The sequence below is a fragment of the Corvus cornix genome, chromosome 26 (assembly GCF_000738735.6).
Source record: "Corvus cornix cornix isolate S_Up_H32 chromosome 26, ASM73873v5, whole genome shotgun sequence".
NCBI lineage: Eukaryota > Metazoa > Chordata > Aves > Passeriformes > Corvidae > Corvus > Corvus cornix.
This window is the reverse complement of record NC_046354.1, coordinates 2,991,203-3,126,846: the sequence shown is the minus strand read 5'-3', so window position 1 is coordinate 3,126,846 and position 135,644 is coordinate 2,991,203. Positions and strand designations below refer to the sequence as shown.

At 57.5% G+C, this 135,644-nt stretch overlaps 6 protein-coding genes across 7 annotated transcripts; 4 read left to right on the top strand and 2 right to left on the bottom strand.

Annotated features, from left to right (window-relative positions):
• Positions 1 to 31,967: 31,967 nt before the first annotated feature.
• LOC104692378 (green-sensitive opsin) lies at positions 31,968 to 36,281 on the bottom strand. Its single transcript, XM_010404388.3, has 5 exons — positions 35,719 to 36,281; positions 33,958 to 34,126; positions 33,520 to 33,685; positions 33,174 to 33,413; positions 31,968 to 33,013 (listed from the first exon to the last, which is right to left on the bottom strand). Exons 1-5 carry the CDS (start codon positions 36,077 to 36,079, stop codon positions 32,882 to 32,884), a joined length of 1,068 nt encoding a protein of 355 aa, XP_010402690.1. The 5' UTR covers positions 36,080 to 36,281; the 3' UTR covers positions 31,968 to 32,881.
• Positions 36,282 to 46,322: 10,041 nt separating this feature from the next.
• On the top strand, positions 46,323 to 51,777 carry LOC104692538. Its single transcript, XM_019288821.3, has 4 exons — positions 46,323 to 46,673; positions 48,464 to 48,589; positions 49,877 to 49,999; positions 51,151 to 51,777. The coding sequence occupies exons 2-4, from the start codon at positions 48,473 to 48,475 to the stop codon at positions 51,673 to 51,675; spliced, it is 765 nt and encodes a 254-aa protein (XP_019144366.1). The 5' UTR covers positions 46,323 to 46,673; positions 48,464 to 48,472; the 3' UTR covers positions 51,676 to 51,777.
• A 5,237-nt stretch (positions 51,778 to 57,014) lies between these two features.
• Positions 57,015 to 69,497, top strand: LEMD2 (LEM domain nuclear envelope protein 2). 2 transcript variants are annotated; one of them, XM_010404602.3, is made up of 9 exons: positions 57,015 to 58,464; positions 59,661 to 59,701; positions 60,582 to 60,657; positions 61,848 to 61,924; positions 62,569 to 62,648; positions 64,959 to 65,104; positions 66,067 to 66,168; positions 66,251 to 66,353; positions 67,474 to 69,497. In XM_010404602.3, exons 1-9 carry the CDS (start codon positions 57,054 to 57,056, stop codon positions 67,622 to 67,624), a joined length of 2,187 nt encoding a protein of 728 aa, XP_010402904.2. In that variant the 5' UTR covers positions 57,015 to 57,053; the 3' UTR covers positions 67,625 to 69,497. The 2 variants fall into 2 exon arrangements, with proteins under 2 accessions (XP_010402904.2, XP_039421281.1); XM_039565347.1 differs by having other exon boundaries at positions 57,018 to 57,525.
• Positions 69,498 to 69,577: 80 nt separating this feature from the next.
• Positions 69,578 to 84,952, top strand: IP6K3 (inositol hexakisphosphate kinase 3). The gene is made up of 7 exons (XM_039565349.1): positions 69,578 to 69,872; positions 73,106 to 73,302; positions 76,702 to 77,070; positions 80,625 to 80,844; positions 81,919 to 82,091; positions 82,727 to 82,902; positions 83,569 to 84,952. The coding sequence occupies exons 2-7, from the start codon at positions 73,185 to 73,187 to the stop codon at positions 84,019 to 84,021; spliced, it is 1,509 nt and encodes a 502-aa protein (XP_039421283.1). The 5' UTR covers positions 69,578 to 69,872; positions 73,106 to 73,184; the 3' UTR covers positions 84,022 to 84,952.
• A 1,181-nt stretch (positions 84,953 to 86,133) lies between these two features.
• On the top strand, positions 86,134 to 89,849 carry LOC104692536 (ubiquinol-cytochrome-c reductase complex assembly factor 2). The gene is made up of 4 exons (XM_039565233.1): positions 86,134 to 86,296; positions 88,524 to 88,598; positions 88,905 to 88,974; positions 89,671 to 89,849. The coding sequence occupies exons 1-4, from the start codon at positions 86,159 to 86,161 to the stop codon at positions 89,763 to 89,765; spliced, it is 378 nt and encodes a 125-aa protein (XP_039421167.1). The 5' UTR covers positions 86,134 to 86,158; the 3' UTR covers positions 89,766 to 89,849.
• Positions 89,850 to 90,826: 977 nt separating this feature from the next.
• Positions 90,827 to 129,002, bottom strand: ITPR3 (inositol 1,4,5-trisphosphate receptor type 3). Its single transcript, XM_039565232.1, has 58 exons — positions 128,516 to 129,002; positions 122,670 to 122,740; positions 119,708 to 119,829; positions 117,103 to 117,189; positions 116,817 to 116,975; positions 116,599 to 116,697; positions 116,428 to 116,511; positions 115,222 to 115,368; positions 115,041 to 115,136; positions 113,960 to 114,010; positions 113,345 to 113,487; positions 113,113 to 113,212; positions 112,670 to 112,830; positions 111,872 to 112,013; positions 111,504 to 111,665; positions 111,218 to 111,390; positions 111,009 to 111,128; positions 110,425 to 110,607; positions 110,089 to 110,340; positions 109,697 to 109,841; positions 109,408 to 109,555; positions 108,896 to 109,092; positions 108,650 to 108,779; positions 108,323 to 108,380; positions 107,983 to 108,148; positions 107,683 to 107,847; positions 107,422 to 107,490; positions 106,903 to 107,028; positions 106,642 to 106,764; positions 106,269 to 106,469; positions 105,633 to 105,884; positions 105,421 to 105,546; positions 105,032 to 105,157; positions 104,811 to 104,931; positions 103,958 to 104,142; positions 103,720 to 103,868; positions 102,936 to 103,044; positions 102,712 to 102,802; positions 102,311 to 102,480; positions 101,701 to 101,875; positions 101,428 to 101,612; positions 100,947 to 101,147; positions 100,470 to 100,580; positions 99,404 to 99,499; positions 99,108 to 99,209; positions 98,732 to 98,818; positions 98,028 to 98,138; positions 97,410 to 97,602; positions 96,562 to 96,687; positions 95,927 to 96,099; positions 95,670 to 95,834; positions 94,990 to 95,182; positions 94,509 to 94,604; positions 94,014 to 94,138; positions 93,666 to 93,831; positions 92,616 to 92,776; positions 92,010 to 92,171; positions 90,827 to 91,720 (listed from the first exon to the last, which is right to left on the bottom strand). Exons 1-58 carry the CDS (start codon positions 128,602 to 128,604, stop codon positions 91,652 to 91,654), a joined length of 7,995 nt encoding a protein of 2,664 aa, XP_039421166.1. The 5' UTR covers positions 128,605 to 129,002; the 3' UTR covers positions 90,827 to 91,651.
• Between the last annotated feature and the right edge of the window lie 6,642 nt (positions 129,003 to 135,644).

Below are 135,644 nucleotides of genomic sequence, written 5' to 3'. Positions count from 1 at the left end.
AATTAACCCCCAAACTGCGCAGTGGGGAGATGGCTTGGAGGAGGGTTCGGCACAGGGAGCTCTCACAGCATCACCTGGGCTGACGTGCCGACAGCGGAGCTGCGTGGCCACCACGCAGGAGGTGACGGCCGCGAGGGTGTGACCTGGCTGTCCCCTCGTGCTGCCGTGCCGTGGGGACACCGAGATGCCGCACGGTGCTGTGGCACCCCTGCTCCTCCCTCTGGAGGGTGGGAGAGGCGAGGGGGGGCTGAGTAACAGTGGGGATAATTCAGTTTGATTTCTTCCCAGCCTCTTCATTTGCTGAACGTGTCACCAGCCGTGTTGTATATGGGCTGCTCTGTATCAATTTTCCCTGATGCCAGGCCATAAATAAAGAAAATAAATGTTGGGCCCGTTAATCAGTCGCTGCTCATCCAAATGAGTTCCCTCTGCATTTCCCTGTTCTATAATTACTTGTCACCTCTCGCTGGTTTGCAACTTCTCGCTCTGTGATTCTGTTGGGTGCCTCTTCTCTGCTTCTGACAGCATCAATCGCTTTGGTGCGGGGCTGGGGTTTAGTTTGTTGGCTTTTTTTTTTCTTTTTGGGGTTTGTTTGGATTTTGTTTTTGTTTTTTTTTTTTTTTTTTGGCGGGGGGGGGATGGTGCATTGTTTATTTTATTGTGCAGGGTGTCAAAACCCAATTGATTGTAGCGAGTTTAGTCGCAGGTGAGGAGCTGAGGGGAAACAGCCTCCACCGGAGCTGGATTTTAATTTCCAGAGCAGGTGATGCCTGCTGCTGGCTCTGCAATTCCTGAAAATGGACTTTTTGCAAACCTGCGTTGCTTCAAACCCGGGGCTACTGCGTCCAGGTGGCTGCAGCAGAGCCACGGGAGCAAGGGCAGGTGCTGAGCGCTGTCCCCTCTGTCCTTCTGTCTGTTTTCTGCAGCTCTCCCGTGCCCTGGAGAAGCGGATCCTTCCTCCCAGCCCTCCTCTGCATCACGTCCCAGGCAGGAATCGCGGCTCCCGGCCTCAGGCTGGGGCAGGAGGTGCAGGAATCCGCCGTGAGCGATCGCTGCCGCTGAGGATCACTTCACCCCAGGCACGTGGAATGGCTGAGGAACAGCTGGAGCAGCTCGGTGTCATTTTTCAGCCAGGCTGGGATCCAGCGCTGCCTCCCCCTCCCTTCCCTGTGCATGGAAAGAATTCGAATTTACACACCAAAGAGCCGGGCGCGCTGGAGCAGCTCTGGCAACGAGGGTTTCGCTGCGGCCGCCCCTGGAGCCACCCAGCGATGGGTTTGGGGGTGGGGGGGGAGGCTGCCAAGATGGATTTTTGGGGAAAAACGCAGGGAAAACGAGCACGGGTTCAACGCATCCCTTATGCCTTGCCGGGCTGGCACCGGGAGATGCCTCACGATTTAAATCCTTTAAAACCTGCCCGGCAGCGGCAAAGACCAAATCTCTGATGCAGAAAAGGCTAAAAAACCACAACGGGGCAGCCGGGCCGGGAGGGGGAAAGGCTCCTTTAGGAGGACGCAATTCCTCTGCTCCCAGAGGGAAAAGGTTCGTCAGAACGATGGGGCTGCTCCCTCCGCGGTGGTGAATTCCCCTCTGCCAGGGATGGGCTGCACGAAGGGTTGGTTCCCCCCCCCTTGGGGGATCACAGGGCCCGGCTGGACCCCCCGGGATGCCAGCACTGGTTCCTGTAGGGAATTCCTGCCTCGTTTCCCTCCAGCTCGGGCTCCGCCTTGGGTTTTTCAGGCAATTGAGAGCCTCTCTTTGCCCTGGGTCTGTCCAGAGTCCGAGGGGTGTCAGAGCCCCCCCCATGCCCAGCCCGTGCTGCCCAGCAGCGAGCCAGGACAGAGCTTTCCTCTATCCACTGAAAATCCTACAGGATCTGGGGGTGACAGCTGCGGATCCAGGGTCTCTGGTGGCTCTGCGAAGGACAGAGCCCAAGCATCCTTCTGGCCATGCAGCCCTCAAACCGCCTCGGGCCTTGGCTCCTCCAAAACCACAGCGTTTTTCTGGAAGGATGTGGGATGGAGAATTGTTATTTGTGTTCAGAGAGGTTGGAAATCAGCTGGGGGGGCCCAGGGGCTGAGGCTGATTGAGGCAGACAGGGCTGTGCAGGAGGCAGGCTCAGGCCAGGCCGCGTTGCCAGCCCTACATTTCCCCACCAATTATTTATCAGCATCAAAAAAAAAAAAAAAAAAAGATTTGTCAGGATAAATAAAAAATTATTTATCAGGATAAATAATTGTGTCTGAGGGTCACAGTGGATGCAAATGATTTAATTAATAATGCACGCTCCGAGAGGAATTTGCAATTTAAAGGGCTGCATGAAAGCCCAGTATCAGCAATACTTATTTTTATTAATTAATTGCTGTCTCTCCGAATCTCCATGGTGAATAATTTTCCCCGTATTTTTAAATTTTAATTCATTTCTGTGGCTCTGGGAAGAGGAAAAGCCACTTTGCAGGGAGCTTGGGGGGAAGGGGTGGAACTGGGGGTCCCCAGCCCCTTGGCTGGGCCATGGTTTTGTTTGTTCAGCCTTCAGTGCTGGAGAATTGGGGCTGGAGCTCTGTGGCAATTGGGGTCTGTGCCCTTATCTGCAGTTTTTAATCTTCTCAAACAGTTTTTGTTCACTTTTACAGCTGGTGCCTGTCCCCAGGGACTGCCTTGCTGCTCTTTGGAGCGGTGTGTTTGTCCTGCGTGCAATGGATCTGATTCCAAATCGGGATGTGGAGATTGTGGCTAGGGCTGGTTCCTTCAGCACAGCAAAGAGAGATCCTGGGTGGGATTTATGCCTTGGAAAGATCAGTTTGCCTCTGTTTCTGCTTCTTCCTCCAGCTGACACCTCCAAGCACAGAGAGCAGGGCTCCAACCTGGCCCAGGACGTACAGCCCTGGTGGGGGAGCTGCTGGAAGGGCTGAGCTGCTTCTTCCACCGAGGCAGGAAGGGGCTGAGCAGGAATTCCTGGGCTCCTTTTCCCTTTTAAAGGCACTCTGAGAGCTGCTGTCTCTCCTGGCATTCCCTGGGCTGGAGCATCCCACCGAGCAGCATCCAGCGAGGTGGCGGCGGCAGCTTCGCCCTCGCTCCGATAGCGCCGAGCCCGGTGTGACACGAGAGTGCCGAGCCCGGTGAGACACGAGAGTGCCGAGCCCGGTGAGACATGAGAGTGCCGGCACTTCCCAGCCTGTTCCTGCAGGGCCGGGAGAAGCGGAGGGCGCTGGGATCCGCGGCAGATGGAGCGAGTCACCGCCGGGGCAGCCGGCACACGCGGGCTGGGAAATGGAGCGGGGAGTGGGGGCGGAGGGAGGAGCTGCGGGAGCTGCTGGAGCATCCCGCGGGAAGGATGCGGGAACTGAGCCAGGGGAGAGCGAGGGAGATTGTCAGGGGTCTGTGCAGTGCCCTGCATCGCTCTGCTGCGGGGGGTTTGTCACGTTCCTGGGGTTGGAACCTGCCCTGGTGATGGCAGCCGGGTGCTGGGAGGTGCTGCTGGTTCTGCCCCTGCTCGTGGTCCTGAGGCCCCGCTGCCTGTGGGAGAACAGGACCCTTCCTGATCCAAGCCCCCGTGTCCTCAAGACCCGCCTTCATCAGCTCCTGGGCAGTATTTTCCTTTCCTGCACTGCCAGCGGGTCCATTGATCCTCAGTGTGGATTTTCCAGGTGGATTTTGGTCCGGTGAGGTCCCGATGGAGGCTGGAGAGATGGATCCAAGACCACCAGGAGTCGGAGCTCCTAAAATCCAGAAACAGTCCCCAGCTGTTTTTTGGGCAGTGGGGAAGGCGATTCTCCTCCTGCCACTGCTCCAGCAGCTCAAGGGAGGCAGAGATAAAGGAAAGTCTCTTTTAAAGTAAGTTGGCTTTGCCCATCCCAACTTTTTGAGGCTGCAGAAGCTCAGCCAGGTTTCTGCCAGAATTTTTGAATTCTGCAGCCTCTTTGGGAGCTGGGATCTCTTGGCTGGATCCTTCTCCCAATCCATCACCCTCCAAGGCCACGTCTGCCTGTAATCAGTCCTTACCGCTCCGACACGTGGCCAAGTGCTGCCAGGGTGGCCACGTGTCCCCTTCTTCAGGGGGGACACCCAGGGGGGACACGGGGGACAGAGCAGCCCATTCCTCTTCATCACCACCAGCCCATCAGAGCAAAGCAGTTTGGCAACAACTTTAATAAATTGATTCAATTTGGCGAGGCAAAAAGGAAGCAAAAGAGAGGGAGAGATTAAAACGTGAAGGAGGAAATTACCCGGAGTGCTCCCAGCAATTGTGCTGGATGGTAAATCTCTTCTTTATTACTCCTTTATTATTTCCAGAATCTGAAGTTTAAATAATTAAGCAGAATAAATGGTGGATGAATTTTTTTGTTCAAGTTTTATTTATTGGTTCTCGCAGGACAGATGTGCAGAGAGGGAGCCGATTCCTCCCGTGGTGTAAATCAGGGCAGGATCATTAACACAGGTGTCACTTAGAGGAGATTTACCCCAGCTGAGCATCCAACCTCCTCATTTTGGGAGGAAAACGTGGAAGGCTACGTAGATTTTAATAATTCTCTCCCGTCTCCTGTGCGATTAATTTATTTTCCAATTTTAAAGCACATCAGGTTTGGGTTTGGGTGTGGTTTTTTTTTTTTTTTTTTGTAATTTAAATACGTTTGTTGACAGTGCTGCTCACTCTGAAGGTCTTCTCGGGAGCTTGGGGCTGGAAAGGCTCCATGTGCCTGCGGGTCTGTGCTCAGAGCATCTGCCAGGCCGGGCTGGTGCCCTAGCAGGGGAGGAGGAGCTGGATCCCAGTGCTGGATCCCAGGAGCCACAACATCCTGGGGGCTCTCACCTGGGCCAGCTCAGGGCTTGGGGGCATTTACAAAGCCCGGGCAAGGATTTTTCCAGGCTTAATTCCTGATTTAGGGTGATGTGCCCCTTGCTCTTGCGAACACCCACTTTTCCAGGGTATTCATCCTCTTAAAAATTCAGAAGCCCCAGCGGCCTGGAGCACGTCCCAAAGCTCCGGGATGGTTTGGGGTGAACATCTTCTGGTGCCTTTGCTGTTCTTAACGGCAGCTTCAATCCTGGGGGTTTCAACTTCCACAGATCTCCGGCTCTGGGATGTTTGGGACAGGAGCAGGTGAAGGGGAAGGAGGTGGCGGCTGCTGCCAGAGGGGAACGGGAGCCTCAGAGAAGCTGTGAGCTGTTATTAACAGTGAGGCCAATTAAGGAGAGCAGGAATTAAGAAAATCTGACACCTGTCAGTAAATTTGTGCTACTCAGAGAGCGACAGGGACAGAACAGCCCCGTAGTCTGGAGCTTCCCTTTGTTATCCAGACTTGCCCCTGTGTTAAAACAATGAACTGGTGATGGTGCCCAGCGGGAGGCACTGCCAGGAGTCCCTAGCTCCGGGTGAGCTCCATCATCGAAGTCTCAGCAGCACCTGAAGGAGTTTCTTGTGCCAGGAATGCTGGGCTGGGAGTGCAGCTCCAGCTCTGATGGCTTCATTCCCCACCGAGGAGCTCGGATGGCGTTGTGGAAGTTTCCTTTGCCCACAGCAGGGGGTTGGAACGAAATGATTTTTAGGGTCCCTTCCAACCCAAACCGTTCTGTGCTTCTGGGATTCTATGAAGTTGTTTCATCCCAGCAGGATGGGGGAGAGTCTTGGGCATCAGGAGCTTGAGTCGGGTCCTTTCCCCACCTATTTCCAGCCTGGAAATGAAAAATCTGCCCGTGATTGGCAGCAGTTGCAGTAGGGCAGGAAATCATCTCCAACCCCTCACCCTCCGTGTCTGTTCCACACTCCTGGGCCATTGGATTTTGGGAAGTTGGGAGGACTTGGCCGTGGCCTTCCCAGCTCCACCTGCACTGCACAGTGCCATGAGGTTGGTGTGAGCAACTGAAGGAACATCAGGGAGCTGAAAATGTTTCAGAGCAGCACCTGGCATTTGGGAAGCATTGCCGGGTTCGTTAGGTACCAAATGAAGGAGGGTCCCTGTTGTCCTTGGAGCTGCGTGGGGCTCGTTATCCCTGCCTGGGAAGGCTGGGCTGGGATCCTGGCTCTGCCAAAGGATGCCAAATTAACCTCTCTCTGGGAAAATTCCTGCCCAGCTCTAAAACTGGGACAGTTGTCACCTGCCTTTTTTCGGGGGAGGTTGGTGTTTTTCAGCGTGGGCTGGAGCTTCCACACTCGCAGCAGGGTGAGGTTTGGGCCTTCAAAATGCCACTCAATAAACTACAAGTGATGACAGGCCGTTATTGCCCTTCCCCCCGTTGTGTCTGGGGGAGTAGCTGATATTTCTAAGTGACCGAGGATTCGTTTGACCCTTTTAAACAGCAGGAGCCTTGTTTAATTTATGGCTTTTATTTATAGCGTTGGGCTCCTCCAGTTCCTCTCCTGTGTGGCTGCTGCTCAGGGAGTGTCCGGCCAGAGCCTCTCTCCAGGGACAGCTTTGGGGTCACTGTGGTGGCAGGAATTCTCTGCCCTGAGTGCAGAGCACAGCACAGGGACGTGATCCAGTCCCTGCTTAAACCTCTGGAATTCAGAGTGCTCTGGGCAAAGCATCACAGGGAGGAAATGGAGAAGCAGCAAAGGGAGGGAGCTGCAGCCTGGGGGAAGATAAAGGGTTTAGAGAGGATGGCTGTGAAGAGAGCGATTACAGGAAATTAAACACGGCCAGGCTGGAGGTGGAGGCTGGGGAGGGGATTGTGGCCGTGCCGGCGCTGTCACCGCTGAGCCGTGCGGGGCTGGGAGGGACAGCAGCAGCGCTGCAGCAGGAGGTGACACGCGTCCGAGGGCAGCAGGGACCGGCTCTGGGCTGGAACAGCAGCACAAGTGCAAGGGGGCTGGAGGACGATGTGGATTCCTGCGGTGCACACACTCCAGGAATCCAAAGGAGCTGTTCTGCCTCTGGTTTTCCAGCCAGCGGTGAGACATCCAGCGTGGACCTGCTGCTCCCCCCGGACAAACCTCTGCAAGGCACAGAGCACCCGAGGCACCAACAGCTGCCCTGAACTGGGCAGCGTCTCCAGCTGGAAACAGCCACGGGAGACGGATGTGCCATTCCCAGCACTTCGGAGCACTCGTCTTGCCCTGGGATCTCTGGAGATGCTGGAGGACTGATCCTTGCGGTGCCAACAGGGCTTGGAATTGAAGGATGGATGAGGGCTCTCCCCCAAATCCCAGCGGTGCTGGTGAGGGCAGTCCCGTTGTTTTGGTGAGGGAGAGGAGGAGCCGGGCTCCCGGCTGCTCTCTGGCTGCTCCTGGGAAGTTGCTGATCCCAAAACTTCCTTCCTAGAAATTGCTGCCAGCCCGTGGGAGCTCTGGCAGCGGCGGGGTCACAGCAGGGCTGGTGGTTGTCACATTCTCAGGAAGGATGAGGAACAACCAGGAGAGCTGAGGAGTTCACCACAGCCTCTGGAATGCTGCTGGGTCTCTTCTCCCACTGTTCCCTTCTCCCACTGCCCCTTCTTAAAAATGAAGGAAGAATTAAATCCCGGCTTTTAAAAGCCAACTGAAAATGTCCTTTATTAAATTACCGCCCTATTGGTCTCACAGGCATCCAGGAGGGGATTGATTGAGGGCTTAAACAGACGCACAGCCAGGCCAGACGTTCAATTAATGTGCATAAACGGGCAGCGGAGAAGCAATTTCCAGAGCAAGTCAAGCAAAAGTTCAGGCCTGCTCTGCCTTCCATGCCAAAGCTGCTTCTGTATTTATTTCCATGTTATTCCTTCTATTTTTCTTTTCTTTATTCCCCTGTCCCTCTCATGATAAGCGACATGTTGAGAGGCAGCTCTCAAAGCACAGCTCATGAAACTCGCGGAGCCACGGCTCCCTCGGAGAGGGCACGATTCCAGGAGGGTTGGGGAGAGCCTCATCCCTTGAAGGACTCGACCTGAGGGGCTTTTGAGTCGTGTGAATCCCAGGTTCTCCTTTAATTCCTGCAGAGAAGGCCCCGTGCAGCAGCAGAGCCATCACCTGCTTTGAACATTCCTGTCTCTGATGGGCCTTGAAGTTCCTCTTGGAGGTCTGGGGGAGAATTTCGTGAAGAAAACCCTCGTTACGGGTTGGTTCCTCCCACCTCTTCACCGCAGGGTAATTCCAGCTGGGATGGATACACAAATACTCAGCTTCGCTCTGGCCTTGCCTGTGGATGCTCCACGGAGCCTGTGGAAGCAGAGGGAAGCACTGGGAGGCAAATCCCTGCTCTGCATGTGAGCAAAGCACAGGAAATTCCAGGGGTGGCTTTTTTCTCTGGACTTAGCCAGAATCCCGATAAACTCTGGCCTCCAAGGCCACCAGCTCTGGCAGCACCAGGGCTTGCCTCCTTGAAGCCAGAGGTGGGCGGCATCACCCCGGGCACACAGAGGGGTCCCCTGTGGTTTGAAGTGGTGCAAGGAGAGCCTGGAGTCCCGGGGTGTGGAGAAGGTCCCCAGGGTCCCCAGGCTTTGGGCACGTGGAGAAGGTCACTGTCCCCTCCCTGAGCACCTCCCCCCACCCTGCTGGCCTCGGCCACTCGCTCGTGCTGCTGCTGCTCCATGTGACAGCGTGACACGGTGCCATCTCCTGTGGGAAGGGGACGTGTCCCGGGCTGGCCTCGCCGGTGAGTCCCAGCGCAGAGCCCGGCGTGTCCCCAGTGCCGCAGGGGGAACGTGCTCCGAGCTGGAGCCGTAATTAGCAGGAACTCCTCTCAAACCCTGGGATCAAGGGCCTGTTTGCTCCTCCCCCACTCTTTTTATTGTTTTTTTTTTACTCCCCAAGATCGTTGTTTCCAACTCAGGATTTCCCCACAACTCCAGGACCCAGCAGCAGGCAGAGGGTGGGATGGTCCCTGTTAAATCAAGGACTGCCCAGCAGTGAAAACACATTTTTTCCTGTCTGTTTTTTAATTTTTAGTGGCCCTGCTTCAGGGATCTTTCAGAGCCAGGATTTTGTTTTAGCGTGTTGCTCTGTCCCTGCTTGTACAGGCTGTAATTCAGTGATTCTGCATTAGTAAGAGATGACTCCTCCTTCCTCTCTCACTGGTCCTTCTTTTGGTAATAATCAAATAAATGGAGCATGGCAGGAAGGGGCTGAGAGCTCCAGAGCGTGCCTGGGGCCATGGGACCCCCACCCTGGCACAGTGCCTGCTCCGGCCAGACCTTAATTCCCTTTTCCTGTGTCTTCACAGTCCTTGGGTATTTTTTTTTTCCCCCAAAAACGTTGTCCCTGAAGCATTCCCAATGCTCCAGGACAGACATTTGGCTTTGTGGTCTGCTTTGCACCGTGTGGATTTTGGGGTTTATCCAGCACATTCCAATTCCCGAGTGTGGGATGGGGAGCGGGGGGGGGGGCTGATTTGGGGGCTGCCCATCGCCCTGGCAGCACCAACAAAGTCACTGCTGGCAACAAACCTCTGTGCCGGGGTGTCCTTGGGCTGCTGAGACGATCCCGAGCTGGCAAACCATGGGATCATTTCCCTTTGGAAGCAGCCAAACTCACCAGCGCAGCACCACAGCCCCGCAGGTTTGGGGGGCTGGGGGAGAGGAGTGATTTACGTGGAGAGCTGGGATTTTATTTGCGTTTTAAATCACGCTCTGTGCTAAACTAATGGACCCCCTATTTATAGCTGACTCCAGCCTAAAGTGACTGCTAATTACTACAATTAATACCGCGCCGAGGCTTTGCAGCCAACTCCACTGCCACGCGAGTCGCCCACTCATTTTCAATTAAGGCACATCGACAGGGAGAATACGCGCTCATTAACGGCGCGGGCCCGGGGCGTAATTACATTTTGCCAAGGTCATTAATCTCCTGCAAGCACCTGGGTTTGCCCCCCGGGGCACTGTGGAGGGACAGGTGAATTAAGGTGTTCCCTGGGGCTGCGGGAGCACATCCCTGGATGGGCACCCTTGGATGGCATCACTGGGTGTGTGGGTGCGCCCTGAGCAGCCCAACCCCGCCGTGCTGCACCCCTGGGTGCCCGCATTAGGGTCAGGCAGAGCGATCCGGGGTCCGTGGAGCTCTTGGGGAGGTTCTCCTGCCTCAATCAAGTTCCCATAGATCATCCCCACATATTATTATTATTATTATTATTACTATTACTATTATTATTATTATTATTATTATTATTATTATTATTTCCTGAGCTCTGTGCAGGTTGAAAAGCGCTTTTTTCCTCCTCTCTGATCAAGGAGCAGGACGCGAATGGCTCTGGGCAGTTCCCTGGGCATTTTGGGGGCTGGAGGGAGAGCAGAGGGGCCGGGAGGATGAATCCCAGGCTAGGCCAGGGATTATGAGGAATGCCAAAAGGCTGGAGCCTCCCAGAAGTGCTGAGCCCCCCCCCCCGCCCTTGTTCCACACCTGCCTCGTTTGATGCTTTCTGGCAGATGGTCCATGAGGGCACCGCCAGCCACGGAGGGGGAACCACTCGGAGAAGCAGAAGGAGAATAAATACAGAAAAATCAGCATAAAAAGAGATTTTTACCGCGAACAACAGAGCGAAACCCCCGGGACAGCGTCGGAGCAGCGGCTCCCGACGCCTCCAGCAGCGGCTGGGGAAATCATGCCCGGAATCTTGCGGCATCGGGGGCCGGGCGGTGACAAGGGGCAGTGCTGGGGCTGGCAGGAGCACAGGCACGGCCCTTTACCGCTGCCAGGCTGATGCCCTGAGTGACTGCCCGGCGCTGGCAAAGCGGCTGCAGCCCGCTGGGCACCGGTGTTGGATGAGGGGAGACGGGAAAGAGCGGTGGGGAGCAGGGAATGAGGGCTGGGGAGGGGGAAGAAGGACTAGGGATGGGGAAGGAGCTGCTGGAGAGGGGAAGGAGGACTGGGGATGGAGAAGGAGCTGTTGGAGGGGGGAAATGAAGGCTGGGGAGCAGGGAATGAGGGCTGAAGAAGGGGAAGAAGGACTGGGGAAGGAGTCAGGGGCAGCATGGTTGTCCTCCCCGCTCCTGCCCGCCCGCTGTGGGAGCTGCTGGGGGACACCTGGCTGCACCCTGTGAGCCTCAGGGTGTGACCCATCTCCCACCCATCCCACGGGTGTCCCAGAGCTCCTCAGCGCCTGCCGTGGAGCGCTGGCTTTGCAGGGGTTGCTGTTTCAGGGGTGGGGTTGTTTTCCTCGGAGCTGTTGCTCTGCCTCCTCCCTTTGCTCCGTGCTTTGGGCTCGGCTCTGGCACTCCGGGGTTCTGCATCTATTCGAGCTCCCTGGAGCCACAACTCTGCTCTGCTCAGGCGTGCCCAGCTCGGTGTTCCTGCGTTCCCTGGTCCCCACAGCTCCAGGTTTAAACACTGGCACCGAGCAGGGGAAACCGCCCGGTCCGTGTTTGCCCCTGGCTTTATGGGCAGCCCGGAGGAGGAGCGGCCAGGGCCGGGGGTGAGGGCTGGGAATGCCTGAGGAGCTCGTGCAGAGGGACGGGAGCAGCACACGCCGTGCGTGACACGCTGGCGACACCGTCCTGCTGCTCCCTGGACGGGGGTGGCTGTCCCCAGAGCCGCAACCAGCGCAGTGACGGGGCAGGAATTCCATCCCGACACCAGGCAGGGTCAGGTGCTCCATCCACCCCCGTCCCTCCTGCTCCGGTCCCTTCTCGCTGCTCTGCAGGAGCTCTGGATCAGATTCACTCGGATTTATGGCACTTTTTGTAGGAAGCGATGCCTTTTGCCTGCTGAATTCCCAACATCTCTCTGCTCTCCCCAGGGCTCAGCTCCGTGGCTTGGCTGACACGAAAGCGTTCCGGCATCACAGACTGAGAGAGACAAACGAGCAATTTGCCGGGAAATTTTCCTTTGGGATTCCTCCTCTCTCCAGTCGGTTTAATTGGGTGAGCTCAGGGTGGCTTTAATTGCTGCGCTCCGAGCACAGCCTCACCCCCTCCTCGCTTTTGTGGCTCCCATCTCCCTCCTTCCGCCTCCTTCCCGGGACAATTTATCTTCCTCCTCCTCCAGCATCTCCCCTCCTTGGTTTTTTTCCCTCCCAGTATCTCTTGGAAATGGTGACAAGCTGAAATGTTCGAGTCCCTCATGGCTGACAGGTTCTTTAAGACTTTGGTGCTTCTCGGAGGGTGATGAACGGGCTGGGGGATCCTTTGGGTTCCCCAGGGCTTTGGGATGGCTGTGGCAGGGAGCACAGAGCTGGCTGCGTTCCAGAGGGGCATCCCATGGGATAAGGGCTGTGTGTTCACCTCCTTGCCCTCGTGTTTTGTGGCCAGCACCTCCCAGACATGTCCCAGGGCAGGTGTGACAGCCCAGGGTGGCACTGGGAGCTCCAGGTCGTGGCTGGAGCCTGGAGGATGCTCCTTTTCCCTGCTCCTGCTTCCCAAATTGCTCATCCGTTTTAAAGGGGTTGGAGAACCCCTGGGCTTCGTTGGCACCGGGCACCTGTGGGGCACAAACTGCACCCTCTTAATGTGTCCTGGCTTCTGCGTGGTCTCATCCCAGAGTTTCCTTCAGAGCATTTTAGGGGCCACATTCCCATAAAACTGGGAGCATTGGGAACGTCCAGGGTGCTCCCAGAGGATTAAAGGACTTGCCTGGAGGGCTGGGGAGAGCAGGGGGGGATGGAGAGAGACATTCAGAGTCCACCTCTACTCCTTCCCAAGAGCCTGGAGTCTTTCTACCTCACCCCACTCCTCCCTCCCCACCTTTCCCAGGAGATTCCTTCCTCTCCCAGCCCAGCCTGGCTGCTGCCCATGGAGGCAAAGTTCATTTTTGGGGAGCTCACAGCGTGTTCCAGCTCCGTGCCTGGGTTTTTATGCAGCATATGGAAACGAGGGAATAAACAAGCCCAGCCCCTGGCCAGGAAACAGCAGATTTATGGCTCTCTCCTGGTCCCCAAGGACCCAGCACAAGCATCTGAGCAGCGCAAGGTGATGAACGAGGGATAATTCCAACCGGCAGCTGAAGTCCAAATTCTGGCAGTAATAAACACATAAACTAGTTAAAAATAAATTGATTAGCCGAGGGTATCCTCTTAACGCTCCTTAAACTCTTAACATCTGTTTGTAATAAATAATTCACCCGTGGATATCAATGAGGGGAGGCTGGGCTGGGTGGGGAGGCTGCTCGGAGCTCTGCGGGGACATGAGGTGTCCATGGGCTTCCCTGGGGGCTTCGGGTGTGCCCATGTGCATCCCTGGGGACTTCCCGGGGGCTTTGGGTGTGCCCATGTGCATCCCTGGGGACTTCCTGGGGGCTTCAGGTGTGTCCATGTGCTTCCCTGGGGACTTCCTGGGGGCTTCAGGTGTGTCCATGTGCTTCCCTGGGATCTGTTGGAAGCCGCACACGTGTCCAGGTGTGTCCCGTCTGGCAGAGACACGAGTGCGGGGTGGAGGAGCTCAGAGCCAGGCGCACGCAGGGTGACACTCGTGTCCTTAGCGTGTCCCTGCTCCTGCCGTGTGGCACAGCCGGATCCTCGGGAGCAGCCACGCACAGCCCCCGTGGTGCTGGATCCCTGTGGATTTGGACATCCCGTTACGGAAGCCTGTTGCCTTTGGAATGCGCATCCTGCGGGCACGGTTAGTGTGGGATGAGCACACGCAGCGTTTTCGGCCACACCCCTGTGGGATCCAGGGAGGAATTAGGGATCCAGCCTCCCCCCGGGCTGGCCGGCCCCTCCCCTGCCGTGTCCCCAGCAGCAGCAGCAGGGGCTGTCACAGCCTGGTAATTACTGGGTTTCTCACTTTTTAATCAGCATCAGCAGCTGCTGTGCCCAATGCACCAGGGGCTGCTCCTGGCACACGCCCGGCAGCCCAGGGCCGGCTCCACGCTCGGCTGGAGGAGCCAGCTGGACCCAGACCAGGGCTGGGAGTCAGAAACACCCGGGGGGGAGCAGGGGGCACCGGCAGCTCCAGACAGGGCTGGGGAGGAGGGCTGGAGCCAAGGCTCCCAGCCAGGCTCCTGGTGGTCCTCGGTGCCCGTAGCATCTCTGGGAATGCTGATCCTTCCCAGTGGATGCAGCAGGAGAGGAGCCCAGCTCCCAGTTTAACCAGTTCTGCGTTGCTCCTGCTGGCAGAGGCAGAGAGGGAAGGGGCAGAGTCCAGTGCTGGCACATCGGCTTGGGGAAGGAGCCCCGTGACACATCCCTGGAGCAGCAGCTGTGCCAGCCTCCGTGTTTGATGGGATAAGAAGGAGAGAAGAGGACAGGAGAAATGATGGAAGGGTTTTAATCCTGCCCATTAACCTCTGGGAAGGACCCAGACCTGGGAGATGGTCAGAGGGACAGTGTGGGCAGGAGGGAGAGTGACTTTGTGGGTGGTTGTCACCTCCTGCCTGGTCTCAGTTCCCAGCTGCCGCCTCCACCCTCCAGTCCCTGCTGCTCCACCCTCCGCCAAAATATCTCCCTGAGCTCCCGCGGCCACGACGAGGTGCTGGGCTCATTAATCACCCCCTCTCATCGGTGTCTGCCCAGGAATTAAACTCATTTGTCACCGCTGCCCTGTTCCCAGCCGCCCCTCGTCCGGCCCACTCTCCTCACAGGGCTCACGGCCGGTGTGCCCCCTTTTCCCCGGGCACCACGGGCCTTGCTCTGCCTCCATCCACTTGGAAATGCCCTGAGGCATGCACAGAGCTGTTTTCTGTCCCCTCCCTATGTCCCGTCTCAGTTTGGGACCGCAGACCTGGCCGAGCTCAGAGGCAGCCCCGGAGCTCAGTGCACACGGACGTTGGTGCACCAGGGCTGAACAAGGCTGGGGTGACACTTTCACCCCACCAAACCCCCCCTGGCAGACACCACCAAGCCTTTTCCATCCTCCTCTTCGCAGGTTTTGGGTGTTCATTTGCCCTGAGCTGTTCCCCAGCCCATCCCCGTGTCCCTTCCCTGCCCCGGGCACCTCAGCCCCGGCGCTGGCGGAGCAGAATGTCCGTTCCCAGCCCCCTCCACCCCCTCGACACGCTCCCTGAATCCTGCTCTGCTCCAGCTTCCAGCACAGCCCCGGGAATGCTCCTGGGGATGCTCCGGCAGCCGGCGGAGCTGCTCGTTAATGAGCCTCCCATCCCTGCCGAGCATCCCGGCAGTAACACACGGCCCTGCCTTTTAACTACCTGCGAGTAATCACTCAGGCTCCAATAAAACGGGACGGAACAAGCCCCTGGCCGCGTTGTTAGCAATCATTTTCCCGGCTGTTAACCTGCTTCCCCTGCTCTCATTTTTCCCAGAGAAGCCCCAGATGCGGTGGGGAGGGACCGGCAGCCAAGCGCAGCTCCGAGTGTGGCCGCACACCCAGCGGCTCCTGCTCCTCCCTGCCCACCCCCATGATGGATTTGGGGGCACAGGAGGTTTGTTTATCCACGTGGGGCTGTGCAGGAGACACATCCCACACCCAGGCGCTGAGCACAGGCTGCAGATTGCTGCGAAAACGCTGGAAAACGGGAATGACTACGATTAGGATTTTCTGTTAGCCCTAAAAATCCCGTCTGGGCCCGGGGAACGCAGTCCCAGCCCTGAAACACTGCCCAGCACGGGGAAGTGCGGTGCTGTCTGTGCCGTCAGCCGTGCCGGCTCTTCCCAAGAGACGCCTGTTTTCCTGTGAATCCCGACATGCCCAAAGCCTCTCCCTGCCGGCAGCCGAGCGCCCGAGCCCCGCGCAAAGCCCCGAGGCTCTCCGGCTTAGCGTGGCGAGTGTAATGTTCTTAGTCAGCCTCATCGCGGCAAATCTCCACATTTCTCAGGGATAAACACTCACCTCTCCTCCCCGGCTCCTGCTTTAGGGCTGGATTCCCCCCGCGGGAGCTGCGGGAGGGGTGCGAGGCCACGGAAGGAGTCCTGGCCACTGTCCCCCCTCTCTCTCACGGGGGGTTCCCCACCCAGCGAGGTTTGTAAACAGATTTTTCCTTAAAAGGAGGAGGTTTTGCAAAGAAAGGAGCTGTGGAAACAGCCCTGAGCACCTTCCAGCCGAGCTGGTCCTGCTGGGAATGGAGGGTCCCATGCCATGGGAATGCTGAGGCAGGCAGTGGGATCTCCCTGGGCTCCTGTAGGGATAAAAACCATAGGCATGGTGCGAAGGGCAGCCTTGGGCAGGTGGGATCTCCTCGGAGGGTCAGCCCCAGGGTTTGGGATGTCTGGAGATGCCTCAGGCAGGGCTGCATCCTTCGGTGTCAATTCACCCGCACTGGGCTGCTCCCTTCGGAATTTCAGGTGTAAATGAAGCCAGGATCCCAAACAGGACCCCAAACCCTTCCCCAGACAGGGCTGCATCAGGGCAGGGCCAGGCTAAGCTCAGAGCTGTCCCCCTCTCAGGAACACCTGGAGCGGGGCTGTCCCCAGCTGTGACGGGGCAGGGGGTGCTCAGGGCTGTCTCGGCCACCCAGGGAGGTCTGAGAGAGCCGCTGGGCTGCTTCAGCACTGCCAGGACACGGCGGTGCCCTCCCTGCTGCTGCCACAGGGCCGTGGGGCAGAGCTGTGGCCATGGCTACACCTGCAGCAGCTCAGAGATGTCGCTGTCCACTCCTGGTGATTCCCACAGCTCCCCAGCCCCGGCTCCGTGGGCGGACAAGGGGAAAAAGAGATGCTGGTGGAAGGATAGAGATTGGGGAGCTGATGGGAGGAGGAGAGAGACAGGCAGGGATTGTTCCTAAAGCACTGGGGGGGATGAGGATGTAGATCACCAGAATTGGCGGGGGACAGGCCATAAAGCAAAAATAAAAAGGTATTATAATTTATGATGCACAGTAAAAATATCCTGGGAACTGGGTTATGAAGAAGAATTCATTCTCTCGCCAACTCTGCGTATCTTTAAAGATGATAAATGACGTTATGATTCTTCCTTGTATCCGAGAGCTGGAAAATTCACTCCGCCTTGGAGCTCTTGTCACATCCCCTCGGTGCTTCTCCTGCTCCCCAAAACACGAGGGGGGCAGAGCCCTGGCCTGGCGGGGGCTCCTGGGGGGACAGAGAGGGTCCCCAATCCCCCTGGGGGGCTGGGGCAGAGCCAGGACCTGTCCCCTCTCCGTGCACTGAGCTGTGTGTGTGGCAGGGCTGCAGCCAGGACCTCTGCCAGCACTTTTGGGGTGGTTTTCGTCCCCCCATCCCCAGGCACAGCCCCTCCTGCCCTCTGTGAGTGGCCGCTGCTGTCCCTTCACTCTGGGTGTCCCCAGATGTCACAGCAGAGCCGGTGGGAGGAGCCCCTGGGTCACATCTCATGCAGAGGGCGGTGTTTGGGGTGAGGGAGAGAAATTCCGTCTGTCACGTAGATCCATGGGATGTTTGGCCCCGGATCCCGAGCCAGGGCAGGGCTGAGGGTGAGGAGCAGTGCCGAGCATGGAGCTGCTGGGGCTGCCCCGGCTGTCAGGAGGGTTTGGCTCTGCCCAGCTGCAGAAACACGGCTGAACGTGGATTAGCTGTTCACAAGGTGGATTTAAAGAGTTGGGAGAGGAGGGTGAAGCCCAAACTTTCTTCCAGGCAGCTTTGGCATCTCTCCCTCTCCTCCGCACAGAGCCGGCCCCGCTGGGTTCCTGCTTTGATGAGAGCCCTTGATGCCTTCGCGCCTCCAGGCACCGAATAAAAGGCTTAATTACCCACTGCCAGGCACCGCAGCGCTGCTGACAGCCGGGAGGGACCTCCTGCCCACACCTGGGGAGGAAAAGCTTCCTCCAGCAGGAGCCATTCCCGTTTCCTGCGCAGGGCACCCACTGGCTGCTCCCGGGCAGAGCCCTGCTCGTCCCTCTGCTCCTCCAGACCACGGGCCAGGGGGGCGAGTCCAGATCACTGAATTCCCTTTCCTGAGGGTTCTGGCCCTTCCTAAAGGACGTGGCTGTGGCACAGAGCCTCCTGCCAGCTCCTGGCACGGCTCTGCAGGGATCCCAGTGTGGGTGGGTCCTTACGGGGGACGCCAAGGCTCCATCCTGTAAAGCCACGGGGACTCCACCAGCACTGATGTCCTCGGCACAGCGACAGCCACGGGAGCTCTCCAGCAGCTCTGTCAGTGTGGCACTTGCAGCCAAGCCTCTGGGTCTTGGTGGCACTCCCGGGAGAGGGTTTTTGGCAGGAGGAGTGGGATGAGACGGAGCCTGAACGCCGCGGCTGCATCACCCCAAACTCTGCCGGCCCCAGGAATGCCGGGTCAGCCCTGCCTGGCCATGTGGATGCTCAGGGCACTCCTGTCTTCCACCAAAACCCCTGTCAGGGAGGAAGAGAGAACGAGTCTCATTCTGTGGCTCCAGCTGAGCCGCAAAGGTCAGCGCTGCCCCCTCGGGCTGGCTGGAGGCCGGGCTTTGTCACATCTGGAAATTTCCAGCCTTTCCAAGCCAGCAGCAGGCTGGGAATAGCTTCCCAAGGCTCCAGCTCCAGCTGTGTCAGGTGGTCTCTGCGGGGCCGGCCCCCCAAATCCTCGTGGGGACCAAGCTCTGCTGCCTGCAGGCCCTTGGGCTCTCCTGGCTCCCCTCCTCTGCTCCTGCAAAAGCGATTAAGTGTGGAAGCAGCCCCAGCATTCCCCAGCAGAGCCCTTAACCGGGGCCTGGTAACAGGTGTTCCTTTAAAGGGTTTGGGAAGCCTTTGGGAATAACAGGAGCGGGGTTGCTTGGCTCCAGTCGTGCACAGGTTGATCTGCACAGCGGGATGGCAAAGTGCCACATCCCATAAAACCCCGCCAATCCCGCTGGAGCCGCCTGCTCCGGACCCAGCTGCAGCGGGACTGCGTGCTCAGCTGCCGCTCCGCCGGCCCTGCCTGGCATTTCTTAATCGAGCTCTGGAATATTTCATCACTCCTGGCTCTCAGCTGCTCCTTCCTCCCTCCTCCCCTCTCGCTCCGAGTCAGTTTTGTGCTGCTTTCGCCCGGGGCTGCTCCACCTTCTGCTCTGCCTCTCCCCAGCTCGGCAGGGCTGGAGGGCAGGGCAAGGGGCTGGGTGGGACCCTTCAGGCCAGGGGATGCTCTGCCCTCAGGCATTGAAACCCACGAGGGTCCCGGTGCTGTCCCTGCTCCTGCTGCAGCCCAAACCCTGCTCCAACAGGCACCTCCACCCACCTTAGGGGTCCCTGTGCCAGCCCGAGCACGGGGCGAGTTCAGCATTTCCAGGGTGAGTTCAGCACCTCTGAGAGAGCTCAGCACCTTTTGGGTGAATTCAGCATCCCCGGGGTGAGTTCAGCACCTCTGGGGTGAGTTCAGCATCCCCGGGGTGAGTTCAGCACCTTTGGGTGAGTTCAGCATCCCCGGGGTGAGTTCAGCATCCCCGGGACGGGTTCAGCACCTCTGGGGTGAGTTCAGCATCCCCGGGGTGAGTTCAGCACCTCTGGAGAGAGCTCAGCACCTTTTGGGTGAGTTCAGCACCTCTGGGGTGAGTTCAGCATTCCCCAGGACGGGTTCAGCACCTCTCGGGTGAGTTCAGCACCCCCGGGGTGAGTCCATCCCCCCAGGGGGAGCAGCCCGGGCCATCTGCCAGCAGAATCGGTGTTCCCTAAGCTCTGTCAGAGAATCTGCTCCTTTCCCCGCAGTTCTCCTCTTAGAAAAGGCTCTTTCCCCAAGCGAGGGATGGATGTGACAGCCGGAATGTCCCCCACTGCCTTCCCTGCCTTCAGCTCTTCCGGCGCCTCTGTCCATCTGCCACAACGAGGGGGCTGCGGCCGCTTTTCTGCCGGGAAAAACTGGGAATTCAGGGGAGTTCTGTGCCTTTTTACGCACTGCAATTCCCGCTGAAGACACGGCGGGAGGGAGGCCAGGGGGATGTTTGGCAGCGAGCTCACACCCCGTTCCCACCTCCCGACAGCTTCTCAGCCACAGAGATTTGAGGATTTGATTTCATTTTGCTGCCACCAATAAAACACACGTGGAGGGGGGATGGAGGGAGGGAGGGTTTGGGAGCTGAGGGTGGGGAACAGCCCCGTCCATAACTAACGGGGGAGTGAGCAATGAACAGGGGTGGGGATATTTGCCAAGATAAATGGCCCTCAGAAAATCCGCTCCTCGCAAACTTCGTGGGGATAAAAATGATTTAGGGAGACGCTGTCAAGATAAAAATCATATCTATTCAAGAACAACTCCTTACAAGTGTTATTAATAGCGCTGGGGATGGTTAGGCTGGGAAGGACTTTAAAATATTGTGTTTGCTTTGGGCTGCCGGCGCTGCCTGGAGTAATTCCTGCAGGGTGTAATTCCTGCTGGACAGCAAGTGGGAAGTGGGAATAACCGAGAGACAGCGGGGCCAGGTGAGCCCTGGTCTCCCCGAATCTGCCTCGTCAGGATCCTCACGGATGTGGGTTTGGGGTGCAGGGGATTTCCCTGCCCTGTGCTCCAGCCATGCCCCGCATCCCAAACTGCCTCGATGGGGATGTTGGGGCTGGGTAGAAGCAGCAGAGACTTGGCTGTGTTGGTCCCGATGCTGATGCTGCCGGATCCTCTCCCCGCTGCACCCCAAAACCAGCGCCAGGCTGGGGGGAGACACCTCCAAAGCCTCCAGGCTCTGGTGCCTCCCCGCATCCCTGGGGAAGCCGCGCTGTGGCAGAGGGACGAAAGGGCGCTCCGGCGGCAGAGCCCTCCTCGCCGGGTGTTTAATTACCGCCCGCGAGCCGCCTCTGTCCTCGGCTTCCCCGCACCGACATCAAGGCTCTGCTGCCCGGGGCTCCCCGCACGCCGGGTCCTCCCTGCGGGGCAGGGAATTGGGGAGCGGAGCGGGGAACTGGGGGGAGGAGAAGGGAACTGGGGATCAGAACAGGGAATTGGGGAGCGGAGAAGGGAGTCGGGGAGCAGAACAGGGAACTGGGGGAGAAGCTGCGCCAGCCCCACTTGGAGACGTTGTGCTCGGCCCCGGGGCCAGCTCAGGGACAGACAGACAGACGGACACACCACCGGAGCGGCGGGAGCTCCCTGCTGCCCCTCCAAACCGGCAGATTTTGGTGGAAACTCGGGAATAGGGAACACCAGGCAGTCCTCAGCCCCTCCGGCTTCCCTCCAAGCTGATGGGGAAGGGGTTGGTCAACTCCCCAACCCTGTTTGCCACGTCTGGACGTGGATACAAAGCTTTGCCTGGGAATGGGAGAGAGCAGGGGGCCGGAGGGGTGAAGGATTAATGAGGTTGAGCTTTGCCTGCTCCTGAAGCTCCCCCGTCTGCCCCCTCCACCGCTGAACCCTCCGCAGACCTTCCCTTCCCTTCCCTTCCCAGCCAGCCAAATCCCTCCGTCCCCGTTATCCCTCTCAGTGCCCCCAGGGGACCGATTGTTCCTCTCCTCTTCCCCTCCAAACTCCTCCGACCCCCTCCCTTCGCATCCCCCCATCATTCCCGCTGCTCTCCCCGGGCTCGTTCCCGGCACTTGCCACCTCTCAGCTGGATGAAGATTCATTTTCCCCGCTGGGATGCCTGGAAAAGGAGGAGGGGGAGGTCACTGCTGTGCTTGGAGCCGGCTGGTTTGGAAGGTGTGAGAGCAGAGCTGAGGATTTAATGGCACCTTAAATATGCGGCTGATTGTTGGGTCCAAATCTGATTTGAAAGCAAATAACGGGCTTGGGAATTAAGGAGGAAGATGAGATTCACTGGAAGGTAAATAAAAATTAACTGGTGGTGATAGAAACATACCTGGGTACAAATGCAGGCGTGCGGGGTTTGAAATACCCTCAATTAGAGAAACGAGAGTTTGGGGTTACTTTTAATAAAAGCTTCATGGCAAAATTTCAAGGACTTACAAACAATAAAACCACTCCCAGCTCCATCATCCAGCTCGGGATGTTTATGGCTGTTTAGTGCTCTGAGCATAAAATAAAAGCACCACCACAAATTAGCCGGTTGTTTGTGCCACCTCTCGTCCCTGATCTCTGCAGGTAGCTCCAGATCCTGACCGAGAGTGAGGAGGGGACCAGGGCACGCCGGGATGCCCCTGGAGATGTGCCAGTCTTGCTGCCCAAGCTGGGAAATGGGGGAGGGAATGGAGTAATTAGAGGAATTAATTAGGCAGGGTGGCAATCCCGGGGTGTGGCAGCAATTAAGCATCACCCTGATGATGCCCTCACGGGGTCTGTTTATTCCCGAGGGTGTTGGGGCTGCTGGAGCACAAATGTGGGAGATGATAAAACTGGGCTAAAGCAGCTCTTGAGCAGCTAAAAAGCTCCTCGCACTTTGTGTGGGCAGCGCTGCTGGAAACCTGCTCTGCTTTGCGAACCGAGCTGGGGTCGAGGAATCCCAGCCCCGGCTTTTCGGCCAGGGAGGGCTCGGCCTGCAGCTCCCTTGAGCCAGAAAAACCCTAAAATGAGGCAGGAGGAGAGAGAAAAGAGAAAGCAGGGAAGGAAAAGCTCCTGCTGCAGGGCACGGTGGTCTGTGGTTGTTACCAAACTTCTCGCAAACGGGGAACAACAAAGAAGTGAAACGCGGAGATAATTAAGGACATAATTGTACACACACAACTGCTTAATTAAGCTTTTCCTCTCTAAACCTGACAGAATCTGCTTACAAGGTGCGAGCACGAGGGGAGGCTGCCCATATGCTGGGCCATCTGCACCGCAGGCGGGAGGCAGCAGCCCCAGCGCTGCAGCCCGGAGAGGGAGGAGAAAGAGAACGAGGAAAAGGAGGAAAAGGAGGAAAAGGAGGAGGCGGCTGCCCTCAAAAAAAAAAAAAAAAAAAAAAAAGAGCATCCCAGTCCTGCTCTGGCCATGTGCCAGTGGCCGGCCCTTGGTCCCTTCCCGTGCCCACCACATGGATCCATCCAGCCCCCACTGCCCGGTGCTGGGAGCTGCCCCTGCGTGGGACCCCCCGGCTTCAGGAGCCTCAGGACTCCCCAGAACTCAGGGCAGGGGCAGAATGAGACCCCTCCCTCAATTCCCTGCAGGTTCTTGGGATGGGAATTAGGGAAAACCCCCCCTTTCTTTGTTCCTTTAAACGGGCAGGACTCAGTAAAGCTCGGGATTGTTGTCCCAGCTCGGCCCCAAGGGTCCCTCTCCTCTCTGACACTCGGGTACAGATCCGAATAAACCCTTGGAATTCTAACAGGCTCTAATTAAGCCCTAAATCCACGTGCCAGCCCCTCCCCACCACAGCCCTCAGCGTGGGGCTCAATCCCTGGGCACGAGGCTCCCGCTCCAGTGGGTCCGGGGTCTGTCCTGGCTGCAGCCTCAGCTCCTCTTCCCTGACTCCTTTTTGAGGCTGGACAGCAGGGATCCATCCCAGCTCCAGCTCCTGTCCCTGCTTCACCCCCAGCATCTGTCACTGGGGGGTGTGGGGGATTGGGACAACGAGAGGAAAAAGGATGGGGACACCTGACCTGAGCTCCTCCTTCCTGAGATTCCAATTAAAGCCCCAATGCTGTTGGGAACGGGATGTGGACATTCTAAACCCGTTATTTGTATTGATTCATCCCCACAGCCCTCCAGGCTTCTTGGAAATGATGAGGGGTGACATTGCCAGCACTGGAGCCGAGCGCTGATGCCATCCCATGGGAATGGTGTGTCCCGTGCTGGAGCAAATTCCAGCCTCTGGAGGCTGTCCTGGCTTGGCTCCAGCAGGATTTTGGCACCAGCAGGACACGTGGCCATGGGATGGGACACCTGGGAACACTGCCCTGCTGTCCCCAGACCCACTCGGGACAGGTGTCCTGGCTCCAGCACTGGAGTTCCGTCCCACATTCCCACTGGGATGTGCAGCTCGGCCCTCCTGCCTGACACTGCCTGGGCAGCCCCCCCACCCCGAGCAGCAGCGCTGTTCCTTTGCCGTGTAGCAGTTTTATTACGTTTATTCCTCAACACGGTTCCAGCAGCCAGGACAAGCATCCCTGGAGTCGGGAGGGGAATTATGGCTGAGCCCGGGGCCGGCATCCCCGGCTCTGGATGTTGCCCACGTGCTGCCCCTGTTAGGGGATATTTGCTGTGCTGGAAGTGTCTCCCTGGGGACAGCCCCTCTCCCGTGCTGATGGAAAGGGGCCGAGCTGCAGCTGCTGTTTCTCCTGATGCACAGGATGCCGTCCCTGGAGATGCTCCGGTGCTTCCAGATAAAACCCCATCGGTTTTCCAGCTCGGGGACGTCCATTCCTGTCACCATCACTTGTGCCAGGCCACAACTCAGCCCCTTTGGAGGAGCCACCAGCATGTGCCTCGTCCCCGTGTTTGGGGTCTCATCGCCCACCCCATCCTGGGTGAGACTCCAACTTTGGGATCACCGGGATGGCCCCCATGGAAAACAGGGATTGCAGCCCAGGCTTTGCAAGGCAGAGGTGGTGGGACCAGGGCAGGGATTCAATTAGGCACCCAACGAGGCGAGGGGAAACGAGAGGCGAGGAGGAACGAGCCGAGGAACGAGCCGGGTCACGGCTGTGCCGGGGAGGCACCGGGAGAGACGGGAAAGGGTAAGGCCTGATCCCGGGAATGTGAACCTTTAGCAGCACAGGTGACAAGCCTGGCAGCTCTGCTTGCCTCCAAAAAAACCAAGGAAAAGATGGTGATGAGCTGCCGGGAAGGGAGGAAGGAAGAGAAGCAGCCAGGGAAGGGTGCCCAGCTGGGGGAAACAGAGGTGGAAGGGGCGGAGATGGGATGAGGGAGGGATGAGCAGCAAGGAGGGGACACCCGGGGCCGGGGGAGGTGTGTGGGGACTGTGGGGCTGCCGAGCCGCTCCTTTGGGGCTGGCACGACCCGTGCAGAGCCCCCAGTGCTGGGTTTGGCCTGGGGGATGTTCCCAGAGCCGTGCCCGGAGCTGCCGTCCCCCATCCCGGCCGGATTCGCTCCGCTCAGTTTATTGCTGTGAATTACTGACGGCAGAGGGGCTGACTCAGCCCCGGAGGCTGCGGGGACTTTTTACACCTCCATCAAAGCTCCGGGTCCCGCTCCCGCCTGGGCTTGTCCCCGGCTGTGTCACCGCGTGCTGGGACCGCCCATGGGGACTGCCCCAGGGGCTTTGTGCCTCTGTGGGGCTGCCCGAAGTTGGGCAGAGCTCAACACCTGAGCTCAGCTCTGCCTGTGCCCAGGGATGTGGGGCGGGAGGGTCCGGAGGGGTGATGGCAGCCCGAGGTGGGCATGGATGAGCTGGGCAGCTGCAGAGGGTGACTCAGTGGTGGGGCGTTGCTGCTGGGTGGGGAGAAGGGGTAAAATTCGGAATTATTTGTGTAAGGAAAGGAGAAAGCCTCGGCTCTCTGCTGGGGCCCCCCTGCACGGCTCTGTTTTGGGGGTGAGGGTGCCCCAGGATGTCAGGATGGGGCTGCCCAGAGCTCTGGGGAAGTTGTTTCTCTTGAGGCAGTTGCCGAAAATCCCGCGTTGTCCTGGGAAATGTGGATTGTCCCTGCCTGTGCCAGTCCCATCCTGGAAATGCATCCCTGGGGGTGCAGTGGATGAAACTCCTGGGGGACAGGGGGTCCCAGGGAGGGGAAAGTTTTCCTATGGCATTTGCTCCTCTTTAGTTAATGGGAGTGGTGTGGGGAGGATGAATGAAGGGCTGAGCGGGGGTTGTGGCCGGGCGTGCTCGCAGGATGCTTAATTACCCCGGGAAGCTCGAGGGCAATGAATACTTCATAAAGCCAGCAGTGAATTATTAATTATCTATTTATTAGGGGCAGCTGAGATGAACCCCTGGGACAGGGACCGAATGGGGACTGAGCAGGGAAATTACCTGCTCATCATCCCGGAGGGAGCAGGGATCCCGTGGGGCCCCTCTGGCAGGAATTTTGGGGGAAAAGTGTTCCCTAAAGCATTACTTAATTTGTTAATCCCCTGCTGAGCCTCATCAGGCACCTGGAAAATACCGGGAAGGGCCGAGATCGGGTTTGGAATTGTGAGGGAGGGGGGAACGAGCAGGACAGGTTGTGGCAGAATTCCGTGTGTTCCCCGAAAGGACCAGCGGGGAAAACAAAACCAAACCCCCAAATCTGAGCTCAGAGTGACAGCTTGGCTGCTGTGGGGCTGTCCAGGGGTGCAAGAAGGGAGGAGAGGCAGGGCAGAGCCAGGCACCGGGCGCAGGAGGGTTTTAGCTACCCCTGACACATCCCAACCAGGGAGAAATCCAGCTCAGTCCTGGGCGCCGGACTGTGCTGCAGGAGAGAAACGCGGGGAAAAGGAGCTGGGGGTAAAGCCGGCTCTGTAAATCCCTGCTCGGGGGGTGGCAGGGAGCGCTGGGGGGCGGCGGAGCAGCGCCCGGGGCCGGGGCTGTCGCATCCCGGCTGCCGCAAGGAGCAGGCTCTGCTGCCATCTACCTCCGCCGGCAGCCGCGGGGCTCGGGGCTGCCCCGCTGCTCTGGGGAGCCCAAAACATCCCGAGCCGAGGCTGAAATGTGCTGCGAGGAGCAGCAGGAGCTTTTGGGTTCTCCTTTCCAACCTCAGCTTCAGCCAGCGCTGGCTTTGCTCTGTGATCTCCCTCCAGCATCAGCCCAAGGGCTCCTCGCTGGGAATTGCCCTGATCCCTGAGGAGGAGGAAGAGGAAAGGAGGTGGAAAAATCCCCTTGGCACCACAATTCACCAAGGCTCTGCTGGCAAAACCTTGTGTCCCTCCAGCACCGCCCCCGAGGGCACCAGGCAGTGCCTGTTTGGGGCATCAGCATCCCCCGGCACCAGACGAGGCTCTGCTCGAGCCCTGAAAGGCCAGGCCACCTCCCTGCTGGCCCCTCCCTTCCCTCCCTGCTCCCCAGTTCATCCTTTCCTCTGCAGGGACAGGGCAGGACTGCACATCTGCATTGCACAGCTGGCAGGGCACATCTGGGTGGGATATTCCCCCAAAACCCCCAGCTAATCCCACTCCCCGCTGTGCTGATCCCGCTGCAGCAGTGCTGGGATGTCCTGGTCCTTCCCATCCTGGGATGTCCCAGTCCTCCATGTCCCGGGATGTTCCCGTCCTTCCCGTCCTGGGATGTCCCAGTCCTCCATGTCCTGGGATGTCCCGGTCCTTCCCATCCTGGGGTGTCTCAGTCCTTCCCTTCCCTACTCCAGGCCATCCCCCCCTTGCTTTTTGTGCTCAATTTGTAGTTTTGTGTCACTCCCCGCCCTGAAATCCCCGCTCCCGCTGATGTTCTCTAGACCTTAAAGAATATTTAACCATCTGGTAAATTATTTATCCCTCGGAGGTTCGGTGCGCTCGGGGCAGCTCGGGGGCCCTCCTGGAGAATTAACGAGAGCCATAAATCAAAGAGACATTGGAGAAATTTCCCATTCCCGGGCGGGGCCCCCAAATGCCACTCGCAGGGTGGGAGCCGGGCGCTGCCACTTGCTGCTGCCACTTGTTTAGGAGCTTGTTAAATTTAGAAGTTAAATAGACTCCAGGAAGCGGATGAGACACAGCAATTGCTGGCTGAGGGGGAAATTGGGTGGCTGCCACCTCCTAATGCTCCTTTTGAAGGTGTTTTTTTCCCCCAGCTTTGCAAAGCACCGCCATCCATCCAGCCCTGGGGGAGGAGGAGCCGTGGCTGCAGCTCCGTGCCCGGGGGATGGGGACAGAGGCGCTGCCCGCTCGGCAGGGCCGGATCAGGCTGAGCTGGGGGTGGCAGAGGGGACAGAGGTGCCCCCAGGGGCTCCTGGCAGCGCTGGGGGTGTAAAAGGCCGGTGGTTTTTACCTGTGGTCCCTCAGGTGGGGTGGGGATGGAGCAAGGTCTCTGCATCCCACTGGGATGCTCGGGCTGTTCCTGCGCTTCTCAGGGCTCTGCTGGTCAAGGGACAGTGACACGTCCTGTCCTGGGTGTCCTGAGAGCCCCAGGAAGGGATTGGGATCAGAAGGAGGCCCAGGGAGGAGAAATCCAGCGTGGGGCTCTGCCCAGAGCACAGATCACCGCTGTCACAGCTTTCCCTCCACACTTCTGCTCCCCCTGCACCCTCTGGGTGAGATTTTAGCAGGGTTTGTCCTTATTCCCTTCCTCCAGGAGACCCCAGGCTCACCCTGAGGGGCACAGAGGTGTCTGGGACAAGCCCCTGGGAATGGTGGGACCCCTCCTCCAGCCGGGACCAGGACAAGGCGTCCAAAAAGGGCCCTTCAGTAATAAATGAATTAATTTATCTCCCCGTGGGATGACGCAAAGCTGCAGCCAGACCCCCGAGGTGGGAGGTTCACCCCTCCCTTGCTGCTGCCAGCCTGCCTGAGCCCTGCTGCTGATTCCCTGCAGAAATGCGAGTTTTGGTTTATCACGTCTGCCTGGCGGGCAGCAGGAGCTGCACAGTGAGCTGGGGGAAAGCACAAGGTAATAGAGGTATTTATTAAAGCAGTGAGGGAATTCATATGCTATTCCTGCTTTTTCAGCTCTCAGTCATCACCGAGGGGAGAGGAGGAGTGGGCAGCCTATGCAGGAAATCGCCAGGAGTCTGTTTTCTGCCCATTTGTCAGTCTGATGAACAAGAAAAATATGGGCAGCCTGGGTGAAGGAGAAATGGAGAGTCTGGAGGAGGCTGGAGCGTGCTTCTCCACGGCCAGGAGCAGCCCCAGGGGCATGGGGAAGCCTCCCTGGATCCCTCTGGAGCTGGGGGGATTGTCCCACCAAGGGGCTGGGGTCCCTGAGGCTCCTGTGGTGTTGGCAGCGAGCTGAGAGTGGGAGGGTGGGGAGGGGGAGATGGGAGAGGAGGAGATGGGAGAGGAGGAGATGGAAGAGGGGGTGTGGGGGGAGAAAAGGGGCTCTGGAGGGGATGGGCTGGAGGAGAAAAGGGGTTTGGGATGGGATGGGATGGAGGAGAAAAGGGGCTCTGAAGGGGAGAGGCTGGAGGAGAAAAGGGGTTTGGGATGGGATGGGATGGGATGGGATGGGATGGGATGGGATGGGATGGGATGGAGGAGAAAAGGGGCTCTGGAGGAGATGGGTTGGAGGAGGAAGGGGCTGTGGATGGAACAGGCTGGAGGAGAAAAGAGACTCTGGAAAGGACAGGCTGAAGGAGAAAAGGGGTTCTGGAAGGGAAAGTCTGGAGGAGAAAAGGGCTCTAGAGGGGCTGAACTGGAGCAGGGCCCTGGCAGTGGGATGAGGACGATCCCAGTGCCCAAAGGCATCACCCCAACCGCTGCAGCCCCCCTTGGGAGGCCCCCCCAGCTGTTGGAGCACCGGAGCGTTTGGCATCTCCCAGAGAGGAGCACCGGGGAGTGCAAACCCACGGAGCATTAAGTGCTAATAATTCCCTCCTTTCATTTGCAGTTATCCACCTACATGCGAGGGGCCGGGATTTTTGCTGACACTTTCTGGCTGGGAATTGAATGCTGCCTGAATCATCCAGCCAGGGCCATTTGTTCATAAAAGTAAGGAATTGCTGTTTGAATCCTTTTATTGCTGCTAACGTGACACAGGCGGCCGTGATGGATTTGGGCTGGGGATGTGACACAAACGTGGGGGCTTGTGCACCCTCCTGGGTGGGAGGCAAATTCTGCCTGGGTCTCTCTGGGCTGCTGGGGCTGTGCAGGGTCCCCCTGGCCCTGTCAGGGGAAATCCTGACCTCTCCCAAGATATAATTCCAGCAGTTTTTCCCTTAAGGAGCAGCTTCTCCCCCTGGTATGAGCATCTGGGCACCCCAGAGAGGGATTTGGCCCCTCCAGCGCTGTGTGTGATGGCACAGAGGGAAAGGGGGGAGTGTTTGAGGGTTTTAATCTTGTTCCCAGAGCTGCTGGAGTGGCTGGACAAGGAGATGTTTTTCCTTTGGCAGAGACAAATGGGCAGAGCCAGACCCTCTGGCACGGAGCTGCTCCTTCTACACTGATGGGATAAAAATGTCCTGGGAGAAATCCAGGCAGTGCCATTCCAGCCTGGAGGGGTCAGCCCTGGGCAGGATGAGGATTGTGGGGAACAGCACTGGGCCAGGACCCTGGTTTTCCCCTTTTTTGGGGGTTCTGTCTGTGCCCAGAGCTATGGGGCAAAGACCAAGAGCAGCTCCTCACTGAGACTCCCCTCCTCATCCCTGCGGATGCTCCAAATCAGGATGTTATTAACTCCGAGCCGCTTTTCCCCGAGTGCTGCTTGCACAAACGAGAACTGATTTAAAATGAATTGAGCCAATTACTGCACTTTTCCTAAACCAGCTGACGGCAGTGCTGGGATGAGGAGGAACGATCCCAGCTGCAGAAGGATGGATGGGAGTCAGACACTGAAGTGCCCTTTGGGCCCCAGATTCCAGCTGTCTCAGTTCCCTGGATAAGTCTGGCTGCTTTCCTCAGCTTGCATCTGAATTTTGGTGGCAGCAGGGCCAGGCCAGCGGCGCTGGAGCAGGTGGTGGTGCCTGCTCTGGGGGGGTGGTGCCTGGATGGGCCCTGCTGGTTGCAAATGCAGTGTCCGGATACATCCATGGAAAAGAAGGAGATGCTTTGTGCCATGGAAGGGTTGGGTCTGTTGGGCTGGGTGAGGTTTGGGTTTTTGGTTGTCTGGTGGCTGCTCCTCCCCTGCCCCCATGGTTTGAAGAAATCAGTTCTGAGCTTGGATATTTTGGGTTTTTTTAGGGATTTGGTCAAGGGGAATGAGTTCCATCATCATCCTCAGTTGCTGCTGCAGAGGGGTCCCTCTCTCAGGACAGGTTTATTTTTCTACTCCCATCGAAGCTTCCAGACACAGCAGCTCCTTTGCACCATGGATGAGCCCAACCTGCCTGCACTGCTGAGAGCGACAGGATCCCAGAATCCCTGAGGCTGGAAAAGCCCTCCAGGATCACCGAGTCCAACCTGTGGCTGATCCCCACCTTGTCACCAGCCCACAGCACTGAGTGCCACATCCAGGCGTTCCTTGGACACCTCCATCCCCTCTTCACTCCATCCTGGGCACACTCCAGGCAGGATCCACCTTGGGAATGTCCCTTGCAGCGGGAAAGATGCACCATGGAGGTAAAACTGTTCTGCTGGGGTTAATTCTCCATGGTGGTGTGGGCAGTGGCACATCTGGAGAGCAGCTGGATGGGCAGTGCAGGTGGGAACAGCCAGGAGGAATCGCTGCTGGAATTGCTGCTGGAATCGCTGCCGGAATCTGCCTCAGCACCACGGGGCTGGACTCTGCTCCCTGCCTCTCCTGCCCATGGGAATTCGGCTGCAAAGCCTCAGCCCACCCGCAGGCTCCCCAGAATTCCCTGTCAGGGATCACAGACTGCTCTTATCCTCACCCAGGGCCGTGTGGATTCCTGGTGGATTCCCTGTGGATTCCTGGTGGATTCCCTGGGGGTCCTCCCAGCATCGCTTCGCCTCAGCCCTCAGCCACAGGCAGCAGCCCCGGGCTAGAGCTGCAGCATTTAAAAACAATCCCAAACACGGGGGATACATGGCCAGGCCCGTTCAGGGGGCCCAGGGCTCTGTTCCTGGAACACTTTTTACTCCAGAGTCCGGGGGGAGGTAAGGGATGCCGAGGGCTCCTCCACACGTTCGGTTGCTCGCCATGAAACAGCCCCAGTGCCCCTAAAGGAACTAAAGGAAACGGGCTCGGGGCTTTGTGGGGAAGGAAAAGAGGCTCCCGGGATGGGCAGAGTGGCCATGAATTATTCAGCACAGGTGTGGGAGCTGCTCCGGGGCAGTCCTGGCTGGGAACCCCGAATTTGGGTGGGTGCAGAGACAGGAGGGTGCCCGGAAAGCCGGGCCTGGGGCTGCCCCCTTCCCCCTCCCCAGGCCCTGCTGCTTTGGGGCAAAAGGTGGTTCCTATCCCTGTGTTCCCATCCCAGGGGCTTCCCGCTGGTTTTGGTTGCTTTGGACCCAAAAAGGAGGAAAAACACCGGAGAGGGCAGGTGTGAGCTGAGAAGGGAGGGGAGGAGGGCGAGGTTCTGGCAGCGATGGCACCGGGATCGCTCTCCAGCCACTCCAGAACGAATTCCCTGACACAGGGAACAATTTTTCCCTGACTCTGCCAATTCCATCATGATGCTGCCTGGAAGGGCCCTGCAGGAAGGGGAACTCGAACTCCCTGAGAAGCTCTCAGATGAAGCTTCATTTAAGGCTACACGGGGAAACCTTAAATATTAAAGGATAGAAACCAGCGGCCGGGCAGCGAGGGCTGTGCCCTCTCTGTCTCTTTTTGCCTCTAAACACCTTTGGCGCTCCAGCTGACGGGGCTGTCACCTTGTGGGGATGGTGTCACCCACAGATCCCCCTTCCCACGGCTTTTGGGACAGCTCCAGGCTTGTGTCTCCAAGAGCAGCTTCGTGTTCCCCCAGCTGGCCACCAACATCTTGTCCCCAGAGCCCAAGAGAAAGGACAAGGACTGAGCATCTGTGTTTTTCTCTGTGCTGCTTCTGTTTATTTCTTATTTTTTTAATCCCTACTCCTTGACTGCAGACGTCCTTGTGCTGACACGAGATTATTTATTTATAAAATATGTACAGGAAAGCGCTCCGGTCCCGGCCCCACCCTCCAAGGTTGGCTGTGCCTGTCCAGCCAGAGCAGAGGTGGAAGGGGATTTCCCTGCCTCGGAATCGGGAAGAGGAGGAGAAAGGAAAGGGCTGAGAGGGATAGAGACTTCAAAGGACATGAGCAAATATTTACAGGTTCCAAGACAAAAAAATATATCTACAGTGTTGTCTTGGGGATAGAGGGAGTCGGGCTGGAAGCGGAGCCCGCTCGTGGCTCCGTTTGTTATGTTGATTTATAGAGACTGCGGGAATCGATTCCTGCTGGGAATCCCTGGGCGGGAGCGCGGCTCCGGAGAGCCCTGGGCTCGTGCCCTGGTGAGGGGCAGGTGGGGCCACCCCGGCCACAGGGTCCTGCTCCTGGGGCTTTGCCAGAATATTCAGATTTTTGCAAAAGAGGGCTGGATGCTCCTGAGCCAGCCCCTGGAGCCCAGGGAAGGGCGATGCTGGTGGGGAGTGGGACTCAGGCAGGAAAAGGTTTGGGGGTCCCCACCGACCGCTGCTGTTTGGGGACAGGTAGGGACAGTCCCCCAGAGGTGACGTGCTCCTGGGAGCTGGGGCAGGGCCCTGGGCTCCTCGGGCTCAGAGTGGCAGAGCTCAGAGTGCCACGTGTGGGTCCCTGTGGATGTGTGGGGTGGGGTCTGCGCGGGGGATGCTACGGCAGGACGGGCACAGCTAAATTCTCCTGCAGAGGATGGGGCCGGGGCACGAGGGAGTGGCTGTGGGGCGTCTGTCTGGGTCCCTGAGCTCGGCAGGTCACCCCAGTTCAAACTGTCCATGGTCTATGCAGGTGATACTTGGCTGGACGAGACAGAGGAGACCTCAGTCTTGCTCTGGGATGCGGTGGAGGAGGTGTCTTCATCCCCAAAGGGGTTCTTGCCGCAGCAGATTGTGGTGATCATGCAGTTACGGAACTGGGGAGGGAGAGAAATGAGAATGGTGGCACTGGGGGGCCAGTAGGGATGCGCTGCAGGACCAGGAGTCCCTGGATGGACTGAGATCCAACCCCTTCTGGGAAGGAGCAACGTGCCCCAGGAGCCCCCAGATGTGCTGCTCAGCCCCGGGGCATCTCACCTGTTTGTTCATGAGCACGTAGATGATGGGGTTGTAGAGGGAGGAGCTCTTGGAGAAGAAGGCAGGCACTGCCATCAGCGTGGCCGTGAAGTCGGCGCCCTTGTTGGTGAAGATCCAGAACGCCACCACGGCGTAGGGCGTCCAGGCCATCATGAAGCCCAGCACCATGAGGATCACCATCCGCGTCACCTCCTTCTCCGCCTTCTGGGTCGTGGCCGATTCCTGCTGCTGGGCAGCTGCCTGTGGACAGAGAGGGTGGTGAGGGGCAGCTTTCCACCCCTGGCCCACGTCCCCCATCCTGCCCGAGCCGCCTGCCCTGCCCCCCTCGGTCCCCTCCGGCCGTTACCTCCCGGACTTTGCAAACGAGGCGCCCGTAGGAGAAGAAGATGACGATGACGGGGATGATGAAGTGGATGATGAACATGTAGAGCACGTAGGACTCGTTGTGGAAGTCGGGGTTGTGGGTGTAGTAGTCGGGCCCACAGGAGCACTGCATCCCCTCCGGGATGTACCTGGCAAGGGAGAAAGGTCAGGATCTGCTCCGGGACCCTCCTTGGGAGCAACAGGGATGGAATTCCCTGAGGATGGGGGATGCTAGAAGGGTGGCACAGGTGGTTTGGGTCCACTCGAGCGCGCAGTGCCAGCTTGTTGTGACGCTCCCTCTCTCCCACGGGAACGGGGCATTCATTTCCCTCCTCCGAGGCCGAGCGCTTCCCTGCCAGGAGCCACCTGCTCTCTGCGTGGATGGAGGGATGCAGGAGCTGCTGGGGATCCTCAGACTCACCTGGACCAGCCGAAGAGCGGCGGGGCGGCGCAGGAAACGGCCATGATCCAGGTGAAAGCGATGCCCATCACGGCGTGGCTGGCAGAGAAGCGGAAGTTGCCCATGGGCTTGCAGATGACGATGTAGCGCTCGACGGCCAGGACAACCAGGGACCACAGGGCGACCTGGCCTGCGGGGAGGAGAAGGAGAGCCCACGGAGTGGTCAGAGCCCCTCTGGGCCCCACCTTCCCTTGGTGCTCCCAGAGGAGAGCAGAGGGAGCTGGGGATCGGCGTGGGATAAGCAGCATCCTGCTAAATAACTGGGAATCCTCCACCCGAAACGTGCAAAAGCTCTGGGAGCCGAGAGGATGCTCAGGGCAGAGGAGGGATCACCGTGGGGTTTTCAATAAATTAAGAATCAAGGGGGTGAATCCCACCTGGGCGTGCGGAAGCACAATTCCCAGCAATGCTGCCAGATGCCTCCAAACCTGTTGATTCCTTTAAATGTGCATTTCACGAGCCTTCCGCTGGCGCTGGATCAGGGGGAGGCCCAGGGAGGGGAGGCTGCGTGGGTGGGCAAACGTGCACATGTATTTATGAGGGATAATTAAACTTCAGGGGATTTGGGAGCGTTTAGCTGGTGCTGTAAGCCTGCTAATGCCCCCAGCTGTGATAAGCTGCTGATAACGACACCCTGTGCTGGGATTCGCTGGGGACCTGCTGCTCGCACAGCCGCTGCTTCCCAGCCAGCTTCCTTCCCTGGGAACAGGAGCCTCCTCCTCCTCTGAGAGGTACAAGAGGCTCGCTGAGCAGGAATGGGGCAGACTTTGGGGTCTTCTGACCCCAAAACCAAGCCTTTCTTTGCTCCTTGGCTTGGATCAGGACATGCAGCTGTGCCTTTGGCAGGATATCCATGTTTTTAAAATACGTATTTTCAGAGCAGCATCATTGTGGGAAGTGGCCCCGTTTAGGGGAAGGAAAGCAAAGTCCCCGTGGTGGCTCTGGATCTCTCCAACCAGGACTGTTGGCTGTCAGATCCATCACGAGGTGTGGCGTGGGCAGGGCTGGCTGCGTGGGTTCTGGCTGCCAAGTGAATTTTCCCTGTTTTTCCACAGGGCAAAGTGTTGGCGGTAATTGTGTCCCTGAGAAATGCCTTGAGGAAAATCCCAAGGGCACCCAAATTTGGTGCAGCTGGGAAAGAGCTGAGCCATCCCTAGGGAGCTTGGGAACCCCCCTGCATCCTCCTCCCCTTCCTTCTGCTCCTGGAGAAGCTCTGAGCTCTCTCATCTCTCCCTGCCTGGAGCTCTTCCGTGGGGTTCCCTTCCTGAGGGATTTCTCTTCCCTTTCTAAACCCTCCATTTCCCCAAAAAGGGAAGCCTTTGGGCAAAGAAATAATCATGGAATTGTGAAAGTTGGGAAAAGACCCCTAAGGTGATCAAGTCCAAGCCTGTGCTTGGTCCGAGCTGCTTGGTGCTGATTCAGGAACATGCTGCGGTCATCCCTGGCAGGTCTTGGTGCGACACCCCAGTGACCAGCAGGGCCAGGTGACCCCAGGCTGGATCCTGCAAACAAGGATCCCTTCCCAGGCTTCCTTTCCCTGCCACGATGCCATGGAGGAGGGCAAACACGCAGAAATCTGTTTTCCTCCCCAGTTTTAAGAGCAGGGTGAGCCCCACATGAGGGGGAACGATGCTTCACATCCCAGCAGTGCCACGAAGGGATGGAACCGGGCTCCCAAAGCCCTGGAGAAAGAAGCCCCAAGCCCCCATTTCCAGCCCTTACCTCCCAGCGTGGCGAAGAATCCCTCCAAGGCACAGCCCATGGGGCCGAAGACGAAGTAGCCGTTCCAGGCGGTGTAGAAGGTGATGGTGAAGCCAAAGCAGGCCATGAACAGGTCAGCCACCGCCAGGTTGACCAGGATGTAGTTGAGGGGCTGCCGGAGCTTCTTGTGCTTGAAGGTGACCAGGAGGGTGAGGAAGTTGATGGGGAAGCCGGTGGAGATGAGGAAGAACATGTAGCAGCACACGAGGTTGTATTTCCAGGGATCGGCCAGGTAGTACTGCGGGTACTCGAAGGGGCTCCGCACTATCCCTGTCTTGTTGGACATAGGCACGTAGAAATTGATCCCCTCCGTCCCGTTCATCCTGCCCTCGCTACGGGAGCTGCTCTGCCGGAGGGGTTTTTCTGCAATGAATTGCGTTTTGACCCTGATTAATAAAAAAAGGGAAGCCCCACCCCCTCCCAATGCGGAAAACGCGCAGTGAGAGGATTCCCCTCCGATCTACGAAAATGAATTACGAGGAGCAGCAAAAGGTGAGGGGATGGAGGTGGTGCCCTGCCCTGCGCCGCGCTGGGGGCTGGCGGTGCCGCGCCCCGGGGTGGTTTTATACCCTCCGGCCTCCTCGAGGGAGGGGGGAGGCTGACGAGGGGCTCGGCTAACTTTGTATGACAAGGGCAACGGGATTGAGAGGGGTTGATGGTTTAAGCACCCTCTAAGCAGCCAGTTGGCCCCAAAACCTGCATTAAAGCGTATTAATTACCATTAAGTGTTTAATGTTGTTTAAGGGGGCAGGAAGGGATGGGGAAGAGGGGCAAAGGTGGGAGGAGCAGTGGGGAGTTTGGGAGTGGCTGCCGTGGAAATGGGGCTGTGCTGGGGCCCACGGTGTGTCACAGGTTTGGGGTGTCCCTGGGTGGCTGAAGGATTCCGTGAGGCCACCTGGGGACTGGGGAGTGGCCAGCTCTGCCCCACTTGGGGAGGAGGTCACTGGGGGAGGACTGGACTGAGCTCTGTGGGTCTGAGCTGTTGGCTGGGCTCTGTTTCGGGTGTCTGGCTCAGTGTGGGGGCTGCTGGGTGTCCCCATCCAAAATCCAGGCTCTGCTGACACAGCCAAGGGCCTGGAGCTGGGCAAAGGTAGGAGGGGAAGCCACTCCCCATCCCAAAGGTAATGCAGTTGGTAATTTTTTGGGAAATGTAGCGTTTTGGGGCAGGGCTCTTGGTTGTGTGAACCTGATCACACCCCTGGTTGTGCCTTGGGGCAAAGGACACCGCTGATGTCCTGAACTCCCTCCAGGGAGTGCAGAGAGACCAGCCCAGCCTGCGAGAGCAAGAGGGATGGAAGGGAGCTTCTCCCAGGCTCTCAGCACGGAGTGTGGGATCCCCATCCCAGCACACACGAGCCCGGGAAACCCTTCCCAGCAGAGCCAGTGCCAGCTTGGAGCACCAACGCTCCACCTCATCCAAGTTCTTCTTCACCATTTCCTCCTTCTGGGTCATGGGTGCTCCTTCTCCAGGGGACCTGCCTAAGGCGCCTTAGGGAAGCTCTTCCATTAATCCCGGGGATGTGGGGCGTTAAGGGAGCTGATCGGATAACGAGGTAAGCTGGGCCTCCTCCTCCTCACTGCCCTCCCCAAGGCACAGCCCATGGAAAAAGTCACCGTTGTCCTGTGGGATGAATGAGGTCTCCTGCACGCCTGGAGCGTCTCCGAGCTGGAGGCCGGGAGCGGAAGGCTAAGGGGGCGTTGGGATGGATGGTGTCCTAATCCCTGATCCGCCTGCGGAGATGCAGCGGGAGCAGAAGTAGGACGTGGTGCAGGGAAGTGGGTCACGCCAGCCTCAGGTGCCCCGGGACCAGGGCTCCCCACAGGATGGATGTGACTCTTGGAATCATCTCACCGTGAAATTCCTGCTCCAGGTCTTCCTTGAGGGCATGAGTGGAAAGCAGAGGAGTGCCATGGCCTTACACCTCACAAAGCTTTCCCTGGAGGAATTTCCTGCCCCTCCTGGCCATGGTCAGGCTCCAGATGTACAAAAATCGGGCACGTTGTTGCAGAATGAGTTGAATACCAAAGGACAGTCCAGAAATTCTAATCCACACAACCAGCTGTGCATCCACCTCAGTTCCAGTGTGTCCCTCACAACTCCCATGGGAGAAGGCGACTCTCCAGCTCCAATATCTCACTCTGATGCCCCACCTTCAAAAACACTTTGCCCTCGCCACCAGTGCCACCAGCAGCCCAAAGCTCTGGTGCTTCTCCAAGGTTTTGCATGTGGACGTGGGTATCCCATGGGAAAGTTGTCACCTCCCATCCCTTCCTGGCACCCCTTTGGGGTGTCCCGCCCTCTCCTAAAGAGTCAAGAGTTGGGGGTGGTGCAAAGGAAGGTGAGGGGGGAAGAGGGACACGGAGTCTGGGTGCTGGGGGAACACTCAGCTGCGCTTTTTGGGAGAGGGACCTTTCGTGGCTCAGCAGATCCTCTCCACTCACCCTGGCAGCTGAGTGTGGAGGAGATTTGGCTTCGTGGGTGGTTCCCAGACATCTTTCACAGGGACAACTGGACCAGGACTGTCAACTGACCATCAACGAGACCTGGACCAGGCCCTTCCCCTTTTTGGGAGCTGCCTGTGGAGCAGGTAAGCCTGAGTCACCTGTGCTCTGTAAGAGGGCTGTCCCCTCCCAGCTGTCCTCATGGACATGTCCCCTTGGGTCACTGCCCCGAGGCCGCTGGATTTAGAGCTCTGGGCAGGTCAGCGCAGCCGGAGCAATGGCCAAGGCCTTGAATAAACCCAGAGCAGGGAAATGACACCGGTGAGGGTGGCTGGTCCCTCCAGGACGCGTCCTGAATGCAACCTGGGCTCCTGCCGCAGCCCTGTCGCAGAGATGGCTTCAATTTGGTGTCTCTTAGCGGGGAAAGTTTATGGGCTGCTCTCTCTCCTGGAGAGCTCCCGGTTGTTTTCCGCGCTGACTCTGTGACAACAGCAAATTCCAGGCCCTGCCTAATGCAGGAGGAGAGCTCTGGTGCCTCTGTGTTTGTCCTCAAGAAAAGGCTCTTCTTGCCCCTTGCAGGTCTTCCTGCTTTGCCAAGCGCTTTGAGCTGAGATTGTCTCTCGTTTGTTGCTTGTTCGTGCGCGGCGTGAGGGGGCCCTGAGCTGCTCTGGGCTTTCATGTCCTGTGTAAAGCAAGGAATGATAATGATAATCAAATAACCGGCCTGCACAGAGCCGACACGCTCGGTTCACAGGGATCAGCGACAGGCAGAGCTCACATGGGTTCCCGGAGCCCTGCTGGGCACAGGAGGCACAGGAGCTGCTTGCCCAGGGGCACCTGGGGAACACCTGGCAGAGCAAGGTGGAGGGAAATGCAAAAGCACAACAAATCAGTCATGAAGGGAACATCTGTGCTGAGCTCGTGGTGCTGGACTGATGCACAGCCCCGTGAACCCCGGCCGTGAGCATGATGCTGCCTGCGAGGCTGAGCTCACTCCTGTGCTTCTGGCTGGTTTTGTAACCAGTGCTGCCCTGAATCTCCCTCCTGTGGGGGCTCATTCCTCCTCAGTGGGCAGGAAAAGAGGGAGGAAGGTGTCGCTGGGTGCCCTGGGAAGACCCCGTTTCCCATATCACATAGCAGCCACCCAGGGCCGCGGCGCTGAGCTGCTTAGGGCGGGCTGTGAGCTCCCTCGCCAGGAAAGGGGTTAAGGCAAGATAAAGCCAGAGCGTTATAGAGACCATATGGAGGGGAAGAAAACCCTTTATCCTGTAATTGGATTCGCTCTGCGCTGGAGGTGAGGCTGAGCGGAGCTGACAGGCCGTGATGGGCGAGGCGCTGCCAGCCGCCCGTCCAAAGCAGGATGTGTGTGCACAAACTTGTAGATCAATCCATTAGAGTGGATCAAATAGATTTAAACGTGTGGCAGGGAGAAGGAGGACACTGATGTATTTACAATTGGGTTCGCTGGGCCGGCCCTCCCCCAGCAGGGATTACCTGGCCATGGCTGGTGGCTCGGTGGCTCAGTGGCCGTGCCCCGGGCACCCACCCAGGGCAGGGGCTGGGGGTGCACGGGGAGGTGCCCTTGCTTCTGCCCCAAAAAATAAGAGTGCACAGCAGGCTGTCTCCTGTCTCTCATGCACAAAATTGGAGCAGGAGGGACCCAAGCTCCTGTTTTCCATGCAGGTTCTCCATCTCCATCCCGCTCCAGGCTCTCCCCCCAAGCCATAAAGCAGCTGGGATGCGGGGAGAGCTCCCCCACGCCAACCTCTTCTCCTGGTATTTGCAAGCTCTGTCATCTCCCAGCCTTTTCCTCCCACTGCTGATCCAGGTAATGCCTCTCCAAGCGCTGTAGGATTTCCTTGGAGACACAGGCGCTCTTTGGGCCCCATCACTTCCCTGCCAAGGAGCTGAGCAATCCCGGCTCAGCTGCGAACCCGCTCCGCTCCGTGTGGTGCTGTCAACACTTCTCCCTCGGTGACAACCCGGGGCTGTGGCAGAGTGGGCAGGTGTGCAAGACAGTCCCCCCGGCCCCGCAGCGAGGAGCAGCCGGCACAGCCGGCAAATCCCGGCAGCTCCGGCACCGCTCCCGGGCTGCTCCTGGAGCAAGTCGTGCTCTGCCAGGGGCGATGGCAAAAACGCCGCTCTGATCTTCCCGCCTGCAAACTGGAGCCAGTCTGGATTTTGGGCTGGTTTATGGGCTCTCTGAGGTGTTGGGCAGGAGTTACCAGGGGAGATGGGGGTCAGGGATCTGTGTCCAGCTCTCCTCCTTTGCCTGACCAGGGGCAGGTGCTGGACTGCAAAGTCAGAGAGGCAAAGGAAAGGCTTTTCCCGAATTCCCGAGGAATGCACGTGCACGGCACCACCCCTCAGCCTACAGTGTCTGCTCGAGCCCGGCTGAGCCGCCAGGAAAGGGGGTTCAGGCACACAGAAATAACCCAGCTCTTTTAATTTGTAAATCTCATCTGAAGTGGAATCCTGCTACTCCCGAGGGCCTCGCTGCGGCTGCTCATGGGCCTCCACAGTGACGCTGTGAACGCGCTGCTTCGTTTTGTCATAACTGGGTCAATTTGGTTTTTTTTCTCTTTCTAATACAAACCCTTGGTTTTCTCAGTGGAAGTCTGGAGCCTGCTGTGACACGGGCAGCTGGGTTATAATTTTATGGGAATCAGCACGGAGGAAATTTGGGGGCTGCCTGCTTGTTTCCTCTTTCCAGCAGGGCTGTTCCCTGGTGCCTGGCTGGGCTGGCTCCTCGCTCCAACATCCACAGGAACAGCCTAACTGGTGTCCCAACTCCCACAGAAGCCACATCCTGGTGGTATTTTTCCCTCAGCCAGGTGCAGAGCCCCCTTCCTGCCTCCTGCTGCATTCCAAGACCCCAACTCCTCTCGGTGGTGGCTGCGTGTCCTGCACCGCGATTCATTTTCGTCCTCTTCTTGCCATCCCTGCTTTAAAGCCTTTTAGGGATTTTCTCCAGACCAAATGTGTCCATCCTCTCCCTGTGCCCTTCATCCTGTAATTGGATTCATTTCTCCCATCCAGCCCAGGCCGGGCTGCTCTCCAGCCCTTTATGTAACGGCGCTGGCTCCGGCTGCGCCGCTCTGGGCTTGACCCGCAGCCACTGACACTGGCGCAGGGTTTGCTGCACACTGAGTCCCATACTGGCCCAAAACCCTTTTCTTGGGCAGTCCTGGCTCCCTTTTCCCTCTCCCGTGGGATGTGGGCTCTCTCCAGCCTCTGCGTGGCTCGTGCCGCAGTTCCATCCCTGCGCGATCCCTCCGAGCACGTGGAGCTCCTGCCCCAGAGAGCCGTAAATGCCACAGCCCCGTGCAGAGGAGCACAGGCAGGATTGTCTGGAAAAATGATGGATTTTCCCAGCCCTTCCATTAATATTTATTCCCCTTAATTCCCAATCTTTACAGTTTAGCTCTCTAAAGCCTTTGTGGTTGAGAGGCTTTCGCTGAGGTTGCTATTCCGCGCCTAAGCAAAATATCCACGGATTAAACGGGCATTTGATCAGAAGTGAGCCCTGTGCTGGGATCAGGCCTGGCTGCCCAGGCCCCAGTGGCTCTGCAGATCTTTTTGCCATACCCCAGCCAGGATGGATGTGCTGCTGTTCCTTGTCCCCAGGTCTCTCCCGGGATCCCTCACCCGGGAGCTCGTTGATCTGCCACGTCTGAGTCTCTTTTTCACTCCAAAAGCCATCCAACTCTGCCTCCCTGTTCCTCCCAGGATGAATTGGTGCCTTGAGAGCCAGAACCCTTCTCCTCTGTGGCAGATAAACGGCCCCTGATTGCTGAGGGGTGCTGGGATGAACAGGGAGACTCCAGGGAGAGCACCAAATAAATCCTGGGCATCGGGCATCATCCACTCTTGGGAAAACTGCTGGCAGCTGGCACTGCTGAGCACAGCGATGGCTGGGCCCCTTCTGTCCCTGCTCTTCTTTCTTTCCCTCCTTTTATTCCCCCCTGCTTGTTTTCCCTTTTCTTTTTCTTTCCCCTTTCTTTTATCTTTCCCTCCTTCTCTTCCTCCCCAATTATTTTCCCTGCCTTTCTTTCCCCCTCTCCTTTTCCCCCCTCCTTTTCTTCCCCCCACTTCTCTTTCCCTCCTCTTCTTCCTCTCCAATTGTTTTCCCTGCCCTTCTGTCCCCCCTCTCCTTCCTTTCCCTGCTTTTATTCCCTCCTGCCTGTTTTCCCTGCCCCTCTGTCCCCCTCGATGGGCACAGGAGTGGCCGCTGTCCCTGGTGAGCACCTGCAGATCCCGGTGCTTGGATGCTGCTCCCACCTCCCCTTTGCCAGGGGAACACCTGCCTGCAGCCAGCCCGGCCTTACCTGAGCCCTTCACCTGCATGGGGCTGGACTTGGCATCCCATGGGGGAGCAGGAATATCGTCCATCCTCCTCCTGCTGATGGGATGGTGTGAGCAGCCCCCCAAAAAGCATTTGGGGCTTTTCCTGGTGCCTTGGTGTTGTCTTGTAGTGCTTAACCTGCTCCACTGGTGTTTGATATGGGAACAGGGCAGGGGAAGGAGGGAATGAGGCAATGAAAGGTCAGTGGGTGCCTGGAGTGTGGAAAAGCTGAATTCCTACTCATCAAATCGAATAAATATCCCCTGTGAGCAGGGCAGGGATCTCTTCGGCTGAAATCTGAGTGATTTCCCTGCCTCTGAGCTCAGCCCAGGGCTTGGCTGGGCTCCCCCATCGCCTGCCTGGGGTCACAGCACCCCAAAAGGACAGTGGGGTGCCCAGGGACATCACCCAGCCCCACGGGACAATCCAGTGACAGCCCCTCCCTGGGCGTGAGGCTGCATTTTGTACCATTCCTAAAAATATTCCTGAGCCCTCAAGTGAAAACCGGGTGGCTCCGATTTGAAAAGCAAAATGGGAACAGCTGAGCTGCATCCCGTCGTGTTTTCTCACCTCCTCTCCTTTCTCTCTTCACTTCTTCCAGATCCGGGAGCGGGTGGCAAAGAAGTGACCAAAAATGTAGAGAAACGAGGCAAGGAAATGTTTTTCTCCTGTTTATTTCTTTTTCCTTGTTTGAGACAAGAGAAAGTTTTTATAAGCGCATTTGTTTTATTAGAAAAAGGGGTTTTTAAAAATGTGGGGTTTTTTGGTTTTTTTTTGTTAATTCCAGTGGAAGAGGATTGTTATGGGATAGGACATTTTGGTCAGTGCCTGTCCCCTCCAGCCCTCGTAGGGAAGCCAAAACCACCCAGGCTCTGTCCAGAAAACCATTTTCCCTCTCTTTTGTACTTCCATGGAGAAGCTGAGGCAGCAGGCAGAATCTCCCCAGTTTTGGGGTGCCCAGGTCACCTCAGGGCAGGTTTTCCAGAGAGGCTTTGGTGTGAATTTTGGGCTGTGAATCCCAGTCCTGCTGGGATGGAGCTGCTCCTCGGGGGAGCTCTGGGAGCTGCAGGTGCTGAGGGGCCACAAGAACAGGTAGAAGTGAGATCATTGCCCCTGACAGGCTCCTGACCCTCTGCTGCTCCCCCAAACCTTCCCCTGCTTCCCCACACCTGCCCTGCCCTGTGCCCACAGCCCCTGGAGCCTCCAGAGTGGGAGAGGGAGAAACTCCATGAGACAAATTCCCTATTAATCTGAGATCATCCTTTGCTGTCAGAACCAGGAGCTGAACTGGTCTGGGGAGTCAGCAGGAGCTGAATCCTTCCTATTGATCCTCACCCAGCCAGGAATTGCCAGGAATTACCTGGATTTACACCAGAGCTGTGGGGAGGAATCCAAGTGGGATGGGGAGAGGAAGGGGGAAATCCGGGCCCTTGAAGCATTCACACTGCAAATGAACACGTGCTTTAAGCCTGTGGTTCTGCAAAGGTGTATCTGGCATTAATATTTGGAAAATGGCATTAAAATCTGCCAGTGGTGCTTTATTCATCAGGAGCCTGTGAAATCTGCACCACATCCACGCAGGGGCAGCAGCTGCAGGATGTGCCTGGGCTGGGAGAAGGAGGTTTCAGCCCAAAATGAGCTCCTTCCCACTCTGCCCTTGCTGTGTGACCGCAGCCCTTCAATCCTGTGCGGGGTTTTGGACCCATCTGCCTCCAAGCAAAAATAATTCCATGGGAGTGGGGTGAGAATGGATTCCTGTGGGCTCCAGGAAGGGAACTGGGGGTAGCGGATGGGATTTTTGCAAGCCTAATGGTGGGTCTGGCAGGGCTGTGGGAACAACTGGCCCTGCACAAAGTCCTGTCCCCCATTCCCAGCTCCATCCAAGCAGTGTTGGATGTGGGGGAAGAGGAGGATGTGGCCCTTGGTGGCTCTTGGAGCTCTGATGCTCAGCCCTGAACTGGAAGCTTTGCTGGGGACGCCCAGTGCCTGCCTGGGTGGGATTTTAGCCCTCCCCACTCCCCCAGGTGCTTTCCCCAGGCTCCAATTCCACATCAGGCTCTGATCTCCTGCCCTCCTGCATCCCTTTGGCAAACACCCCGAGCCTGGAGCAGCTTGGAGGGGGAAGCACAGACATGGAGACAAATGCTCCGTGCTGCTGGCACGGGCAGCTCGTTCTGCCCCTTGTTCCTTGACACTGCAGCTGGTACCAGGCCTAATGGGCTGCACTTCCAGTGCCAGTTTCCTGGGAAAACGACTCCCAGTTATTCCAAATGTTTCACTTTAGGAACAAGCAGAACTGCACACAAGTCCATCCTGCACATCATGTTTTTGTTGAGCCTCTAACCTCTGCTGCCACTTGGCACCGGAGCCCAAAGGGGAGTCTCGGGGGCTGCAGGTTGCAAACTGTGCCAGGGATGCAGCAGGATGGAATTTTGGAATTACAGCGCTGGCAGGGAGACCTCCAGCTGGGATTTTTTTATTTTCATTTATCCTTGTTTTGCAACCAGGATGTGCCAAAAGCTGCCTTTATGGGCTGGGCCAAGCCAGAGGCAGGAGGTGCCTCTTGCTCCCACCTGCCCTGGTGCTCCCAGACCTGGAGTCAGATCCTTTATTTCCAGCTCCACGATTCCTTGCTGTCGGAGCACTCTTGCATAATTAAGAGGTGAAGCTGGCAGGCTGCACGCAGCTAATACAGATATGATTAATTTTCATCCCTCTGTTTGATTTGGAAGGTTGTCCTTCCCGAGGCAGAAGGCTCCATCCCAGATGGATGGAAAGCTGCCAGCCGGACGCGTCTTGGAGGGACAGCAGGACAAGACATGGGAAAGTTTAGTGCTTTGGAAAAGTGACCTTTCTTGGTAACTAATTTGTCACTTCCCAGCACCATCTGCTGACTCGTCAGCTGCATCCATCATCACCATGCGAAAAAAAGGACTGGAAAAGTCAACTAAAATGGGAACCGCTGTCAGATGGGGTCGGTGCAAATTGTTTAGAGAAGGGAGGGGAAAACCCCACATTTTGTGGGTGACATCCTTTCCATCACCTCCCAGCCACATTCCCAGGGAGGTTTGCAGGGAGCAAAGCTGTGCTGGAGTCTCTGGGAGCTTTCCATGGCACAGGGGGTGATAAGCCGGAGCGAATGCCCAGGGATCCGGGAAGCACCTGAGTGCTGGACATGAGGTTTTCGGGAGGGCTGCGGCCCCAATCGAGCGTTATTGACGGCTGTGACAGCAGCAGGCCCCTGGTGACACCTGGTGTGCCCGTGTCCTATTGACTGGCTGCGATGGGGCCAGGTGGCAAATGGCATCCCCAGGCTGGGCAACCGCTGTTCCCGATATCCCTCCCCAGGCAGGCAGGAATGCTGCCGCTCCCCGCTCTCACAGCCCACGGATCCCGTTTGAGGCAGGAGCATTTCATGGCTTCCCAACTCGTTTTCCCCTCACCTGGCTGCTCCCAGACTCCCTCAGGAACAGCACCGGGATGTGCCTGGCCTGATCCCAAAGCCTCTGGCATCAGCTCCTGGCTGATGGTCCCAGGAGAGCACGGATGAGTTCTTGCACAATTCCCTCCCTCTCTCAGCACCTCGTTTGTCTGGAGAGGGATGACAGTGCAGGGTTTGTGTTCCTGAGGGGGATCAGTGCCAGGCTCAGTGAGGATGGGACAAGGGGCCACTTGAAGACTCAAAGTGGCAACTTCTGAAATTATTGTGATTTGCAATTACAATTAGAAATATAATTGACATTCACATCCTAAAAACTTTGTCCTGCAGGCTCAGGATGTAAAAACACAGGCCAGGAGAGAGGAATTTCTCTATCTTAGAGGTGGGGAAACTGAGGCAGCAGCAGATCTGCCTCAGCTGTGGGACCACTGGGAACAGCCGAAGAAGCTGGGGAGGGAGCAAAGGGGATCTGCCTGGAAACGAGAAACTCGGCAAACTCCAGTGCAGATAACAACATTCCCTGCCTGGGAAAGCCGTTTCCATGCAGGCCAGGCAGCTGGACAGGGTCACCGGTGAGTGGCTTCAGTGCCTGTACGGGTTTATAAAGGGAGGGGAACCAGCAGGAGCATCCAGGGGTGTCAGGAGGGAGAAGAGCTCCGACCGCCAGCGTCCCGTGGCTGCACTCCCCAGGTAGGTCTTGGCATCTCTTGGCCATAGCAGAGCCAGCTCAGAGGAGGAGGAGGGAACAAAACCGATGCTGAAAGAAGGAGGAAGGTGACTTTTCCTCATCCCCATCTCAGGAGCATCGATTCCAGCAGCTCCTGCCTCCTGTGGGCACCTGGCAGACCCTGGGCACTGCTGCAGAGCCATGGGGAGCCCCAGTGCCCTCTGTGCTCGGGGAGCTGCTCTGAGCAGGCAGAAAATGACTCTCAGACAGGTCCTAGTGACAGGAATGGTTGGATTTTTTGGGAGACAGCTCGGTAGGTGAATGTCCTGTCTTGTTGCTGTGCCAGCTGCCCACCCCTCCAGCCCCCACACTGGCACTGGGTTTTGGGGGGTGAGCAGAGCTGGCACCGCTGTCCCAGCCCTGTGTGCCCACAGTGCTGAACTCGGGATCCTCCTGCTTTCTTCTTCTCCCTTTGGAGCTGGGAAGCAAATCCACCAAGTGCTCTCCGCCTGGAGAGGTGCTGAGCCAGAGATCTCTGGGCTGGAATACAGGTCCTGCTTGCCAGGCAAGGGGGGACCATTCAGCAGGGATATTTCTGAGTGGAGAAGTCTGTGTGGGTGTTCTTCTGGGAGAAGAGGGAGCGATTCAATTCCCAAAGGGATAGTCAAGATGAGATGAAGGAGGTGATTTGGTTTATTTTCTCTGTATTCAGCAGTATTTTATTTATTTATTTACTGCAGCGATGGAACAAATGAAAAAGCACAAAAGATTGATGCTGCTGAGGTTGTGTTGCAAGGGGAGAGCCTGAGAATTCCTGTCTGGATCCCTGCAGGAAACAGGGCTGGGACACCCTGGGATGTCCCGGGGCAGGAGGTGGCCCTGGTGGCCCAGGCTGGGTGGGCAGGGGGAGATGGCACCAGTGCTGCCCTGAGCAGTGCCCAGGGAAAGGAGAGGATGTGGCTGCCGGGTGCTGTGGAAAGGGAATTTTCATTAACTTCCACTGGCCCTCAGTTCAGTACCAGCTGATATTTATGGGAAATCTAATTCAGGAGTCAGATTTGACCTAACAATGTCTTCCCAATAATGCCCAAACCAAGAGGTTGCTGAAACTAATTAAGGATCAGGCTCCAATCAGGTGGAGAAGTTAAGCTGGGGGACCAGACTTCATTAAGTCTGTCCAGAGAGAATAATTTAATATTTAAAGAGAACATCCAATGTTTACATAAGTCCTTTCCTGACGTGAAGTCACAGTTAGATCACTTCAGAGGTGGTTTTTAAAGCCCTTTATTCCAGGCTCAGACAGAGCTGGGCTAGAAAATGCCTCTCCCATCTCCCTTGGACTCAATGAGACTTCTTAAAAGATCCAGTCCATCCAGGAAGGTTTCCAGTGGTGAGGAAAATCAAAACAAAAATTAACAAAACAGCTGTCTGAAGGTCTTTCTCTTTGCAGCATCTCTGTGTCCTGTGCTGGCGCTGGGATTGATGGGTTTGCTCTCGATGGGTGCAGGTCTTAAACCAACACAGCTGCAGGGCTGAGGCTCGAGACCTCAGGGAGGCTTGAGCAGTCCTGAAGGGCTGGGCTTGAAATCTCTGGAGATGTTGCTCAAGAACAAATCTGTTTACACAAACAGGTTTGAGAAGAGAATTGTCAGTCAAGGCACTTCTATTCTCAGCTCAGGAGCAACTGGAAGAGTAAATATCCCTCTGGTGGGCTGGGGCTGAGCTGATTGCAGCTGGTGCGGAGCCAAAGGCGTTTCTTGTCAAACCTCCCTCTCCACTCTTGCCCCGGTGTCTCCTTTCCCGTGTTGTCCAGGCTCTCAGGATGGTTTCCAGGAAGGTGGTGGCCAGTTTGCTGCTGGTGTCCCTGCTGTCCGTGCTGGCTGAGCAGACCCAAGGCTTCATGCCCTTCTTCACCCAGAGCGACTTCCAGAAAATGCAGGTAACCCCTCTGGAATGAATAAACCAGGAGAGGTTTCTCCCACCCTCATCACCCAAACTGCCAGTGTACACCATCAACAGGAGACACTGTGATATCCTTCTCCCAAAATCCAGGGCTTTGGGGGGACACAGATCATTTTTAAGGTGTGAGATGGAAAGGAAGAGCCTGGACCCCTCCACCAAAGGTCTGACACAACTTTGGGGTGTCACCTGCAGGCCCTGGGGGGGCCTTTCCCTTTCCTCGGTGCTGGAATTCTTCCAGAGCAGCTGCAGCCTCCCATCAGCACAGTGATGGCTCTTTTGTTGTAACAAATAATTAACCATCCCCCGGCTGGTTGTCACCTCTGGGACTTGCCGAGAGAACGTTTTTCCTTTTGAAGTGAAACAAATACCGTTGAAAGGTGTCAGGCGGCAGCTTCTGAAACACAGCCCCAGCGAGCTTCCCCCGCACCACCGAGCCCCTGGATACCGGGAGAAATCCCATTTCCAACACCCATCCCTGGATAACAATTGCCTTTTTTGGGGAGCACAGGCATCCTTCCGTGTCCGTGAGGAGGATGGGGACCCACACGGGCTGTGTTTGTACTCCCCAGCCCTTGTAGCTCCATGTCTGCCAGGACTTGGGGGTTTTCTGGGTGAACAAAGGGGAAATCTGTCCCCCAAAGGCTGTCCTTGCTCCTCCTGTGCTCGCACACTGGACGCTGAGCATGGCCTGTGCCATGTTTGACGTGTCCTGCTGTGTCTGTCATATTCCAAAACACCTCTGGCTTTTTCCAGAGGGTGCTGAAGGCAAGTTCAGCCCCATAAATGGGAAGGGGCTGACATTACAGACCTGCAGAAAGGCTGGGAAAACGTGACCTCTGCACGGGGCTCTGCACAGGGCTCCCTCTCTCAGTTCAACTCCCCTGCAAAGCTCCAGAACACAGCCAGGACAAGTTCTTGGGGACAGCTGGGTAAGGTCCCAGTGCTGTCAGCTCCCCTGTCCTGCTGACAGGGTTCCCTCACACAGATCCCCCCCACACGCAGGTCCTGTTTACTGCAACCTTCACACCCCACCCCGTCACCCAACCTTGCCCCCAACGCTGCTGAATTTCAGTCCCCAAAGGCCACTCTGGCCACAGCTGATGGGGCCTTCCCAAGAGGATTCCAGCCTGGCTCTGGGCGGTGCAGAGAGCTCCCATCCCACTGGTTCTGTGCCCAGCACTGTGGATTCCTGGCTGTGGGGACAGTGCAGAGCAGGTTTGGGACCCTGCATCACCAACTGCCCCCTCTGCTCTCTGCTCCAAAGCTGCAGGAAAAGGAGAGGAACAAGGCAGGGCAGAAGAAATCCCTGAGCCCTCTGCAGCAGCTGGAGGAGGAAGGTTTCTCTGAGCAATCCGGTGTGGATGTCACCGCAGCCAAGACCTTCCAGGTACGTGGAGCCATTTGACTCCGAGAAGTCCACGAGCACATGCAGGGGACAGGGAGTCCAAGAGATGTCCTCTGCCAGCCTGCCCGGTTACATCAGAGAGAAGTTTGCCTCCACCCCATAAATTATCTTGGTTGTTCAGCAGCCAGGTCACCACTGAGACCCAACTGCTTCTCCCTTAGGAAGATGGGAACAGCTCGAGGTCGGTCTGTGCCAGGCAGTGAAGCCCAGCCAGGTGCAAGGCAGGAACTCCCAGTTCTGCTTCAGCTCCTGCTCAGTGTCACCTCTGACCCCACAGTTCTCTGCACTGGAGAGGCCTTATTTAAAAATTTGGGCCCAACGTCTGTATACAGAGCAGAAAATGGGCAATTTTAGGGATTTAAGTGCCAGGCTAAGCCCTCAAAGGCAGACTTACCTGGTGAGCCAAGTCTGAAAATTGTGCTTTTTCCACTTGAGCACAGGGAACTTTTTCCCTGTGTGGGCAGCCACTCCTGCGGGGAGCTCGGCCATTCTCTGCCACCAAAAGGAGGGTGCAGATTCCCCCAAACAGGGAGAGAGCCAGTGGGGCAGGCAGCAGGACCAGCCAGGCTGGAATTTGGCCAAGGCACAGCTTAATGTGCACTCGTGATGAACCAACACTCGGTAACAGGATTTAAACAGCAGAAAGGCCCAGTTCAAAGCGTGAAATACCCAGCACATCCCCAGAGCTGACCAGCACCAGAACAGAGCTCTTTGCTTCGGGCACATCTGAGCCACAGCTGGCTCCAAGTCCAGCAGGCTGGAGCAGGACCACGGCTCGTCCTCAGCTCTTGCTGGGGCAGGAGCTCTGCAGGCTCAGGCTGGAAGGGTCGATGAGCGACACAGTGGAGGATTAGAAGGTTCAGAAATCATTTTCTTTGGAGTCCCTGCTGCCAGGAGGTGCCTTTATCTGGATTTCTGAGCCAGCCCACGGGTTATGCAACAGCACTCTGAACAACTCAAGAGTGTGTTGCCTTCAAAATGTTGCTTTTTCCCGTATGAGGATCATCCTCTTCCCTCCAATTCCACCCTAAACCCTCCACACCAACTCGATCCAAGTGGGGTGAAAGCACCCCAACCTCCCTCCCTCTGTTCCACTCAGCTTTTTCTTCCGACTTCTCTGGCTTCCTCCACAGCAGGCCCTTCCTGTCAGAGCTTGGCTCACCCCAAGGCAGCTGGAAAAATACCAAGATGTCCTGGAGAAACTGCTGGCAGAGCTGATACAGGACACCCCAGACGGTACTGTCAGTGGGTTGATTTCTGCCTTGGGAATTCTGCCTTTCCTTCTTCTCATCAGCTCATCAGCACAGAGATATTTATATTCTCCAGAAGGGTTTTTGTGTCATGTTTGCTCACTTTGCGGAGCCCTCAGATCCCAACCACTCCCGTGTGCACCCTTCTGGGACGGTTATTCCCTCCTAAGGTGCTGCCTGTGCCCTAGAGCTGATATTGACTGTCAGCAGCAGCACAACCCTTCCCAGCAGCTCTGTTTGCCACTTCCCTGCTCCTCCTCGTCCTCCTCCTCCCAAAAAGTCCTCAGTCTCCAGGGAACAATTTCCAGCAGAGCTTATAACAGCAGCTGTACCTGCAAGGCAGCTCAGCACGTGCAGCCGGCTCAGAACACCTCACTGCCTGCACGGGGGCTTAACACTGACACTTAATTACGCTCCACTTTGCTGCAAATCCTCCTTTTCCTTTGGGAAATTGTGTGTGGGAATTGCAGCAGCAAATATCCAGGGGCAGGCTGTTGTGCAGCTCTTCCTGCCTGCAGGTTGAGGGATGGAGCTGCGCCTGTGCCTTGTCTGGGATGTTCAAGCCCAGGAAAGGGGGTCCCACTGTCCCTGTGGGATTGTTTTGCTCTGCCTGTGCTGATCCCAGTTTGCCTCTGAGCTTTCAGCCGGGGAGATGAGGAGGAGGAAACAACACATAAAGCTCTGGAAACACTGAATGCCAGATTTAAGGACACTTGTGCTTTTCTCTCTTTTCTCTTTAGCTGACTGATATCTGCAGGATCAGAAGAGAAAGCGCTGGAGCTGCTCAAGCTGATAGACTCCACTTTATGTAAATGAAATCTGTGAGAGAGATTAACAAAATCTGAGGTGAGATAATAAATGTGCAGCGTAATTAAATGGAGGATTTGTGTCTTCTGTCCTGCAAGCTTCTCTAACAGATGGGGGGTGCCCAGTGTGGGAAAGGAGAGAGGGAAGGCTCCAGGTTCTGGACAACATCCCTGTTTTCCTGAGCACTGGTCTGGAGAGTCAGTCCTGGGAGAAGCTGAGGGAGCTGGGGTGGGGCTCAGCCTGGAGCAAAGGAGCTCAGGGGGGACCTTGTGGCTCTGCACAAGTCCCTGACAGGAGGGGGCAGCCGGGGGGGATTTGGGATCTTCTCCCAGGGAACAGGGACAGGAGGAGAGGGAACAGCCTCAGGCTGGGCCAGGGGAGGCTCAGGGTGGACAGCAGCAGGAATTTCCTCATGGAAAGGGTGGTCAGGCCTTGGCAGGGGCTGCCCAGGGAGGTTTGGAGTGCCCATCCCTGGAGGTGTCCAAGGCAGGCCTGGAGGTGGCACTCAGAGCTCTGGGCTGGTGACAAGGTGGGGATCGGGCACAGCTTGGACTCGACGATCCCGGAGGGCTTTTCCAGCCTCAGGAATTCCGGGATTCTGTCAAAGTGTGTGTCAAAGCCCAAAGAATTAATCTTTGAGGACTAGGAAGTTTTAGCCCTCATTTTTGGCAATAAGGGACATTGAGGCAAACCTTTACCAGATCTCCCAGCCGAACTGGTGACATGAGGTGAGCAGTGTTGAGGGGGGACCTGGGTGTCCCTAACCCCGTTCCCTGCTCCAGGAGGACACTCTGGCACATTCCCACGCCGCTGGAGAATGCAGGAGCCCTGAGAGCAGCCCCTCCCTGTGCCCAAACCTCTCCTATCAGCCTGCTGCTATAAATCCACCAGCACGGTGAGGAACAGCTGTGCCAGGCACAGTGTGAGGGAACAGCACCAAACTCTGCCCTTTCTCCTGCCTCTCAAACACACCCTGAGGTGAAACCCTAATTCCACTTGAACATCCTGCTCTCCATTTCCATACCTTTGGCTTATCTGAGAACTACTCCTCTCTGCTGGCAGCAGGAAATCCAACATATGTAAAGTACGGGTGGATGAGATCAATGGTATGTACGTGAATATATCCAATTCCAATCCAATTTTATCCTCCCAACCTAACACGAGTTCTGTTCTCGCTGAGCTCGTTCCAAGAGCTCTGTTTGTACTGGAACAACACCCCTCGGAGCACTCTGCCGTAAGCAGCCCTCGGGAGAGGAGAAAGCTCCCAAGGGATAATGGAACAGACAGCATGGAGTAGATTACAGCTCTAATGTTTGATCCAAAGGCACACTCCTTGTCCAGGGACTGTTCAGCTCCAGGAAGCTCCCAGTATTGTTGAGGCAGTGTGAGCTGTGGAATCACTGTAATGACTCTGAGTGGGAAGGAGATGGGAAATAACACATTCCATTAGGCTGGGAGTGAGAGCAGCCTGGGCTGCAGGAGCTCAGTCTGCAGAGGGGTGATATCCATGGAAGAGCTGGCATGGGAATCACCCGAGGAGCTGTGGCACATTTACACCAGTGTGCAGAGGCTTGTTTGCTTCAGAGGGTACCTCTTGCCTTGTTACTTCAGAGATACCCAAACCTTTACTCCAGGTTTGATTCTGCTTCATGAAAACAAGGATAATTCCCCCTTGAGGGGCAAACTGCTCCCAAACCCCCTCCAAAAGCTCCAGCGTGGGTCAGAGCTGTCCCTCCAGTGTGCCCTGTTCCCAGCTCCTTCATTTCTGTCATTTTCCAGGCCGACAGCTCCCCTGTGCCACCCAGGAAGGAAAGTTTCCCAGTGATGGCAAGAAAGTGAACATGAGCCTCTTGGATTTGCTTCCTGGACCCTTTCCCACTGGGGTGGTGGTGGGGCTGACGCTGTGGAAAATTCCAGAGGGAGATCCAGTGTGGGACTCTGCAGGGAGATCTGGGAGATCTCCCTCTGCTCTTATGGACCCAGATAAGCTGCAGAAGCAGGGGCCGGCTTTGACCCTGGCCATGGATTCTTCCAGTGGCTCTTCCCAGTTGTCCCAGCTATAAAGGAGCTCGGGATGTAAGGGCAGGTTGTGACAGAGACCACAGGAACCCCTGTCCTGTCCTGCAGCACCAACTGTGTTGTCCAAACAGGCAGCAAAATACACCTTCAGCTTTTGGGAGTAAATTCCTTCCACCCTTAGGGGCCTGAGCAGGAGAAGCAGAAACTTTTCCACTGGAAAGAGAGGAGAGACCCCAAGTAGCCCCCTCACCCAGGCTGTCAGGGCTCTGGCTCTGGATAAGAAGGAAGTGGTCTCCAGGTTTCAGGATAGATCCATTTTCCCCCTGCCCTGGAAGGTGCATTGGCAGCCAGCAGCACCCAGCTCACACCTGCAGGCAGGTAGGAAGAATCTGCTGCTCCAGAAACCAAACAAGAATTTCCTGGTGGGATGAGCAGCCCAACCGTTGGGGGAAAGAGGCAGGGAAAGAGGAAGGAAGGGAGTGGAATCACCTCTGACTTCCTAAGGTACTGAGCAGGCCCAGGACGGGCGGGCAGATGGGGGCTCTTGGGTCACACCTGGGAGTGACAGGGTGACAAATGGGCACAGTCGGCTCCAAGAAAGCCCTGACACCTCTCCCGGTGCCATGTGCAGGGCTGTCAGCCAAAAGCCACGGATGAGGAGGTGGGTGGGGACGTGGGGTTTCAGCAGCCCATCAGTCAGCGGTGGAAGGGTTCAGCTGCGGGGTTTGGGGTGCAGCCATTCCCTGCTCCGGCACGGATCCATTCCCAGGGCTCTGCTCACACCAGTCCTGTCCCCACACTGCCAGAGCTGGAGCAGCCGGCGTGGCGCGTCTGCTCCTCTGGCATCTGAGCCACTGCCAGCAGCTCTGAGGCAGCTTCTGGGCTCGCAGGGAAAGTGGAGGCTGTCCCTCCGTGCTGTCCCAGCTTCCCACAGCCAGCTCCGGGTGTTTCCAGCCAAGAAATGCTTTTTTCTGAGCCCATCTGCAGCCTCGGCACCACTTGGTGCTCCCAAAGCCACGAGGATGATGATGAAGGGGCTGCAAAAATAGAAAATCCACTGTCACATTCAGCCTTGGCACTGTGGGCAGGGAATGGGAACAAAGATTGCCCATGGGGATACAGGGTCTGACACGTCTGCTCGTGCTGCCTTCCCTGTGGAGTCCAGATGCCTTGCAGGGAAGGCAGGGATTCTCCCACAGGGAGGAAGGGAAGGGGGTCATGGATTTCTCTCCACAAAGAAGAAGCACCTGATCCTGCTGAGCTTTGGTGCTGCCAACCTCCTTCTGAGAAGGAATCACAGCTTTACCCCCATCCTCCTGTTGTCCAGCACCAATCCCATGTCCTCCTCTCCAGAGATTGTGCAATGAGGTTGCTGGGCCTGGGGTAATTTCCCTGACTGACAGAATCACAAGTTGAAAGGATGAGTTTGGGCTTTTTTTGCTGTTTTCTCCAGAGCAAGGTGAGTTCATGCAATTCCTGGGTTTGCATCAGCTCAGCCAGCACGCATCTGCATGTCCAGGCAGAGCTTCTGCAAAGTGAGAGCTGTGAGCTCACAGGATCCGTGTGATGGGAGCAAATTGGAATTTTTTATTTACATTAGACCCCTCTCCACATCATGAGCTGGCAGTGGAGCACAGAGGAGGCTCAGCTTAGCGCGTTCACACTTCCCAGCACAGCTGAGTTCGCTCTTTTAATGGGCTCCCTGGCCTCTGCTGATGAGGTATTTGCTGTTGCCAACCAGACAAACGAATCTCAGCATCTTGTTGCTGCTTTCTTGGATAAATTGGGAAGAGTGAGGCGAGCTTTGGGGACCGGATAAGGAAGAGGGCTCCTGAAAGAAGGATTAGTGACAGGACAGGAGGATATATCCTCAAGCTGTGCCAGGGGAGGGTCAGGACATCAGGAAGAATTTCTCCATGGAAAGAGTTGTTAACATTGCAAGGAGCTGCTCAGGGAGGTTTGGAGTCCCCATCCCCGGAGGTGTCCAAGGAAGACAGGACGTGGCACTGGGCTGGTGACAAGGTGGGGATGGGTCACAGGTTGGACTCGATGGCCTTGGAGGTATTCCCCACTCTCACTGGCTCTGGGATTCTGTGATGGATGTCAGGAAGGCACAGCTCAGCTCTTTCAGCCTTGTGCTCCTCCAGAGCCTCCCTCTCCCCATTCCCGAGGGACCACGGCGTGTCCCCACTCCGCTGCCACACATCCATCACCAAACCCGTGACACGCAGCCGGCCCCCAGCACCTTCAGCACCGCTGTTCCATTACCTTTAATTAAATTCCAACATTACGCCACCGTATTTCAACCACTTTCATCACTTTCTTCAGCGGCGGGGGCAGGAAAAAGCAATTACTGTTCATCACAGCCGTGCCAAAATAAATTTACAAGTCAAGGCTTGGGTTTGCTGTTTTAGGTGTGGGGTGTGGAGAGACCCCCCTTCCCAGGAAATACTTCATGGATCTGGATCCTGGTCCTGCCTGAGGTTCTGGCAGAGCTCAGCAACTGGGCAGCAATGAGGGAAATGCGTGTGGGGGTGGCAGGTGGCTGGGAAAGGGAAGTTTTTTGGGAGAACGGCCCTAAATGTGTCAGAACATCGGGGAGAGCGAGGCGGACGCTGCTCGAGGAGCAGCCCACGCAGCGATGGAGGACAACCCACCATCAACACCGGCTCGCCCTGCAGCTGAGGCAGCTTTCACCTTTTGCTTTCCCCATTTCTCCCCCTTTTCCCCGGTCCTGAGGGATCAGCGCGGGGCGGGAGCGGCTGCTCCCTCAGGACACGGCGGGACAGGGCACCCTCACCTCCCTTGACCTTCTCAACATGGCGCCCGCCCCCGCGCCCTTTCCCCATACGACCCGTGCCCTTCCCAACATGGCGGCGCCAGGGGCGCGCCGGGCCCCTCCCAAGATGGCGGCGTCGCTTCCCGCCCGCGGGGCGCTTCCGGCGGGGCCTGGCGCGGCCATGGCGGAGCTGACGGACGCGGAGCTCCGCAAGGAGCTGCTGGCGCTCGGCTACCGCCCGGGGCCCATCACCGCCACCACCCGCAAGGTCTACATCAAGAAGCTGGGGTGCCTGCGGGCCGAGGTGGCGGCGGCCCGGCGCAGCGGCCGCACCGCGCCGCCCAGCCCAGGCCGCTCCTCCGCAGGGCCGCCGCAGGCCTCGCCCTCGCGGCAGCGCTCCGGCTTCACCCGCGGCACCGGCGGTGCTGCCCTTGAGAGTGAGGAGGAAGAGGAGGAGGAGGAGGAAGAGGAAGTGGGGCGGCCGCCCGCGTCCCGCTGGGGGACGTCCGGGGAGAGCGGCGGGCAGACCTGGGGGGACCCCCGGGGGTCCCCGCCGGGCCGGGGCGGAGGCGTCAGGGCTGAGGGCGGCCTGTCCCGAGACAGCCTCGGCAGGTTGAGCCCCTCGGAGCAGTGGGGGACGACTGTGGAGAGAGGTGGGGGTGCGTTGGGGGCGTCCCTGTCTGGGCACGGGGGGTTCAGTTCCCCCTCGCAGTGGGACACGTCCATAGAGAGGAGCGGGGGCCTTGGGGGCCTTGGGGTGGACAGGGCCGCGGGGCCGAGCTCTGCGCCCCACTGGGAGACATCTGCAGAGAGCGGCCGGGGGCTCAGCCAGGGGCTGGGGGCCACCCTGGATGGGTTTCGGGGCTCCTCACTGCAGTGGGGCGCCTCAGAGAGGAGTGGGGGGCTCAGCAGTGGCCTCAGACCAACCCTGGACAGGTTTCGGGGGTCAAACTCCGCATCCCAGTGGAGCCCCTCAGCAGAGAGGAGTGGGGGACTCAGCAGCCGGGCTGGCTCGGGGTTGGATGGGGCTGGGGGGCTGAGCTCCACACCCTACTGGAGCTCCTCGGCAGGCTCCAAACCCCTTCCCAGCGAGGAGCAGTCCAGGAGCCATTGGGGGACATCAGGAGGGGCAGTTGGGGTGCAGAGCGCCCGGGCTGCCTGGGATACAGCAGGGGAGAGAAGGGGGCTCTCCTCCAGCAGCTGGTGGAGACGGGAGAGCGAGGTGACTCCCAGCACCCAGTGGGGCTCCTCAGCGGCTCCCGGGAGGTTCAGCAGCCTTTTCAGGAGAGGGAAGGAGGAACTGGCTGCCAGCGTTGGGAAGGAGGTGGAGCGGGATGCCAGCAGCCGGGCTGGGGGGCTGATCCGGCGCTTCCCGTGGCGGGCAGCCAGCGATGGGGGGCACGGAGTGACGCCACGCACGGCCCTGCTGCGCTCAGCCCCGAGGCAGCAGCCGGAGGGGAAGGGGAAAGGCCTGGAGTATTACCTGTCCCAGTTCCTCTGCCTCGCCAGCTTGGTGCTGCTGCTGATTTTTCTGGGCATCCTCGTGGTGAAGATGGTTGGGTCAGGCTGGCTGGACAGGAGAGAGGAGAGCTGTACGTGCACTGGTTTAATTCTGATTTAAATTTCATTCCTCACCTTTCTTCCTGCTTTTCCTTTATTGCTTCCAGCGCCATCACATTTATCATCCTCGTTGCCATAATCTGACATCTCTGCTTCTGTCCCTCTTCCCATCTCCCCTTTCCCGTGGGAAGCCTTGTTAGTCATGGAAAGCAAATCGAAAGTTGGCTTTTTCCAAACGAGTTTGGCCTTCAGTCCCTCAGAACTGCGGGGTTTATGTGGCATGCCATTCCTGCTAGGCCAAGGATGGATTTTATGGATGCCTGCTGGGCCAAGGATGGATTTTATGATGTGACACAATGTCTGTGTAGTACCTGGAGTGTGTTTTTGATGTTCCCTCTGCCAGCACGGCCCTTCCCAGCCTTTATTCAGTCCAAGGGGGAAGTGCAGCAGATCAGTTCAGCGCTTCAGGTGTGGCAGAGTGTGTCTGTCTCTTCCATGAGAAATGAAAAGGGTTTCCCCAGCAGCTGGTTTTTAAAGCAGAGTTCCCCAGCTGGAGCAGGTGGAAATTGGGACATTTCAGGCTTTGAGCTGAACAAAGAAGGGTTTGGGGGCTCTTTTGGGAAGGTGCTGGTACTGAGCCTGGGCACACTGTGCCCTTGGCGTGGGCTGGGAAAGCTGCTGCATTCCCAAAGCCAGGATGAAACTGCCCAGTGTCACTGGATTTCAGCTGCGACTGGAGTTCTGGAGGCAGGAATGTTGCTCAGGATTGTGCCGGCCCTGTGGCAGCTCTGGGAGGCTCTGCAGGTGCAGGGAGCTGTTCAAGCCCTGCAGAGCCTAGAGCTCCAGCTGCACGCAGCCCTCCAGGAGGGTTCATTTCCCTCCCTGGCTGTGCTGGGACATTTCAGGTGACGCTGGTGGGCAGCTGGAGGCAGCACTGGAGTGTAAAGATCAGTGTGAAGCTTCTCAAACAGGAGCTGTCAAAACATCCAGCCCCAGTTTCCACTCCCCAGCTGAATACATTCATCACCTGCATCATTTGTGTGTTTTTCCTCAGGGCTGCTCCCAGAGCAGCTCCTGGAGGGGCCGTTTGCATCTCAAGGTGCTGCCAGGAGGAGATTAACAACAGCAGAACCAGGCTTTAAGTCGAGCCTGCTTTTAAAAAGATAAATATTTTCTTGATGAAAGCTCTTGTTTGCAGCCAGCTAACTCAGCCTCTTCTCTCTCCTAGTTAATCTCTTGCCTGTGGATTGTGACAAAAGCACGGATGATGTAAGCATTTATTTATTTATCTTCAATCTTGTGAGCTCTCACAGAACAGTGATTATTCCAGGTATTCTATTCCACCCATAACAGTATCACTGTAAAATGATCAGTTCTATCGTTTTACAGAAAAATTGGGACTTGATGAGTTGGAATTAATGGGCCAGATTAAGTTAGGAGTGTGTGTGAGACTCTGAAAGATAAAAATTTAAATTCCCAATTATGTGAATCAGTTTCTTTTTAACAGTTGTACCAGAGGTGGTATTGGTTTGCAATAAAGCTGTTTTCAGCTTTAACAGTACAAGATTTAATCCAGCTAATTCCCTGAGCCCCACCATGGCTGCATAGCCCTGCTCTCTCTGTGAGGATGGATTATTGGGAAACCTGGGGCTGCCCCATCCCTGGAAGTGCCCAAGGCCAGGTTGGACTTGCTTGGAGCAACCTGGGATAGGGGAAAGTGTTAGGAGTGGAACTGGGTGAGCTTTAAGGTCCCTTCCAACCCAAATATTCCGTGATTAGGAGGGAGAAGGTTTCATGTTGGATTCTGAGTTCTGGTGTCCTGGGATGTTCTAGAGGTGATGGATCCATCCATGGTGGGTCTGAGGCTGGTGCTGCAGGCTGGGCTGGGGGTTGGTGGCACTTTATAAAATCCCAGACTGGTTTGGGTTGGAAGGGACCTTAAAACTCAACCAGTTCCTCTGGGCAGGGACTTGCAGAGGATGCACGGGGTCACTTGTGCCTGGAATGTTCCTCTGCTCGGGTGATTTGGTTGGAGCTGGTGGTGCAGGACCGAGCCAGACTCCAGTGCTGTGGTTCTGGCTGGTGTCTGGGCCTGCAATCCCAGTGTCCCCTGCCACTGTTGATCTGTGTCCCTGTGTGTGCCCTGCAGTTCTGCCAGGCCAAGCAGAAGGACGTGACCATGGCTGTGCTGCACGAGCTCTACAGTTACCTGTCCGTGCAGGCAGGTGAGTGCTGCTGCATCCCCACCCCTGCTGCCTCTCCCAGCTCCTGCTCGCTTTTGTCCCACTCTGGGCTGCCTTGTGGAACAGGCAGTTCCCTTTTGGGAGCTCTGAGGCAGGCAGGGAATAGAGAACAGGGAAAGGGGGGTTTATTTTTACTCTGAGTGGTGCTTGGTTAATGCACTCCCATCACCCTGCCTGGGTGAGAGGGCTTTGTTTGTACTTGATGTGTTGGGAATCTGAGGTAAGATTGGTTGGGTTTGTTATTTATTCTTTTCTTACCAGCAGCTTGAAATTGTCCTCAAGACAGAGCCAGGAAGTGTAAACTGATGCGTTCTTACACATAAAGTGACCTAAGAAATTGTCATTTCTGCTGAAATGTGGGAGCTGATGTGTGAGTGCCTCTCCCTTTCCTCAGCACAGAGTGGTTTAGGCTCTCTGAGCTGAGGAGCTGACCTAGCACAGTCCCTACTCCCGGAGTAAATCCAGCTCATCACTGGTATTTTGGGATGGAGAAGGCTGCTAGAAATCCACTGTATGAGTAGGGACTTGTTCAGCAAGATTCACAGCAGTGGTAATCAGTAAAAGGGTTTCAGTTCCATTTTCTGCATTTTGGACCTCGAGGCTGAAGCCTTTGGATACTGAAGCTGCACAGAACTAAATCTTTACAAATCTGACTTTGGATTTCCACCAGATTTACTTAGCACATTTGTTTAGTCAACTTGGTGAGGCAAGATCTAGAGGATTTAGTGCCTTGCCAGCATTTCTCTGCCTGGGTTAGAGGCAGAGCTGTGATTTCAGCTCCTTGGAGGCATTTTGAACACTGATCATTAGCTCCACACCTGATACCTGGTGGCAGCTGTGCTTCTGTGCTCTGCAAGGGGCAGGAGCAATACTTTCCCCCTCATTGTGTGTTCAGCAGCTCTGAAGTGTCGGGTTTGATTGCCCTTATCCAGCAGCAGCTCTGAAGTGAGAGGTTTGATTGCCCTTATCCAACCTCCATGCAGGGCTGAGCATTTTATTAATAGTCATAATCTGATCTGCCTGCAGTATAAATCTCAGCCTGGAATCATTTTGCTCAGGGCTGGGGCTGATTGGAAAGGAGAGCATTTGTTGGTGTACATCCAGGGCTTGGTTCTGGGCTGTTCAAGGGCTTTTTTACCAACATGATTTCTCTGTTTGACTTCTCTTACCAGGTAATTTTGAATGTGGAAACCCCGAGAACCTAAAAAGCAAATGCATTTGGGTTAGTGAGGTGAAGGAACACGTGCTGGTGAGTGGGCTCTGAGCAGCTTTGTTATAACCCAGTGCTTAGTCTCTTAAAAAGCAATAAATAATAGACACTGAAACAATTTACCATCCATTTTACTTCCTCATCCTGCTTTGATTCTCTCCCATATCTCTCACTTCCCCTTTGGCCAGTCCTGTTCTCAGCAGTTCTTTTGAAAATCATTTTCTCCTCCATCTCTGATTCACCCCCTGTAAATCTTAATGGTTTGTTGTTTCACTGGAGCCATCAGTCTTGTGAAACCAGAAATTTCCCTGAATTGAGGGCTGGGCAGAAGAAGGATTTTTCTCTGCTGCAGAGTGTCAGGAGACAGACTGCTCTGATCCAGCATTCCATTTCTTTGCTGGTAACCTGTCAGTAAGATTATGTTGTATTTAGTGGTTAGCCCTAACAGTCTGGGATGGTGTTATTTCACAGAGTGCTTCATGCATCATCTCCCCAGTCAGAAGACTTTAGGCCAGGCAGACCTTCAGGCTTAGTTCTCCTCCCTCCAGTTTGCAGAATCCCGATAAGAATTAACCTGGGGACAGACCCTATGGAATGAGTTCTCCCACTGCTGTAATGAAATGATGTTGGGCAGTATTTTAAATGAGTGGAGGACTAATCTTCTTATGGCTTCCTTTGCACAGAATGTAACTGGCAGTTCCTCACAGAAGTTTGAAGCTGCCCTGCACTGGATACTGAACAGCAACAAGGATTTGGGAATTAGGTGAGCAGAAACCCTCTGTGTCAAAGTTGGGGATCTGCTGATACTGAACAGCAGCAAGGATTTGGGAACTGGGTGAGCAGGAGCCCACTGTGTCAAAGTTGGGGGTCTGGGTGTTGGCTGGGGTGGAATTTGACAAGGTCAGTGGTCTCAGAGCTCGCTGGGCAAACTTCCAAAGGAAAAGTACAGCCCTGCAGCAAGATGGGAACTGAGCTCCCTCCAGGAGTCTGATTCCCAGCCCTGGCTGTGGGATGCCGTGTCCAGGAATGTGCTGCAGATGAGGTGGAAGTGGGAGGTCAGGGCTGCTTGTGGCCGTCAGTGGTTGTGTTGTGCCTCCTGTGGGGTGGTGCTGGTGTCCTGCCCAGGGTCCTGTGCCTACAGCTCTTCTTAAACTTGGCCACGTGGTCACTTTTCCCAGAATAACCTCTCTCCAGTACATTTGTGCGTGGGTGGAGCTGCATCCGTGGACCAGAGGGTTCACTGGCCAGCAAAGCCCTCTGTGCAGTGGGGGGTGTCAGCCATGCTTTGGGACCCTCTGGAGCAAGTCCCGAGGAGGAGGAGAGGGAAGGAGATGCTGAATGATACCTTTAGTGTCAGTTGTGTCTCCGGCAGAGCACCCAGTGCACACTAAATCCCAGAATTACTGAGGCTGGAAAATCCCTCCGGGATCACCAAGTGCAGCCTGTGACCGATCCCCACCTGGACAACCAGCCCAGAGCCTTGAGTGCCACATCCAAGTGAGCACTTCCAGGGCTGGGAACTCCACCACCTCCCTTGGCAGCCCCTTCCAATGCCCGACCACCCTTTCCATGGAGAAATTCCTCCTGACTGGATGGTCTGACAGCGGGATGTGGTCACTGAGGGGGCATTTCTCAGCCAACAGGCTCCATCCATGAGAAATGGCAGCAGTACTGGGTTTTCAGGGAAAAACCACAACATGCAGTCCATAACCTAAGGAAAGAGTGCTACCCAGAGTCAGCAGCCATCATCACCTTCCTCTGGGAAGCGTGGGCTGCCTCCAGTCTGTGCTAATTCCAAAGCCTTAACAGTTGTTTGCATTTTCACGTTGCTAAATGTGTCTCTGATTAAGTGAATTGCAGCAGTCGTGGTGCTGGGGTTGGTGGGCAAGGCTTGTAGGAATTCCCACTGCTCCATTTGCTCTTAAATATTCCTGCAGCTGCTGCAGTGATCCACGGATCAGACAGCATCTGTTGCTTTGATTCCTGGGCCGTGCAAATTCCCAGGACACGGCTTTCTTAGGGGCAGGGCTGGATTTGTAGGTGGGCTGGGATGCAGAGTTTTCAAATTCTGTATTTTTATACTCCAGCACATTTCCAGTCAGAAGCTGTAGGATACAATATCCTCCCACTTTTTATTTTCTTAATTAGCAGCTCTGCTGGCTGGTCCCCAAACAGCTCCACTTCCCCGGAGCCGGCGTGGCAGCATCCCCAAAACCCTGCCCCTGGCATTTTTAGCTACATGAGATGATTTTTTTAGTTGCTAGTCTGAGATGCAGGACTGAAAATGAGCTTTTCACTGGGTGATTCTGCTGCATGTTTTAAGTATTTCCGTGGAATTTGGATTGTCAATAAGACGAGGGTTGGGAAACAACCGTGTGTCTGCAGCCCCTGCAGAGCCCGGGACCAGGGCGAGCTCTCAGCAGTTCGTGAGCCGAGCACCTGTAAATTGAGCAAACCTCATTGTTTGATGGGCTGTTCAGTGCAGACAGAATTAGGAGCTTAAAAATACACAATCCCCTTTGCTCCAGTGCCCCTGGATGTGCTGGCTGTCCCTTGGATCCCTCAATGCCTGTGAGCTCTGGGAATGGCTCAGTGTGGAGAGAGCCTGGGCTTGGGAGCAGCAGTGCTGCAGCTGGGGGGCTGAGGGCTCTGAAGGGCTCTGTGCTGATGCTCTGTCACTCTTTGAGCTGCTCCTGCTCCCAGCCTGGGTGCCCCAGCTCTCACTGCCGGTGCTGAGCAGTGGCTTTGACTCAGGGAACATTTCCATCTCCGTGCTGGGAGGTGGGAATCCAATTCCGGGTTTAATCTTGTGCACGCTGAGAGGGGCTGTGCAGGGACACTCAGTGTGCCAGTGGGAGCTGCAGCCCTGCTGCCTTCCTGAAGCCACATCCATCCCTGGCTAAGCAGCCAGCCCCAAAATGTTCTGGCAGGAGGCTCTGCCTGGGTGTGGGGCATTTCCTGGGAGCCACGCAGGAGCTGCTGCATCCGCAGTCTGGTTGTTCTCCTGGCCTTGATTAAAGACTGCAGTTGGAGCCTGCTCTCTTCAGTGAGATTTTCTGCCTCTTCCCATCAGGTTGAAAGGCAAGGACCTGTCAGAGCTGGTTTCCAGCGTGGAGGAAGTGTTCTGCCTGGAATCTGCCCACCCCCAGATGGGGCTGGGCTGCCGCTTCCGCCGGGCTGTGGTCACGGCCATCACGAACCTGTTCCTGTTCTTCTGGGGTAAGTGGCTCTCGGGGCTCAGCTGCAGGGCTGAAGCCCTGTGATCACACACTCCTCAGCCACAGGAAATGCCTGACAGAGGTGAAATAAATCTGCTGATGAGTTAATGTCTAATTAACCTTTGTTCTGGCAGCACAGGAGACCCACAGCCTTCCTCTTGTGCTGTGAGTGCTTAAAAGTTGCTTTAAATCAGGCAGCTGATGAGCTCTCTGGGTATTCCTCAAGTACCCATTATTATGGGCTGCAAAATAAGTGTGTTAACTTTCCTAAAGGAGTCAGTTTTTCTTTTTTTCTTGCTCCAAGCTCCCAAGTCCTCCAGCCTCTTTAATAATGACTTGTAGCATTTCAGGGTTGGAGGTTTTATTGGAATAGTCTGTCATGCCTCAGCTGAGACAGGGGTTTTACCCAGCGAGGTGATAACGAGAGCTGTGTGACTGCAGGAGTTTCTAATCCAGCCTGATAGGGAGGGGGTGACAGGGGACAGTTCCTGTTTATTGCAGACACTGAAGTCCTACTCGGGGCATTGTCAGTGCTAAAGCTTCCATACACATCTTGCATTTTGGGCTGCCACTGGAGCCCCAGGCTTTATTTCCCTATCCAGCAGCTCTCCATGGAGCAGTGAAACCTGACAGTCTCCTGGAGTGATCCCTGAGGAGGAGGCCTCTGGCAAAGACTCCTCTGGGATTTGCAGAATTGGAGTTCTGTGGTTGTGCTGAGGTTTCTTTTGTGAGGACAGCTCTGTGCTGGGGCCTTCCAGCTGCCTCATCCCACATCCACAGCTGCCCTTGTGCTGAAGGGGGGGCAGCACCGAAGGAGTTTTGGGGTGCAGCTGCACTGGGGAGCAAAAGGAATCACTGGGATTCAGTTCCAAGCAGGCCTTGGTCCCAGTGTCAGAACTAAACCTGCATCCAGCAAGTACCCAGCTGTCCATTCCTGAATTCCCTTTGCTTTTATTCTCCTAGGTCTGATAACCCTCTGGGGGATCCTGATCTACCTCCGGTATCACTGGCGGAAGATGGAGGAGGAGGAACAAGCCATGTATGAAATGGTGAAGAAGATCATAGGTAGGAGCTGTGGGAGTTGAGGGAGCCCTGCTCTGCTCCCTGCAGGGCTGAGCCCTCACTGCTGTGTCCTCCTGTCCTCCAGCTGTTGTCCAGGACCACTACAAGGAATGGGAACGGAATTTGGAGCGTTACCCCTACGTTGGCATCTTCCACGTCCGGGACAGCCTGATCCCACCTCAGAGCAGGTGAGCTGGCTCTGGGCACTCAGGAGGGCCGGGAGCAGCAGGATGGGATTCAGCACAGCTCCAAAATGCATCCCTGGAGCTGCTCTGCAGCTGGAGCCTTTGGGTTGGGAAAGGCTTGGACACATCTCAGGCTGGGCCTGCACCTGGTGCAGATCAGTGGGACAGCGCCGGGGCTGGCACTTGGTGCGGTGCCACAGGTGCGTTGTCCCTGTTCTGTCCAGCAGTACCTGGGTTTGGTTTGCTTGGACACGGAGCATCAGGTGTCCTCTGCTTCATCTGCTGGGTGTCTGGTGCTGTCCCCTTTCCCAGCCGCCCTGCCTGGCTCTGCAGGCAGCGCTGAGCTCTTCAGAACAATTCCCATGAGCTGAACAGGGCATTGGGGCTCTTGTACAGGGATTGTGCGTGCCTGGAAAGGGGCCAGTTTGAGCTGTGCAGCTGGGAAGGGAGCTGCAGTGAGGTGGTCGGGTTTGGTGCTTCCTCAGGTCGGGTTTGGTGCTTCCTCAGGTCGGGTTTGGTGCTTCCTCAGGTCGGGTTTGGTGCTTTCTCAGGTCGGGTTTGGTGCTTTCTCAGACAGGAATTGTGCTGGAGGTCGTTGCTCTGTGGGAGGTGGGGCTGAAGGGCTGCTTTGCTCCATCTCTGCAGGGATATTTCTTGTATTTTGGTTAAACAGAGTTGCTTTGTCCTCCTGTGAAGTGTTGAACCTCCTCACTCTATCACACACAGGACTCCTTTTCCTCCAAGGGATGACTGCAGCTGTTTGAGCCATCCCTGGCTGTGAGATGCTCAGAACTGCTGGATCCAAAGCTGGGGTGAACATCAGGGTGTCCCCCTGGCTGAGATCTCTGCGTGCAGGACGGGGGAGGGCGATTTGCTCATCGAGTCCCTTTGCAGCACAAATTGAGGCAGAAATTCAGGGCACTGACAGAGCCTCTCATCTTCCCCCCAGGCAGGATTTGTGTGGCCGTACCCTGGTCTGAAATCTCTACACCAGGCTTTGTTTGATGCCTTTTCCTGCCTGCACAGGGAGCAGGAGGCAGCCAGATCCACAGACACAGTTGCTGCAGGCAGGGAAGCACAACCAGCTTGGGATTCTCATTTATTTTCTTGCTGTTCCTTGCAGAAAAAAGATGAAGCGGGTGTGGGAGAAAGCCGTGGATTTCCTGGCCTCCAACGAGTCCCGGATCCAGACAGAATCCCACAGGGTGGCAGGGGAGGACATGCTGGTGTGGAGATGGACTCAGCCCTCGTACCTGTCGGACTCGGAGCACTGAGGGGCAGCAGGAGAGGAGCAGCCGTGGGTCTGGGTGTGGACATGGACCCTGTGCAGGGGTCAGGCCCCTCACTGGTTGTGGGAGGAGCAGGGCCTGGCCCAGGGTTGGGGGTTGCACGGCTCTGTTCGCTCTCACTGCTGGAACTCTTCAAACACACACATTCAGGGCAATAATGGCTTGGAAGGAAGATGGGCTTGAGCTGGTGGGAAGCTGGAATGGCACCAAAGCGAGCCTTCCACAGAGACCTGGCTCCCGTGGCAAGCAAACAACAACCTACAAAGAATAAATGCACGCCCCTCTCGAGGGCTGGGGGGCTCTGCCAGAGCCTGGGGGTGCAAAATTCGACCTCAACTCTGCAAAGGCCAACTGGTGGCAGAGTCCATCAGGGAATGTGCTGGGAGGTAACATTTCCCATGGAAACATTAGGGTGGCAGTGCAGGCGTGTCTTTGTTAGTGTTTGTTTTTGTCAGTGCAAGGACAGCTTTGCTGTCTTGCTTGCTGCTTCCCAGCGAGGAAAATGTTTTGTGTTGGCTTCATCCATCCAAAACTGGGGAGAGGGGGAATTGGGTGAAGGTGGGCCTGGAGAGAGGGGGGAGCCTGACGTGCCTTGGTGGTTGGGGCTGGGCTGGGGGTGGTGGAGGAGAGTTTGTGACCCTGTTACACTTTTAAGTCTGCAGTCTGTGTGCTTTATTATTTTTTGGGGGGGGGAGGGAGGAGATTTGGGTGGAAAATAAAGGATATAGGAAGCTTCTAAAGGCGCTTTCCTGTGGCTCCAGCCCAGGACTGCTCCATGGCTGTTCCAGAGCAGCTCTGGCGGGGCTCTGAGGGCTCTGTGTTCATGTTTAAGCTGGGCAGCTGCGGTGTCTGTGTTCGTGTCGGAGCAGGGATGTGCCAGCACTGGGTCTGTCGCTGTTCCTGCAGCCCCCACGGGTCCCAGGAGCAGCCTGGGTCCATCCCAGCCCTGCTGCATCGTATCTCGTGTCTGTAATCTCTTGGTTACTTCAGCTTCTGTTTCTGTCCAGCGAAGGAACATTTGTTCCCAGGAAATGGCACCAGTGTGTGGCAGTTGAGGCTCGGCAGAGGAGCTGCTGTGCTGCTCTCCCCAGGGCTGTGCAGCAGCTCCCGAGGCTGCAGGGCCCAAATCCTTTGCTGGCCTCGGGCAGGAGAAGGTGCAGAGTGAAGCCAGCAGTGATTTGAGCCCTGTAGCCCCTGGATGTTGCTCTCCCTGAGGACAGCGTGGGGCTGGATGCACGGATTGCTCCTGTCCCAGGCTCTGGGCTGGCTGAGGGCACAGCCCTGCCCTGCCCTGGGCAGGTGATGCCACTCCAGGTGTGTTCCCTGTGCCAGTTTCTGCTCACCTGGCAGAGTCTGCACCTCTCCCCACCTCTCCCCTCGGGCTGCTGGGGACCATGGACACTCCGTATGGATGGAGCAGAGCTCTCCAGGAGCAAAACCAGGAGCTCTTTCCCATTAAATGGGGAATATCCTGCGTGGAGGTGGCTCTTACCCCACATTTTGGGTGTGGGTGTTTGGGCAGGAGACTGCAGCTCTTCAAGGCAAGGACCAGCCCCTTGCACTGTAATAAACAGGGAATAAAGGCAGCCTTGATTCTTCCAAAATGTGTCAAGATCATCACTGCTGCCAGAGAAATTCTCTCAGACACCGGTGCCTCTGTTCTTAAACCTTTTTAAAACTCTTGGTGGGGTTTGGGTGAGCTTTTTTAACCGTCCAGAAGCGCAGAGTCAGGCATTGCTGTCATCCTTTTGTATTAAACCTGATTTTGTAGAACAAACTTCAATGGCTTGGTGCTGTTTCTATGTTCCATTTAGCTCTGTAAAAAAATCAATATCAAAAATAAATTTATTACCAATAATTAACTACTTTTATTTGTGCTGAGAAATCCCAGACTGTCCCAAGTGCTTTTGCTTGGATCAGGTCGAGTTCCAGCTTCTCCCAAATCCTTGGGCGTGGCAGGAATCGTTCCCTCTGTGTGACTTGTGTGGAAAGAGGTGACTCACGTTTGGTTTGACTCGGCTCATCCTGTGGCTCTGGGTGACAAAGGGGATTTCCAGTGGCTCCGGAAGGGGGGTGGCTCCAAGGCTCCGTGGCCAGCAGGAGCTGCCTCCTCTCTGGCTGCAGTTGTTGCTGAAATTTGGGAACAAAGGCTGCGTCTCCTCAGGCCCCGCGTTCCTGGTGCGATGCCTTTGCCCAGGTGAGGTTGCTGAGTCACAGCTGGCATCGGTTCAAGGTGAGGAAGTGGTGCTGGTTGGAGTCATTCCATGTGCCAGGGGCTGACTGTGTCTGCTGGTGGCTGTGACTGTCACCCCCACAGTGTCTCCTCTTCCATCTCCTCTCTCCAGGGCAGAGCAGCCCCGTTCCACGCCACACTGGGCATTTTCCTGGGAATAGCAGGTTCTTCCCCCCTGCCCTGCTTCCCTCCCAGCCCCCACTGCCAACCAGAGCCAACCTTCTTGCAAAATAAATTTCTATAATTAACCATATTTCTATAAATAACTTCTCCGATGGAGCCGTTGCATCCCCTCCCTGTCAGGGAGAAAAACGTGACCAAACGAGGGCTCCAAAATGAAACCAGCTCTTTATCTTTTCCTTTCCTGCTTCCATTTAAAGCCCTTCCCACGGGATGTTTTCCCTGCTGCTGACATGACAGCTGATGCTGCACCTTATGGATGGGCACAGAGTCAGGGCACGGGGCCGGTTCTCCTGGAGAGATCCAGGGGAGCTGGGGAGGGATGGGCACAGCCAGTGATGAGTCCTGCCCGGAGGTGCCTCCCTCCAGCATGGCCCCATCCATCCCAGAGCCATCACTGGGATTGATCCGTGATTCCACCCAGCTTTAAGGAACGGGAGGTGCTGCAGGAGGGGTTTGTGGATGCCCATGAATGACCCTCACTGTGTCACCACCCCCGAGGTGAGGCCTGTCCCCACACGGGGCCAGGCCTGCCCAGCAGCCCTGCTTTTGTAGGAACCCTCCTGTGGGGTCGGTGGGATGTGGTGCAAAGCCCACGGGCGTCTGAACTCCCCTCCAAGGCAAGGAGACCCCAGCGGGTCATGGAAACCGCTGGCTTTGAGCTGGTCTCGCCCAGGGCAGGCTGTGGGCTCGGTGACCGCCACATTCCCCTCCGCAGCTCCTGGCAGAGCAGCAGCTCCCTGGGATGTGCTCGCGGGTGGCAGCAGGACAGCGGAGCCCCCCGGGATGTCCCCTCTGATGGGGACAACACCCGGGGCCCTGCCCAGGGAATCCCGGGGGAGCAGCCCTGGCTCCCCCGAGGCTCCCTTCGCTGCCAGGGTCCCCCCCCGAGCCGCACTGGGACCGGTTTGGAGCGGGGACTGCGGCGCAGCCTGGCCGAGGTGGGAACATGGCCGTGCCCGTAATTAGTTCCTAATTAGCACAGCTTTAATCCGAGGCTATGTTCTCTCCCCTCGGAGCGCTCTGCTCGTTAGCAGAAGCTCACTAATTACCTGTGCGGCTGCCCAGCCCCGGGACCCTGCGGGGCTCTCGCTCCAACCCAAAACCCTCCGTTTGCCCCGAGTGCCGGGACACGGCCCCAGCCCGGCTCTCCCCGGCACGGGAATGAAACACGGGAGACACCCAGAGGGACAGGCTCTGCCAGGGGGGAGGTGGGCACTGCCAGGTGGGCACTGCCAGGTGGGCTCTGCCAGGTGGGCTCTGCCATGTGGGCACTGCCATGGGGAAAGGTGAGCTTTGCCAGGATGGAAGGTGGGTTCTGCAGGTGGGCACTGCCAGATGGGCTCTGCCATGGGGAAAGGGGATTTTCGCCAGGATGGAAGGTGGGTTCTGCCAGGTGGGCACTGCCAGATGGGCTCTGCCATGGGGAAAGGGGATTTTCGCCAGGATGGAAGGTGGGTTCTGCCAGGTGGGCACTGCCAGGTGGACTCAGCCAGAGAAGAAGGTGGGCTCTGCCAGATAGGCATTGCTGGGGGGAAGGTAAGCTCTGGCAGGTGGGCTCTGTTAGGATGGAAGGTGAGCTTTGCTAGGATGGAAGGTGGGTTTTGCCATGGGGAAAGGTGGGCACTGCCAGGTGGGCACTGCCAGGAGTCTGTGCTGGGCTCCCCAGTGCCCCAAGGCAGACCTGGGCACTCAGTCCTGCTCTCACTGAGCCCCAGGGACCCCCGGCATGGGCCTGGCCCCTTCCTACCAGCTCTGGGATGGTTGGATTTAAAGCCTGGCGCGTTTGGGGTTTGCAGCCTGGCTTGGCTGCTCTTTGGGGGCTGTTGGAGCTGGGGGCTGCAGCAGGTGAAGGACAGAACAAGTGCAGGATGTTGGGACCAGCTGGGCATGGGAGGGGAGCTGCTCTGGAGCCCTGCCCTGCCCTGTCTGCCCTGGAGGAGGAGGAGGAATCACCAAGACCAGCTGGGCTCGGGGGACAGAAGAAAGGAGAAGCAAAAGCCCCCACGTCTGGCTGTGCAGAGTGCTCAGATCAGCTGTTTCTCCTTCCCAAACCAACCTTATTAAAATAAAACCCCAAATAAAAAAGCGCTTTCCTGAGCTCAGATTCCAACACGCAGCAAAGTGAAGCCAGGCCTTGGGAATCTGGGTCTTTCTTTCATCCTTGTCTTTAATCTCAGCCTCTGCCCCCACCATCAGTTCGATCCCTCTGCTCATCCTGAGCCTGTTTTCTCCCCTCCTGAGAATTTCCACATCCACCAATCCTTATTGCAACCGCGAGGTTTTCTTCCCCAGCACTTCCCCCATGGCATCCCTGGGGGGCCCAGGCCTGGGCACAGCTTTGCTGAAGTCCTCAAGTTCCTGCTGGGGACCTGGGGTGAGAGTGGGCACCGTCCCCTCCTTGTCCTGGCTGCTGCCCAGGCTGGATGTTCCTTGTGATTCCCTAAAAAACACGTAGATCCCATTTTTTTGGGGTGCAGGGGCTGGCACGAGCCCTTGGCATGTGCTGGACAGGACAGCGGGGCCGGGGGGGCACACGCTGTCCTTGAGTGGCTGCAGGGGACAGCGTGGCCCTGGCAGGAAGCTCCCTGGGACTTTTCCATTCCCCACACGGCTCCTGAGCCCTGACGTGTCTCTTTTCCCAGCACGAGGTTGTTGGCAGGGCCGGAGCTCTGGATCTGCTCACCTCCTGCCCGGCTCTGGGCAAACCCCGGCCTTGCCCTGCTTTGCCCATGCCTTTTCTTTGCCACAAAGAGGGGTTTGGTGTCCCCCAGCCCCTCTCAGCACCCCTCTCCTCTTGCATCTCCCTGGGGTGTTTTTCCCTGGTTTGGGAGCTCTGGGAAACTCCAGGCCTCTCCCAGTGTCAGCCCACTCTGCAGCGAGGTGACAAACCCGCTGGGGGCCAAGCTGAGGGGGAGTTCCGAGGAAAACAGATGGACAAATCCCCAGTTGTTTTCCTGGAGAGCCGATTGCCCAAGACAGCTGGAGCACACGGCCGGTTCCTCTCGCTCTGTTCCGAGCCCTTCACGCGGCTGTTTCCCCGTCCCACCCAGGGTGTTTCTCCATGGCACAGCCCCGCTGGAATGTCAGCTGGACATTCCGGGCTCCTGCCAGCGCCGACGCAGTCGGGCCATGCCCAAATGTTCCCTCATTCCTCCCTCTGGAGCCGCAGTGAGAAGCAGCAAGGAACGCGGCACAGGCAGCGCCCCGAGGCTCGGCCGCAGCCCCCGGCGGACACCGGCACCCACAGGTGAGGTCCGGGCCGGATTCCAGGGCAGGATGGATGGGGAAGGATGGACACGGCTTTGGAGGGGGGTGGGATGTTGTCAGGAAGGCTCTGGCTGGCGGGAAGGGACGGGAGCAGCAGGGACAGCCAGCGCTCGGGGCTGGTGGGAACCTCTGGAGTGCCCCTGGAGCTGGTGGCTCTCGGTTCTCCGTGGCGCTCACGGAATGGCTGGGAAGTATTTGGATGGGAAGTGGAGGGGAGGGAGGTGCTGTGGAAGGGAGAAAGTGGGCAGGGGGGTGAGACAACCTGTGCCCTTTTCTGCGGGGTGTGGTGGCACTGGGCCCATGGTGGCACCGAGCCCATGATGGCCCCGGGTCTGTGGTGGCCCCAGGTGCCAGCTCTGGGGCTCCATTCAGAGCTGGTTTGGGCTCCAGGTGAGCTCCAGCACTGGGAGCTGTGCACACACACATCTCAGCCATGTTCTTTTCTTGCCTTTTAGTGAAGAAAAGAAAATAACCTGCAGCCCCTGCAGTGCTTGGGAGCTGACTTTGGAGCTCTGGGATGCTCCGGGAGCAGGGCAGTGGCCATGAGGTGTGACACTGGGAGCAGGGCCTGTGCACGGAGATCTTGTTTGTAGAGAGGTTTTGCATTTTAATATTCCCGGGTGTTTCTGCCACAAGGAGCCAGCTCAGCCTGGCTGTGCATTTCCCCTGGGGCCACACGAGTCCTGTTTGGGATGGGATGGGATGGGATGGGATGGGATGGGATGGGATGGGATGGGATGGGATGGGATGGAGTAGGTGCTACTCAAAGTTTAGAGAATTTAATCTGCCTGGTTCCTTTTGGCTCAGTTTGGTGTTGGGAATAAAAAAACCTGTTCAGCTGAGGCTCCTCTGACATTTGGCCCTGCCTGGGAGCAGGGGTGGGAGGTGACAGTGCCAGGGGAGCAGCAGCACTGTCCCCAACACTGGGGCACAGCTCATCCAGCTCCAGCCCTGCCAGGAGCAGGGACACCTTCCGTGGTTTCTCCCAATCCCCATCCCTTTCCTGGAGAATGGAATGTTTCTCTTCCATGCAGAGGAATATCCTCCACATTCTCCTTCCCCGATATTTGCTGGCTCACCTCCACCTGCAGCACCTGAGCTGCTTTTCCTTTAGCTGGGGGAAAAACACTGACGGATTCTGGTTTTGCTTGGAGGGTCCGGATTTATCTGTAGTTCCGTGTATTTTTAGTGACGTAAATATCTCTTGGCATTTGCGATACCTTGAGCCAGTGGAAGTGATTTATTTCGAGTGTCTTGTTTCAGGGGAGCTCAGTGTTTGCAGGAACATTTATCTGCTCCGAATGGATGAGCTGCTTCCCAGCAGAAACTCCCAGAAAAGAACCTCCTTCTCCTACCGCAAATCCTGCGCCGAGTTTGGCTTGGGAGGAAACATTCGGAGCTTTATCAAATTGTGGATGTTTTTCTCCCAAAGTCCCTTCGCAATGCCAAGGCTGCCAGAGCTGTCAGGGGGTTGTGTCAGCTGAGGCTCAGCCTTGGACTGTCTCGGAAGCAAGAAAGGATTTAAGTCGTGTTGTTCCCTGCTCCAAAGAGGTGTTATGACAAATCCGCTTGCTTTTGGCTTTTCTCCTTCTTTTTGATGATGGGAGGAAGGGGAGAGGCGGGGGGAAAGCCGCACAAAACAAACCACAACAAACCTGCGGCTCCTGAGGCAGAAAATCCTCTTTAAAAATTGCCACAACTTAACAAAATGCTGAATGCTTTTATTACCGCCCGGGAAGGCTCGGAGGAGCCGCTTTCTTCCCGGCTGGAAAGCGCTCGGCTCGGGGGCCTGGCTTTGTTCCTCCGGGGAAGGTAATTGTAGAGCAGGAATTCCTCCACAAAGAGGAATAATGGGACGGGAAAAACCCCACCCTGGGGAGCTGCTGGTGCGTTCGGAGGTGGGAGTGGTTCTTCCCTGCCTTCAGCCCACTCCATCCCACTGCTCCAGGTGGGAAACAAAGCGGGCACCTGCGCCAGGTGTTTTTTCCTTGGGGGTTAATCCCAGCAGGAGGGGCAGGGGAGATTTTCCACAGAGGTGGAAGGGACCCAGAAGGATCACCGAGTCCACCTCCTGAGCTCTGGCTCCTCGCTGCAGGATGGGGAACATGCTGTGTGCCAGCGGATCCGGCTCCCGGCTCAGCGCTGGCTCCAGGGAAAGCCCGAGCTGCCCTTCCCGCAGAGCCCGCGCCCACCATGGGAAGCTCCGGGTGCCTCCAGGAGGTGCCACCATCCCTCTGCTGCTCCCCGGTTCCTGCTCAAGGAGGGGTGACAGCGCTGCCCTGGTCACTTCTGGCCCGTGGGGCTGGCAGGGGTGGAGCTGCTCACCTGGCAGCACATCCTGGAGGCTTTCCTGGCAGAACTGGAGCTTCCAAAGGCATTCTTGTCCCCTGCACTGGGGTTCTGCTGGCAAAAACGGGGTGCAAAACTCCCCAGGTTGTGCTGAAGCTGGAGCAATCAGGAGAAAGGGCCTGTGCTCACATGGACCCATCCTCAAATGATGATTTTAATCTTTTTTTCCCATCCCTGTGAATTTGGGATGTGGAGCGTCCATCTCTGGTGTGAAGCCAGGCTGCTCCAGCACCAACATCAGCTCCTTTTTGTCTTCCTGGGTGCCTGTGGGATTCAATTCCTGATGTCCAAGAGCCATCCATGGGCTTCCTGTGAGGAATGAGGGAAGGAGTGGGTGTTGGTGGGTGCTGCTGCTGAGGACGTACCACGACTACATCGCTGCTTTAGAGCCGAGACTTGTTGCTGTCAGAATCAAGAAGGAATTTCTGGAACCAGGCATGGATCTATTGCTGGGTGCAGGGCAGGGTGGAGAGCTGGGTGTGAACCCTGTGGGTGCTGGTGTGACACATCCACATCCCCCCGTGTGTGTGTGTCAGCCTGGAAGGAAATGCTCCCGCTGCTGCTCCGGTGTTAAATTCCAGGGAATGGCCCAAACTGAGGTTTCTGTGGAAGGTGAAGAAACTGTTGCTCACCCCACCCGCAGCGTTGTAGGGCAGAGGAGTGCCTGGGGACGTGCAGGGGCTTTGTAACAACGCTCCTGTGCAGGGAATGCCCAAGGGAAGGCCTGGGACCGTCCTGCCACAGTCTGTGGGACAAACTGGGGCTGTTGCACAGCATCAGTGCAGGGTGTCAGTAACCTGCAAGGAATCCCTCATCCTGCTGCCTTGATGAGGCCACTGCTTTAATTCACAGCTCTTCTTGATCGCTGTCGCTTGTCCCCAACACATTGAAATTGGGGCTTTCCTGGACTCTGTGTGTCAGCCTGGGGCTCCCTGCCAGCCCCTGGGCACTGACAGATCTCATCCCCACCCGGCTGCTGGGTGACCCTTCTCCTCTAATTCCTTAATTCCCTCTTTTTTTTTTTTTGCAGATTTCATCGGTGAAAGCCCAGCGTGGGGGAAAACCCAGCGTGGGGGAAATACCAGAGTGGGTGAAAAGCGTCCCAGCGTGAGTGAAAACTGGCCCAGCACTGCCCACCCCAGCCGGTGTTTCCCACCTCCGTGTGCTGCTGCTGAAGGGGCTCGGGCTGTGCCTGGCACCATGGTGGGTCAGAGCCCCCTGGGCCCTGGCGAGGGCAGGGCTGCCGTGCTGCTGCAGCCCTTCGTGCACCAGGTGGGCGGCCACATGAGCATGCTGACCTACGACGAGCACACCATCTGCAAGCCCCTGGTGTCGCAGGAGCTGAGCTTCTACGAGTCCCTGCCCCTGGCCATGAGACAGTTCACGCCTCAGTACAAAGGTAAGGGGAGCTACAGAGCACTCGCCTTCCTGAAAAGCATCCCCAGCTGCTGCAGGTGAGACCTTTCTAGGCACAGAGGATTCTCCTGCCCATCCCTCCGCTTGCTGCCCCATCCCTGCCCCCATTCCCAGCTGGATTTCTCAGCCCAGCCCCTGGAAAGCAGCACTGGGAGAGCAGCACCAGTATTTTTTAAAGATATCCTCCCTCCCTTCTCTTTCTTATCCCCTCAGTATTTTCTGCTTTTACTGCCAGACTTGTGCTGCTCATAAAGCTCCTGACCCTGGCTTTTGGGGGAGGCGAGAAGCTCGGTTGTCACGTAAAAAACTTAAAATATCTCTTGGTCCTTCGGTGTTACAGAAAAGAGCTCAGTCAGCCACAGCTCCAATGCGCTTCCAGCCCAATCTCTCCCTTTCCCAGAAAGTCAGGGGCCTCTGCAGATTTATGGGACAATATTAAAAAGATGCTTAAGGGAGAAAAGTTTCCTCTGAGTGGTTTCCTCTGGCAGGAGCCGGGGTTTGGTGCTGCAGCGCTGGGCCCTCGCTGATAAAGCTGTTGGACAGTCCCAGTTTAACCAGTCCAGGGGTGCCCTGCTTGTTCAAACCTTTTTGTCTTTTCCCCTCCTGTTTCAAATCCCTGAGAGTTTTATGATGAGGGGTAATTAAAAAACAATTCTCCTCCACTCTGGCATTGGGCTCACGGGTTTTTTCCTCTCCTGGCTGTCCCAGCCCTGCTGCCAGGCAGTGAAAGAGGTGCAACGCTTTCCCATGGGGATGATGAGGGGGAGGAGCACCCAGGGGGATGATCCTGGTGGCTCCATCCCCCATTCACACGTATCCACGTACCTCATTTCTATTCTTGGGCTGTGGCAACAGCCCCAGGACCATTATGTAATGGTGACATTCTGTGCCATGGGGACATTCTGTGTAATGGTGACGTTTGCTACAATGGGGATCAAATACCATTCAAGTCTCACCCCGAGCCCGTGGCTTTTCCTGCTCACCTCACCCATGTCAGGCAGTTTGCTGACCTTGAGACCGACTTTTATCCCCTTTGAAGGCCCTGCCTGCCCCAGTTGAGCTCTCAGGGGGATGCTGGGCTTGTTTTCCAGCCCACTTCTGCTCAGGTTCCCATCGCCCTCAGCAGTAAATGAATGTGCTTGTAAATACAAAAATAAACCCACCAGGGCAGAGTTACAGAGTGAAACCTCCTGAGAGCCTCTGGGATGCCACCAGCATGGTGACAGCATCCAGAAATACCCTCTGGCTCCTCGCTGGTGCCAGCAGGAGGGGGATTGGGGTGTCAGTGACACCAAAGGCCAGCACAGACAGGCACCCAAAGGTTTTTGAGAGATGTTTGCCCGCTGCAGCAAAGGAGGAGCTCTGGGGGGTGTCTGCCATGCAGAGGTCATGGCAGGACATGTGCAAACCCCCGTGGAACCACCCCGGGAAACAAAAAGCACTTTTCAGGCTGAGCTGTAGGTTTTTTGAAGGCTGAATTTCCAGCTGGGAGGGGGGAGAGGATCACATTCCCTTCCAATTTAACGCTCGGTTCTCGCCTTTGAAAATCTCCCCATTAATTTTCATGTTAATGGCTCATATTTAACAACTCTTACTTGCACGCTATATATAAGCTTTTTGGGGCCAGCCCGTCAGCACTATGCAAATGAGCACAGCCCTGCTGACTGCAGCCAGGAACTGGGACAGTTTTTAAGGTTATGGTGTTTGGAATCGAGGGCTCTGGTCGCCTCCCAGTGACTTTTTAAAATGAAAAAGGCTTTGATTTAGGCAAAACACACTGGCTTTTTTTTTTCTTCTTTTCCCCTGCCTACATCCCCTGAAAATCTGAAGCAGGCATCCAGGCTGAGAGGAGATTTGTTAGATCTCAGAAATACGGATTTTTTAAGAATGGGACTTAGGGAAAAGATAATGCTGGAGCCTGAGAAAGATGGAACTCCCTGAGCTCGCCACAGAGGGCTGGGAGGACTAAAAATATTCCTTGCTCCTAATGAAGGTTTGCAGCCCCTCAGCTCCCTTGGCAGAGCAGCTTGGGTAGATTTCCCCCCATTTTTGTGCAACCTCAGCCTGTTTAGCCTAGCCCGTTCACAAAAATGCTGATGGTACAGCAAAGGGCCCAGGAATGGTTGTGGTGAGCAAAGGGAGGGAAAAGCATCCAAACCCAGGGTTTTGGGGTGCAGGACCCGGCAAGGGATGGGCTCTCCAGCCCAGCAGGGGTGGCTGCAGGGACAGTTCAGGTGGGGAAACCCCTGTGAGCCAGCAGAACCCGGCTGGCACAGGAGGCAAAGCCTTGTGTCGGTGTTTGCTCACTGTAATCGCACTTGAAATGGAAAGAAGGGGCTTTGCACGTTTATTTGCTTTGGCACCTTTGCTTGGGAGAGCAGAACTGTTTGTTGAGCTGCTGAGATCATCTCCCCACATGCCCAGCGGACCTGGTGAGGGTGCCCTGGGCACAGCTGGATCCAGCCCAGCTCCCCACATGCCCAGCAGAGCCCCTGGGCACAGCTGGATCCAGCCCAGCTCCCTGTGTCCCCAGCTGGGCTCTTTCCAGTGCTGCTCGTGCTGGTCCCACTGCCCTGCCCCTGGTCCTTGTCCTCTTTGGGACCTAAAGGGCCGTGCTCTACCGACGCCCCCGGAGCGTGGGGAGGCTCAGGCGGCCCTGCGGAGCTGCGGGAGCGGAGTGGCGTTATCAGCCTTTCCCAGAAAGGTCAGAGCCGGCTGCAGAGCGATCCGTGGCCATTCCTGCGCTGTCATTTGAGACGCACAGACAGCCGGCCCCGTGCCAGGGATGGGCTCGCACTGGGCTGGTGGACTGGCTGGCATTTGAGCCCTGTGATTCCTGTCAGAGACAGGGAAAATTGGAATGTTCAAATGCAGAATGGTGTTTTAAGCACTCGGGGTGGAAAAAAACAACCTCCGGTCACAGTCCTGGTCCCTGTCGGACACGAACACCGGACGTGTGACAAGCCAGCCCTCTGTGGGATATCTGGGTGCTGGTCCTTGGTGCTGGGGGAAGGACACGACCACGACAATGTGTGGGCAGCACTGCCAGCCCATGGCCACATCCCTGCCCTGCTCCTTGGGCTCTCCAATTAAAGGAAGCAGTTGGCACGCTGGGTGTCCTTGGAAAATGCCTTGTCCCCAACCCTCCCTTTGCTTCCTGCCAATGAAAAGTGTTTCCAGTCTTGTGCTCTTTAAAAAGCACTTAAATCCCTTGTGATAAATAAGCTGAGAGCTCCTGATCTGGAGCAGGGGGCTTTTCTGGGTCACCCGGGGCACAGCAGAGCCCAGAAGGGTGGGGGACAAAGGAATGTGGGGTTCAGAGGAGACAGGTTTCAAACTGAGCCTCGAGAGGGGGAACACTTGAAAATCCTGAGAGTATTTTCCAGAGTCTCAGACTAAATGTGTTTATTTGGCTTGAAATCAGAGTGGGATCAGTAAAAGGCCACCAAAAACATGAGGTGGTGGCGAGGTGGTGGCCAGGCCTCTGTGCTACCCCATGAGTTCATCTCTGGCTCGTTTGTTTTCCCCTCTGTCCAGGCATCGTGTCCGTGCACCTCAAGAAGGACAGCCTTGGCAACCTGACCCTGATCGCCAGCCCCGGCCTGGGGCAGCCGGACAGCTGCGGCCGCCTGGACAGCGCCGGCGGTGACCCCGCGGTCACCCTATGGCACAAATGCAAGTGGACGGCCAGTGCCAGCAGTGAGCACGGGCTCGTCAAGTGGAGCCACAGCCAGGTCACCAAGACCTTCAAAGACAGGTGAGGGTCTGTCACTCCCTGCAAACCTCCTGGCTGGCATCTGCCACTGGGCTGGGGTGGGGTTTGGGAGGGGTTTGGGAGGGGTTTGGTGGCCCAGCTCTGGGTTCAAGGCAAAAGCAGTGCCCAGCTGAGGTGCAGAACAGCAGAGCCAAGCCCTGTGTGTGTAGTTCTGCTCTTCCCTGGTGTGGGGACGGAGTGGGGTGGATCTGGGATGTTGTTGCTCAAATATCTGCCTCAAATTCTGCTCTAAACCCCATTCCTTGGAGCACAGCATGCTCCAGGAGAGGGAGGCCCCGGGAGAAAAGTCACTGAGCATGGAATGTCCCTCTGCTGGCAACAGAGGGGCTTCCATCCCATCCCATCCCATCCCATCCCATCCCATCCCATCCCATCCCATCCCATCCCATCCCATCCCATCCCACCCCATCCTGCCCCATCCCAGAGCTCTCCCATTAAGGCACCCAGTGCTCCCAGCACCTCCGTTTTCACTGAGGTTTTCTGCAGGACATCCTTCATCCCAAACTGGTTCAGAGCAGCCCTGGGCCAGCTGGGACTGAAGGTGGAATATTCCTGCCATGGAGCCGCTGCCTTTGGAGTGATGGGAGTGCTGGAGTTGGGATGAGCGAGACCAAGGAATGACCCCGCAGGAGAACAGATCTCCTCATCACTCTGTCCCTCCCTCCCCTCCTTGGAGCCAGCCCCTCCAAACTGGGAATCATTCCCATTGTTGGACCATTTGCCTGTGCTGTGCCCATTAGGTGGATAAATAGAGATCCCTGGCTGCTGGGGCTGTGAATGGCTTTTCATGGGAGCCATGAAATTATAATTCAACCACTTTGAATTATGATGAAAAAAAGTATTGGCAGGCAGCAATAGCTGGCTTTCTGAAAATTACTGTTATGGAGTAACAAAGGATCTCTGCAGGTTGGCCATGATCAATATGTTTCCTTTTGAGAGTCCCTGAAAATCCACCTTATCAAGTTCGAGGCTCTACAGAAAAAAAAAAAAGAGGGAAGGGAATATTCTCCTCTGGAGCTCATAAACCCGACGCGTCCCTTTGTGTGCTTTGTCTAGCTGCCCTGGGAAGAAGCTTTTGAGGACAGACCTTCAGTACCACACAGATTCCCTTTTGGAAGATGCAAATGGAAAGCAGCCAGAAAGGAAGAGCTACAACCCCTGGGGACTGCACTGTCACCGGCAGCACCTGAACCGCATGTCCTCCAAGCATAACGAGAACAAACTTCAGCGTATCCTTTCTCCTCTCTCCCCTCCAGCACAGTCCTGGCTACAAGTAACAGCTGGCAATCAATGTAGGGTTTATTGCAGGGGGGTGCATCCCCTCCTCTGCACAGACTCTGGGAAGATAAGAAATATTCTCTGTTATCTTCTGCTGCTGTTTAAAAAAAAAAAAAAAAGAAAAATGAAAAAAACCACCCATTTCCCATAAAGAGTTCTCAGCAGAAGTCAAGGATCCCCTTGGCATGCATTTAAAAACACAACTATACAGGAATTAGCAGCTGCCTCGCCTTTTATTTCCCTATTACACTTCATTACCCACCAGTCATGTGAGTAATAGAGTTTAACAACTTCCCCCACCCACCGGAGCGAGCTCGGTACCGAGGGAAGGTGTCGGAGTGACAGCCCAGGGCTACGGTGTCACCGGAGAATGGAGCTGTTGGGGCTTTAATTGGTAGGGCTGTAGTACAGTAAATTAACTGGAATTGGCAGCGAGAGGCCCATAGCAATGACACGTCGGAGAAATTGGCTCAGAAAGTCTCATTACAGTTGTGAGCTGTTATGGAGAGTGTCAGCAGTTGCTTTGATTTAAGGCCTCTTTCAATTAGAATTTATAAGTATCGGGTTTCCCTTAACTCGTGCTCAGAGTTTCTCCTGCTGGAAAACGTCGTGTCCAAGTACAGCTATCCCTGCATCCTGGACCTGAAGATGGGGACTCGGCAACACGGAGATGACGCCTCGGAGGAGAAGAAAGCCCGGCACATCAAGAAATGTGAGCAGAGCACCTCGGCATCGCTGGGCGTGCGCATCTGCGGGATGCAGGTAAAGCCTCCATCCCCTCGGTGTGTGTCCCACACACGGCTTGGAACCAAGCTGGAGTCTCCAGGGGTTCTTGGCTGGTGTGAACTGAAGTGGTTTTATTCTCTCTTCTCCCCAAACATGGGTTGTGAGGAGTGGTCACTTGGCTCTGTGTCCTCTCAGAGAGGGTGTCAGATATGGCACATTTAGGGTGACCCTTTCTCTGTGTCACTGCCACCAGTGTGAGCAGCTGGAACCATTTACCCCATCTGAGAAGCTGCTTTGACACACAGATTCCTGCTCAGCTCTTGGCTGCTGCCCATAAAGACCCCAAAAAGCACCACATTGCCCCACTCGTGCTTTCACTGAGCTGCCCCATCTTGGAGCTGTGAGAGCCAGGGGTTCATTTTGGGCTAAATTTCTCCTGCTGGAAATCCCCACCCTCCCTCCTGGAAACCCAAACCAGCCATTTCCCTCACTCACTATTCCCAAACAGGTTTCAAAACCCTGCCTGAAGGATAATTATGAGAGTAACGAGCGTAGGCACACAGAAAGCAAAATATAAAAAGTCCAAACCCACGTCCCTTTCTGATCTCTGGCATCTTCCTATGAGCAGAGTTGGACTTCAGTGGCCATAGTGAATCCCTTGCAACTCAGGTATTTTATGGATTATTCCTCTCTCCCTTCCAGGTTTACCAAGCAGACACTGGCCATTTCCTGTGCAAAGACAAATACTACGGGAGGAAGCTCTCCCCGGAGGGATTCCGGCAGACCCTGCGGCAGTTCCTGTGCAACGGGAACCAGCTGCGCACGGACCTGCTGGAGCCCATCATCCTGCGCCTCAAGGCCCTGCTCTCGGTGATCAGGAAGCAAAGCTCCTACAGGTTCTACTCCAGCTCCCTCCTCATCATTTACGACGGACAGGAGCACAAGGAGAGCGCGGATCATCACCTCCCCTTCCCAAAAACTCACGGCACGAACCCCTCCCGGGTGGATGTGAGGATGATAGACTTTGCCCACACCACCTTCAAAGGCTCCAAGAGCAATGCCAACCCCACCCTGCACGACGGGCCGGACCAGGGCTACATTTTTGGCCTGGAGAACCTCATCAAAATCCTTCAGAACCTGTCAGAAGGGAAATGAGAATTTCTGTGAAACGGCCTGGATTTCCTAGTGACCGATAGCCCTGAAAATCCCGCCTGGGGTTGGCTGTGTAGGACCCTCCAGCTGCTGGACGTGGCATGGAACGAGCACGGATAACTCGGGAAGTGCTGAGAACTCTCCGTGTGCTGTCACTGAACTGAAGCGTGGAAAGCAGAGAGCTGGAAGAATCTGTTCTCTCTGCCATCCATCAGAAGATTTATTTTCCTTTCTGGTTTGACTGCTGTCCTTGATTTATTTGTGAGCCAAAGCAAGCATTACTTGGGAAGAGTCTTAATGATAAACCAGGACCTGCTTGCCCCGCAGCCGAGCGGGAGGAGGGGCTTTGGGGCAGGAACGAACGGATGGAGCTTCCCTTTCTGCTCCTGCTCCTCCAACATTCCCAGTGCCCTTGGTCAGGATTCTCTGTGCACATATTCAGACACTCAGACCAAGAGCTGCACCTCGCCAAGCTTTCATCCCTGTGGGGTTATAACAGGGGAATTTTCCACGGATTTTCTAGGAAAGAGGCTCCACTGGGGCTGGAAGTACGGGAATGCGATGACTCTGTCAGCTATCAGCCACAAAAAACGTTCACATCAAGGGATTTTTGCTTAAAAAAAGCAGGAAAAAAAAAGAAAAGAAGTGTGAGATTGAGTCAGGGACTGGACATCAAAGGTCACCCAGAAATTCTTGGATACAAATACTGCGTGTGCGTGTCTGCGTGTGCGTGTTTGAAGGAGACAGTCACAAAAGACTCTTAAAAATAATGTTTACAGCTTTTGTGGACAGATTTTATGATGATGATGATGGAACAAATGCAATTCCTTCCTGCATGGTGTGGGAAACCTGAAGGAGAACTCCTTGCACAAGGAATAGAGCTACAGAACTCCGCTACCGGGGAGTGGGGATATAAATAAAATTGTGGAAGTAACTCCCACCATTGTCCATCTCTTTTTCCCTCCTGCAGCATCCTTGAGGTACATTATCCTTTGTTTAAGCCTGTAATTTTTTAAGAGAGTCATTATTTCCACAGGTTTGAACACCAGATCCCAAGGGAGACTCTTCACTTGGATTTACAGCAGAAAGCTGGGGAGCTGCTGTAATTTATAGCTGGAAAATTTAAGACATTTGACCCAGCTGTGTATTTTGCTTGGCCCGGAGTCCACCTGGGAAGACTCTTGTTCACATTATTGCTTGACCACAAACCGTAAAAAAAAGCCACAAACGCCCAATTTCAGTAGGGGTTGAGCCACAGATTGTCCTGGCTCATATGAAAAGTCTGTGATACGACTTTGTGGCTTTGTGGAAGAGTTTGTACGGAGCCACCTGAGCATCCCACGGAGCCTCTCGCTGGTGCCCATCAGGACACGGGTGGGATAAGGGATGGATGAGAAGGGCCAGAGCCCCTCGCTGGGCAGCCCCTCACTCTTCACTGTTGCACAGAAAACAACAACTTGTTGGCTGAATAATTATAAAAAGCCCACCATGCCCTCCTTTTTTACCCCTCATACACCTGCACAGCGTGGCTGTGGCTGCCCCATCCCTCGGAGTGTCCAGGTTGGACACGGCTTGGAGCAACCTGGGATAGTGGAAGGTGTCCGTACCCGTGGCAGGGGGTGGGATGAGATGGGATTTAAGGTCCCTTCGACTCAAACCATTATAAATCCTATGAGGAGCAGGTGAGGGAACTGCGAAGGGGTCTGGAATGCCAGGAATGGCTGACAGAGCCGGGAAAGTGGCTCGGCCTGGAGAAAAGGAGGCTCAAGGGGGACCTTGTGGCTCTGCACGACTCCCTGACAGGAGGGGGCAGCCGGGGAGGTCGGGCTCTGCTCCCAGGGAACAGGGACAGGAGGAGAGGGAACGGCTCCTCCAGCGGAGGTTCAGGTTGGCATTTCCCCACGGAAAGGACGGTCAGGCCTTGGAAGGGGCTGCCCAGGGTGGTGCTGGAGTCCCCACCCCTGAAGGTGTCCAAGCACCGCCTGGATGCGGCACTCAGCGCGCTGCCAAGGCGGGGATCGGGCACAGCTGGGAGCGGGCGCGGCGGGCGGGACCTTCCCCCCTCAGCCATTCCCGCCCTCCCGCGCCCCCACGTGACCCGGCGGCGGCGCCACGTGACCGGCACACGTGACCCGGCGCCATGGCCGCCAGCCGGTACCGGCGCTTCCTGCGGCTCTGCGAGGAGTGGCCGGTGGAGGAGGCGAAGCGGCAGCGGGACCTGGGCGCGTTCCTGCGGCAGCGGGTGGCGCAGGCCTTCCGCGAGGGCGAGAACACGCCGGTGAGGGGCCGGAGGGCGGCTGGCAGGGCGGCACCCCCGCGGCGGCCGGCCTGGGAGGGCGCGGGGAGCGGCCCGGCGTGGCTCTGAGGGGGCTCTGAGGGGCCGGGGACGGAGCGCGGGGTTTGGGGCTCACACGCGGCTCTGCCTCGGGGCTGCACGCCGGGAGGAGGTTGTGCTCGGGGCTTCCTGGGGCTTCGTGGATATCCTGAGTTGGGAGAGAACAGGAACCCCAGGGGTGATGCAGTCCTGCTCGTCCCGGCTCCTCCCGGGCAGGGCAGGAGTGTGAGCGCTCGGCAGCCTTTGGAACGCACATCTCCCGGGAAGCCTTTGGAACGCACATCTCCCGGGCAGCCTTTGGAACGCACATCTCCCGGGAAGCCTTTGGAACGCACATCTCCCGGGAAGCCTTTGGAACGCACATCTCCCGGGCAGCCTTTGGAACGCACATCTCCCGGGAAGCCTTTGGAATGCCGGCCACGGGCTTGTGCCTCCGCGGGGCAAACCGCAGGTTGTGCTCGGGTCAGTGGTTTGTACCCGGGACAACAGGTTTGTGTCCTAAACACCTGGTTGGTGCCCAGGATAAATGGTTGGTGCCCAGGACAATGGGTTTATACTCAGCACACCTGGTTTGTACCCAGGACAGCTGTATTTTTTCCCTCAGGACAGCTGGTTTGTACCCAGTTCTTGCGCCCTTTACACCACGTACTTTGGAGAAGCCCACCCCCGTGGTTGTGGGAGTGGGGTACAGAGCTCTGGGAATTTGTCAGCTGTGCTGGAATCCAGTTAATTCCTGTGATCTCCTTACCCCGAGGATGGGATGATGGGATGCTGCAGCACTGCCTGACACTGATGGAATGCAGCGGTTGTACAATTGAATTCCGCCTCCAGCTGTAATTCTGTTGGAGTTTAGGCTTTGCTGCTGAAATAAATTAGGGAATCCGATGCCTGACTTGGCTGCAGACCTTCCCAGGCACGGAGGTGCTGCTGCAGAATGCAAATGTGCCCTTTCTTAGCATAAAAACATTGTTCCAGAGATGCGTTTTCGACCTCAAGGGGCCATTACAGGCTCCTAATCCTGTACTGGTGACCAGAATAGTCTGCAGCAGACATTTTGGGAAGGGTTTATTGCTTTTCCATATGCTCAGGATAGCTTAATGAGTTGCACCAGTTGGCTCCAAAATCCCAAAGCTGCCACTGATCCTGGAAATCTGAATTGATGCCTGCAGCACTGGTGGCAATTTGTGTGTAGAGAGGCTGAATGTGCTGGCAGGAGGAGCTTCTGAGAGGAGAACTAGAGCCACAGGGCCTCTTTAGCAATCTGATGGAACGAGATTTGCTGGATTTCCCGGGGTGGGATGCTGTTTTTGCCACCCTTTTAATGGCTGGATCTGCTGGAGCCTTGGCAGGGGGTGTTTGGGATGGGGCTGCAGGACCCAGGTAGGGACCACCTGCAGTGGGATTTGTGCACACCTGGCAGTGGCTCTCCCTGTATCCTCTCTCCTGCAGCCGTGCTGAACGAGGAGAGCTTTTCCTTACTGTTCCTACTTCATCCCGACACCTTTCTGCTGATGTTATTCTTACTCTGGACCTGTTTTAACCATTCGTGGAGCAGCAACACTGAGTTCTGGTCGAGTTGGGCTCACTGTACAACAAAAAAACCCCAGGAAAAACACTGTAGACTAGAAAAGCAGCTGAGCAGGGGCTGTGCCAGGCAGAGAAACCTGGCACAGGTTGAGGATGAGCCGGATCTTCCAACTGAAATAGAAATCCAGTTACCTTCCAAGCTGTTCGCTGTCATTTGTGCTGATTTCCCTAATCAATTACAAGCTATTTTGAGCCCCCTGCAGGGGATTTCTAACCTGGCACATCGTCCTGTGTGATTCCCTGCAATGAGGCAGGTGACAGAAGCGGCCTCAGAGCAGGAAGGGTCACAGATTTCACAGCACCAGCCAGCAATGTTCTCTGTCCCTGTGTATTCACTGTCAGATCTTGCTGATGCAGAGTTTAAAATCCATTCTGGAAATCCCAGGTGTTGTTATTCCTGCAGGCCAAGCTGGTGGGAGATGGAGGGGAAAGACCTGGAGCAGGACAGCAGGAATGCAGCATCCAGCAGTGCACTGGGAATTCTGAGCTGCTCCTTCATGGCTGTTGTCCCTCGGAACGAGGAGGGTTTTTTTTGCTGTGGAGGTGTCAAACCAGACTTGTGTGACACTTGTGTCCCCTGCAGATCTCTGACCCCGAGGCCTGTGACCAAATGTACGAGAGCTTAGTCAGGATCCACACCAACTTCTACAAAAACAAGGTGAGAGCTGTGCCACTGGCCACTGGCCCTCTCATTGGGGGAGAGCCACCACCTGCTGCGGGATTCCTGGGAGTGGCAGCGTTCCTGGGAATGCCTGAGGGACAGCTGAGGGGTGGATGCAGCAGTGCCTGCGCTCGCCCAGGGCTCTGCTGTGTGAGCAGGGCAGACCTGGCTTTTGGTTTGGATGAACAGAATTCCAGCTGAAAAACAGCTCAGACTGTGCCAGCTGGTGACATTTGTACCCTTTTCATGCACTACAAGTGACTTTTTGGTCTCTCTCCCTCCTTTTCCTGCTCTCCTGGGAAGTACCCACGCCTGAAAGACACCACCTTCACTGGGGTGACAGTGGAGGACTGCAGGATAATCCTGGCCACAGGTACTGCTGCTGGGCTTGGGCTGAGAGGGCAGGACAGGAGGAGAGGGACATTCTGGTCTTTGGGGTGCCCCCTGCATCCCTTCTCAGTCCCTGTGGCTGGAAGGCACCGGTTCTGCCTGCAGTTCTGTGAGGTGTTGGATGAGGAGTAAGCTCAGGAGTGATTCAGTTGAGGAGTAGCTCTGTATTGGGGGGGAAGAATCAATTGGATTTTGCACTGGCAGGAGCAGCAGAGGGTTTGCAAAGGCTCTTTGGGGTCAGACAGCAGGATCTGTGTGGAAGGAACACGTTTGCTACGTCATCCCAACACTGGGCTCAGCTTCTCTTTCACCATCTTCCAATTCCCTTCATATTCCTTCTGTGTCAGACCTTGGTAAGGGGCCGGGTGCAGAAATGCTCTCAGCACATCCTTTATGAAGGGCAGAGCTGGGAGCCAGAGCAGTTTTGTTCTGCTCCAGTTCCTAACTTTGATTGCAGTGCGTGGAAACTTGAGTATCAGTTGTTAGTGATAAGAGACTCCCTGCATTGATTGGAAGGGAAACCAACCTCGCCTCGGGCCTGGAATGAAAATTCATTAAGATGAAAAGTCAGGAAAGGAAATTAGGATGGAAGGCAGAGCTGTTTTAAGAGGGTTTCATTCCTCTGCTTTCCTCCTTATCTTCCTCTGGCCCCATCTCTGTCTCCCTTCTCCTTTTGCAGACATTCTGAAACAGATGGAAGACATGAAAAAAGGGACGTGGAAACGACTGCGGGAAAAGTTCTCTGCCAGGAAACCCGAGGAGGACTCGAAGTGAGGGCCCAGCTCTCAGCTTCTCCACTGTACATATCCCTAAAGCTCTGTGTGTTGCCATGATGAATAAAACCACTTATTCCTCTTAGCAACAGCGTTTTTGTTCAGCCCTACCCTGTACATTCTTCATATTTAGTGCCTCCTTTTTTTCTGCTGAAAATCTGGGGCAGAGCTTAACACATGCATGCTGGAGCAACGTAGGGAAGGGAACTTTGTGGTGTCAGACCTGGCCCTTTGTATCTCAGAAAATGGAACAAGCAGGAGCTGCCCAGAGGGAGGAGGTGCAGCTTTAAATGTTCTTGTGAAGAGAACAGAGAGGATGTGAAAACCTCTCTGTGCTTGTGTTTGTGTGTCAGCCCAGGGACCGGGGCAGTGGAGGGAGGGAGAACTTTAATCATCACATTTATTTTCCTTCGGAGGAGACGGAGAGGACCGAGGGTGACTTTGCCATGGTGACAGTGGCACTGCACGAGTTTAATTGAGATTTCAATCAGCTGCTGCAGAGCTGCTGCTGCTGCTGGAGGAGCCAGCCCTGTGCAGATTCCCCCCAGCCTGAGGAGAGGGATGGGTGTGGGTTAGTGCAGAGCTGAGGGGTGAAGGCAGGATTAAATGACATGCTGCTAGATGGGGCCATAAACACATTTCAAGTGCTCTGCAACTTCACTGTTACGGCCTTTTTTATTCCTTTTTAGAGCTTTACTGCTTTCATCAGTGTCTGTTCTTGGGCTTGGAGCTGGGGCTGGCTTGGGAAGGATGAGTGTCTGGAGCAGAGCTGTGCCAGGGCTCCACAGCACCAACAGCTGCTCCTTTTTACGGGTTTCAGCAGTGATTTCCTGGCAAGCAGTGAAAGAATTTCAAACTGCGGCAGGCTCTGGTCCAAAGCTCAGGGAACCAAGGCTGGTGCTCGTGGTGGCTCTTCATGGCAGCATTTGGCATGGGATGTGCAACACCTGGAGCTGGGAGCAGCGGGCTGGGGAGCACCTTTGGTGACAGCCCTGGTTTGGGTTCTGCTCCTGGGGTGGTTCTGTGCTTCTGTTCCAACAGCCCCATCACACAGGAAGGGGACTTTCTTTACCACGTTGAAGTTTTTATTATAACATGATTCTGTGTTTAATTTAGTTAAGGCAATTTACACTTCAGTTCTTAAGTAACAACAGTAACAACTAAAAAATAAAAATTAACAACAACAACAAAAAAAACAGATAAAACATGACACCAGAGATGAAACTAAAACACAGGACACCCCTTCACAGTGAACTCCTGTAAAGCTGCAGGCTCCCACTACTGCTACCCAAAGATCCTTGGTCCACAGAAGGCAAAAGACTTTTAGTTCCTACTAGGACAAGCTCAGCTCCTCATCTGGTGAGTTAATTAAATTAAATCCACCTCCTTGAGTTCAGCTGCTCTTTACTGCACCACGGGATGAAGAGAATTCTGTAACTGGAGAGGGGTCAGCGTGGAGCAGGCACAGCAGATAACGAGGGCTGCTTGGCAAAGATCCACAGGGACAAGTGGCACTCGGAATAAGTTAAATAGTGCGGCCCTACAGCTACTTACCCCACAGCCGAGGGGCTGGAGCGCATGGAGATAAAGATACAAGCCTCCACAGTTGCAAAATAAAGAGTTATTGCAATGAGGAATGAAAGTCCTGTATGATTTATCTTCCTACGAGGGTGTTAGAACAACACCTGGGCCCAGGTGTGGGGAGGGATCCGGCCAGCCCCTGCTCCTGGCGTTGCTTACAAGCGCTCTAAGGGAGATGCTGGCTGGGAAGCCCTTTCCGTGTGGTCCATCGTCCCCAGACAGTGACAATCCATGCCTGGAGCCCAGGGAGGAGCAGCCTCCTCAGCTGACACACAGGTGCAGTCCCTCGGTGGCTGGAGCTGTGTCTCAGTGGTTCATGGTGTTCTGGACATCCACAAACCCCATCCTCTGCCTGCGCTTCCGCTGCTCCGTCATCTGCAATTCCAACAGGGACACAGTGAGGCAATTCCAGGCCCTCCCGCTCTTGGATGTGCTTCCCAAGTGTCTGCGCTGCTTTGAGCCTCTGCCAGCAAACTCTGAGCTGATGAGGCACTACCCAAAGCCATGTGTCCCAAGTGTCCCCAGTTCCCCCCAAAAAAGAGCTGCAGGAGCCCTTTGCTTGTGCTGTCACTGTGCTGCCTTGGGCAGGTCCTGCCTCCCGCTCCCTGCCTTCGATTTTGGGAAGGACAGAGGGTTCCTACAGGGAATTCCCTGTTTCCCATACCTGTTCCTTCAGCTCGTTCAGCTGGGAGGTGAGGTGGGACACGAGCTTCATGGTGGTGTTGAGTTTGTCCTGCAGGTTGCGGATCTCGTTCTGCTCCCCTTCCCCTTCATTGCTGACCAGAGACATGGCTCGCATCCGGGGGAACCAGTCCAGGTTCTTGTTCTGGGAAGGTGACCACGGACAAGGGGAGTTGGGGTGAGGGGTAAGAGAGGAGGAGGGAAGAAGGATTTAACCAGCAGCCTCCCTGTGCTTAGGGATTGAAGAAATTCTCTCTGCAAAAATCTGTCATTTTTCCACGAATGGTTCGTTTCTAGGCTGGTTCATGCACTCAAGTGCAGAAGTTTTTCTTTCCTTGCTTTCCTTTCCCTCCCTTGCCTCAAAACCACCTTGAAGCCCCACTCCCAGCTTGGTTCAACCCTTCAACTCATGGGACAAACCCTCAAAGAGACCATGTGGGAAAAACCAGCTCAGGATGAACTCAGGCACTGCACCATTAGTCAGTATTTTCCAAAAGGACTTCCCAGAGCTGTTTTTCCTTGGCCAGCCCCTTTTTCCCAGGGCAGGCAGGTTGGGATAGCCAAGGAGCTGCCCCGAGGGCACCTGTACCTTTATCATCTGTGCCACGTAGCTCTCAGGACCTGTGTAGTCGGTCTTGTTCTTCACCCGCACCAGCACGATGAAGTACAGGTAGTTCCACATGTTGTGTTCGTATTTGATGTGCTCCTCAAAGGACACGGTCTTGTTGTCAAACTTGTCCCTTTCCAGCCCTGGGAAAAGTGGAGGAGGACAGGGAGGAGATGGGGAGGGGAGGAGGCGAGTGAGGAGCAAACACAGGGAAGGAAATTCAGCCAAGTGCGTCCCCTCCCAAAAGTGACATTCAAGTGCTTTTAATAATTAGTTGGCATTTAGCACATAAACATCCAAACCAGGGGGAACCAACCCAGCTGGGGGTTCAGGAGACTTCCAGTTAAAGTTACAGAATCAGAGAATCATGGAATGGTTTGGGTTGGAAGGACCTTAAAGCCCATCCAGTTCCACCCCTGCCATGGGCAGGGACACCTCCCATTATCACAGGTTGCTCCAAGTCCCATCCAACCTGGCCTGGGACACTGCCAGGGATCCAGGGGCAGCCACAGCTTCTCTGGGCACCCTGTGCCAGGGCCTGCCCACCCTTGCAGGGAAGAATTCCATCCCAAATCCTGCTGGCCCTGCCTCTGCTCAGTAAAGTAAACCCAGAGGATCTTTAAAGGAAAAAGCAGAGACATTTACTGGGGTTTTCTTTTTTTTTTTTTTTTTGATGCCTTCTGCTGACTGAAAGGATTCCAGCCCATTTTCTCTTTTGGATTTCCTCAGTGATATGTTGTTTTTTTCCCCCACTGGCCAAGGGAAGGTCTCAGCAGTGAGATGCACAGCGACAAGGACCCCACAATGTGGTTTTAGTTTAACACCCCCTTAGCAGGGTGAGGAGCAACAGCAAGAATTTCCCTCCAGTCGTGTCCTTGTTTAAACCCCTCTCAGTGCAGTGACCTCTCGCTGAACAGATTCCAGCTTTGCAGTGATAAATAAAATCCAGAATCCAGCTGAAATCCTTTTCTTTCCCCCAACCTGGGAGGGCAGGAAGAGCTTTGGGGCAATTCCTGTACTCCCAGTGCTCACCACAGATGAAACAGGTGGTCTTCAGGATCTCTTCCTTCTTCTGTTTCTCACTCCTCAGATCAGCAAAGGTGTCAATAATGACCCCGAAGATGAGGTTGAGGACGATGATGATGACAATGAAGAAGAAGAGGAGGTCGTAGACAACTCGAGCAGGGAACAGGGACTCCTGTAATAGATGAGAGGGAGAACTGGGTGTCTTGCACCCCAGCCCTGTGACACTGAGGCATTAGGGGAGGAGGAGAACGTGAAGGATGGAGCTGGATGTGTCCCAGCTCCCAGGGAGGGGGATGCAGTGAATGCAGCAGGGTTTAGCAGGAGAAAGAGGTCCCAGGTGCTGTCCCCACTCACGTCCTTGGAGGGTTTCCTCAGGATGTCCCCCACGCCGCCGCCGTTGCGCAGGCCGTGGTTGAGGACGGTGACAATGCACATGAGCAGCGTGTCACAGGCACGTTCCCACTGCTCCGGGTCGGCTGCTGTGGAGGAGGAGGAGAGCAGAGCGAGGGCTCAGAGCGCAGACAGGGCCCCAGACCCTGGCAGTGGGATGGCTCCAGCTGCAGTGACAGTGACACAGCAGCAGCTGCCTGGTGTGGATGTCCCAGCCAGCCATATCCCGGCAGCTCCTCCAGCAGCCAAACGCTCCCGGAGCTCCCACCTCCTTTCTGATTAAATAAATCTACCCCAACATTTTTTATGCCAGGATCAGTGTGAAATTGCCAGGCCTCTTGCCCAATACATCCCAGGAAGTGGATTTAATTTCCACCTTGGAAAAGCTGGGATTTTCCTGAGCTGGCTGGCAAATCCACGCTGCCACAGAGAGCTGGCATTTCCACGGAGCTCTCTTACCTTCCAAGGCAGTGGGTGCAGCAGAGCAGCTGATTTTGTCACTGCTGCACGACTCCATGAAGGTCTCCACGTTCCTTTGCATCCCCAAGGGATCATCTGCAAGGAAGAGACCCCAGCCCTGTGAGAGCAGCTGGGGCCTCTCCCCTGCAACCACTCTGCAACCTCTCCTTCTCACCGCTGCCACAGGCTCCCAGGAAGATGCCAACCTTGGGGAAAGGTTGCCTCGTATTCTCCTACTTTTTCTAGGCTTTGAAGCTTTTTCTCAAGGTTGAGACCCCACAGTGCTGACCCTTCATTTGTAGCCCTGTGCCCCCTTCTCTGCCACCACGAACCCCAAACCCTGCTGCGTGCAGCACGAGCACAAAGCTGTCCTCTTTGGGACCCCAAACCAGTGGGGCTTTTAAACCCAGTTAAACACAGCACACCCTGAGACGTGTGTGGAGGGTCCCACAGTGTCCCATGACTCCGAGCACTGCCCAACCTTTGGCTTTGCTGTCCGGCAGCCGGTCCACCTCGAGGATGAAGTCATCCTTCAGGAACAGGAAGCCCACGATGGAGAAGAGGTAGACGAGGATGAGGGCCAGCAGGGCTGTCAGCAGGATGGAGCGCCCGTTCCGCGTCACGCTTTTGATGACATTAAACAAGGTCTCCTCTCGGTAGATCAAGTCAAACAGCTGAAAGGGCCCAGGAGCAAAGAAATGCTGCGGGGTGTTTCTCTTGATAATGCCTGGCCTATCTATATCCCCTTTTATCCTGAGATCTTGGATCGCTCAGCAGACCTTGACTAACTTTTCTCACAAAGCCTTTAAGTTTCCCAGCTTACTGAAGGGAAGCAGAGAAGAATGGAGTGACTTATGCACAGCAGGAGAGCCAAGAATAGGCCACATGTACCCTGGCTCTGCCCTCACCAGCTCACGTTGCCTCCCAGCTGACCCAGATAAAGCACACAGCAGATTAGAGAGAGAGATACAGCCCAGGACCAGGAGAGAGACAGCAATAGATACTGTCGGGAGGCAGAAAGCTCAGCCCACGCAAAGAATAGAGCCCAGGGAATTGTTCTCTCCGCTATCAATCAGCCCCTGGGAGGTGTCACAGGAACCTTCCAGCTCCCAAGGCAGCAGCCAGGCTGCCCGTGCCCCCCAGCCACTGCGTTTATTGTACCAGGATGCTGTAGAAGAGCTCGTGCACGAAGAGCCCCAGGACGCTGGTCACGATGTAGCCGACGTGGTACAGGAATTCCACGTCCATGATCATGGCCTTGTAGCCACGGATGAAGGTGCCTCGGTTGCCCACGAAGCTCACCACGAACACGATCTTGTTGGTCAGCTAGGGACGGCCAGAAATGGGAGGGAGTGGGGTTTGCTGTGCTCTGGGAATGCAGGACAGCTTCCTGCTTCCCCAGCACGTGGAAAACTTACATTGAGAGCTCCCAGGATGTTGAGGGTGAGCCCGATGCCCAGGTAGTAGATGGAGCGCAGGATCAGGGCCACCAGCAGTGGCCTCACCCCGTAGCGCTTGGTGAACAGGGCCATGATGGAGAAGCAGATCAGGATCCAGAAGAGCAGCGAGATCAGTGGGGAATCCAGCACCCCTGGGAAGAGGAGACACACGCACAGTAAAGGCAGGGGCACTGCTGCTGCCAGGCTCTCCAGCCACACCAATGAGCTCGTATCAGAGATGATGCTGCTGCACTGGGAAGATTTGTGTAGGTTCAGGTGGTTTTTACCAATACATTCCCTAACATCTTTTATCCGAGGGCTCAGAGCCACTGTCAGTGATGGAGGCTTTGCCTGACCACAGGAATGTATCCCGTCACTGCTTCCCACACTGCACACACAGGGGAAGGGCAGCCCAGGAGAAGAGAGGTTTCCCTGAGAAGGAAGGGGTGGGAGGGCTGGAAGCTGAAATCCTGACTCAATCCTTTATCCAGCAGAAAGGACCTGGGGTTTTAGGAGCCTGAAGGAGCCCAAGGATGAGGGCAGTGCCAATTTTCCTGCATGTGAAGATCCCTTCCCCTCCCACCCCAAGGAGCAGCAGGTGCTGGGGCACTCACCCATGGAAGTGGCTTCCACATAGGGGTAGAAGAAAGCGATGATGATGTTGATGAAGACGGCCAGGTTGAAGGAAATGCTTCCCCAGAGCGTCATTCTGCGGGAGAACCAGTACATCAGCGGCATGCCTGGGGGGAGAGGAGGCAACACACAAACCTCAGCCAGCCTCGTGCCAACCGGGTCCTTCCCGACCCCCTGTGTCCCCCTGGACCCCCTGTGTCATCCCACACCCTCTGTGTCCTCCCTGCCCCTCTGTGCCCTGCAGCTGCTGGTCCCAGACCAACCCAGCCTCCCACCTCCTTCAAAACATTCATGAAGTGTTTGGAAAACATTCCTGCTCATCTGCTGCAAGAGAAGTGCACCTTCTAAGTGGCTCTGCTCACATTCCTTGGTTTCCCAGCTCTCTGGCCTGCTCTGACACCCTGGAATCAGGTTGGCTCTGTCCTCCCTCACAGCTGCTGCGCTACTCTTTAGCTGCATCCCAGTATCCACAGTGTGACTCCCTACTCAGCTCCTGCGCTTCACAGCCAGGATTTCCACCCTGAAAACCCCTGAGCAGGTCTACAGGGGGCAGAGAAACAGGTTTTATTTCCCATGTGCAGCTACGAGACCCTGGCGTAGGAGAAGGCACCTGAAAGGTGGAATCCCAGGGAATGTGAGTAAAGTGCACCTCAGACTGTGGGATCCTGGGATTTTAACCCTCACTCCCTGCACCCTGCCAGGTGTGTGGTGCTCTGCAGAGCCCGGGCAGCTCAGCGATGCCATTCCCAGGAGTGCAGCCCTTTCCCAGCAGGAATTCTCCCCAGTTTCCCACCGGGGGAGCCCGGGGGAGGCTCTGCCTTGCTCTTACTGCGCAGCTTCTTCTGCCACTCCATCTCGTTGTGCAGGAAGGAGGACTGGTCAAAGAAGTCGCTGACTTTGCTGCCCTGCTCGTCCTGCTCCGTGGTGGTGAAGAGCCGGTACTTGGTCTCCTTGGTGAGGAACTCGCAGATCCCGGGCACAGGGAAGATGATCTGCTCCATGCTCCGGTCCAGCCGCACGATCTGCGGGGAGCAGAGCTCTCAGACCCTGCCCTGCTGTGGTTTTTTCCCCCTTCCCAGCTCCAGCTGTGCCTTCCCCTCCTCCCTCCCGCTCCACAGGATCCAAATGTTGTCAGCCACTCATTTAAAAGCTCCCAAACTGCCCCGAGCAGGGCAGCCGTGGCTGTGGTAAGTGGAAGTGTGGGAACAGGGGATCCATGCCGAGGATGAGGCTGCTGGACCAGCTGCATCCCTCTGCTGCTGGGAGAGAAGGGAAGGGTCCAGGGGGCTGCTCATCCCTCAGTTCCTGGAGCTAATGCTCCTGCCAGCATGGGGATGGGAAGAGGGGATGGCTCCAGGTGCAAAATAATCGGACATAAGGCGTCTGGAGCCGGGTGGGATTCATGGGCCACGGACAGGCTGCAAAGCCAACAGCCAAGGGGTCTTGCCTCGATTTGGGACGTGTGTTTCTCGTAATAAGCCAGCGGATCCTCCTCTTCCTCCTGCACCGGCGCCGTGGACTTCAGCATCTGCGACAGCTGCTTGTTGTTGAGGCTGAGCTGCACGGGGAGAGGGAAAGGGAGAGGATGAGGATCCAGCCAGAAGCTGGCTCTGACTGTTTCCACAACGTGCCTCAACAACTCCCACGGCTGATGAGGTTTTCAGGGAAAAGCAAATGAATTAAAGCTTCCATAGGGGGTGCGAGTGCTCCCCGCGGTGACGGACAATCGATTCCCTGCAATAATTACATCCAAGTGCTGCTAATCCACAAATTACAAACCAGTGCTCACAAAACCCCAGGGAAATCATATTCCTGCTGAATCTTGTCGGGATCTGAGGTACCCGGGCAAGGAACAGCAGCAAAGGACTTGGCCCTTCCTTTCTGAAGGGAAGGGGGGAAGTGGGGAAGGGCAGGACCCTCCAGGGCCACCAGTCCGCATCACGCCACAACAGGGCACACACACCTGTGGGCTTGTACCTCTGGCTAAAAGGGCATTTAGGTGTCTTTCCCTCTTTAATCCCCTGGGAAACACCAAAATCGATCAAATCCTGAACAACAAAGCCCAGGTGGGCTCAGCAAGGGCTCCTTGCAGCCTCGGGTCAGGGCAGCTCGGGGGGGGGCTGTGCCTTCACCCCTGAGGTCTCTCCGTACCATGGATGAGATTCCCTCCTCCTCCTCCTCCTGGATTCGCTTCACTGGCTTCAGGAGCTGCTGCAGAGACTTGTTGTGTCGGGAGAGCTGGGAGGGGACAGGGATGGTGACAGTGAGCACAGGCTGGCACGCAGCCACCAGCGGACACAGGAGTGGGACATGAGCACAGGGGGAGCAGGATGGACAGCGAGCTGTGGCTTTTCCCCACAGCCAAAGGCACATTTGGCTCCCCAGGGAGGCCAATCTGGCTGGAGGAAATGTGCACAAATGTGGAGGAAAATGTGCACAAATGTGGAGGAAAATGTGCACAAATGTGGAGGAAAACGTGCAACCTGTGAGCACAGCCTGGCACATCCCTGCTCTCACAGCTCCCTACCTGCAGCGCCAGGATGTAAATGTTGTGTCCGACTTCCCGGGGAGAAACCTCGGCGTTCTCGCACTCCTCCTCCTGCAGATAAGCCTTCTTGATCACATCCACCTGCAAGGCAGCACGGGCCACTGAGCTCCTCCCCACTCCCTGCTTCCTTCTCCGGCCAGGATTTGAGCAGGAGCAGAAGCAGTGGGGCAGGTGAGGTGGTTCTTGGGTGCAAAGCAGAAACTGCAGCAGGACCCGGGGCACAGGGAGCTCAGCCACGGGCTGGGGGCTCGGCGGGACGTTCCCAGTTCCCTCACCAGTTCCTGCGGACGGAGGCTGATGAGGATGCGCTCGGCATTTTCGCTGTCGTGCCGGCTCTCCATGAGGGCCAGGAGGAGCTTGGAGGCATTGTCCTGGTGAGGAGAGGCCCTTGGTGAGGGGAGCTGTGCCAGGCCACTGCCCAGGGCTTTGGGGTGGGCAGAAATGTCCCATGTCCCTGCCAACTCCCCTGTGCCAGAGGCACCTGAGTGTGGTGGAGATGCCCCAGCCCTGCCCCACGGAGCCCATCTGATCCCACAGCCGTGGGTCTGACACAGGCAGGGTCCCCTCTACAGTGTCCGCCTCGCCCCACAGCACACCCTGTGACCCTGCCAGTGACACACGCAGTGACACACGCAGTGACAGTGACACTCGCAGTGACACTCGCAGTGACGCACAGTGACACAGACACTGACAGTGACACGCAGTGACACAAACAGTGACACACACAGTAACACACACAGTGATGCACAGTGACACACACGCAGGGACACACACAGGGACACACACAGTGACACACACAGTGACACATGCAGTGACACACACAGTGACACACAGTGACACATGCAGTGACACACGCAGTGACACACGTGCAGTGACACTCAGTGACACACGCAGTGACACACATTGACACATGCAGTGACACACGCAGTGACACACGTGCAGTGACACGCGTGCAGTGTTGTGCAGTGACACACGCAGTGACACCCACAGTGACACACGCACAGTGACACTCAGTGACACATGCAGTGACACATGTGCAGTGACACACGCACAGTGACACTCAGTGACACATGCAGTGACATGCGTGCAGTGACACACGTGCAGTGACACACGTGCAGTGACACGCAGTGACACACGTGCAGTGACACGCGTGCAGTGACACACGCCGTGACACGCGCAGTGACACACGCACAGTGACACTCAGTGACACATGCAGTGACACATGTGCAGTGACACACGCACAGTGACACTCAGTGACACACGCGCAGTGACACACGTGCAGTGACACACGCCGTGACACGCACACGCGTCCCCACCACCCCAGCCCAGGCCTCTGTGCACCTTCAGCTGCAGGACCAGGTCCATCCGGTACTTGCAGAGGGGGCTGATGTCGTTTAGGATCAGGGCTGTGATGATGTCGATCCCGTTGGACTCGTGGGTCACGATGCAGCTCTGGGGGAGTCGGGCAGCGTGTTATCCCACAGATCTCCCAGTCCTCCCAGCTCCACCCTCCAGCACAGCCCTGGTCCAAAACACTGCCCTGCCTGCAGCCCCGACCCTGCCCAATCAGCCCAGGACCCCCAAACCTCCCCTCTCCCTGAAGAGGGCCCCTGAATTATTTCCCCCCCATCTGCATCACCAGCAGCTGGTGACCTGTGCAGGAGCCCTGTGACCTCTGCTGCCCACGTTCTGCTCCTGTTGACACTCTGAACCCAAAACCTGTCCCTGCCTCTGCAGCTTGCCCACACACGTGCCCCCCCAAATCCTCCTCTGATCAGCGATGAGATTTGGGGAATGACCCCCAGGGAGCCCCCGGACCTGGTTCTCGTGGCAGGGCCCCTGGCAGTACTCGGTCAGGGTCTCCAGGGTCTGGGTGATGAGAGCCACGTTGTACTCGTTGATGTAGAGGCCGAGCAGCCCCAGCCCGCCCGTGGTGCTGCCGCACATGATGTCCAAGAACTGCAGCGTCTCACACACCAGGTTGTAGTTGGTTTTGTTGTTCTGGCACCGCAGGAAGTTCTGTGGAGCAGAGCCCAGGAGTGGGGTCCTGATCCCTCTCTCCCCACACCCCTCCAGCTGCAGTTTGAAGGACATTAGGGCTGGGACCACCCCTGTAACCTACAGACCTCAGTCCCACAGCCCCAAATTATCCGCAAGGGATGGTGCATTGCACATGAGGAAGCTGAGGCACAGAGCTGCTGCTGCCACAGCATTTAGGGGCCAAACTGGGGCAGATCCCAGCCTTCCCCCAGCCCAACGCCACAGCTGACCCCCAGATCCCTGGAGCCCCAGCCCCAACCTGCAGGTCACGGTTGTGGTTCTCGCAGAGCAGCTGCAGGAAGCGCAGGATGGGCTCCATGATCAGCACCGTCACCCCCATCTCGTTGTTCTGGCCCTGCTCGCCGGGGTCGTGGCCCTTGTGGAACCCCGCGGCCATCGGGTACCGCGTGGGGGTGCCAGGCATCAGGAAGGTGTCTCCTCGTCCTACAGGGAATTGTCCCCTCAATCAGCTCAGGCTGTCACTGAGCCACTGCTGGCCTGCCTGAGGGGACAAGGGGACACGGCCCCGTACCTTTGGTGCCAGGGTCTGGCTCGTCCTTGTCCTCGCGGGGCTTGTTGCCGATGTCACTCATGTTCACCGACACTGTGGACTTCGTCTCCTGCTGCGCCTTCTTCATCCGGTCGTGCAGAACCTTGAAGAACTTCTCGGACTTCTTGTCACTCATCATGAGGTTGTAAAAGGATTTCTGGTAAAAGGACACTCGTTCAGGTCCCCACCACTGGGTCCAAAGTGTCCCTGCCTGTCCCTCAGAGCAGCAGCCTCAGCACTCCAGACCTACTCCAGGACAACCTGGGTTTTGCCTGGAGCCCCACTGGGCTTTGCACACACAATTTTTCAGCTTCCCTGTGGCAACGGGTTTGGGATAACCCCTGCAGTCCCCCACAAGAGCTGCAGCCCTGAGCCATTGTAGGAATTCCCGGCAGAGGGCATCAGCAGAACTCCAGAAACAACCTGGAACCACCTGCCCCTCCCGCAGCCTCCAGCCGTGGAGCTGGGAAACTCAAATCATCAGACTTCAGCACTATCAGGAGGTATTTTGGCCAAACCCATTGCCCAGGGCTGAGCACTGGACCCTCACTCTGCCCACATCAACCCCTGGCTGCCCAATCCCCCTCAGCACCTGGATCTCAGTGTTGCCGCCGTCCAGCAGGCGGATGGCCAGCAGGATGCTCTCCTGGAAGATCTTCTCGTTCTTGGTGTTCATGATGAGGTCAGCCACCAACTTGGTGGCCCCTTCACGGTCCAGCCGGCACTGGACAGCAGCAATGGCTGACCAGTCCTGGTCCTGGCCTGTGTGAGAGGACAGAGGGGTGTGATGCTGTGGTAGCACAGAGCCAGCACAGCTGCACCACTGCCGGGGCATCTCAGTGCCATCCCTTCACCTCCCCAAATCCTCTGCTCCTGTGCAAGTGGGAAAGTGGCAACCAGCCACCGACCTGGTCCCATCACGGCTTGGGAGCCGGGAATTTGAGGTGTGTGGGAGCAGGAAAAGAGGGGAAGGGGCAGGAGAGGGGCACTCACCTCCCCCAGCAGCGTCCCCCATCTCCCCCTTGGAGCTGGACCTCTTGTTCTGCAGGTAATTGTTCATGAGCATTTTCCGCAGCAGGTTGCCCTGCCAAGGCAAACAAACGTCACCGGCGTCCCCATGCCAAGGCCGGGGCCAGGGCAGAACTGGCCAAGCACCCCTGGGTGCCCAGGGAGGGCTCTGCCAGCCTGGGAGCGTGGACACGGCTCACGGTGCTCACCCTCTCTCCGTACTTGTTCCTCTTCACCAGCATCTGCTGCAGCGTCCTCAGCACCTTGATGCAGAGCTTCTCCTCCGTCTCCATGAGGTCCTTGGTGTGCTGCACCAGCCTGGCACGGCAAAGCCATTGTCACCCAGCTGGGAGGGACCCGGGGATCCCTGAGGGAACCACCCCCAGCGCCCCTCAGGGCTGCGGGCACGCAGGAGGTGATGCCGTGATGATTTTTTGCCTTTTCTTTTTATATACCTTTATGTATTCTCAGTATTCTTAACATACATGCTTATAATTCTTTAAACCTGATATCTTAACATAGTGCTAGTATTCGACCAGGCCAAAAACCCAAACATCCTAAAAACTTCACAGTTAAAAACCAGAAAACCTTATGCTATCTTAAGAAACCAAGGTTCTCTCTGGAACAGAACAGATTCTATAAACTAAAATTAAGCCCATCTGGAGAAAAAATACTTTAAAATAGAGAGATGTCACACCATTCATTTAAACCTCTCACTGAAGAATCTTTGTCAAATATGCTAATTTGCAAAGTCTATAAAATCATGTACACGATCTACCGTGTGAGTACATTTCGACATATTCCCCCTTGACAAATTGTTACACCATAAAAATCCTTACTAAAAACCGAGGTAAAAACCCTTTTATCCCTTAACTGTATCTAACTCTTAATTCTAACACCAAGGAAAAGGCATCACAGGGATGCACAGCCCACTCAGGATGAGGATCCCAAACCCTTCCCAGCACCCCCAGGGCAATCCCAAACCCCCCTCACTTGGACAGGAACCCCCCGCTCTCGCAGCGCTGGAACGCCTCCGTCCCCTCCATGAAGAGCAGCTCCGGCCGGTGCAGGACGTCCACCAGCACGGACAGCTCGGCCTCCACCAGAGGCTTCAAGCGATCCTCCAGGGCGTTGATGATGTCCTGCAAGCCACAGCACCCCCCTTCAGAGCCACGGGACACACGGCAGAGGGACCCTGCAACCCTGAGCCCCGCCACGCCCTGCCCCGCACCTGCAGCTTCTCGATGATGTTCTTGTAGTCCCACTGGTTGGGGGTGGCGGACACGCGGGGGAAGGTGCGCGTGGCCGCCTTGTAGCTCGAGGTGTTCCTCTGCACCGTGCTGGTGGAGCTGCTGTTGAGCAGGGAGCTCACGTGGGCGTCCAGGTCCATGGGCAGCGCGATGGAGCGGCTCTTGGCTGCGGGACACGGGCATGGGGTTGGGACAGCCACGACCCAGCTGAGTCTCACCGCCCTGCCCGGGCACCCCTTCGCCAGCGTTCACCTCATTTGCAGCAGAGATTTGGGGTAAATACACGCCTAAACTCCTGCAGGCCAGTGAGGGCGGAGTGTTCCCACATATCCCAACACCCACAGCCCCATATGGGGTGGAAACAGGCTCCAGTTTTTTGGTTGGGAAAGCCCAGCGTGGGGAGGTTGTAAGCACCCTGCCTGGAATTCCAAAGGGAAATCCCCACCCAGAGCCCAACCAGCAGCAATCCTTTCCACGGTGACTCAGAGCTAGCAGCTCTCAGCCTGAGTCAGGCAGCTGCACGCCGAGGGCAAAGTCCTGGCCAGGGAAAACCACTGTCAGTGTTGGCTTTGTGTCCAGGCAGGGACACACCAGGGAGCTCCCAGGCAAGCCCAGGCTCTGGTTATCCCCACATTATCTTGGGCATGCTGAGACGAAGCTCAAAACAAAGCAAATCCCGGAGCCAAACGTGCCCATCCATCCCCAGCTGGCAGCCCCTCACCGCGGCGTCCTGCCACCCCCACAGGAGGGACAGCGTGTCCTGCTCGCCGCTGGGCAGAGACAGCCCAGGGTGGCTCTGTCCCCTGTCCCCTGGGCACGGCGATGGCTCCTTACCGACCATGGCCAGTGTGCGGATGCAGGACTCCACTGAGCTCTTGTGCTGCTGCTGCAGCCACGGACACTCCAGCAGCCGCATGGTGGACTGGAGAAGCTGCACCACGATGGTCTGGTGGGTCTGGAGGAGACAGAAATGTCAGTACACATGTTCAGACCATATTTTGGGGGGCTGGCTTAGCCACTGTCCTCCCTCTGCCACCCTGCCCACCCCCGGTCACCTGCAGCGAGGTGCTGTTCTCCGAGAAGGGCGAGCTGAAGAACGCGTTGATGGTGTCCAGCACCACCGTCAGCACGTACTTCTCCAGGGTGGCGTCCGGGAGGCGCTTCTCCCGCTTCTTGCACATCTGTGAGGACAGGGAGGATGCTGATGGCACCGGGGCGAGCTCATGTCTGCCCAGAGGCTGCTGGGACCGTGTCCAGCTGAAGGACATGGCCGGTGGCACAGCTCCTTGGTCACGCCAGAGAGCCCTGAGCGCTCCGCAGCCCCACAAGTGACAGCCACAAGGGTCCCCACAGTGCCCAAGCCCCACAGGGTCTTGGTGACACCACCCTGTCCCCATCCAAGCCACAGCTGCCGTGTCACTGCCACCCAACCCTCCCCACGCACCTGGGCCATGTCCAGGGTGAAGTTCTCGAAGAGGGTCCAGATGTGGTTGCTGGTGTAGATCTCCTTCATCTCCACCTCCGTGTCCACGTAGCAGTGGTTGACAAAGTTCACGTAGGCCATCTTCACCTGCCGGGGAGGGGGAAAGGGGCAGGGACACCGTCACGGGACAATCAGTGCAGAGCCCTGGTGTCCTCCTGGCTGCCACCCCGTACCTCCGTGATGCAGTCCTCGTGTGTCACCACCCGCACCACGTCCTCCAGGGGCAGCAGGGACGTGCACTTGATCTCAGTGTAGACGTTCTTGCCCTCGGCGCAGGCAGCCAGCAGGTCCACCAGGGAGATGTGGTACATCAGGGGGCTGTTCTCCTCCACCCCGTCCCTGGCTGCCGTCATCATCTCCAGCAGCGTGGCCAGCGAAGCCTTGTCGTTGTAGAAAACCACCACGTCGTCCCCGGCATTGGTGAGCTGCAGGGAAGGGTCAGTGCTCAGTGGTCACCACTCTGAAAAAGGAGGGTCAGAAACCTCCGAGGCCAAGGGTGTCCCCTCTGCAGTGGGGGATGAGCAGCAGTGGCCAGGAAGGGGAACAGGGATTTGTGTTTACGGGGAAAACCAGGCATTTTCAGTACAATCAGAAATTGTGGGACTCCCAGACTGGCTCTTGGACCTTGCACTGAGCACCTGGAGCTGGCTGATGGCCACTCAAGATAGCCACCAGCACTGGGGCTGGCTGGTTCCTAGGAGCACCCAGCACGGCTGGAAGGCTCTTCTCAAGGAAGAAGCCAAAGGTGCAGGTTCCAAGAGCCATGCCCTGCTTCCCCCCACCTCCTGCCCCACAAGAGAGGTCCTCACCTCAGTCATGATCATGTCCTGGCACTTCTTGACGTACTTGCCCTCGGCCTTGATGATGGTGTGCAGGAAGTCGAGGTACTGGACGTGGCGGCCGTGGGTGGCCACGCAGTGGATGAAGTGCTGCGGCACCGTCTCGTTGATCTCGGAGCACAGCTGGTAGTTGTTGAGGAAGATGTGCTGCATCGTCTCTGCCTCCAGCAGCTGGGGACAAGGGGCAGAGTGAGGTCAGGGGGTTGCAGGAACTGTCCCCAACTCCTGCCCTGCCTGGTGTCTCCTCCTGGCTTTCCCATCCCATGCTCTCAGCCCCGGGAGCGGTGCCGAATTCCCTCCCTGTGCTGCAGCCTCCAGCCAGCCCTCGGTGCCCTCTCCTTACCCCCGGGGTCAGGAACAGGTTGAGGTGTTTGTGCAGCAGGGCCTGGTTCTCCTGGTTGCCAGCACAAAACTTCTGCAGGAACTGGTGGGTGAACTTGAGGATCTCCATCATCTTGGCATCGCCCTGAGGAAGGGACAGAGGAGAAACACGCGGAGCTGGGAGGGATGAGAGTGGCAGGAGGCCACTCAGGGGGGGTCCCCACGTGCCCCCTTTGCCCTGGGTGCTCAGGACCAGTCAGCTCCTGCCCACTCACCCACCTACCTTCTCATAGGGGATCTGCAGCAGGTCCAGCATCACTTTGTGGGCATCCATGTTCTTCAGCAGGCGCTGCTGCTTCTTGCGCACCTGCTCCCCCACCCCGCACATCTTGTTGAGCCGCTCCAGGATCTGGGGACAGAGGGACCACGGTGGGCAGGGGCTGAGCCTGGAGCCACTCGGGATGGCCACCAGCACTGGGGCTGGTTTGCATTCCAGATGTTCCCTCCATAATTCCAGGTGTTCCCTGCTTTGCTCACAAATCTTGGCACCCCCTCAGGAATCCTCCCCACAGAGCCCTCGTAGCTGTCACCCACCCAGTTCCCCCCAGCCCCCCCAGTGCACGGATGTGGCAGCTTTTCCCTGTGCTGAGCTGGCAGGAGCAAGCCAGGCTTGGACTTGTTTCTACTGAAGCATAGGAGAACTTGGAAATCCTCGACAGGATTTCATCCCTTCCCTTCCTGCCGGTGCACCCAGGATGTGCCTCTAGGAACAGCCCCAAGGATGGGGTTTGGTCTCACTCACCCCCTTCACTATCTGGTAGTTCTCGCTGCTCTTCTCTCCCGGAGCAATGACCTCCTCGTCGGCACCGTGCTGGAAGGGGACACAACAGCACCGGGGTCACACTGTGCCCCTCCAGTTACACCCCACAGGGCCCTCCTGGAGCCTCCTGTCCAGGGACAGGGGTGCACAGCCCTCTGAGGTGTGTTGGATTAAGGTGAGCTGCTCTGCTGCCTCCCACTGCTTTCCCACCCTGGATCCCAGGGCCTTGCTCAGGGCTCTCACCTCCTTCTTCTCCTTCTTGTTCCCCTCTCCTGTGCTGTCCCCTTTGGTGCTGCCCTTCTTGTCCACCCAGAGCTCTGATTTCTCCACCATCGTGCGGAGTTTGTCCAGCTCCGACTTGATCACCTTGTAGTTCTCCACGTCCTGGGCTGAGATCAGGAGCTGGACCTGCAGCGACATTCCCAGGGGCTTCCAGCTCAGGGCACAAATCCCAGATCTCCCTCCCAAGGAAAGGGCCAGGATCCACCCCACGTCCCCCCACCCACACCAGGTGTGGGGTGCCCCAGGTGCCCTCAGTGTCACCTGTTTGAAGGTGTGCAGGACCTCCTGCCTCTGGCTGAAGTGCTTGAAGAGGAGCTGCAGGGAGCCGGAGATGAGCGGGGGGTAGTCGTGCATGGTCAGGTGGATCAGCACCCGCAGGAACATCCTCCCTCCCTCGTCATCCACCTCCAACATGCTGCTCGACTTCCTGCAGCGGGGTGGAAGCGCTGGGTGTGAACACAAAGCTCAGGGGCTGATGGGGATGGCTGTGGTGGCCTTTAGAGCTTCCTCCTCCTCATCACCTGCAGCTCCCAGCCTGGGAGGGATGGACAGGAGGGGAAGGGCCCTATGGCCAGGGGAACTCTGGGGGGCAGGGACTCACCCCACACCGAACATGGCCTCGGCGTGCTCCCCGATCCGGTCCAGGTTCATGGCTGCGGCTGCAGGGAGAGGGGAGGGAGTGAAAAGGGTGGACAACACCACCCTGTGCCTTGGCAGGAACCCACAGGAACCAACCCAGCTCCCTGATCCTGTTCCCAGCATCCTCATCCCACCAAAACACAAACTCCATCCCTCCCTGCACCCTGTGCCAGCAGCAGCTGCTGGAGATGCCACCTCTGCTGGAGATGTCGCCTCTGTCCCCTGTGTCCTCCCAGCCTGTGGGGTTTGCTGAGCTGGGGGTGAACCAGGAGCAAAATGGGAGAGTTACTTGTGGAGTCGAAGGCGGGAGCTGTCCCGTCGGCCGCGCTGTCCTGCATGGGGTAAACCTCCACAAACTCCTTCTTGAAGACGGAGAGCAGGTAGGAGATCCTGTAGTCCAGCCGCACGTTCAGGATGAACTGGAAGCAGCAGGGAAGGAGAAACCAGAAGTGACTGAGTGCCCTCTTCATGCCAGCTGTCCCCCGTCAGAAGATCACATTACACACCCCCATCCCACCTCTCCTTCGGCTCCAACCTGCAAGATCTCCAGGATCTTCAGCTTGGTCTCCATCACCACAATGTTCTCGTTCTCAATGCTCCTCCCTCTGTCCACTTGCTCTGGGGCAGAGCCGGCGCTGAGGCTGGGGGGGCTGAAGATGGACTGTTTCCTGCTCAGCACCATGGTGGACATCATCTGCCCCACGCCCTGGATCGACCTCCGCACGTTCTTCCCTGCGGAGGCAGCCACAGTTAGCGTGGGTGGAGAGGGAGGTGGCAGAGGAGCAAGGAAGGATCTGCTTGGACTGGAAAATGCCGTAGATTTAATCAGAGAATGAGCAGAAGGCACCAAACATTTCTTTTGGCATGGCCAAGGGCTCACCACCTCATGTTCTGGTGCACACCCAGCCACGTCAGCAAACCAGTGTCTGGTTTCCTTGCCACCAAAACTGGAAAGCAGTGGGCAGACCACGGGAAACACTGGGGAGACCATGGGAAACACTGGGCAGACCGTGGGAAACACTTGCCTGGCCATGGCCAGGGACACACCTGTCACCTCGTCATTGTAGACTGCCTGCATCATCAGCTGGGGGTTCTGGACGCAGTCGATGATGCCCAGCAGGGTCCGTGTCAGGCGCAGCAACTCACTGAAGCTGTAGAAGCCGAAGTAGATGAGGTTGTGGGCAAGGCTGACGACCTGAGGAAGGACAAAGCAGCTCCAGACCTCGCCCTGCTTGGGGCTGAGCAGGAGAATCCAGAGTGGAGACAGGGACATTGCAGGGGCAGCCAGGCTGTGTCACACCCTGCAAGGTGCCGGTGGCACCGGCAGCGCCCGCACCTCGAAGGTGAGCTTGTTCTTCTCCTCGTTGGCGAAGGGCACGGCCTCGCTCACCACGTTGTTGAGATAGTCCTCCACGAACTCCATGGTGCTGGCAAATTTGTTCTTCTTGTCGTCGCGCGAGACGTTGAGGTTGGAGTCGTAGCTGCGGGGGGCACACGTCGGGGTGAGCTGGGGACAGCGAGTGTCCTCACACCCAGCTGGCAGGAGCGCTGCCCAGGCAGCTCCTGAGCCACCGTGACCAGCAGCGATGCTGTGACAGATGGAACCCACTTCCTTCTGGCGCCTCAGACCTTCCCAGGTCACTCCACAAACGCTCCCCTGCCACGGTATGTGCCATCCCCTGTCCTGCCCTGTCCCTCAAAGCCACCCCCAGCCCCAGTGTGTCTCACTCTTTGATGGTGATGGCCGTGGGGATCTCCGTCCAGAGCCGTGCAAACTTCACGGGCATCACCAGCTCCTGGGGGTCCCTGTCCACGTGCACGTGCAGCATGAGGTGGCAGAAGGAGGCGCGCAGGTCGAAGGGCAGCATCTCATCTGCCATGCACAGGAAGATCAGGTCCACCCCCAGCTGCTGGGAGATCTCCTTGATGGCCAGGTACTGGCGGTCCAGGCACATGCGGGCAAAGAGCTTCAGCTGGTACCTGCCCAGGGGTGAGGGGGAGAGGGAGTGAGGCCGTGCAACCCTCACGGCCTCACCTGCAGAGGAGGTGCCACAGGAGTGTCACCTGTAGTAGCTGAGGACGTTCTCGTCGTGGGCATTGCCAGCCCGGGCCTCCTGCGCCAGCTGCCGGATGCTTTTCTCGTGGTGGTCGTTGTTCTTGTCCGTCCAGGTGAGCCAGACCTCCTCCTCCGAGTACTCGATGCTCAGGTACTCATGGGTCTGGGACATCTCCTTCACCGGCCTCAGCCTGGGACAGGAAAGGGCAAATCTGGAGATGCTCCCATGGATGGAGGGGCTGCACCTCAAGGGGTGACAGGGCTGCAGTGGGACCAGGCCCACCCTGTAGTGGGTTTGTTGTAGGGTGGGGAGAAGGTGTTTTTAAGGGTTTTATTTTACTTCTCATTATCCTGCTCTGATTTAGGTAGGAATAAACTTAATTCATATCTCTAATTAGAGCCTGTTTCGGCCGTGATGGCATTTGATGAGGGACCTCTCTTGGGCCTTATCCCAACCCATGAACCCTTCATTAAATTTTCTCTCCTCTGCCCAGCTGTGGAGGTGAGTGAGTGAGTGAGAGGCTTTGGTAGCTGCCTGACATCCAACCCATGACAAACCCCAACGTGAAAAACCTCTCCCTTGGCCACTCACTCGGTTTTGATGAGGATGTCGCTGTTCTTCGAGTCCAGGACGCACTTGCAGATCAGCTCCTGGGTGACGGGGATGGCGATGTGGTTGGACACGCAGAGATCCGAGAGATAATCCAGAAACCTGCCGGGGAGAGGCAGCTCTGCCGTGAGGGGGGGGATCCCCAGGGCTCCCTTTTTTCCCCTCACACCCTGCAGAGACCCCACACGCACCGTGGCTCGCGGTTCTTGCGCACCAGGCTGACGAAGGTCTCCACCTCGGTCTTGGTGATGTGCTTCTCCAGCAGCTTGCGGTTGTTGTGCAGCAGGGCCGTGATGGTGTCCTCGGCCAGGATGTCGTAGCCGATCTGCGACTGCATCATTCCGAACTGCTTGGCAATGTGCTCCTGCAGCGGGCAGGGAGGGGCTGTCAGCGATGTCCCCCTGCCCCACTGGGACTGTGGCAGCCCCCCAAGGCTCCCCAGCACGGTCGTGGGATGAGGAGTCACCCCCCCGGCACCTGGTTCTTGCGGTAATCCTCCTGGGAATGCCGGAGCACGCGGTAGCACAGGCGGAACATGTACTGGTAGGGAGCGTTCTTCTGGTCCGACAGCTCTTCCAGCCTCACCAGGGGCCCTTCCCCGCCCTTGTCCTTGAAGGGGGCCTTCAGGATCCCAAAGATCTGCCCAAGAGCAGAGGTCAGTGCTGTGTCCTGCTCCACACCATCCCCCCGTGCATGGCTGGACACCACGGCATGAACTGGAGGCCAGACCCTCCTTCATGGGGTTTTCCATCCCTCTGGCCCCCAGAGTGGCCCTGAGCAGGACAGGACATCTCCACAGGATGTGTCCCAGCCCTGCTGAGATGCAGGGCCCCGGGGCCACCCACCTGCTTCAGGATGTTCTGCTCCCGCATCAGCTTCTGCCGCTCCCGGTTGGGCTTGGTCACCACGATGTCCAGCACGTTCTGGCCATTGTTGGGGACATCACTGACAAAAAACACCAAGTCCTCCAGCAGCTGGATCACGAACCTGCGAAGGGACATGGGGTGAGCGGGCTGGGGGCTGCTCACCCACCCAGACTCGGGTCCCTGCAGCGATGCTGGTGGGTTTTGGGGAACAAAGCGCCTCAGAAACCTGCCAGGGGAGCTGCTGGCTGACTCTCCACTCCCTGATGGAGGCCAGTGGCTGGATCTGCAGCCTCTATGGCTCCTATACATGCCAGTGTGAATGCCTGGGGGCTTTGGTCATGGCTCACACCAGGGACTTTGCATTTAACGCCTCTGCCCGCATGGTCACCCCCGTGGGACCTGCGTGGGCCAGGCTGGCAGGGCGGACGCCGCTCGCTCTGTCCCACAGGGATCTGTGTTTGCTCAGGAAGCACCAAGAACCCACCCACCTAAAAATAATACAGTGACTAAGGCGGCTGCGCCTATCGTGGGGCCATCTCCCTGCCCCTCGGATATTTTCCTAGGATACTTTTCTAGGATATTTTTCTAGGAGGGGCTGGAGCAGGGCTGTGCTGTTATCTGGTTTCCTCGCCGGGCTCCTGCGAGAAGCAGGCGTGGATTGGGGCTGTGGGCAGGGAAGGAAGGGCAGCGCTGGCACCAGCACCAGGCAGGGGCCTCATCCTGCTGGGGAGCCCTCGGAGGAGCCCAGCACGGCCCCGTCTCCCAGGGGCCTTTTACCTCCGGTCGTTCTGGCTGAGGAAACCCTCGTTCATCTTCTCCACTACATTGGCCAGCATGGAGCTGGCGTCATTGGCAAAGTCCAGGTCCCGGATCTCGGACACGGGCACGGAGACGATGGCAAAAGCTTCTTTGTCCTCTTTGGTGGGGCACGTGCCCAGCTGGGAAGCAACAGTGAAGCAGCATCACACAGACAGGGCAATGTCAGCCACGTCCCCACCATCTGCCACCAACCCCGCTGACATCAGTGACCCAGTTTGTCCCCATCAGAGGGGCTGGGGTGGCCTCTGGCTGACTGGGGTGGGCTCCAGGCTGGTGTCCACCCACCCCTTTGGATCATCCAGGATGTTTCAGTCCCCTGGAGCTGGCAGGGAAGGAGCACCCTAAGAGCTCTTGGGGAAAAGGGAATCAGCCCAGGCAGGGAGGAGGGAGCGGGGCCGTACCATGAGGCGGATGGGCCTCTCCTCATCGATGTCGATGGGCACGTTGGTGCTCTGGATCCAGGTGTTGGTGCAGAGGTGCCGCAGCCTCACGTAGGAGTTCCTGCCAACAGCACAATGTCCTGGCGGGTGACCCCACAGAGTGTCCTGGAGAGTGACCCCCATGGGGACATGCCAGCACTGCCCCTCCCCCAGCACTCAGCCTCCCCTCCTCATCCCGACCCCGCTGCTGTACCGTGGGACGAAGGAATCCGTCTTCTGCAGCGTGGTGGGGTCCAGCTCGAAGAGGGAGGCGATGTCGTTGCCGTGGGGCACGGCCACCAGCCGGTACTTGATCTTCTCCCCGGTGTTCCTGCGGCTGGCGCGGCTGCTGCCCCCCTGTGCGGTGGGGAGGGGGTCTCTGAGCCCGGCTCAGGGGTCTCCTGCGCCCACGGCATCGGGGGGACGCAGCAGAAGCTGTGCTGGGGCTGAGCCTCGCAGTGCCAGGATGCAGGAGCAGAGCACAAGCGGCGTGGATGCACCTGAGCTACGAGGCCCTCCCTGCTCCAAACCTCACCAACAGCAGAGAAAAACCCCCCCTGAACGTCCAACTCTCATCTACCGAGCATTCTCCCCTGGCCTGGGGAGCCAACATGCACTGGGACCCCTCTGAGAGGTTTTGGCAGGGTCCTCTCACAGGTGGGACACAGGGACGCTGCTCTAAGTGCGGGGTGGCGATGCTGTGCTGGCACAGTGGGGCCAACTCGGCTGTAGCCCCCTCAGGGGGCTCTGTTTTGGGGCATTTCCCTGCTTTCAGGCCCTGGCTGAGAGCTGGCGTGCTTGGGGCAGCGGCAGCAGCGGTTCTGCTCACCGTGGGCGCTGCTTTGGGCTCAGCCACGTCTCCTTTATAACTTGGGTTCTCCTGAAAAGTTAAAGAGGGAGATGAAAGGCAGCTGTCAGTCCTCCCGCTCGGTCCCTCCAAACCCCTGGGGATGGTGTGTGATCCCTATTCCTGCCTTCCCTGAACACGTCACAGAGAGGAAACCTGCCCGGGTGAGGCTGGAGGATGTGACCTGTGCCCAGTGCACGGTGCCCCAGCGCTGGGAGTGGGATGGGAGAGCCCAGGGGAGCAGATCTGGGCTCTGGGCGGCAGCAAGAACTCCCTGGAGGCTCCAGGCTGAGCTCCCAGTGAGCAGCAGCACCAGCCCAGGATGGGCTCAGTCTGAGACCTTCTTTCCTCTTCAGGTGCCAACCAAGTGTCTTTGGGTTTAAAGCCATTCAGAGCCCCAACATTTGCCCCAACATTTGCTGTTTTCCATCCCACAGTGACAGAAGGGCCCTGGGGGCTGCCCTTGGGTGTCTTCTCCAGCTGGGGGAGCATCTCTGGGGTGTCCCTGCTGCCCTGGCAGCAGAGCACAGCCCTTGGTCCTGGCAGTGCCAAACGCACCCCACGATCTGACTGCACCAACTCCTTCACGCCTCCGTCAGGAGGCCTCAAGCTGGCCTTAAATGGGAGCAGAAAAACCTGGCAGGTGGTGCCTCCAGAGCCAGGCTTTGCCCCCACCCCGTCCCAGGCAAGGCCAGCAGGATGAGTCACGTCCCACTTCCAACTTCCAGTCGGTCCTTTGGCATGGGGTGAGCTCAGAAACACCCCAGCCACCCCCTCCTGTCCCCCTGGGCCAGAAAAGGAGCCAAACCCAGCCATCCGGGCAATTGAACCCCTCCACTGGGCGATTTCAGGGGGGAAAGTTTGGCCCTAAACCAGGTCAGTGATGACAATATTCAGGAGTTGATGTTTCCTGCGAGCGAGGAGGAGTCGCAGGGGTTCCCAGAACAAACTGGAGGGGACCAGAGCAAGCTGGGCATCACTCCCAGCCCGAGGTGGGCACTGCCTTTGCAAGGGGTGGCACACACCCAGAGCACATTCCCACACCCCTCTGCCATCCCCTTACCTCTGCTGCCAGGTAGTTGCCCGTGGCGAGGTGCTTGAAGCGGTACAAGCCATTCCAGTGCCCGGCTCCCCCTCGGCAGGGGTCATGGTGAACCACCTGGGGGAGGCAGCGGAGAGCTCAGCCACGGCTCAGGAGGGACCGGGATGTCCCCAAACACCCCGTCCATCCCCTGCCCGCTCACCTCCACCTCCCACAGGGCGTTGGAGCTGGTGGCCGAGGTGGCCGACTGGCGCAGGGTGGTGCGGAGGAAGACGTGCAGCTTGCCCTTGTACTCGTCACAGGTGAGGAACTTCTCCTGCTCGGCGTGGAACAGCCTCACCACGTCCCCCTGCACCGGGACACGGCAGTGAGAGACAAAGAATCATTAAATCTTTCAGCTCCAAGACTCCATTAAGACCAACCTTTCACTGCCATGCCCGCTAAACCATATCCTGAAGTGTCATGTCTGCCTACTCATTTTTGAACGCTTCCAGGGATGGTGACTGTCCTGGGGAGCTGTTCCCATGTTTAACCACTCAATCAGTGGAGAAATTTCTCCATGGCTCTCCTGCAAGGCAATGCATCGCCTCTTGTGACCCCTCACGCTGCAAAGGGGACGGGATTCCTGCTGGACACAGCTCCCAGCTGCATGGCAGGACTGTGGGACCCTGCGGACCACAGGGCACTGTCAGTTCTTCCCATCCAACCTCCCTGAGCTCTGCTAAAAGCTGCCCCAGGCAGCACAAATGCTCCTCTGAGCCCAGGGGATGGGGCAAAGGGCACCCTGCACTGCCACTGCTCCCATTATCCATGCAGTGACTCCTCTGCTTCCACCCCCAGGAGATAAACGGATGTGAATCCATCACTTCACACCCCTGGAGCAGGCAGAGGCTCCGCTCCTCAACGTGTTTAAGGCATTAACACCCTGGGAAGGGGGATGTGGGAAGCTGGGATAAGCACAGCGCCTGGGGACGAAGGTCTGCAAGATCCTGACGATCCATATCCACCCAGCTGCTTCCTGGAGGACCTTGGCCCCGAACAATAGCTCGGCAGGGAAAGTTCCTTTCCCAGGCAACAGCCACCCTGCTGCAGGGCCGAGCAGCTGCCTATTGTCCCCGCACAAGAAGCCACTGCTGGCACGGCGTGGGCCAGGGGTTGTCCCTGAGTGTCAATTTAACACCCCGAGGCAGAGGGTAATTTGTGTAATTTGTGCCCTTGGCTCCCTGCTGCTGGCAGATCCTAAAATATCCCACTCCACCTCGCTGTGCTGTTCTCCAGGTGGTGAATGCTCCCAGGAATTACAGCCCTCAAGGCAGGACCTCTTTTCTGCCCTTGTCACAGAGCCGAGTGGCTGCTCACACATCCTGTCCCCCCTGTCGGGTCCATGCCGCCAAGCCTCCTTCCTTACCCCTTTCAGCACTTCCTCCATGTGGTCGCAGAACTGCATGAACAGGTTGATTTTCCAGCTGGTGTTACAATTGACCGAGTTCACCTACGGAGCAAGAGAGCGTGGTCACGATCCCGGGACAAAGGAAAAAATGGAAAACGAAGGAGAAACAACAGCCCAGCCCGCCTGTACCTCCTTGCAGCCAGCGTTGTCAGCCAGCTCGTAGTTGCTGGCGTGCAGGGGCTGCCCGGCGTTCACGGGGTTCAGGATGACTTTGTCTCCCACGACTACCTGGGGAGCAAAATGGGAAAAGGGCGAGCGAGGATGAGACCGGCTGCCCGGTGGGGAGCCAAGCCCTGGCACAGAGCTCTTTGCACACCCCTTCAGGGGCTGTAGGGCCCCACGCTCACGTTATCCCCGTTGCTCCTGAGCTTCCAGAAGGGCTGGATGAAGAGCCAGGAGCCCTCGTTGCCGGTGGCATCCAGGGTCACCCGCATGGCGTTTTTCTCCAGCAGTGCTGGCAGCCGCTTGTTCACCGTCAGGTACTTGTTGCTCTTCATGTGCAGCAGCTGGAGGAGTCGAGGGTGGGACAGCTGAAAAGTCCAGCCCCCCCAGGGCTCCCCAGATCCTTCCAGCCCCTTCCCAGATGTGCTGGATCCATGCTGGATCCATGCTGGATCCATGCTCCCCCTGTACCTGGATGACGCTCCCGTACTTCACCACGTCCCCGTGCACCTTCTTGTTCTCCGTCTCGTTCTGCTTCTGCTCCATCTGGGCTGCATGCTGCTCCAAAAGGAGAAATGCTGAGTGTGGCAGCACCCTCCTCCCTCCCCAGGAGCAAATCCCAGCAGGGTCACTCACAGCCTTGGCTTTGGGAAGGATGGGATGGGCTGGGATGCAGGGTGAGCGTCCCTCTGTCCCCAGGGCCACATCATGGAGCATCCAAGAGCTCAGCCCAGGGCCACAACCAGCCCAAGGAAGTCCATGAGGGCTTTAAATCAAGGACTTTAAAAATTAGGACAGGGACAAAACGGCACCAAAATTCCCCCAGGACAGCAGGTTTTGGGACAACACTGAACAAGGATGGCGGGCACAGGCTGGGGAGTGGGGCGAAACACCCACACTAGGGGCTGTGGGGACAGGGAGCTCTTGGCAGCACCAAAACCAAGCAGCCAAAGGCACCGTGGCAGTGGTGCCGTGCCCAGAGATGGAGCAGGTCCAGACCTGCTGCCACGGATGTGTCGGGATGGGTCCCCAGCAGTGAATGGCTCAGCAGCCCCTCTCCAAAACCACAGAGACATTTTCCGTGCGCTGGCTCTGGCAGTGGGAGCAGCAATGGGATGTTGACACATGTGGAGCGAGGCAGGAACTTGCTCCCTCAGCAAATCTGGGAATGGTGAGGGAGCGCCGACAGCTCTGGCGCCAGGCTGGGCACAGCCCGGGCAGCTCCAGCCCAGGGCTCCCCCGCAGCTGGGATGGGGAATGTCAAGGGATGGAGCTGGGACAGCATCTGCCCTTCCCCACCCTGCTCTCACCCCTTTCACCTGAGGGCAGAGGAGCTGGGAAACATCTGGGATCACGGCTCGGCACTGTGAGGGAGCATGGGGCAGCAGGTCCTGAGTGCCCGAGTGGGCGAGGGCTCTGAATGTGCCTGGTACGTGTCCCCACAGAGCTCTGGGTGCCACCTGGGGTCACCCTTCCATCCCCACAGAGCTCTGGGTGCCACTTGGGGTCACCCTTCCGTCCCCACGGAGCTCTGGGTGCCACCCAAGGTGGCCCTCCATCCTCAGAGCTCTGGGTGCCACCCAAGGTGGCCCTCCATCCTCACAGAGCTCTGGGTGTCACCTGGAGACACCCTCACCACCCTGCAGTGGTGGCTGCTGCCATCAGGGAAACAAAGCTGCTGCCAACAAATCCTGCACTGCTCTGGGAGTTTAACAACAACCTCATGGAGCAACATGGCTCTGATGGGAGATCCAGCACCATGGGATGTCCCAAATCTCCCTCCTGATCTGAGCACCTCCCTCGCCACCAGCCAGCAGGGCTGGCAGGGGGAACCGGCTGCCCCAGGCATGCGAGTTCCCAGGGCTGATGTTCCCACACTGTCCCTGGGGTCGGGTGAGGTGGGGTCTGTCCCCAAGCCCTGGGATGAGGTGTCAGGGATGCCCACGGGGGATCAGGGGGCGGGGAGGACTGGGAGACATCAGCAGAAGGGCAGGAAAGCCCCCACAACCCATCTGAACTGCTTTGGGCCAAGAAAACACAGAGTTTAAACCCACTGAAACACAGCAGAGAGGAGCACGAGCTCGGAAAGGCGACCACGGGCATCGCAGGCAGGGCTTGTCCACTCCAGACCTGGCTGCTCCTGCCTCAGGAAATCATCTCCGTGGGCTGGGAGATGCTCTCAGCCTGTTTATCAGCCTCCCTGATAAGGGGCAGGCTGGAGCCCGGTGCTTGCAGAGCTTGGCTGGGCTGGGCTGAGCTCTCTCCTGCCCCAGCTCCAGCCAGGCAGGGAAACACCGGGAGCAGCAGAAAGGAGCGAGGAAACAGCAGAACCTCTTTAGGACAAGCCGTGAGCAGGGTGCAATCAATCAGGTTCAGAAATGAGCCTCTGGGCCCACTCGAGGCCAGGACAGCTGTGATGTTACAACCCCGGGCTAACGGGAGCAGGAAAATGGGGGCTCTGTGTGCCAGTGACCGCACAGGGCTGGACATGGCAGGGGGCACTGAGCCTGTCCTGGCACCTCCAGGGCAGGACACCCTGTCCTGGCACTGCTGAACCCCTCCTGGCTGAGGCAGAGCTGGGGATGGTGGGGCCGGGGCTGGGCTGGAGGCCCGATGAGATGATTTAGTGAATCTCTCCCCAGCTTCGGTTTTATGAATCATCGGCGGGGCCTCGCCAGCTGCCTGAGGCCGTTGTGTAATGTTTGACGTGGGCCCTGGCCAAACCTCGGGGAAGCCAACGGGAGTCTCTCCCTTCCCCAGCCCTTTGGAGCATGTCCTGGAAGCAGAGCTCCCTCCTGCATGGAGTGTCCCAGGGTGCTGAGGGGTGCCTTGAGGTGCTGAGGGATATTCTGGGGTGCTGAAGGGTGCAGGGCTGTGCTCATAGAGCTCCTCTGCCACAGCACCTCTGCACAAGGAGCATCAGGAGGGTGACACAGCAATGGCTGGGGAGGGGACAAGGGGGAAAGCCCAGCTGGGAATCCCTTCTCATCCCAAACCAGCATCACCAGAGGTCTGGATGCCATCGCCCACCCAGCTCGTGGGCACTGCCCACTCTGGGTCCTTCGCTCCTGCTCACCTGGAGCTTCTGCAGCAGCACCACGTCCGCAATCTTGTCCTTGTCCTGCTTGGTTTGCTTGGCCTTCCAGTACTGCTTCTGGGCAGAGTAGCGGTTCATGGGACACACTTTGAAGAGGCAATCTGGGAACAGAGCAGAGCAGAGCCTGGTGAGGCTGCAGTGGCCACCAGGGTGTCCCCAGCAGGGCCAATGTCACCGAGGAGCAGGGACACTCCTGGACTGGATGAGGGACACACAGCGGGGACTGGTGGAGGTCACGTCGCCGTGTGCTGGCTGCTGGATCGGCTTTAAATCAGGATAAATAATGAGTCCAGGAATTACTGCACTTCTTGGACTCGTGATTAGAAGTGTTCCCATCGGAAATGGCTGTGCTGTTTGGGAAGGAAAGCTTCAGGGGGGAGAAGGAGCCCTGACGGAGCCCAGCTGCACCAAAGGAAGAGAGGATCCCGGCGGGGAGGGAGGGAGGGAGGTTGGGACACGAGCAGCCACCTCCACATCCCTTGTCACCCACGGGACACCCTGAGCTTGCAGAGGCTGTGGAAGGACCCTGGGGTGGCTGTGCCATCGGGACACGCACGTCCATCCCTCTGTGACCTGGATCACCAGCGCTGGATGCTCCGAGCGCTCGCTCCCGCAATCTCTGTGTCAGCAGTTCTATTTCAAACCCGAAAGGATGCACAAGATGCATCGCAGCTCCTCCAAACTTTCCCTGCGCTGCAGATTGCCCCCATTCGCCTGTTTTCCCCCAGGATGGTGGGCGGGAAGTGCAGACATCCATGGCCAGGCTTCGGGAACCGAAGCAGGAGAGCAGATGTCCGGAGACAACGAGGCCCTCACATCTCCCAACCCCCTTCCCGGGCTGGAGGCTGCGCGGGGCGAGGGCAGGAAGGGCTCTGCAGCCTGAATCGCCCTAATTATGCCTGAAATAGCAGCCCACAAAGTTCAGACACAAAAAAGAAAATTTAAAAAAAAAAAAAAAAGTCCCTTCCCTGGCTGGCCGCGGGCCCGAGGCGCTGGCGAGCGCGTATTTATTTACCTGGGAGTGCCGCTGGGGCAGCGCCGAGCGCGGTTCTCACCGGCTGGGGCCGCTGGGGCCGCGCCAGGTTTCACATTTCGCTTCCCAGCCCTGTTTGCCAATGGCACATCCCGTGCCAGGCAGCCGGAGCCGCCCGCGGGGCCGGGGCAGCGGAGCTGCCGTGCCCGGCTGCCCGCGCCCCCCGCCCCGAGCTCCGGGAGCCGTCTCCATTAAATTGCTAATTAGTGGGAACTGCTGCAAAAGGCGCTGGTGGGGAGCAGGAACCAGGGGGGAGGTAAAAAACCCGGCACGGCCACTCCGAAATGGCTGCGAGTCCAAGGCCAGGCTCAGTGCTGAGCTCGGTTTGGCCAGGAGGGAAACTGAGGCACGGCGGGGGTTGTGCGTGGAAAATCTCCAGCACAGCTTGTGTTGGGAGCCGGAGATTTTGGCATCTGGGCCAAAGCACGGATGGATTTCTGGAAGATGGATTTGGGGGCTGGAAAAGAGGGAAGGTGAAGGAAGCTCCTGTGCCAGCGCTGCCCGGCACGAGGAGCTCGGAGGGCGATGTGGGGCTGACCTGCCAGGACCCAGAGTGGCTCTGGGGGCAAAACTTCACACCCAGAGTGGGCTGGGGGGCAAAATTTCACACCCAGAGAGGCCTGGGGGGCAAAATCTCCAGGTGAATCCTTCAGGGAACTGGGGCAGCAGGGCACTGGGGGCACTGGGGGCAGAGGCACAGCTGAGGGTCCCACTGCTCCCTTGCCTGGGAGGGTGGAAGCACCGGATTTGCTTTTCCTGACATGCCTGAACTAGGCTGGGAAGAGCCTGGGCGAGGGGAGAAACCGCAAAAACAAACGAAAAAAAGCAAATAACTGAGAGGTGTTGAGCGTCTCTCCGAGGAGCCGCGGGCAGGAACAGCTCCCAGGTGGGTTCTGGCATTTCCAAAGAACCGTTCGGAGCTGACCTCGGCAGGAGGGTCCTGTTTTCCCAGCGGGAAGCCCCGGCACGACCCGTGTGCGGCTCAGGATAGGGCAGGGTCCGGCCACAGGATGTGGGGACGGCGACAGCGCATGAAAATCCCTTGCAGCCTCTCGCCGGTGCCGCAGGGAACGGCCCCAGCCCGTTGTTTCCCCCTCGCCGCAGGCGATGGCTATCGAGCAGGGAGAGCTCTACCTTTCCGGCCATTAGAACAAACAGCTGGATATCCTGATAGGGAGTGCAGCGAGCCGGGCTGAGCCGAAAAACCTGAGTCTGGAAAAGAGATTCAACACCGGCGCAAGGCCGGGCAGGGGACGGGGTGGCTGCTGCACGTTCAGCCCCAGGTGGAAGCGTGGGAATGGGATGGGGCTCGCTGGGATTCACGGGGCTGGGGGATGCTGGAGATGCTGGATGGGTCGTTAATTAGACTCGTGAATAAATTAGTGGTGATAACTTCCATGGAGAGCCAGGTCACTGCTTGGTGGGAGCCTGAGAGAGTGGAAAAAATGATGTCTTGAGACGTTTTGGGGTGTGTGGGAGGGAAGGAGGGTGCCCAGGGGGATGGGTGCTGTTAAAGCTGCCCTGAGGAAAAGCTGGGGGCACAAGGCAGAGTGGGGAGCCGATATTTAAAAAGACTTATTTAAAAAAAGACATAAAACGGCAACGGGGGGATAGAAGGAACAGCTGCCCTAAAGCAACCCCAAATCCAACACCACAGTCACGGGTTTGGAGAGATTTCCCAGGTCCCTGCTCCTGGCTGTGTGATCCAGGCACTCAAATCCAGCCGGGATAGGGCCCTTCCCTGAGTGTGGAGCACCCTGAGCACAGGGGGCAGTCAGCAACCAGCCAGCACTTCCCAGGTGGGTGCAGTGGGAGCTGCAATTCCCATTCCCATCGCTGGTGTGGATGCTCAGGGCCAGGACTGGCCCCGATGCCGCTCACGGAGTGACGGAGCTGCCCCAGCCTCACCTCGGAACTTCTTGGGGGGGTTGTCCAGGTCTCCAGCCGCCGGCTCCACCACGCACCGATCGTCCACCAGCCTGAGGGGGACAAAAAGCGGCAGCAGGGTCAGGAACAGCAGGATGGCAGCGGGGCTGAGTGGCAGAGTGGCCACTGGCCCAGAGTGACAAATCCAAAGCTGCGCCACCTGTTTCCCACCCATAAATATTTTTTGGGAGCCGAACACACCTTCCCTCGTTTCCCGCTGCTTCCCTGTGTGTTTTCCATCCCTCTCCCTCAGGCACACGGGGCTGGTGCAGCAGTGAAGGACCAGGGAAGGTTCGTGGCAGTCCCTCCGGGCCCTTTGCTCGGTGACAGGTGCCAGAGGGGCCCCTGCCCTGCCCAGCTCCCGGCTGAGCCCAGTTCCCCCCTGGCACACAGTGCTGTTACTGCACCCTTAACCCAGCAAAACCAGGATGAGTCAGCTTCCATTCCCTGGTTTTCCTTCTCTGCCTGGGAACTCTTCCCACCGGGACACGGAGGGTGCAGGTGCTGCGGATGGAGGTGGCAGGGCCCCCCAAACCCGGTTATTAATTATTATCTGATCAGAGCTGCAGGTTCTGCCCATCGGATCATGGCTCTGTCTCCTCCCTGCCCACCTCTGCTTTCCCAGCGTTGAGCAAAATCCCATGGGCTTGGCCTCGGGTGCTGGGGGCTGATCTGGGGATAGATGGGATGTTTCTTTCCAGAGTTACTGAGAGCAGCCAAGCAGAACCCGGCAGAGGGATCTGCCCAAAGCGCAGAGGGGTGGGCATGGCCCAAGGGGCTCCCTGTGCTGGGGCACCCGGAGCTCCGTGCGAGGCTCCTGAGGGAACTGGGTGCTCCAGCAAGACAGGCTGTACCCGCTCGCCCGCTTTCCCCAGCCCCGGGAAGCTGGAGCAGCAGGAGAAACTCTGCTCCTGCCCGGGAGAGCGAGAGGGAAGCGTGTCCCCACCTGCGGAGTGTGTGAGAGGATGCAGGAATGCACCTGCAGCGCTCTCCCGGAGGGAGAATCCATGGTGGGACAGCTCTGTCCCAGGAGCAGCCTGGAGCCAGATGCAGCAAAGACAAAGCAGAGCCTGCGCTGTCCCCTCCGCCCCCAAGGGATTCTCAGTGTCCCCAACAAACAGAACAACCCGAAAATCACTGGAGATGGATGCGCTGCTCTGCAAAGGGCTCAAAACCAGGCAGATCCATCCCACTTGCAGACCCGGCCTCCTTCCCTCAGCCCAGCCGCTCTCTGGAGGAGGGGAGAATTCCTTTCACTCTGCAGAGAGGAATTTGGCCTCGGTGCTGATGGATGGGGACCCCGGTGCTGCCGTGTCCTTGGCATGGAGGCGTGGGCTGGCACCGGGCTCTGACACCCCTGTGCTCCTCACAGCTCCCTGGGGCCTGGAGATCAGCTTCGGATTTCACATAAAGAGAGAAAAGCAATTTGCCTGGTGGCAGCAGAAGCTTCAAAACAATTAGCAAAGACCTGGAAAGTTGGAAAAACCCCAAAGCCACGAGCTGTGGCCAGACAGGGCTGCCCCGGCTTTGCAAAGGCCTGTGGGCAGCAGCACAGGGGTTTTGGGGCTGTCCAAACACCTTTTCCATGGGTCATAACAGCAGGGAAGGAGCCAAGCACATTTCCAGATCCCTGCAGGGCACGGAGCCTTGGGAGGGCGGAGAAAGAGGAAAAGGGGAAAAACCAGAGCGGCTGCACCACCACAGGGGACATGCAAAGCCCCAGCCCAGCCCCGGTGTCACTTGGGGGCAGTTTTGGTTTCTGTTCTGTTATTTTGATGGGAGACAGGGCAAAACAACCCCTGGGATGTGCCTGGGAGCAAAAACCACCGAGGCCTGAGGACACCAATCCACGGGTGGGGCTCAGGGAGTGCAGCCCTGACCCTCAGCACATCCCCAGCTCCCACCAGTGCCCATGGAGGCAGAAGGGCTCGATTCATCGGTGCACTTTAAACCCCCCAAATCCTCCACTCACGGCTGGAGGTCTCTGAGGAAGTGCCCGACCTGCCTGGTTTATTTTCAGCACTGAAGAAAACAGCACGGGAGCCTCCCCGCCCCAGCCGGCCCTGCTGTGGCACTGCCCCGTGCCCGGCATCGCTGCTCCACCGGGCAGGATTAGAGACAGTGACCCGCCAGCCTGGAAGTCTTAATTAGTTAACGATCTCAAGGCAGTTTCAGCATCTTTAATCCCAGGATTACGCGCTCAGCAGGAATGCGAAGTGTTCTTTTTGTTAAACTGATACTCCGGGCGAGCATTCCTCAGTTAAAAAATTGCTGAAAATAATAATAATAAATAAAAGGGATTCTGACAGGGTGGACATGAGTCACCTGGGAGGCCGCTGGGGCTGGGACACACTCCCGCTAATAACCGGCATTCCCGCGGTGGGATGGGCGAGGGAAGCTCCCTAAGAGAGCAGCGGGGATGTGCGAGGGCGCCTTGAAAAGGGAAAACGGGGCTGGAGACGTGCAAGCACCGGGAGAAGGATCCTGAGCGAGGCACGAGGCGGGATGCACCCATGGAATGGCATTTGGCCATTCCAAATTCCACCCCCCCGGGAGCAGGAGGGGCGGGATCCAGCACTGAGGAGCCCCTCAAGGAGCGGGCGAGCATCTTGGCCGGCTCTTAGCCCCGGAGTCCTCGCCGCGCTTCCAGCGGGGCTTCCTGATGCTTCCAAATCCCGAGCACAAAGTGATTCCCTGGCCCGGGGCCAGCGCGCTTGGCCTCGTGCGAGGCAGAGCCTTCCCCGAGGTCAGGGGAGAAGCAGCTCGTCCAGCGCTGCAGAATCCAGGGCAGCCGGACCCTCCCGAGCCCTCCCCGGGAACGGCGCCGAGCTGGAGCCCGCTGGGCTGGGGAAAAACCTTCCCCAGGTGTGGCACAGGCGATGCCAAGGGGAGCTCGGGCACGCCGGGGTTCAGAGGGGCCCGGGGAAGGAGGGCTCTGGGAGAAGGGAAACCCTACAGAGCCAGGAGAACCCCGGTACCAAGCCCAGCAATCCCAGGAGGTGAGGAAAAGGAGGGGGAGGAGGAAGAGGAGGATGATGAGAGCTCGTCGTTGGCCGTGGGGCCAGGTCAGCCCCTCTGGCACCCGCAGGGTGCAGGGTGGGCACTGCCCCAGGGAGGAAAAAGAATAAAATGAGCAGGGCAGCCACAAAAATGCAGCTTTTTGGTGCTGTGCCGGTGCCAGGAGGGCTTGGACTCCTCCTCCTTCTCCTCCCCCCGGCAGGGACGGGTTCATCCTGACCCGGCGGAGCTGGAGTTACCCTTTAACCAACTGCATCTCCCCGGGCTGCTCCACCCCAAAATCCACCTGCAACCACAGGCCCAGGTGTCATTTCACCTGAAACAGCTGCCTGGCCCCCAGCTGGGTTTGTCACCGACCCTTCCCCTCTGCGAGAGCCACTTCTGAGCCTCTGAAGGGTCCTGGGAGCCTGGCAGGGATAGGGATAGGGCAGCCCGTGTCCCCAGAACCACTTCTGGCCACTCCAACACACCCACCATGTGCCCCAGCCCGCCAAGGGTCACTCCCAGGCCGCTGTGACCAGCCCTCAGCCCAGCTCTCCCTTCCCAGGGCGCTTTTTTGGACTGATTCAAGCATTTCAGCTGGTTTGGGTCTCTTGGCTCGGCATTCCCACCTAGCCCAGCCTCAGCCCCACGCCCCTCCCGGGAAGTTTTTCCTGCTCACGAGACAACACCCACAGCAGAGAGGGGGTGAAAGGGAGGGTTTGTGCCCGGGAGCCCCGACAGAGAGATTCGGGGGGCTGGGAGCAGAGGAGCCTCAGGTGGGGGCTGCAGGGCTCCCCTCACCTTCACCCCCCACCCCGGAGAGCCCCGGGGCTGCTCCACAGGGCGCTGGCACAGCGATGTCACAGCAGCCACCCTTAACGTGACACTGGTGACCAGCACGTGGGGACACTCCGCGTCACCCCATAAAGAGAGGATCCCACTGCAGACCCCAGGCGATCCCACAGCCCAGAGCCAGCCCCTCCACAAGGAAGGATGTCAGGAGCGCTTCCGCAGGGCGCCCGCGTGGGCTGGCAGAGCTGTTTGCCTTGCAAATGAGCTAAATAAGGTCCCTGTGGCAGGAGGAGCACTCTCGGTGAGTCACCTGGTCCCTTATCGCAGGAGTGATTTAAGGTGTGGTTGGGTCTCCCGGGTCGCAGGACACCAGGGAAAACAATTTTAATTTTGGCGGGGGGGGGGGAAGAACCTGCGGGAAGCAGAATCCTGGGAAAGCGGGGCTGCCCAGCAGAGGATGTGCTGGGACTGGGGAGAAGAGGATCTCCAAGCAAGTTCTGCTCTTCAGGTGCTTCTGAGGAAGTCTGGAAAAACACCTGGCAAAAAAGGACCAGAGCTGCAAAGGGATCAGAGCTCCGAAAAATCCACATATTTCTTATCGAGCCACTGGGACGTGCTCCGGGGGCACCAACCAGTGCTGGCTCCCTGCAGAGCCTCCTCCAGACCCCGTTTCCAAGAGGCTGGAGCAGTGCTCAGCATCCCCTGCCTGGGGACAGCTCTGGCACTGGGGCAGCTCCAAGGAGACCTCTCCAAACCACCCGTGGGGATGCCCCCGAGGGATGCAGGAAGGGCTGGCACGGCCAGGCTGCACCTGCAGGATCTGCTGCCCGGCGCTGTGGCTGCACACGCGGGGATTCTGGGCACTTCTGCACCCTGCTGCACCGCATTTCTGGGCGGCCAGGTGGAGGGAGCCCCGGTGGGCACCAGCCCAGGGGCCACACGTGCCCGGCGGTGGGTGAGGGACACGTGTGGGCGCAGGTATGTGCGGCTCTGCTGCGGCAGGGGCATGTGGGAGCAAGTGCATTCAGCGCAGATTATAGAGCCGGGCAGCTCCTGCCCCAGGAATCCCATCCAAGTCAGCATTCCTGCCTGAGCTCAGCCTCTCCTACACGCAGCAGCGTGGGGCAGGAGCGCTGGCACAGCTCCACGTCCCCCCCGCCGGGGCTGCGGGCACGCTTTGGGGTCCTGAGTCAGGGTAAGGAAAAACCCACCCGTGCCCCAGGGCGGCCCTGTCGGAGCCCTCCCCATGCTGTCCCTGTGCCACCGGGCAAACATTCCCGGTGGGAGCAGGCCGGTGGATGCAGAGGGGCATCTCTGGCCTGGCTGTGCCCAGGGGCTGCCACAGCAGCACCGTTGGCTTGCACGGACACAGGAGTGACACGGGACAGGTCCCCAAGGTCTCCACTCCAGGTTGGGCAGAGATCCCCTGGGCCCTGCTGCCACATCCAGGGAGCTGCCTCTGCCCGCAGTTGGCACTGCCCTGTCCCCCAGCCCCAGGCAGCACTTGGTAGCCACGGGCAGCCCGGCTTGGTGACCCTGCGGCGATTCCCTCCGACCACCGGGTGTGTGGGACATTGAGGGGGATAGCGAGAGCCACCACTGCCTGTCCAGGCAGCCTCCAGCCACACTGGACAGGGCTGGGAGCACACAATGACCCCGTGCCCAGGAGGGGTCCCGCCTGCCCGAGCGGCCGCCCTCGCACATCCCCCTCCTCATCCCACCGACCCCTCACGCTGCTTAAACCCATTTCATCCCCCCCAGCCCCTAAACGGGGGCAAGCGGCTTCTGGCCAGGGGAAGGAGGGCTGAGGGTCCCTCCTGGGCCACATCCTGCCCCTGCCAGCAGCTGGAGCCGGGGGCGAGCCCGGGGACGAGCCCGGGGGCACCCTGTCCCCCTGCCCGGCACCGCTCCCCATCGCTGCTGCAGCACCCGGAGCTTCCTGGCTCCTTTTCTCACCACGCTCAGGCTCAGCACCCCCGACCCGTCCCGTCCATCCCGGAATCAGCGTCGGGCGGCCCCGGGAGCCCCTCGCTCACCCCAAGGTGCTGATGAAGCCATTGACGGAGCCCTCGGCGTACAGGGAGACGATGTCCCCGATGTGCAGGAAACTCGACATCTCATTCATGGTTACCCTGACCCGGCGCGGCGCCGCTTCCTCCTGCAGTCACCTTCCCGGGCCGAAATCCAGCATGGGCGAGCGGAGCCGGGGGGTCCCTGCTCCGGAGGGACGGAGGGGTCTCTGCTCCGCGGGGGGACGATCCCAGCCCGGCTCCTGCCCCGGGAGCAGCACCGGGAGCGGGACGGGAGCGGAGCTCCACGCACAACTTTTACATGTGCCGGGCAGGAAGGGAGCCGGGCAGGGAGGGAGGAGGAAGACGAGGAGGAGGAGGAGGAGGAGGGGGCGGGGGATGAAGCTCAGCTAAGGATCCGCATGGGCTCTGTCCGTCTGTCCGTGCCCCGTCCCGCACAGCTGCGCTACCTGCGGCCAATGCAGCGGGATCAGGAAGTCCCGCCGGCAGCAGCGGTGCGGGGAGGGGACCCGGGGCCGCCCGGGACGGGGGGGGGGGGACGACGAGAGGCCCCACCCCCGCACCCCGCCTCCCGTCGGGGGGGCCGGGGGTGCGGGGGCTGCGCGCCCCGGTGCCCGCGGGCGGCCCCGGCAGCGCGGCCACCGCCCGCCCGCGGAGTCCACCCCGGCTGCGCTCCCCCGACTCAGCTCCACGACCCCCGACCCCCGGCACGAAGCCCCCCAGCCGCCCCTCGAGCTGCCGCAGCACGGAGCTCCCCATCCCGGGGGTCTTGCCTGCGGCTCCCCCCACTTGGAACGGCCCCGGGCGCTCGGGGGTCGCGGGGAGCCCCCCACCCTGCGCAGCCATCGGCAAAGCGAGCGGTCACTGCCGCAGCTCCTTCCCTGTCCCGCACGGCCCCTCTCGTGCCACCCCTTGGCTGCAGCAGCACCGGGACACCCCGGGAGCCGCCGCTCCCCGTCCCCCTTCCGGGATCCCGCAGCGCCCGGGGCAGGCAGGGCCGCAGCTGAGGACAAGGCGGCTCTAGGTGGATTTTTCTGCCCCAGGCGAGCTCTTGAGGCTTCCTGAAGCCCAGGTGGCTCCTGCCAGCAGGGCCAGCTCGCACCTGCTGTGCCTCTCACCAGCGCCGTCCCCTCCTGTCCCCACAGCGCTGCCAAACCCTCCCTGCACCCCCTGCCACGGTGACAGCCCAGCCCTGAGAGTGTCACAGGGCTCACCCAGCACCCCAAAACGCCCCATCCAACCCCTCCATCACCGCCAGGAGCTGTGGGCAGCAAGGAGAGACCCCCAGCCCCTCCTCCAGAGCCCACCCTGTCCCTGCACCCTTTAAGGAGCCTTCCCAACACCGCCAGGCTGGGCCAGCTGCTCTGCGCTCCCAAATTAACACTGGTGGGAAAGGACAACATCCTCAGAGCATCTTCTGGACAGCACAAACGACCCAGTTCCTCACTTTAATTAAAACTTGCCTGCTGTAAAAACAATATCGGAAGGGAATTTAAAAAAAGGAAAAAAGCAGCATGATGCTTTTCTCATTTATTTCCCTCCTGTCCTCTTTTCTCGCAAACAAACACAGGTTTTGGGAATATAAACCTTGCCCTAAATAGGGAATTTTTTTTTTTTTTTTCTTTCCACTAGGAAACGGACAGGTCTCCTGGCAGAACAAAGGGGGAAAAAAAATTAGTGCAATTCCTCTGGGGGGGAGATGCGAATTCAGGTCCATCAGGATTAGCTGCGTTTTCAGCACAGGACAAATTTAGAAGCCTTTATCTCAGGGCAACAGAGGGGGAAAAGAGAAGATCATGAGGAAGAAAAAAAAAAACTTGCTGCTTTTAGAAGCAAATGAAGGTTTCACAACAGGAGCTCAAGGAAAGCCCCAAGGAACCAAAGACCAAAACTTCATGCCCGGATCAGCTGCTTTGAGCACAGACACGAGCGGTGCCTCAGCTGAGGGGCACCATGGGTGTGCCACGCCAGTGCCACCGGCCTCACCGGGCATGGCTGGGCAAGGAAAACCCTCTGGGAGTGCAAAAAACCCCATGGCACTGAACAAACAGGCGTCTGGCCTGGTTTCTGCTGCTCGGGAGGACTGGGAACAGCAGGACGGAGACTCTGGAAGTCTCCATCCCACCCCATGGCACCACCAGGGTGCTGACAGTGCCCAGCCCCTGCTCAGGGCTGAATGTCCCAACTCAGCCGAGGGTGGGGAACCCAAAATGTTCGAGGGGTGCCCCCCTGCCCATTCTGAACCCTGGGAACGGTGACATAACATCCCCAAATGCTCCCTGGATGGAGCTGGGATGGATGAAGCCCTCCCCATCCTCCAGCCCTGGGATGTGACAGCTCTGTCCCTGTGCTGGGCACAAACAGGGACCCCCAGAAGGTCACCAAGGTTTGTCCCCACACAAGCAGCAGCATGGGCAGGTGGCTTCAAGGAGATGAAAATGCACTTTTCCTGAGGCTCAGCTGCTCTCAGCGTGGCTGTGCCCACCCTGAGCCATCACCCTGCCCACCTTGCGTGTTCCCACTCTGCACAGGGTCCCTCGGATGCTCCCAGCCTGCGGGGACACTCCGTGCATGTCCTCAGAGCCCGTGAGGAGCTGCCAACAGCCTGCAGCACTCAGGTGAGGGGGACCCCTGGCCACAGGGTTGCTCCTGGTGGCCACCTCGCCGTGCCAGCGCTGGCCCAGGCTCCGGGGAAACAGAGGAGTTAAAAATAAGAACATTTCCTTCCTTACCCCCTACTTTAAGCCGTGTGATAAATAAAAACTGGGAGATTCTGCCTCCCGGAGAGGAAGCGGCTGCGAGGAGGCCGCCAGTGAGTCAGGCCAGCAGAAATCATCCCTGTTCCTGAGGCACAGCCTCCATCCCATCCCATCCCGTCCCATCCCATCCCATCCCGTCCCATCCCATCCCATCCCTGGCAGGGCCGGGAGCCACATTCCTTTCCCATGCTGAAATTGCTCCTTTGAAGGCAGCAGCTGAAGCTGCAGGGTCCCCTCCCTGCCCCAGGCCCCCGCCCTGCCCGCGGGATGCTCCCTTGGCAAAGCTCCCCTCACCTGCCCACCCTTCCCGTTCCCTGCAGAGGGCTGGGGTTGCATTCCCAGAACGGATCACCCGGGGTTGTATCCTCCCCTCAAAGCTCCACTTGGAGCTCGAGTTTGTCCGGATGTCTTGGGAGCAAATCCAAGGCAGACGGAGGGGATGGAGCAGGTGTGGGGGCTGGGGAGGGCAGGCGGGTGGTGGTGCCCACACAGCATCCCAGCGCCCTGCCAGGGCCTCCTCCGGCTTCTGCTCTCCTCGGGAATCCCGAATCAAGGCTGGCAGCTCAAGGGTGAAACCACTTGGAAGAAGAAGAAGGAGAAAAATAACTGTGGCTGCCTTTGTTGGAGGAGGAGGGAGGGAGACACTCGGTCCCTTGTGCCGAGCAGAGCAGGGAGAGAGAGGGCTCTGCTGAGGGTCAGGCAGAGGAGGGGGGTTCTTGGGCCAGGAGTGGAGTTTCTCCCTCACCCTGCTGGCTCTGGGTGCTGCCTGACCCCGCTGCTGCCCCCAGACCCAGCACAAAGCCTGTGTGGAGCCTTTCACGCTGCTACCCCATCCTCCCACCCCAGAGAGCGGCAGCCTGGGGGCAGGACCAACCCCAGGCCAAAGAAAGGGTTGTTTCAATCCCATTTCTCCTCCTGAGTGAGGATTTCACAGCCCACAGCAGCTACCCCTGAACAAAACCCCTCCTTTGGCGCAGAAGATTTGCGGGGATGAGGGTGAGACCCCAAATCTGCTCCGAGCCGCAAACCCAAACCTCCCCCTGCAGCAGCTGCTTGAAAGGCGCCCCAAGGTCTGTGGGGGAAGAGCTGAGCCCCCTCGGGTGACTTCATTAACGGTGGAGACGGGAGCAGCTCCCTCCTGCCTGTCCCATCTGTGCCCCAGCCGGCTCCGGCGGCGGCTGTGCCAGGGCTCCCGCGGGAGCAGCCGCGCTCCCCCGAAATAGCTCTCAGACGGGATGACTTTGGCCCACATCCTCAAAGGTGGTGAGGCTCTGGGTTACCTCGGAGCACCTGAGCCCCCCCCTCCCCACACCCACAGGGGTGGCAGGAGGCGGCCTGGGAAGGGGACGATGCTCGGGCCGACCTCATGATGCCCCCGTGGGTCTGGGAGAGGGAAAACCAGAGGAGCAGCTGGAGGAAAAGAGGGCAAATTCCTCAAATCCCACACTTGCTCCTTGTCCACGCATCCAAACCCATCCTGCTCCAAGCAGCAGCTGAGAAAACCCTGAAAAAGGGAAGAAACACCCCCTCCCCCTGCTCCCTTTCTCCCACCCTCCCTCCCGGGAAGGGTTAAATGACGCTGGCGTGGAAGACACTTTGTACTTGGATTTAAAAATACAGCCAAAGCCCCGGTGGCCCAGCGCCATGCAAGGCACAGGTATATTTCCACACTCGAGCCAATAACCTTCCCCGAGGGAAATTTAGGCTTTTTATGATTAAAAGGGGAAAAAATAATAGTGGGGAATTAAATATAGTACAGAGCGCGAGAACAATTAGCAGTTGCCGTTAGCGACACCGGGCCAAGTTTGGGACAAACGCCGCGGTTGTGTGGGAGCTGCGGGGTTGGGGACAGCCAGCGGGTGACACGGGGCTCGGCTGGGGCAGGGAGGGATGCCCGGCCTTGGCAGGTGGCCCTCAGGAGCCCAGACCCTGCTCGCCCCAGACCCCTGGGAGGAACCTGCAGGGCCCGGCCACACCTCACGGGCAGGGGTTTCTTCTGCCTTGGTTTTATCAAAAGCAAATGGAAGTGTTTGCACAGGCTTGTAACTTCCCTAATAAGCAAACACGGGTTAATTGGGGGGTGGAGCAGGGGCTGGGGCTGCCAACTGTACCCTCAGCCCGGGCTGGGTGGCAGAATGGGTGAGGGAAGAGCCTCGTTCCTCATTTCCCGTCCCTTCCATGGGTGAGGGAAGAGCTCCATTCCTCATTTCCCGTCCCTTCCATGGGTGAGGGAAGAGCCCCATTCCTCATTTCCCATCCTTTCCGTGAGCTGCCCAAGAGGTTCTGCGCTGCCCAAGAGGTTCTGCACTGCCCAGCCCCCGTGCCTTGCCGGCCACCCCCTGCCCTGCACCTCAGGTGTCACGTGTGTGCAGCCACCTTCAAAATCCTCCACAGCTGTGCCCCAAATCGGCTGCTTTTTGCCCATTATAGTTGTGCCCATGTGGGAGCATCAACAACGGCCTCACTGGCTCAACCCCACACAATTTCTATCCCTGGAAAAACCTCATTTATTCACCCAAGTGCTTCTCCCTCCTGCACATCAGGGCAGAACCCAGACCAGACAGGTCCCCATCAGTGCTGGACAGGCCTTGGAGCAGCCTGGATGAGTGGAAGGTGTCCCTGCCCATGGGACAGGGGGAATGGGATGAGCTTTAAGGTCCCTCCCAACCCAAACCAGTCTGGGGTTCGGTGACCAAAGGGCAGATTTTCCAAGCGTCCAGCAGCTCCAGAGTGGCCTTGAGCAGAGCTGGAATCTCATCCCACAGCGTGCCCGGCCCCTGAAGGAACCCAAAGGGCTCCACCACCACCCCAGCTCCAACAGCCAGGCCTGGCCTCTCCTCCCAGCAGCTCCTCGGTGATGGATTTCCAGGCCAAGCCGCGTTTCCTCTGCTCTCAAGCGGCCACGCCGGCCCTCTCATGTGGCCTGTGGTCAGCACACAGCCGTGAATGAAGGCACATCTTATCAGAGCGGGCAGGAAACGCGCTCCAGCTCCAGCCCGGGCACCGAGCCCACGCTGCCCTGCCAGCACCAGGGCGGGCTCAGCTCCATCCCAGCCCAAGCTGGGCTTTGGGGATGCTATGCCAGGCTGATTTTAAGCAGGAGCACAACACTGCAGCTCCTCTTGGGGGTGGTCTGGTCTGAAAGGGCTCACAGGAATGTCACGGAGAGAAGGGACAGAGCACAGAGGAGCCAGGTCCCACTGCAGCCCCATCCTGGCTCCGTTTCTCCCAGTAAAATCCCACATAAAATGGCTGAGCTGCGGTTTCTCCCCTCCTCCCCGGCGTTTTGAGGCAAGTTAGTGCCAATCAGCCTAATTACAGCCCTCGCTGAGCAAACCACACGCCTTCCTTCCTGCTGAGTGACAGGCTGGCAACAGAGTGGCCCAGCGCCTGCTGGCTCCCTGGCAGGGCCAGGCCACCGCCTCTGTCACACTGGGCATGTCCCCGAGGGATGGGGGGACAGGCAGAGGCTGCTCCCCTCGGCGCAGGGTGCGCACACCCTGCCTGGGCTCCTCCAGTGGGAGGAAAGGGGCTGCCAGGCTGGAGCACGGCTGTAACTGCTTGGATGTCACCGGAGATGCTCAGGGCAAAGCTGGAAGGGGCCCCGTGCCCGGCTGTACCCCCATCCTATCCCAGCCCAGCCAGGAGTGCCCTGGGCACCCTGCACATCCATAGGATCATGGAATGGTTTGGGTTAGGAGGATCTTAAAGATCATCCAGTGCCACCCCCTGCCACGGGCAGGGACACCTCCCGCTATCCCAGGTTGTTCCAAGCCACTCCAACCCGACCTTGGACACTGCCAAGAATCCAGGGGCAGCCACAGCTTCTCCGGGCACCCTGTGCCAGGGCCTCCCCACCCTCAGAGGCAGCAATTCCTTCCACATGATTCCTTCTGTGTATATATTCCATCACCTCAAACTGGGCACTGGGTGTGGGGTAACAAAGCCTCAGCAGACACGTTTCCACCCTCGGGGGGGTGGCTGCCCCTCCCAGGTGAGGGGAATCCTCAGTCCCAAGCCCAGGTGAGGGGAATCCTCGGTCCCAAGCCCAGGTGAGGGGAATCCTCGGTCCCAAGCTCACCCCATCGTGCTGGCGGGTGAGGAGAGGCTGGCTGCAAACCCCAGCAGCGGTGGATAAACCCTCCCAGCGTGTCCAAACCCCGTTGGGGAGGAAACAACCCCAGCAGCCCCGGGAGGATGGGCAGGATCCAGCTTTGGGATCTGATTTCAAGGCACCGGCCCCATCCCGTCCCCAGCAGAGCTCCTGCGGGGTGCGATGGGGGGAGCGCAGGAGAAGCTGCCCCGCTCCAGCCCCGCTCTGGGGCACGCTCCGTGCGGAAGCAGCGCTGGAGCAGCCGGACATCACCTCCTCGGGA

Excerpts from the sequence above, each read along its gene's own strand:
- LOC104692378 (XM_010404388.3), bottom strand. The coding sequence starts at position 36,079 with ATGAACGGGACGGAGGGGATCAATTTCTACGTGCCTATGTCCAACAAG. Across the intron at positions 34,127-35,718 it reads ATTCTTCGCCACGCTGGGAG|GCCAGGTCGCCCTGTGGTCC; the intron begins GTAAGGGCTGGA and ends TCCTCCCCGCAG. Across the intron at positions 33,014-33,173 it reads ACGTGCTCATGAACAAACAG|TTCCGTAACTGCATGATCAC; the intron begins GTGAGATGCCCC and ends CTCCCTCCCCAG.
- LOC104692538 (XM_019288821.3), top strand. The coding sequence starts at position 48,473 with ATGGTTTCCAGGAAGGTGGTGGCCAGTTTGCTGCTGGTGTCCCTGCTG. Across the intron at positions 48,590-49,876 it reads GCGACTTCCAGAAAATGCAG|CTGCAGGAAAAGGAGAGGAA; the intron begins GTAACCCCTCTG and ends TCTGCTCCAAAG. Across the intron at positions 50,000-51,150 it reads CCGCAGCCAAGACCTTCCAG|CAGGCCCTTCCTGTCAGAGC; the intron begins GTACGTGGAGCC and ends CTTCCTCCACAG.
- LEMD2 (XM_010404602.3), top strand. The coding sequence starts at position 57,054 with ATGGCGGAGCTGACGGACGCGGAGCTCCGCAAGGAGCTGCTGGCGCTC. Across the intron at positions 60,658-61,847 it reads TTACCTGTCCGTGCAGGCAG|GTAATTTTGAATGTGGAAAC; the intron begins GTGAGTGCTGCT and ends TTCTCTTACCAG. Across the intron at positions 66,354-67,473 it reads CTGATCCCACCTCAGAGCAG|AAAAAAGATGAAGCGGGTGT; the intron begins GTGAGCTGGCTC and ends TGTTCCTTGCAG.
- IP6K3 (XM_039565349.1), top strand. The coding sequence starts at position 73,185 with ATGCCCAAATGTTCCCTCATTCCTCCCTCTGGAGCCGCAGTGAGAAGC. Across the intron at positions 77,071-80,624 it reads GTTCACGCCTCAGTACAAAG|GCATCGTGTCCGTGCACCTC; the intron begins GTAAGGGGAGCT and ends CCCTCTGTCCAG. Across the intron at positions 82,092-82,726 it reads TAACGAGAACAAACTTCAGC|AGTTTCTCCTGCTGGAAAAC; the intron begins GTATCCTTTCTC and ends ACTCGTGCTCAG.
- LOC104692536 (XM_039565233.1), top strand. The coding sequence starts at position 86,159 with ATGGCCGCCAGCCGGTACCGGCGCTTCCTGCGGCTCTGCGAGGAGTGG. Across the intron at positions 86,297-88,523 it reads GCGAGGGCGAGAACACGCCG|ATCTCTGACCCCGAGGCCTG; the intron begins GTGAGGGGCCGG and ends TGTCCCCTGCAG. Across the intron at positions 88,599-88,904 it reads CCAACTTCTACAAAAACAAG|TACCCACGCCTGAAAGACAC; the intron begins GTGAGAGCTGTG and ends TCTCCTGGGAAG.
- ITPR3 (XM_039565232.1), bottom strand. The coding sequence starts at position 128,604 with ATGAATGAGATGTCGAGTTTCCTGCACATCGGGGACATCGTCTCCCTG. Across the intron at positions 101,613-101,700 it reads GCCAGACCCTGGCACCAAAG|GACGAGGAGACACCTTCCTG; the intron begins GTACGGGGCCGT and ends AATTCCCTGTAG. Across the intron at positions 94,605-94,989 it reads GCCGGACAGCAAAGCCAAAG|ATGATCCCTTGGGGATGCAA; the intron begins GTTGGGCAGTGC and ends TCTTCCTTGCAG.